Source organism: Ovis canadensis, chromosome 21 (genome assembly GCF_042477335.2).
Source record: "Ovis canadensis isolate MfBH-ARS-UI-01 breed Bighorn chromosome 21, ARS-UI_OviCan_v2, whole genome shotgun sequence".
Classification (NCBI taxonomy): Eukaryota; Metazoa; Chordata; class Mammalia; order Artiodactyla; family Bovidae; genus Ovis; species Ovis canadensis.
The window spans coordinates 59,813,837-59,955,074 of record NC_091265.1 but is presented as its reverse complement, the minus strand read 5'-3'; the positions used below and the strand labels follow the sequence as shown (position 1 = coordinate 59,955,074).

The following is a 141,238-nucleotide window of genomic DNA, read 5'->3' as shown; positions in this document are numbered from 1 at the left end:
AGTGTGCAACAACACCAGGGGCTGTGCCCAGGGCTCTCATGTACATGCGTGTACATGCACATCTGTTCAGCTTGGTGTGGTCCTCCTGTTTCAGTGGAGTGAGCCAGAGCATGGTCCTGGGTTGGTGCCCAGGCAGGGCTTGGATGGAAACCAGGACACAGGCTCCAGGAGGTTGGGGATCACACGGGATGGGGGCTCCAGGCAAGATAGCCCATATGAGGGGTGAGGGAGGGGGCTGAGCCTCGAAGGAGTGGGATTCACCCTGGAGATTGGTGGGGACAGAGAGTATTCTAGAAAGGGGGAAAGTCATGAGGGAAGGCCAGAGATGGGACAGGAGAAGATGTGTGTGGATGTGAGTGGTTCCTGTAGGGGAAGGAAAGCTGCTGGTCAAGTGGGGTGTGGGTACAGAGGTTGGGTGGAGGCCAGTGAGGTGCGCACAGCTGGAATTGGCAAGGGAACCCTAACAGGGAATCTGTGAAAGCAGAGGGGCAAGGAGCGGAGATGGGCCTGGAACACACCCTGTCAGCCCAGCCCTGGGGAAGTGACGAGGCGGGCTCTACTTCAAGGCTTGAGCTGCTCAAGACAGCCCACTGTTTCTCTTCGCATCCCCAGCATCTGGTCAGTGTTTAGCACACAGTAAGTGATCAAGAAATGCTAGCTCACATGTGTGCACTTTATTTTACAGTTTATCAATGTACAATAAAGTGCAAGTAACTGAAGTACATAATTGGATAACTTCTGACGTAAATGAACATCCTTGAAAAGCACAATCTAGGCCCTGAACATCTTCATTACTCCCAAGGTTTCCCTGTGCTCCTCTGTAACTCCTAGTCAGCTATTCTATTTTTTCAGTCATTTCTCTTATTTTTTCGGTTGCACTGGGTCTTTGCTGCTATGTGAGGGCTTTGTCTAGCTGCGTAAGCGGAGGCTCCTCTTCATTGTGGTGCACAAGCTTCTCACTATGGGGGCGTCTCTCGTTACGGAGCACGGGCTCTAGGCTCACGGGCTTTAGTAGCCGCAGCACCTGGATTTAGTAGCTGTAGCACATGGGCTTAGCTGCTCAGCGACATGTGGGATCTTCCTGAGCCAGAGATCGAAACTGTATCCCCGGCATTGGCAGGCAGAGTCTTACCCACTGTACCACCAGGGAATTCCTTGGCTGTTATTTTAGATTAGTTTTTATTTTTGAAAAATGTTGCATACATGGAAATGGACTGTATGTACTTTTTTTTTGACAGTGTCACTCACTTTGCAGGATCTTAATTTCCCAACCAGGGATTGAAACTGCACCCTTGGCAGTGAAAAGTCCTAACCAGTGGACTGCCAGGGAATTTCCTGTATGTATTTTTTAAAAACTGGCTTCTTCCTCACAATGTAATTATTTTGAAATTTCTCCATGTTACTGTACACATTAGTGATTTGTTGAAGATTTAAAACTTCTACTCTGAAAACACAGGCTTCCCTCGTAGCTCAGTTGGTAAAGAATCTGCCCGCAATGCAGGAGACCTGGGTTCGATTCCTGGGTCAGGATGATCCCCTGGAGAAGGAAATGGCAACCCACTTCAGTATTCTTGCCTGGAAAATTCCATGGACAGAGAAGCACAGCCGGCTCCAGGGCACAGAGTTCCAAGAGTCGGACACAACTTAGAGACTAAACCACCACCACTCTGAAAAGACAGTTACAAAAAAAAATGTAAAGTCAAGGCACATACTGAAAGAAAATATATTCAAAACATACACTGTCAAAGAACTTGAACCTGATAAATGTAAAAGCTCTTACAATTCAGCAATAGAAAGATAAACATCCCAATAACGACACTGGCAAAAAAACCGGAATAGACACTACACCTAAGAAAATACATAAATGGCAGGTAAACACATGAAAAGATTCTAAACATCACTGGTCGTGTTGTCGTCAAGTGCCAACTCATGCCCAGCTCTTTGGGACCCCATGGACTGCAGCACACCAGGCTCCTGTGTCCTCCACTACCTCCCAGAATTTGTTCAAATTCATGTGCATTGAGTCGGTGATGCTATTCAACCATCTCATCCTGTGTTGTCCTCTTCTCTTCCTGCTTCAATCTTTCCCAACATCAGAGTCTTTTCCAATGAGCCAGTTCTTTGCATCAGGTGGCCAAAGTATTGGAGTTTCAGCTTCAGCATCAGTCCTTCCAATGAATATTCAGGAGTGATTTCGTTTAGGATTGACTGATTTGATCTTTCAGTCCAAGGGACTTTCAAGAATCTTCAGCACCACAATTCAAAACCATAAATTCTTTGATGCTCAGCCTTCTTTATGGTCCAACTCTCACACCTGTACACAACTACTGGAAAAACCCTAGCTTTGACTATATGTTCTCTGTTGGCAAAATAATGTCTCTGCATTCTAATATACTGTCTAGGTTTGTCATAGCATTCCTTCCAATGAGCAAGAGTCAGAATGCAAATTAAAATCACAATGAGATATCACTACATATTCATGAGAATAGCTAAAATTTAAAGATATGATCATACCACATGATGGTGAATATGGAGCAATTGGAACTTTCATACACTATTGGTGAGAATGCAAAACGGTACAACCGCCTTGGAAAATAGTTTGGAAATTTCCTAAAAACTGCTTATATACCTACCGTACAACATACCAAGAAAAAGGAAAATTTATATCCACAGAGACTTGTATGCAACGTTCATAACATCTTTAGTCATAATTAGAAAGAATGGGAAAAGACTCAAATTATGATATCCATGCAATGGAATACTGTTGCTGTTGTTCAGTCGCTCCATCATATCCAACTCTTTGTGACCCCATGGACTGCTGCACCCCAGGCTTCGCTGTCCTTCACCATCTCCCGGAGCTTGCTCAAACTCATGTCCATTGAGTCGGTGATGCCACCCAACCATCTCATCCTCTGTCGTCCCCTTCTCCTCCTGCCTTCAGTCTTTCCCAGCATCAGGGTCTTTTCCAATGAGTTGGCTCTTTGCATCAGGTGACCAAAGTATTGGAGCTTCAGCTTCAGCATCAGTCCTTCCAATGAATATTCAGGAGTGATTTCATTTAGGATTGACTGGTTGGATCTCCTTGCAGTCCAAGTGACTCTCAAGCATCTTCTCCAGCACCACAGTTTAAAAGCATCAGTTCTTCGGTGCTCAGCCTTCTTTATGGGCCAACTCTCACATCCATACATGACTACTGGGAAAACTATAGCTTTGACTATACAGATCTTTGTTGGCAAAGTAATGTCTCTGCTTTTAAATACACTGTCTAGGTTCGTCGTAGCTTTTCTTCCAAGGACCAAGCGTCTTTTAATTTCATGGCTGCAGTCACCATCTGCAGTGATCTTGGAGCCCAACAAAAGAAAATCTGTCACTGTTTCCATTGTTTCCCCATCTATTTGCCATGAAGCGATGGGACTAGATGCCATGATCTTCATTTTTTGAATGTAGAGTTTTAAGCCAGCTTTTTCACTCTCCTCTTTCACTTTCATCAAGAGGTAGGAGAGATAAGAAAGTGAAAGTGAAGTTGCTCAGTCGTGTCCGACACTTTGTGTGACCCCATGGATTGTAGCCCACGGAATTTTCCAGGCAAGAGGACTGGAGTGGGTTGCCCATTTCCTTCTCCAGGGGATCTTCCTGACCCAGGGATCAAACCCGGTCTCCCACATTGCAGGCAGAGGCTTTACCTCTGACCCACCAGGGAAGCAAGAACACACAGAGAACTATACAAAAAAGATCTTCATGACCCAGATAACCACGATGGTGTGATCATTTCTGCCGTAAGGGTGGTGTCATCTGCACATCTGAGGTTATTGACGATATCTCTCCCGGCAGTCTTGATTCCGGCCTGTGCTTCATCCAGCCCAGCATTTCACGTGATGTACTCTGCACTTACGTTAAATAAGCAGGGTCACAATATACAGCATTGATGTACTACTTTTCCAATTCTGAACCAGTCTGTTATTCCATGTCTGGCTCTAACCATTGCTTCTTGCCCTGCATACAGGTTTCTCAGGAGGCAGGTAAGGTGGTCTGGTATTCCCATCTCTTGAAGAATCTTCCACAGTTTGTTGTGAGCCACACAGTCAAAGGCTTTAGTGTAGTCAATGAAGCAGAAGTAAATATTTGTCTGGAATTATCTTGCTTTTTCTGTGATCCAATGGATGTTGGCAATTTGATCTCTGGTTCCTCTGCATTTTCTAAATCCAGCTTGTACATCTGGAAGTTCTCGGTTCACATACTGTTGAAGCCTAGCTTGAAGGATTTTTGAGCATTACCTTGCTAGCATGTGAAATTAGTACAATTGTGCACTTGTTTGAACATTCTTTGGCATTGCCCTTCTTAGGGATTAGAATGAAAACTGACTTTTTCAGTCCTGTGGCCCCTGTTTTGTTTTCCAAATTTGCTGGCATATTGAGTATAGCACTTAAACAGCATCATCTTTTAGGATTTGAAATAGCTCAGCTAGAATTCCATCACCTCCACTAGTTTTGTTCGTAGTGATTCTTCCTTAAGGCCCACTTGACTTCACACTTCAGGATGTCTGACTCTAGTGAGTGATCACACCATCGTGGTTATCTGGGTCATGAAGATCTTTTTTGTATAGTTCTCTGTGTGTTCTTGCTTCCCTGGTGGGTCAGAGGTAAAGCCTCTGCCTGCAATGTGGGAGACCGGGTTTGATCCCTGGGTCAGGAAGATCCCCTGGAGAAGGAAATGGCAACCCACTCCAGTCCTCTTGCCTGGAAAATTCCGTGGGCTACAATCCATGGGGTCGCACAAAGTGTCGGACACGACTGAGCAACTTCACTTTCACTTTCTTATCTCTCCTTGCTATTCTTTGGAACTCTGCATTCAGATGGGTATATCTTTCCTTTTCATTTCTCTTCTTTTCTCAGCTATTTGTAAGGCCTCCTCAGACAATCATTTTGCCTTTCTGCATTTCTTTTTCTTGCAGACGGTTTTGATCACCACGTCCTGTTACAATGTCCTGAATTTTTGGTCATAGTCCTTCAGACACTCTATCAGATATAATCCCTTGAATCTATTTGTCACTTCCACTGTATAATCGTAAGGGAGTTGGTTCAGGTCATACCTGAATGGTCAGCAATAAAGGTAAACATTTGTTGAACAAACAAGGGTAGCATTAAGAAACACTCCACGGACAGGGTGTGCAATACTGTTATAGTCCCCTAGATGGTGGCAAAGCACACTCATTCCAGTTCCATAAATTTGCATCTCCTGTGGCTAGCCATCCTTACCATAGCAGGTAGACAGGACATTATCTCCATTTAACCAGCAGGAAAGCAAGGACCTGGAAAGCGCACATGACATCCCAGTTTGCCAACTTGTCAGAGCCAGACAAGACACCAGGATCTGACTCACGTCTCCTAGATTTTCAGAGCATCTGAATCAGCAACTCAGCTAGATACTCCCATTTTTCACTTTCCCTGTACCCTGCCCTCTCTCCAGTCTCATTCTCCTAGTTGCACCCTTTGCTGAGGTCAGGAATCTATTTCCCAAGTCCAGACCAACTAGCCCTGGGCCTGGGAGACTTCAGGGCAAGTTTGGAGAGGTTACAAAATGGAGCTATCTCACTTGAGCTCATGTTTGTTAGGCACCCACAGTACTACTAGAATTATCAGGATAATGGAATCCCAAAAAGCCCAGTGTGAAAGCCCTTGGTACAGCTGAAGGGGTATATAAAGGACTTGCCTGGGGTTCATTTATATTATTGAGACCTAGCCCCTTGACTTGGATATAGCCTTCAGAAAAGTTTGATGTTGGCCTCCTTCTGCATTCTTTTTGTGCCAAGGAGGAAATGACTTCCAGGCTGCTTCTCTGGCCCTTCTCATTGCTGACCCTGGTACTGACATTTCCTGATCCTGGCCAGTTTTGAGCCTAAGCAGTGCCAGGAACCATGTAGCCCCTGGTGAATCCCTAGCCACTCTTCTTTCTCCTTTGCTCTCCAGGTAAGTCCTTCCAGGGAGTCCTGCAGCTCTGGAAGAACAAAGACTTAACCAAGCCCAGGGACCATCGTGTTGGAGATTAGATTGCTGCTGACCCACTAGACAGTTATTTTTTTAATTCAACTATATTTGGTTTACAATGTTGTACTTCAGGTGAACAGCAAGTGAAGATTATATGTATGTGTATATAAATTGCATAATACATTATATACTTTTTCAGATTCTTTTCCATTATAGGCTATTACAAGATATTGACTAGTTCCGTGTGCTATATACGCTAGGTCCTTGTTACATATAATTGGACAGTTGATTCTTCAAAACAAATTATTTTTGATTGTGCTGAGTCTTCATAGCTACCTGCAGGCTTTCTCTAGTTGCAGCCAGCAGGGGCTACTGTTCTTTGAGGTGCATGAGCTTCTGCTTACAGTGGGCTCTAGGTGCACAGGCTTCTGCAGTTGTGACTCTTGGGCTTGAGTGCAGGCTGTTGCTGTCCACAGCATGTGCAGTCTTCCTGCAGCAGGGATTGAACCCGTGTCCCCTGCGCTGGCCAACCAATTTATATCCACTGCACCACCAGGGAAGTCCCTGGATAGTTATGTGAGGACATTCGTGCACTTACATAGACCATAGAGTTGAAGTGTTGGAGGCTAGGGTTCAAATTCCAGCCCTCCCACCTTGCCAGTGTCCCAGTCAGAGCTTGCTTCTCCATTTGCAACACATAACTTGAGTTCAGAAATATAGGACAGAGATTCATTTGCTAAAGCCTCTGCCCACTTCAGTATCCTTGCCTGGAGAATTCCATGGACAGAGAAGCCTGGTGGGCTAGCGCAGTCAGAAAAACCTGAGGGGCCGAGGGTATAGCCAAGGCTGGGAGACCTGTGCTAGGTACAGCATCTCCTTTAGACCTAGGTCTGAAGACCTATAGCTGGCCAGGTTTACTGGAAGGAGCCTTTTACCTACCCGCGCAGGGAATACAATCTGAGGAGCTAGGACATCTTAGGGTTTGAGAGAATGGGTGGGACCAAGAGGATATTTCAGTTGCAAATAAGGGATTATCTGCTGGTATACAGGCCATTTTTGGCCACCTGATATGAAGAGCCAACTCACTGGAAAAGACCCTGATACTGGGAATAAATGAAGGCAGAGGGGAGAGAGAATGAGATTGTTGGATGGCATCACTGACTCAAATGGATGCTAGTTTTTGAGCACACTCTGGGAAATGGTGAGGAACAGAGAAGCCTGGCATGCTGCAGTCCAAGGGGTTACAAAGAGTTGGACACGACTTGGCGATTGAACATACAAGGTCATTCCACAGGACACGTGACCACATAACCAACCAACTTGCAGCTTGGGAACTGACAACTGAAAGATTGTGTCCGAGTCACCTGTCAGAGCTTGGCCTTACTTTGTCAGTGGTTAACACCTCTCCTCCCCATGTTCCCCAGTTGTTTCTCTTCATCCCAGCCCAGCTCACAAGCAACTAAGCAGCAGAAAGGAGGCTTCTTTAAACAAGTGTCTTTCAGGTCACTCACCCATTTCACCCCTTTCCTCCCTAGATTCTTGCTCTTCCTGGAGATGGGGCTGCATGACAGAACCATACACTTATATAGGAACCAGGAGGAACACCCACAAACACTCATTTTCTATTCATGAACAGAAGTTTGGTATATACATAAATGAATCACACCAATGAAGTTTTTTCAATTTTTATTAGGGGACTTCCCTGGTGGCTCAGATGGTAAAGCGTCTATCTACAATGTGAGAGCTGGGTCCGATCCCTGGGTTGGGAAGATTCCTTGGAGAAGGAAATGGCAACCCACTCTAGTACTCTTGCCTTGAAAATCCCATGGACGGAGGAGCTTGGTGCAGGCTGCTATCCATGGGGTTGCAAAGAGTCAGGCATGTGTAATCAAGTTTTCAAAATAGGCTTCTCCAAACACTAACTGCATGAGGAATATCTGCAAATTAGAGGCATGGTAGTTACATTACGTTCTCATGTAAACACAAAGGCAGTTTGATGCTATTTTCTTCCACCTCCCCTAATTTTAGGGCCTAGCATCTGAAAAATGAGGAAAATGTAGAGTCTGGAGAGTATAAGTCAAGCAAAGACGCCACAGGGATTCGAACCCCGTCCTGGAAACCAGGAGTGCCAACCACCAGCATCTTTTGCTTTTTTTTTTTTAAGATAAGAAAAGGCAAAAAAGCAAAACCTGAGAAAACAAAAAAGATTTTGTTTTCTCAGGAAAAGAAAAACCTTTTTAAGTAACCCTACTGAAGAGCACTGGAGAATCTGCTTCAGCTAAGATGCTAGCTTGGTCAAGTCTGTTACGTTCACCTGAAAAAGTCTTAGCAGAGAATTTTTGCAATCCCACCCAACAGCCCTCTCAACTGCCAAAACACCTGTCAGCTCACAAGTGTACTCTCCCACCCAGTATGACAGTTCTTAGATGCTGTTTCTCCACTTACTGGTTGAAATGGTTTTTTTTAGTCATTGGATAATGCCACACATCTATAACACTTTAAGAGCTTTTTAGTTGTGGTCTAAATATCATTACCTGTCCGCAGGTAAATTAATGGTCTTTTCTAGTAGTGCAGCCCACCGGAAGACCTTGGCAATTACCTTAAAAGCGATTATGGATCATGCCCACAAGGATCCAAGCTACCAGCAGCATCGAGGTGAGGGGTGAAGGGTCTGCGCTAGGCCAAAGGCACAGGGTGGCGATGTGGCAGAGAAGTCACTTGTGGGGAGACCTTGGTTTTTAACAGGCTTCTGGAAAAGCTAGGGAAAAGTGGTTGCCCGCTTTCCCCCTTTCCCTCCCCTTCAAGGATCACTTGATGTTCAGGCTTCATTAACAGCTGCTATGAAAACAGCCAAATATTAGGACAAGCACAGGGATATATATACAAGGTACTCAAGCATTCCTTTGAATGCTCACTCCCCCAAAGAAAGAGCCTCAATGCACATTGTCTGCCAAGGGGGTTGAGTCAAGTCCTCGTTTCTAACAAGATGGGGCTGTAAGGCCGACACAATTTTGATTGACCTTAGTTAATAGCGCTTTGTTGTCTCTTGCCACAGGAAGACTCCATGGTTGTCCTACTTTAAGCCTTTGGTGCCTTTAGTGAGGGGTACCTGAAAAATCTTAAAAAAAAGGCTTAGCGCCCACCTCACCCCTCCACCCCCAGGCCAACAAACAACTTGCTCATGCTGTTGACTCCAGCGTAAAGCTGAAAGGTCATTTAACACTGAATTGTTTAGTCATAACAGATCTGACTTGGTATGTAGATATACAAAAAGCTTGTTCACCTGTTGTCCTCATTTTGTCCACTGGTGAATTCAACTGGAAGCTCCTTCTATAGTCTGAAGAATACCATCTGAAAGAACTAGTGGTTCCCAATCCCCACATTTAAAATGCAATGTTTGGTTTATTATTTTAAAAGAAAGTAAACTATTTTTCCTTACTGGGTCTGGCTTCTCTGGCCTTTCGCATACGTCTGTTGTTTTGAATGTTCCTGTATATAAAATTAAGACCAGGGGAGAAGAGAGAGACACCCGAACAGAGACAAATGCACTAAGACCACTGAACTGTTGGTAAACATTTCCACTTGCCAGTTAAATTTCTTGAAGACTGCTGTTCGTTTGAAATTATTTCTTGTCACTGATTTTAAAGTTGCATCTGGAAAAGACTAAAGGCTTCAGTGCCCTCCCCACCCCCTTACCAGAAGTGAACAAAAAGCATTTTACCTAAGAAAAAAGCACAGCAAAAGGGACTCTGCTCCAATCACAAACATGACTGCTTAAAAAGCTGCAGAAATTTCCTCAACACTCAGCCTTTTATCACTCAGCTGGATTTTCTTTTAACAATCACTACTCCACTCCAAGCATTGGGGGAAACACAACTTTGACTCATACTCCAGTCGTTTCAAAATGCATTCTAATAGCAGCGGCTCAGAACAGTACTGTATTACTTGCCAACAGAACAGACAGACCTGAGGTCAAGACAACTGCATTCTGTGTAGTCTGTAAAAAAAAAAAGCTAAAACAAGTAAGCCCCACCCTCTCCTCCCTTCCCTCCAAATTCAAGGGGAAAAATGTATATACTTAAATATGCCGATAAACTCACTGCAAAGTCTGACACACTCCCTAGGAGAACAGAAGGCAGAGCCAAGCATTTATACGAAAGCCAAAATCCTGAAAAGCTTCACGAAGGATGAAATGAAGCCTCTGCAAAGGAAAATTCTTTAAAAAAAAAAAGAAAAAAAAACCCAAACCTCCCCCACCAGGAATCTAAAAAGTAGGCCAACATGTGAACATTGCCTAACACCAGATGACTCTAAGCAAAGTTAACATGCAAACTGGAAATGTTGACAATACATTCCATTACTCTAACCACTAGACAGACTCCTGACTTTCTGTAAACATTGTAGGTGTTAAGTTACCTGTTCTTCTGATCATAATCTCCCACCTGTCTAAGAGGTATTTATTCCTTATTTACAGGGCCTCTATTGCCATGTGCCTGGAATTATTAAATGCTCATCACTTTTATGAAGGATAAAATTTTTTCCTGCCTTAAATTCGTTCTTCTGCTCAATTTCCTGATCTTGTCCATTAAAGAGTGTTCGCAGACAAAGTTTCTGAAAGATGAGAAGAAACCCCCCCAGATTGCCCCAACACTAACTACAGACAGTGTTTTATTTAAATAAGGAGACAGCTTCCTAAAAGCATACATTCTCTAAAAATAAAAGTATTTTATTTTGAATGATTTAATGGTTTTCTGCACAATACACATAACATTTAAATTTTAGCAAGATTAACAAAATCTGAATTCTTAACAGTACAATACTATGCCTTAAATAGGGCTTGTCAGATTCAAAGCTAAACAAATGTTAAGTTTATAAAAATTTTCGCTAATCTCAAGAGGCTTCAAGGAATTACTTGCCTCTTGAGTGAAATGTGCTGTCCTCCCATCATCGAAGCCCACAGGAACGGTGTCCTGTCTAATTTTAAAAGGCTGGATGGGACGAAGCCTCAGAATCCTGGAATCCCTTAGGTAAGGGACCTAGGACTTCCATAGCTCTTCACAAAGGTAAACACTTATTCCTAACATGCAATACTGCAGATGCAAGTTAAACTTATCTGTTAACAGCTGCCTGCTGTTTTCTGCTCCCAGATGAAATGAAGCAACTCTTCTGATAATGAAGAAAAACCTGTCTGAGGCAAACGAAAGATTGGCAAACGGCACAGCCTCTTCCTCCTCTCAATTCACTTGATCCCACTCATTCAATTATTTCAGCTTCTTTTTTTTCCAGGATTAATATGTAGCACTATTTTCATTTCATTTTTTTTTTCATTTCACTTTTTAAATTCTGCTTTTGTAAAAGCAGTATTGAGATGGACATTTGATCTTCAATGTATCGTTATTTTTCATCATTATTTTTCATCAATTCATTATTTTTGTGGATACAGCTTGATAAGCCATTAACTTTATAGTAGTAGATTCCATTAACTTTAAATTGGTAGTTTTCATTTGCTTTTTTTTGCATGTGCAGACAATGTGTTCATCAGAAGAAAGAATCTCAGGGTTATGCTTTTTCCCCAATGTAGGTATGAAATACAATCTTTTCTGCCTTTACTTATCATTCACCAAGGAGCTGTTCCCCTCTCCATCTAGGCCATCAGATTGCCAGGCTGGTTATGACTCAGAAGATGTTATCTGAAAAAAGTCTACAGAAAAAAAAGGTTTCCCCTCCCTCATCAACAAAAGCCCACCCCCTCTTATCAGTTATGATTTACAAGGCTCAGATGTAAATTCAAAATACAATTAACAATAATTTTGAAGCATACCTTAACAGCAAACTTTTCCTACGCTAAAAAAGAAAAAAATAAACCAAACAATCTTGCTTATATACAGCCGAAAAAAGAATCTTACTTGATAATACAAAAGCTACCACCAGAAGAAATCCCTTCAGGATCATTAAGCCACCTCCTTTGCTCTGAAGCTCCTATAGTAGTATTAAGTTTTATTAAATCACCTGAAAAAAATTCCAAGAGAGAACCACACACTACTATATCCAAACAACTTTACCATTTAAAAAAAATTCCCCAAGTTTTTATCTAAGCGCAGAGGGCCGGACCAACCCCCAGTCATTTTCCTTTCCCAAGCCCTACTCTTAAATCCAGTGAATCTTCATGAACTTCCCCATCTGTTAAATTCAAAAATTGGGGCAAAACAGAACCAGAGGATTTCGAGTTACTTGCCAACTTGGAAGCTGAGATTTCTTTAGTTTTTCCATCTTAAGTATTTAAGTTCTCTGGCATGAGTTTATCTGTAATCAAAAACTAAACAATTACCTAAACCCACACCCCCCCATCCCAATCATCACAAGCCACTGCAAACTACAAATTGCCAAAATTTGCCCCTCCCCTTTAATAAAGGTATCTTAAAAGGTATCTTGAAAACTTAACTTCAACATTTGGCCTAGTCAAGCTCTTCTGAAGTTCTCCTGAGATGACTGAATATGAACCAAAGCTGCACTGTGCTGTACATTTCAGCTTCACTGGGAATACTCTTCCAAGGAAAAAAGCTGCTCCAATCCCTGAAGGTGTTGGTGCCAAACAGCGCAGCAGTACAATCCTTCTCTAACTCAGTTTGTCAATAGTACTATAGAATCTGTGGAAAATCTTAGAAAAAAACAGTTTCTCCCCCACCCTCTTCCCTGTTCACACCACCCCAAAATACTTGAGTAAAAATAACCAGTTATGTACTTTATAAAAATATAATTAAGGGGTGGGAATAAAAGAATAAACTACCAGCCATTTCTCCAATGGACAGCTGCGCCACAGACCTCAAAGTGAAAGCTGCTTGTGCTAGTTTCTATAAACTGTAAACCTGCAGTGTTCTGATTATCCTGATACTGGATTTTCTTTTCGCCTGTTACCTCGAGTCATCTGCCTTTGGAATTCTAGACAGACCTAAAGGGAAAAGAACTCAAAACATATTTTGCTCCCCCCACAAAAAACTCCCCCCGCCCATAATTATACACCGAAACTGCGTATTTAGAAACTTTTAAAATACAGGGTGAGGAAAGAAAAGTAGGCCCTCTACTCACAAAACTGAAACGCTTCATTACCCAAAAACTGAATATAAAACCTGTTTACAAAGCTTGCTGAAGTTGTCTCAGTTGTTCTATCAAATTCAGGATATCCCTCATATTGGTTAAAAAAAAAGAACACTTGCCATCTACCATTTCTCCGGGCCTTGCAGTCTGCCCTCAAAAGCTCCAGACAAGATGCATGAGAAAATAGGCCTGAAAAAGAGAAACCTACGACACCCGAAAACCGGCCTACATCCCCGTAATAAAATCCCCTTTATGCTTAAGTACACAACTCCCCCATTACTATTAGGAAAATTTAAGAGGTATTACCATAGTGAGTTACAGGAGGAAAAAAAAACCCACGACAGTGCCGACCTCACGGATTTTTACCACACCACTGGCTCTCCCTGCGGGGCTCGTACACTGGGCTGCTGCTCTAGGATCCTCTATCTATCCTCCACTCCGCCTGCTCGCCGCCTCCGCGTGGTTGCCAAGCCAAGCCGCACGCTAGCTTCACCACACCGCACTGGCTTCCTCCTTCCTGGAATCCTCTCCTAGCTTCACCTCCAAATAGTTAGGGCTCGCTCCTTCTTCCTAGCTTCCTTCACCAAGTCGCACTGGCTCCCGGGCTTCTCTTTCCTATCTTCACGAACCGCTGCTGGCTCCTCAGTCCTAGTTTTCACCGAACACTGGCTCCTGGAATCCTGTCTGCCGCTCCTGTCTTCCTAGCTTCACTGAATCCACTTCTGTGTAGCACCTGCGTCAGCTGTTAATTAGCGCCTACTCGTCAGGATTTAAACATTCATCTTAGCTCAAAGTCCAATAACTCGATGGTTAATTCTTGCTCTTCCATTTAATTCACTTATAAAGTCCTTTACATTTTCCAAAGGACACTACGCTACCGCATTTAAGGCCTTTCAAATTTTTAACTCTTCCAAATACATTCTTAGCTTTTAAGTTACTTCAGTCCCTTTAAGTAACTTTTTGCTGAGATTTTAAACTGACTTTCTTCTAGTTTCCGGATTTTCTTCTTAAAGTTGTTCCTGGTCTACAGTAGTTTTAAAAAACCCTCATCTTCTGAGATCTAACTTCCGCACCACCACAAATAAGCTGATGGGCTTTTACAATAAATTCTTATCGGCTATAAAAATTTCCTCAGTTTTTGTTCCTGTAACTTATCCAACATTGATTTTTAACTATCTTCTAAATTTCTGGACGTCTATCTTGTATGTTTGCGTCCAATAGCTTTCTTTTCATTCTATCTTAAGCACTCGCCCGTATTTTCAATTTTCTCCTAGATTTGTCTTTTTCTTCTGCCTACTTACTAGGCTCAGGTTTTCTGTCTTCTAATACGTGTATCTCTATCTTCCCTAGTTTTTTCTTCTGCTTCCTGTACTTGTCTTCCGAATTTTCCACTTCAAACTTCCAATTTTCTTTCCTACCATTCCTAATACTTCCGTCAACTTTAGCCAAACAAAGCCTCAGTATCAACTAGGCTTCAAATGACGCCATTTTTATTGCGCCGTGAATTTGCAGGCATTATTTCTGAAACCACCTTCAGTTAAATCTTAAGATGGCCTTTATAGTATATAGTATTTTAATCATCTACAACTCAACCTTTTAAAACGTTTAGGTTCGATTTATGTAACCCAACGTTTTATGTTAAGGTAAAAGGTTGCCCTTCAACTTAAGGCTTAAGAAAAAAAATCCAGACTTAGCAGTCCTAGGTCAGAAATTCTCTTAAAATTTTCCACTCCATGAAAAAATTTCAGCTCTTAACCTCCATCAGGTTCTAAAATTATTTTTCTTCCCTCTTCCTTTCTCCAACTACTCTTTAAGTCTTCATGTTTTCCCTAAAATTTATCTAAGAACTTAATGCAAAGCAGTATCTCCGTATTCTCACTACTTACAATCCCTAAAGAAACACACTAACGCCTATCTTTTTTAATAGAAAAACTTATCTGCAGGCTCCTTAAGCAGCACCTCCAGCCTTAAAGCAGATCTGCGCTCGCTGCCTCAATGCCTGTCGCTCAGGCCGCAGCAGTGTATTTATAGAGGAAGGACAACTCACACCTCCGGTATTCAATACTCCTCCGCCGCCTTTGTGAGGAAAGCAAAAATAGCTCCTCTGACGATGTAAAAATAGAATCTCATTTACAAGAGTTTTCTGGACTTTTCCTAACAGTTTATCCAACTTGCTTGCAAGCCCTATACCTTGTACTTATTAGCAAGTAGATTTGAGCTGAAAATTTGGGCAAAAACAATGAAAATCACATCTAAATAAACATTGAATAGCTCATAAAAACTAAGCGCCGTTATATGGGAATGTTTCTAGTAGCTTTTAAAATACTTTTCGTGTTTCCTTGGAGTATATTGGATACAAGTCAGTGGTTTTGGAAAGAAGGTTAAACTAAGTTTCCTGACGGCCTTCCTTTCCATTATGTAACCGAACTTCAGCCTCACAACTACAGATCGCAGCCATTTTAGAAACCGTCAAGTTTTGGGAGGCAGCGCCCCCCCCCCCCAAAAAAAACGGTCTCAGGTCCTGCGAGGCGGTTTTGATGTTTATACCTCACCCGGCTCATTTGGCCTTTTATTCGTAAAATAGTTACTCCGGGTTATCCACTTAAGAATTCTAATTGTAGAAACCCACTTCCGGAAAATATTTCAACAAATATCTCTCGTTTACTGTTGTCCCTGCAACAGAGCTGGACCCATCTTGAAGGCTTAGATTCAAATCATTAGGGTGGGGTTGTGTTACTTGGCTTTTGTTGTTGATTTTGTATTTACTAAATACCAGCTAGACTCCTACACTTTTGGTAGCCTGTTTAGACAGCCTGGACTTTTTGTTCTTTCCAAACGTGTGCTGTTTCAAGTATCCGGAAAAGCCAACGGTTTCACCGTCAAATACAGAGCGACCTTCAGCTACCACTCGCGGAAGGAACGTGTTCTAAAATGTTTGTGAACCTTAAGTGTTTACTACGTTTCGGTTTTTTTTTTTTTCCCTACAAATTTTGTATTATCTCCGGTTTGGTTCCCTTAAGACTTTTAAAAGTAGAGCACAAAGGGAAATAACTTTTTCCCAAACCCAAAGCCTTTTCTGCAGGTTAATCAGTCCATTTTTAAAAGACGTTCTCTGTCCTACCAAAAGGGAAAACCGAGGGAAGCACCGGGAAAGGAGAACTGCTGCGTCTCCGATGTTTGAAAAGATGCCTCAGTTCGCCCGACTGCGAGGGGCACTTGTCGCGAGGGCTGAGGATTTAGAAAAGACAATGGCGCCGGGGTTTTCTAGACACGCCTTCTACGGAGCTAAAGCGACTGCGGCGACAAGAAACCAGGGAGAGGCCAAGCGGGATAGGTATAACCTCGGCCAGTGAGCCCGGTGATGGGGGTGGGGGGGTGAGGCTCGTTCCCCACACCCCACGCCGGCACGGCGCAGGGATATGCTGGCCGTGAGCCGCCGCCCTTTGTGAGGCGTCGACTCGCGGGCGGTGTTGCCGGTTCTAACCGGCTCCAACCGGTCCCGGCCGCCTCCGGGGGCGGTGGCCGTTGGCGCAGCGCGCCACTGCGCACGCGCGCCCCACCCCCAAGGCCGATTCCTAACCTGGAGAAATGTGTGGGGGAGGGTGGCAGCTGTCCCTGGTCGGGGGTTTATTGGCCGCTGCTCCAACTTTTCGCAACTCTTGGGCTCCTCTCCTCTTCCGGGCGATGCTGCCTGCCTTTTCCGCCCGGATGGCCTTTCTTTCACGTCCTCCGTCTTTTGTCATTCCATTACCGCAAAGTCATCCAGTAACTAAAAATTTTCGCACATCATCTTTGCTCTTGTCACAGCCCTTGAGTGTTCGTAAATCACCAGATTTTGTTAATCTAGATTGCCTGAAACAGAAGGGGCCTCAGAGATTGACCTAACACAGCTGCCTGTTATTGTTTGTGTTTTTGGAAGGGGATGTTGGTTTTGTTTTTGAGGAAAGCGGTGGTAAGATAAAGTGGAGCGCTCCAGGGCACGTGGTGATTTTAAACCTAGACCCCAGGACAGGGTGACACCCATTCTCTGGCCCTCTCTTAACTCCAGAGTTTTCAATCCTAGAACGTGTGAAGATGTTTACGCAGTACATTCCAAAAGGGGTAAATAGAGTCCATTGGCACGATATAGGTTAGGATGGCCTCTTAAAATCTCTAATCTGTATTTTTAAAACTCCTTTGGTTCCTAAAAACGGCACTGGTTGTGAAAGGGTGAGGGAGCAGGCTTGGGGGCCTTTAGCAAGTGAGGGTTCTGTACCCTGTGCTAACCTCATAACTTTATCCACCCCCCTCCCCAGCCACCCCCACCCCCACCCCCACCCCCGATAAAGCAGGGCTGATTTAATCAACTGATAAAAGTGATGTTGGTGAAGCTGCACTTGTTTAATCCATCTTTCTTCCTCTAAGAGTGGAATATTACTGACATGCCGATGGTTCCCCTCAGACGCAGTTTTGATATTTGCTCAGGGACTGGAAATTTTTTAGATTTTTAGGACTGGAAGGAGGAAAAACTGAGTTGGATCACCTCATTTTACAAACGGAGATTTAGGGGCCTGGGGAGTTTGGGATTTGCTTAAAATCAGACACAGCTAATTAGTATCAGAAGTTTTCCTTGAATCCAGGAATTCCAACCTCATGGCACCTGCCTTTCTCTTCCACTCCCTCTTACCACTTAACGCCCCTTCTCCCAGGGCTTCTGTCAATCTCCTCGGGGAGACCTAGGCCCCCTGTCTTGTCTGCGATCTCTCTCTCGCCTGCTCTCTCTCTTCAGGAGCCACTGAAATAAGATCCCTGAAGTGCTTTAAGTAACTGTCAACATAGCTAACATCACAGACTCGATGGACATGAGTTTGGGTGAACTCCGAGAGTTGGTGATGGACAGGGAGGCCTGGCATGCTGCAATTCATGGGGTCGCAGAGTCGGACACGACTGAGCGACTGAACTGAACATAGCTAACTAGTCATTTCCATTCTCCTTACACACAGGTGTACCATTTTGCTTATACTCTGAGAATGGCTGTGTTGTATTTGGCTAATTCCCCCTGAATTTGGGGAAAGAGATTTGAATGAAGCTCAGCAGTCAGGAAACTTCGGTGAGAGGTATGGCTTGCTAAAGAGACAATTCTTACCTTTTTTTCCCCAGTTGGTAAGTAAAAAATGTTTTAGAAGTTATGAACACTGACCCTCTTTTTACTATTTAGGCCCTCATCTCTCCTAGCTTTTGCTTCACAAAATTAGCGGTCTCCAAAATACTCCTAATTCCTCCTTCTTCTTTATATGGTGAGTCTCTTTTTTTCTGTAAGATAATTTAAACAAGATGGCCTAAATTTGCCATTTTCTTTGGTGAGGAGATAGATAATACATTTGATTATGAGCCTTTCTCTCAATTCTTTTGAACCAAGGCTCTCTTTAACACAAAACTAAATTTTCTTCAAGGCATCTTTTCTGTGGCCCTCGTTCATATTCCTTTTACTTCATAACATTCTAAGGCAGCTGGTCTCAAAACCCTGTTTATCCCCCTCTACCTCAGTCTGAAACCTGGTCTTTATTTGGGCCTAAGGGCACAGGTATGAGAGGGCTAATCCATTTCAGCTGATGGGTCACCTTGTGCTCCCACCGCACCCTCAAAATGCCCAGGGTAAAAATAGGAGGCTCTTGGTTCTGGTTTCTGGCAATTACTCTCCTGACAGCGTGTGACCTTGGGTACTAACCCAAATAGCTTCTCAGTGGTAATTTTCTTACGTGTAAAATGAGATTAGAGAAAAGGAATGATGATGCGGATTCTATAAAATGCAGTAAACAAAGAGATGAGAAGGGAACATGGAAGATTTTAGGCCTCCTGGCTGTAGCTCCAAGGAGGTGGGGCACTAAAAAGGACTAAAGTAGCAAAAATTTAGAATCAGGCCTCTACAGCTTCTGTCACCTAATCGTCCAGAATCACATCACATCACGTCAGGCCAGAAACCTCCAAAGAATGCTAGAATCTGCTCCACCTCCTCTTGTTACTAAGGCCAGTGGGGCTTAGTCAAGAGACGTTTCTGAGGCCTTTCCTTTCTGGGTTTAAGGTTCAGAGGCCAGTCTGAGTGAGTCTTCAGGGATACCTGGGAATCCCCCACACCTCTTTTCTTGTATTTCCTCTGAGCTTGTGCTATTAAGCTAATCCTTTGTTGCCAGAGACAGTTTTGGAAATGCTGGTCAGCAATAAAGTGAAGTGAAGTCACTCAGTCGTGTCCGACTCTTTGTGACCCCATGGACTGTAACCTACCAGGCTCCTCCGTCCACAGAATTTTCCAGGGAGGAGTACTGGAGTGGGTTGTCATTTCCTTCTCCAGAGGATCTTCCCCACTGAGGGACTGAACCTGGGTCTCCTGCACTGTAGGCAGACGCTTTACCATCTGAGCCACCAGGGAAGTCCAGTCAGCAATAAAAGGCAAGGGGAATACCCACGGGAATACCCAACCAACCCCTACCCCGGAGAACAACTTTCTTGTTTTCTAAAGACTCAAGAAATTTGCAGTTCCCAGCGCCGTTCTGCTGCCCACCTTCCCCAAGCTGATCTCTGGAATGATGACTGCACAAAAGTTCAGCTCCCTCCTCTCTGCACAGCAGCCAACTCACACTGTAGGAAAAACCCACAGAGAGGATGCAGCTCAGCTCCATTATGCAAAAAAGAGGTCATTGTTTTTTAGGGGATTTTGGACAGCTAAAAATGTACCCAGAGAAAATCTAAAATCAACCACTGAAATCCACCAGACACATAGTTTACCTCACAGAGAACTGTGGGCAATTCTAGCAAAAACAAGTTAGAGAAACTAAAAATGGCTGTGTCATCGGCCTTCTCCAAACTATTGTTGGGAAGAGGCAGCCTGAGCTGCTCTCGCTCGCTCAGGCACTGAACGTCACTAGGCTGAAGAGTAAGGGAAACATTCTCCTCTTCTCTTCCCCAGAAAAGCAGCCATCTTAAAGGAACAAAATTGTGACATTTGCAGAGATGTGACTGGACATACAGACTGTCATACAGGGTGAAGTAAGAAAGAGAAATACAGTGGAACCTAGAAAAATGGTATACGATCTTATTTGCAAAGCAGAAATAGAGACACAAATGTAGAGAACAAACATATGGATACCAAGGGAAAAAGAGGGGCGAGAACGTGGGATGAACTGGGAGTTTGGATTGACATATATACACTATTACACTATGTGCAAAATGGATAACTAATAAACTATTGTATGACATAGAAAACTCTTCTCAATGCTCAGTGGTGAACTAACTACATGGGAAGGAAATCCAAAAAAGAAGGCATATGTATGTAAACATGTAGCTGATTCACTTTGCTGTACAGCAGAAACTAACACACTAAAAAGAATCCAGGGACTCCCGTGGTGGTCCAGTGGCTAAGACTCTGTGCTCCCAACGCAGGGGGCTTAAGTTTGATCTCTGGTCAGGGAATTAGATCCCACATGCTGCAACTAAAGCCCAGCACAGCCAAATGAAAGAAAGAAAAGAATCCATCTTTAAGTGTAGGACGTAGTGGAAGAGTTCTGTATAGGTAGAATCCTCTTTCTGGGGGAGAATATAGGCAAAAGTATCTTGAAAAAGAGGTTTCTCATCTCCAGTCCGAGAACATGCTGCTAGTTCCTTCTTTAGTTTATTTGCCACATAATGTTCTTGGCCCTGGGCCCTGCAGCCTATTTGTGGATCTTTCCGGAAGGCCAATCTGTAGCATCATAGGATGTAGGAGGACAGAATGACAACAAGAGGCAGAAGGCAGCTCTGTTTCACCCTGTTTCTCCCCAGCTTAAGGGCCCTTCACCGGCTTCGCCCAGCACTTCCAGACCTTCCTTTCCTAGGCTGTGCGCCCTCCCTGTGGCCTCTTCTCTTGTGATGGCTAGCCTTGAGTGGAGACGGTCTACTGACCCCCTCCCTAGGCAGGGAACAGGGTCTCCCAGCTTTCTTCAATCCCTTCATTGTGCCTGGCGCACCTGCAGGACAGGAAATCCACTGGCAGCTTTATTTTCTATAATATCTATTGAGCACTGTGCCACACGCATCCCGTGGACAGTCTCTTCAGTTCTCACGATCACCCTGTGAGGGAGATGCTGTTGTTAACCCCTTGGATGGATGAGAAAACTGAGGCCAAGGCTGTCTCTCTTGGCATCACTAGTGCCTGGCACACACTAGAAGCTCAAAATGTGTCTATTAAATGAATACAATGAAATAGTATCTCTTTTGAAAGTGAAAGTGAAGTCGCTCAGTCGTGTCAGACTCTTTGCAACCCTATGGACTGTAGCCCGTCAGGCCCTTCTGTCCATGGGCTTTTCCAGGCAAGAATACTGGAGTGGGTTGCCATTTCCTTCTCCAGGGGATCTTCCTGACCCAGGGATCGAATTCAGGTCTCCCACATTGCAGGCAGAGTCTTTACCCCCTGAGCCACCAGCGAATCCTTAAATTTAAAAAACAGAATAGTTTTTTTTAACACAGTAGATGCCCAGTAAGTGCAGAGTGATTGGTAACCCAGCCAGGGAGGGGCTGGGAAAGGATAACTTGGCCCCCATCCAGGAATGTCCAGTCCAGGGACACTTTTATAAAGTGAACTCAGTGGTTGCACTTTGTTGCACTGTGTAAGTGTTGGAGGGTGGTGGTGAGGAAGAAGGCAGTGATTAGACAAAAGCTGATGTGCTTTGATGGGAACAAAATGCTTTCAGGTGTGACACAAACATGGCCGCCCAGCAGGCTGGAGTAAAATGGCACTGACTGAGCTGTACTGGGCAAGAAACTGCAGAACTTCTAGACAGACTGACCCACAGCGGTGGGGGGAGGGCGGTGCCGAAGGCTGTCTTCAGTGTCCATGGAGCTCTGGCCTCCAGAGTGGAGGGCAGGTCTCACTATCACTTCACTGGAGGACTCACTGTAGGAGTCGCTGTGTCTAGCCCTGACCTGTGCGGGGGTGCTCTCTGGTTATTTACTCTCTCAGGCCTGAGAGCAAACCTTCCAAAGTAGCCTGGAGGGACTATGAAGCTTCCCAGTGGGCAGCATGCATGTGTTCAGTCACCCACTGAGGTCCAGACGGATGCTGTGTTAGCATCACACACCCAGCACAAGGCTAGAAAACACTCCTCCCCTCCTACACACACACTCACACACACAGGTGTCCATTCTTTCTCCACATAGCTGTGGCCCACGTCCAGCAGAGACCAGTCTCATGGAATAGGGGTAGAGGTCACGAAGCTCTAGGAACCTTGCCTGTGTGCCTGTGTGCATGCTCACTCATCACGTATTCCTCAGCACATGCCAGATAAAAACTGAAGCCCACGGCATCATGGGTCTTTCTCCAGGGCTGATGTAATAGTAGAGGCTTGCAGCAATTGAGGCAGAATGGACCTTAAAGCCCTTTAGGTGATGGTAACTCACTAGAAAGCAAGAGGAGCAGGCGGGAAGACAGAAGCGAGGTCTGGGAGGACTTGAGTTACCTGGAGAGGGAGTTGGGACTCAGCTCTTTGGACAGAAGAATGGCTTTTGAGCTGGGAGAGGCTCTGGCTTTGGGTGGTATTGTGTAGCTGCTCTTTGCAAGGTGGCTGAGCTGGGAGAGGCGACCGAGTGGAGGGCACCAGAGTCCATCGTCCCAGCCTGGGCCAGACATCATGGAGGCTTGGATTGGGGTGGATGGTGGCATGGGACAAGAGAAACAAGACAGGTATAGGTCTGCAGAGGCTCTCTGGGCTCCCCACACTGGCCTCCTCCTCAGCACCCCAGCCCTTTCCAGGCTCATGTTCTTTCCTCCTTTTTTGGGCCACACTGTGTGGCATGTGGGATCTTAGTTTTCCATCCAGGAATGGAATCTGTGCTCCCTACGGTGGAAATGCAGTAACCATTGGACCACTGGGAAGTCTCCCCACGTTTTTAAGCATTCATGTTCATCTTTATTTATTTATTTTTGTGGGAGATCGAACCCAGGTCTCCCGCATTGCAGGCAGATTCTTTACCAGCTGAGCCACCAAGAATACTGGAGTGGGTAGCCTATCCCTTCTCCAGGGGATCTTCTTGACCCAGGAATTGAACCAGGGTCTTCTGCATTGCAGGCGGATTCTTTACCAGCTGAGCTATCAGGGAATCCCAGGCACTCAATAGATGTTTATTAAAAGAAAGATTCTTTAAATTCTATAGTGCTTTACAATTTTCAAAAGTTTCAGACAGGGTTTTTCCTGGTGGTCCACTGGCTAAGACTCCGAGTTCCTAAGGCAGGGGGCCTGGGTTTGATCTCTGGTTAGAGAACTAGATCCCACATGCTGTAACTAACAGCTCTCACAAGCCACAGCTAAGACCTGACACAGCTAAATAAATAATTTTTTAACAATTTCATGCATGTGACTTCATATAATCCCATAATAACCCTTTCCCTCCACGTTTGTATTGCCCCTCCCCCTTCCCTCGTCCCACCAGTAACCACTAGTTTGTTCCTATATCTGTGAGTCCAGACGCCTGTTCCTTACTCTCAATGACACATCTGCCTGGAATGCCCCTCCCCCTCTCTTCAGATGACACTCATTCTCATTACCCTGCCTAGACGTCACTCCTGGGAAAGCGCCTCTCTGACGAGCACATCCTGTATCATCACCCCACAGTAACTCTGTCACAACACAGCCTATATTTTCCTACTTGAGTATGTGTTTGGTAACATGTCCCCCTCTATCCTCAGAGGGTCAAAGGGCCTCCAGGTTTGCAGCCTGGTTGGCAGGGAGGATGGGATGTCACTGCTGGAGGCTGAAAGGGGGACAGAGGAGCCTCGGGCTCATTCTTCATAGATACAGGAGAGATGGGTCTGTGCCATCCTTCCTATAAGTCCCAGCTGTGGACAAAGGGCGGGAACTCCACAGAGATGTCCCTTGGCTTCTTTTGAAAACTTGTTTCTCTAAGGCCAGAGCTCATTCTGGCCCCTGCATTCCCAGCTGCTGCTGCTGGGGAGCAGCTAACCTGAGATGGGGCGCAGCTTAGAATCCAGAGGAGGGAAGTGGGGGAGGGGAGAAGGAAGAGAGAACTTCCTGCGTCTTCCCTGCTCCCCATAGACGTCACTTCTGCTTGTGAGTTCCAGAAATGGACAAACGAAATACTCCCCCCAAGAAATCAGAGCATCCAGATAATTTCTGGGGAGCAGAAGTGGTACACCCCCAATACTTAGGTGCCCCTGGGCTTGTTTCAGCCTGTTGCCCTATACTCCAGGAGCGTGGCGGGGGGAATGGGGGCGGGGTGGGGGGAGCATGCCCAACAGAGTGACTTGGCTCAAGAACCATAAAATGGTGATAGAAGCTGTCATTCCTATCCTTTTGCCTTCCCCCAAAGCAGGAATCCTGGGGCTCCTGGGAACATCGGTTGGGGGCCAGCCCTGGCATCCCATGGCAGCACAGTGCCCAGCATGACTGCAGTTCTGACACGTCCACGCCAGACGGGCCTTTGGTGTCACCAAGTCTCAGGCTGCCTCAGGCCTCTTCAGCCTGCAGCCTGCAAAAAACCCAAGAACTTTAGACACAGAAGAGCTTGGGAAGAAGGTGGAGCCAAGAACAGCACTAGGAAAAGTATATGGGTGGAAATTTCCGTGACTCTTCTGCCAAAGCAGAGGCTTCAGCTGAGGCCCAAGACAGAGACAGACCTGGGAGCTAGAAACCATCAAGGTCACAAAGAGTCACCCTTCCTCATTCTCCCAGATCTTTGTCATCAGCTGCCCCACCCTGAACCTGGGCCATAAAACTCAATCAGTTGTGTCCCCTCTATTCCAGCCCCACTTGATATCAGTCTCCTAGTTTCATGAGACATCCCACTACCTCTCCCTCAAGGACACAGCCAACCTCCCGGCCAGTGGAAGCCCCTGCTTTAGGAGCCACATCAAGTCCCCTTGTCTCCTGCAGGAAGCCTTCCCTGCTGAGTGGCCCATCTGTCCTTTGGTCACCCTTGGCCATCATTGTCCAGTGACCTCCCCAGCACTCTTGTGATCATGCCCTTTGCTTAGTGACTCATCTGTTACCTTCAGCCATGGTCTGTGACTTTTATTGCTGTTTATCACTTATCCTTGAAAACACAGTCCAAGTCTTCCTATAGCCCTGCCTCAGCTCAAAATAGTGGGCTACATAGCTTGTGTAGCATCCACACAGAACATCCTGTGTGTCTTCCAGCTGGTGAGACTCTTGAGAGGCTCACCCCAGATTCCAACTGCTGGTCCCCAGGACTCACCCTCAACCCAAGCCTGCACTTCCCCAGCAGGAGTCCAGCACGAATATTTACAGGCTTGACCTCTTTCCCCACTCCACCCCAACCCCTGTCCGAATCCCAGAGAGGATGAATGATGGGGACTCAGCCCGGGGTCCTGGCCACAGCCTTCCCTGGGGCCTGTGCGGCCATGCCCACCAGCCCTCAGCCCCAACCCAACAACATGGATGTCCTGGAGCCAAGCAGGTGTCCCCTCCCTGTTCTTCCACTCAGTCAAAACTCACCTTCCCTCAGTCCCCTAGAAGATCATGGATCTCTCCCCCTCTGCACCCCATCTGGTTCTATAACTCTTTGGCCTTTATAGAGGGGTCATGGAGAGAGTGGCTTTGAGAGTCCCACACACTTGGTCTCAGCCTGGCTCCCCCCTTGCTGGCTATGCCCCGTTATGTGGCAAGTAAGTTAACCTCTCTGAATCAAGTTTATTCTTCAGTGAAATAGGGGTGATCTGTGTAGTATTCCCTTCTCAGAGTTGTGATGATGTCCAGAGCTTAGTAGAGCACCTGGCTCAAATGATGCACCCTGTAAACGGTGGCCTTCACCACCTTCCTTCCCCCCACTCCCGTACTAAGTAGGTAGCCCCCTCCCAGATTCCCAGATCTGACTGGAGCCAGGCACATCTCAGGAAGGGGTTAAACACACACGGCAATGACTTCATCCTTGCCTTGGAGGAGGAAGGAGGCAGAGAAAATAACAAAATCAGGCCAGAGACTGGGTGGAATTTTCCAGTGCTCATAAACAGGGCCATCTGGGTTGCTAACTGTGGTCACCATGGAAACGGTCACGTGTGCCTGCCTTCTGGTTATTCCAAACTGGCTCAAGGCCGATGACACAAGCCCCAGGCCTCTTCATTGGCTGCCACATTCTCTTGCCACCAAAATCTAGCAGGAGATTGGCCAAGTGCAGTTACTGGGCGGGAGTTAGACCTTCCCCAAGCCACTGCTGGAACCTGCTGGAAGCTGTTGTTTTGAACCAGAGGAAGATGGAAAATAGGCTGCCAGAGATGTTGCCATAGCAACTGCTTTCCTTTCTGCTCTCTTAGGAGTTAATAGTTGACGTCTTTGTAGTTGAAGTACTTTTCCAAAGGCAGAAGGAGTGGCAGCCATTTTACACTGACTTAAGCATCTTCTTTGAAGGTGAATACTCTCATCATCCACACTAGTCAAGGAATTTCTGAGCCTCTACTTATGGCTTTGGTTATCAGTCCACCCCTGCTTTCTTTTTGTGAAATGGAGTATTCATTCAGGACACCCTATCTTCTAGGGCTGGAGTTAGTTTGCAAATGGGCTTCCCTGGTGGCTCAGTGCTAAAGAATCCACCTGCTAATGCAGGAGATGCGGGTTTGATTCTTGGTCCAGGAAGATCCCTTGGAGACTGAAATGGCAACCCACTCCTGTGTTCTTGCCTGGGAAATCCCATGGTCAGGGGAGCCTGGTAGGCTACAGTCCATGGGGTCACAAAGAGTCAGGCACGACTTAGTGATTATTTTTTTAAGTTTGCAAATGGTCATTGTAAACCGTAAAGCTCTGTGCATTCACCATGTGTCTTTAATTAACCAGCTTTGACATTAGTGTAGGGTGGAACAACCCTATGAAGTGGAGTTGGGGGCCTTACTGACTTGTTTAGCAAAGCCCAGAGCCTTAGGACCCAGGGACCCCTTGGAAGTCCACTTACTGTTCTGTCACTGGGACCATCAGCAGTTCACTTAGCTTCCCAGGGACTCCCTTTCTCTTTCTGTAAAAGAATTCCTCTATAGAGGACCTTGGAAAGTCCATTCTAGCTCTGACATTTCATGAATCTAAGTTAAAGGCCTGCCTGCTTGTTGCAATGAAAAGGGAAAAAGGAATGCGTTTCTCTCTTTCTCTTTCCTAAGAGCAAAGTAGACAAAGAGAAATGTGAGCAGGCCTGAACATTCCTTTTTTTTTTTAATTTTACTTTAACTGCTCCTAACTCTACATGTCTATAACTGAGTTTGCTTTTCTGCTCCCTAACTCTACAGGAGTTATAATTCAGTTTTTCCTTTGACTCCATGCTAAATACATCCTGTATCTGGTGTTTACTCTTACAACACCCTTCCCCTTTTAGTTACATATCAGAAAGGAGGCTGTAGAGCCACTGAACTACCAGACTCAATTACTAGGTTACTGATGCCAGACTGTGACTGTCTTAGAAAGAATGCAAGGGGAAGAAATCAAGATCTTATCACCTTTGTTCCTCATCACCGAATCCTGACTTCGAGCCCTTGCCTTATATAAGCCCCTAGACTCCTTATGGGGGTGGGGGGGCACAGTTCTTGAGGCATGAACCCTACTGTGTTCCCTTCTCTGCCAGCTGAGAATTAAAGCCACCTTCTATTTCCTCCAAATTCTATTTTTTATTTGGCTTCAATGGGTAAAGAAGGCCAAGATTTTGGCCAGCAACATGTTCTCCAAAATAAATCTGTGGACCTCATCATCCCCACAGGAGGTAAAAACATAGGCAACTGCCGTACACCGAGCACTGTTCTCTGTGGCAGGCACTGCTCACACCCAGTTCAATCTTCACTGCAGCCTTAGAGGGGAGGATCATTATTACAGTTCCCACTCATTTTACAGATGAGGAAACTGAGGCCCTGAGAAGATAGGTAGACCCAAGGTCACACAGTAGCAGGTGGCAAGATTTAAAGCCTGGTGGTTTGGCAGCAAGTCCATGCAGCTATCTTTCCAGGCACCAGCTGAAATGAAGACAAAGACAACATGAGTCAATCAAAGAAGGTAAGACATGGGGTGGAGGGGACCCTGGCATAGGAATCAAAAGTCCTGGGTTCAACTGTGGGCTCTGCCATCAGGTCATTCTGTGTTGTGTAACCTCTAGCAAGTCACTTTTGTTCTCTTGGCCTCAGTTTTCCCATCTGTAAAAATAAGAAGTTAAACCAGATCTCTGAGGGCCTTTCTAGGTTAAATACACAGATTCTTTGAGAAATTGACCAAGAAGAGACAGGTGACACCCTTCCCGAGACACAGAGGAGACAAGTCCAGCACCAATGGACTGTCTACTAGCTTAGACCTCAACTTTTGAAAAACACAGGTTTGGGAGGGATTGGTTGAAGCTGGAGCCCACTGACCAGTACTGGTCCATGGTAGTGTCTGCTGTGACTTTTGCAGAAAGCAAAATACATTCCGTTTTGATTGGCCTTTATCAGAGACCCAGCCTTTCCTGCATCTTTGATTTGATAAAGTCCTTTTTCTTATGAAACGATGATGATACCAGATGGTAGCTATTTTGTTGTCATGTTCTTATTTGGTGAAAGTTGGCTAACTGACGAAAGGCTAGCCTTTTGTCAAGGTATCCAAATTTTTTGGCTACACTGGGTCTTTGTTGCTGTGTTCAGGCTTTCTCTAATTGTGGCAAGCAGGGGCTGCTCTCTAGTTGTGGTGCTTGGGTTTCTCTTATTGCTGAGCACGAGCTCTAGGGCTCTCGGGCTTCAATTGTTGCAGCAAGGCGGCTCAGTAGTTGTGGCGCACAGAATTAGTTGCCCCACAGCATGTGAGATCTTCCTGGGCCAGGGACTGAACTGGTGTCCCCTGCAATGCAAGGCAGAATCTTAACCACTGGACCACCAGGGAAGCCCAACATATCCAATTTTTAAAAGTGTTTTTCAGCTTTTTGTTTTTTTGGTGCACCACACAGCTTACAGGAGCTCAGTTCCCTGACCAGAGATAGAACATGGGTGGGCCATGGCAGTGAAAGCCCGGAATTTAAACCACTAGACCACCAGGGAACTCCCTAAACATGTTTTATTGTGGAAAATTTCAAACATGCAAAAAACTAATATGAATAGTTTAAAGAATCCCTGGGTTAGGCAGCTTCAAAATTCCTAACTACCTGCCACTTTTGTCTCCCAATAACATGTACCCTGGGTTATTCTAAAACAAATCACAGACATCAAATAAATTCATATGTAAAAAATAAAAAGGATCTTTTAATATAACCAGATGAGCATTTTCATACTTTAAAAAATAATGTACTTTTAAAATATTAGTCTTCAGATATATAATTTATCTCTCTGTTTTGCAGTTTGATAGTTCAATTAGACATTGTACAGGAGGCAGTGATTCAAGACCATCCCCAAGAAGAAGAAATGCAAAAAGGCAAAATGGTTGTCTGAGGAGGCCTTACAAATAGCTGTGAAAAGAAGAGAAGCGAGAGGCAAAGGAGAAAAGGAAAGATATAAGCATCTGAATGCAGAGTTCCAAACATAGCAAGGAGAGATAAGAAAGCCTTCCTCAGCGATCAATGCAAAGAAATAGAGGAAAACAACAGAAGGGGAAAGACTAGAGAGCTCTTCAAGAAAATTAGAGATACCAAGGGAACATTTCACCCAAATATGGGCACAATAAAGGACAGAAATGGCATGGATCTAACAGAAGCAGAAGATATTAAGAAGAGGTGGTAAGAATACACAGAAGAACTATACAAAAAAGATCATCACCAGATAATCACGATGGTGTGATTACCAACCTAGAGCCAGACATCTTGGAATGAGAAGTCAAGTGGGCCTTAGGAAGCATCACTATGAACAAAGCTAGTGGAGGTGGTGGAATTCCAGTTGAGCTATTTCAAATCCTAAAAGATGATGCTCTGAAAGTGTTGCATTCAATATGGCAGCAAATTTGGAAAACTCAGCAAGGGCCACAGGACTGGAAAAGGCCAGTTTTCATTCCAATCCCTAAGAAAGACAATGCCAAGGAATGTTCAAGCTACCAAATAATTGCACTCATCTCACATGCTAGCAAAGTAATGCACAAAATTCTCCAAGGCAGGCTTCAACAGTATGTGAACCGTGAATTTCCAGATGTTCAAGCTGGATTTAGAAAAGGCAGAAGGACCAGTGATCAAATTGCCAACATCTGTTGGACCATAGAAAAAGCAAGAGTTCCAGAAAAACATCTATTTCTGCTTTATTGACTATGCCAAACCCTTTGACTGTGTGGATCACACACAGAAACTGTGGAAAATTCTTAAAGAGGTGGGAATACTAGACCACCTGACCTGCCTCCTGAGAAATCTGTGTGCAGGTCAAGAAGCAACAGTTAGAACTGGACATGAAACAACAGACTGGTTCCAAATCGGGAAAGGAGTACAAGGCTGTATATTGTCACGCTGCTTATTTAACTTATATGCAGAGTACATCGTGAGAAACACTGGGCTGGAAAAAGCACAAGCTGAAATCAAGATTGCCGGGAGAAATATCAATAACCTCAGACATGCAGATGACACCACACTTATGGCCAAAAGCGAAGAACTAAAGAGCCTCTTCAGGAAAGTGAAAAAGTTGGCTTAAAACTCAACATTCAGAAAACTAAGATCATGGCATCTGGTCCCATCACTTCATGGCAAATAGATGGGGAAACAATGAAAACTGACAGACTTTATTTTGGGGGGCTCCAAAATCACTGCAAATGGTGACTGCAGCCATGAAATTAAGAGACACTTGCTCCTTGGAAGAAAAGTTATGACCGGCCTAGACAGCATATTAAAAAGCAAAGACATTACTTTACCAACAAAGGTCCATCTAGTCAAAGTTATGGTTTTTCCAGTAGTCATGTATGGATGTGAGAGTTGGGCTTTAAAGAAAGCTGAGCACCGAAGAACTGCTGCTTTTGAACTGTGGCATTCAAGACTCTTGAGATTCCCTTGGACTGCAAAGAGACCCAACCAGTCCATCCTAAAAGAACTCAGTTCTGAATATTCGTTGGAAGGACTGATGCTGAAGCTGAAACTCCAATACCTGGCTACCTGATGCAAAGAACTAACTCACTGGCAAAGACCCTGATGCTGGGAAAGATTGAAGGCAGAAGAAGGGGACAACAGAGGATGAGCTGGTTGGATGGCATCACCGACTCAATGGACATGAGTTTGAGTAGGCTCTGGGAGTTGGTGATGGACAGGGAGGCCTGGCGTCCATGGGTTCTCAAAGAGTCAGACATGACTGAGCGACTGAACTGAATTGAACTGAGTTCAATTAAGATCTTAAGAGTCCAAACATTTCCTTTGATTATGTCTCTTAAGACTTTCTTTTATTCTATAGGTTTCCCTTCCCCACTTTTTTTTTTTTTCCCTTGTAGTTTATTTACTGAGGAATCTAGGTTGTTGGCCCTTGGAATTTTCCACATTGTAGATTTTGCTGATTATACCCCTGTGGTATGGTGAGACATATTCTTCTGTCTCTGCTCAGTTTTTGTAAAGAGGGGATTAGATCTTGATCCAATTTGGGTTCCTTTTTTTTTAAAAACAGGAATATTTTATTGATATCGGTAGCAATATTGGTGTTGAAAACATCCAATTAGAAAATAAAATTATTGACCGTGTAAGCCCAAAAGCTGAGAGCCACAGTGTTTGGAAAGGAATTGTGTCCCTCCATCCCTCTTTGATTTGAGGCCTCACACACACCCCCACCCCCGCCCCGGATCTAGCCACAGCCCCAGAAAACCCCTTTGTCCACTCTGCAGCACTGCATGTGCTGAGTCGTTCTTGGCACCCAGCTCACTGCTGATGCTGCAATGCTCTGTGAATAAGGCCTTTAGCTCGAAACGCTGCTGTCGAGAGCATCCCCATCTGAAGGCCTATGTGAGAAACTTCTTAGCTATTAACTACCCGCAAAAAGTTTGCTTTCCCTGAGGAACTGGGAAACTCTTCATAGACAAGATAAATCATGTAATAAATATTGTTCCGTTTTCCTTTAGCTCTCAGGAAGCTCAAAGCCATAAGTGAGGCACAAATTTGGCAATGATAAAGGACTATATGGCCTTTACCCTGGTCTTTTAAACTTGCCTGAACTTTCTCTGCCTGATTTTTCAATCTAGCTGCCTACCTATCTCAGGCTTACTGTATATTTAAAAGCTGACTCCAGTCCTTTGTGTAAAAAGTAGGTATAAAGAGAAAAATTTAATATTTATTTGTTTGGCTATGCTGGGTCTTAGTTGTGACACTCAGGATCTACAATCCTTATTGTGGTATGAGGGGTCTTTAGTTGCGGCATGTGGGATCTAGTTCCCTGACCAGGGATCGAACCCAGGCCTGCTGCATTGTGCAGTGTGCAGAATGGGAGTGCAGAATCTTAGCCACTGGATCACCAGGGAAGGCCCAAAGATAAACTTAAAAATTAGTATCAGAACAGGATTTGGTTTTCCCGACTTCTAGCTTCATTCTTTTTATGATTCTAGAACAGAACTTCATTCGTTTAACAAATACCCTCTACGCAAGGCACAACTAATGGAAATAAGGCAGATGAAAGGCAAGGTTTCTACCTTCATGCAGCTTATTTTCTAGCGGAGGAGTGAGGCAACAATCCCAGTGAGTAGCAGCAGTGTAAGTGTTCTGAAAAAGGTAAAGTGATGGGATAAAGGGAACCAGAGGAGGGAACCAATTTTAGATAGGGTAGACCAGGAAGGTGACATCTGAGCAGCAAGTCAAAGGATGAAAATGAACTGGCCTTGAGGAGAGATAGAGGAATTTCAGCTGTAAGGTAAAACAAGGGTAGACAGAGGAATTTAGGATCGCAAAGATGTACTCTGGGAGATGGGCTGTTCCCCAATGGGGAGAGGGGGTTCATTCCCCTCACCCCTGGGGAAGTCTCCCAGCATGGCCATCTGAAGCTCCAGTATTTTGGCCACCTGATGCAAAGAGCGGACTCATTGGACAAGACCCTGACCCTGATGCTGGGAAAGACTGAAGGCAGGAGGAGAAGGGGACGATAGAGGATGAGATGGTTGAATGATACCACGGACTCAATGCATATGAATTTGAGCAAACTTCAGGAAATGGTGAAGGACAGGGAAGCCTGGCATACTGGGGTCCACGGGGGTCACAAAGAGTCAGACATGACTGAGTGACTGAACAGCGACAAGGCCATCTGCCCTTGGCCAATGAAAGTGAAATATGCAGCTGCCCTCCCTGCTCCTAGATTCCAACCACCACCTGTGTGAAAACACATGCTCACCTCCTTGTTTGTGGGTGGGGGCCCCAGGCCTTTCTACCTGTGGGCTTCACCTCAGGCAACCCCTGCAATCCTGGCTTCCTGTACCACACGTTTGTCTGGATACCTGCTCTAGGGTCTGGGCTTCAAGGCAAGACCCAGTTTCCCCTGGACAGCCTACTCCAGATTGCAAAGCTGGAAGCTGTGGGGATTTCTCAAAGCTCAGGATTCAGCTTTCACCGGGTGTTGGTGCATCAGTCATCACTAAACACCTTGGTCAAGTCCAAACCAGAAGAGGCTCTGCCTTCTCCGGATTAAGGAAGTGGAGGTCTGGTGGGTGCTGATGAAGGGAGAGGCTGAGGGCTACTAGAGCAAAGAAAGTGAAAAGTGAAGTCACTCAGTCATGTCCGACTCTTTGCGACCCTTTGGACAGTAGCCAGCACCAGGCTCCTCCATCCATGGGATTTTCTAGGCAAGAGTACTGGAGTGGGTTGCCATTTCCTTCTCCAGGAATCTTCCTGACCCAGGGGTCGAACCCAAGTCTCTCGCATTGTAGACAGACGCTTTACCATCTGAGCCACCAGGGAAGTCCTGTACAAAGAAGAGGGGCTTAAATCAGAGGGCAGAGCTAGGAGGGCTTCCAGGGGAAAGTGATCCACACACTCAGAAGAATCCTGGAACATCAACCCCAAGGCTCGATTTTATCAGGGCTAAATTAATCCTCATTATCTAAACCAGTGCCCAGCCTCTGGCACATAGTAGGTGCTTGGTAAATATCTGTGGTGTGAATGAATGGGCAGGGGCTGTTAAGATCTTTCTTAGCAGTAATAGCTAGTGAGTGCCTTATTACTGGGAGGAACCCTCTGGCCCTCTTGGATGGCCACTGGTCTGGGGTCCCGTCTTGGGGAGTGGTGAGGACCTAGGAGAGCCTTCTATCCAGGGCGGTGTGAGGTTAACTTGGAATAACCTGGAGTGGGGAAGTCAAGTCCAACAAAGCAATATACACAGAGACTGCTGGCTCAGTCCCCTAGACCCCTCTGCGTCCCCGCAGCCGCCGGCCTCTTTCACGCAGTCATGCCTCCCGGGCCCCCAGACTTGAGAAGCGCCCACCCCTGCGCGGAGCTCATGCTAAAGACCCGCGTCAGGAGGGCGGAGGAGCTGACGCAGCTGCGGGCGTGCTCGCTGGCTCCGAGGCGGGCCCGCGGGGGCCGCAGTTGGAGCACGCGCGCGTCACTGCAGCCGAGGGAGCTCAGCGCACGGCCGCCTCCGGAGCCCCGAGGGGAGAAGGGTGGAGGGGAAGGAGGGGAGGAGGAGAGGGGAAGAGCGGGAGAGGAGGAGAGGGGAAGAGGGGGAGAGAAGGAGGGGAGGAGGAGAGGGGAAGAGCGGGAGAGGAGGAGGGGAGAAGGAGGGGAGAGAGGAGGAGGGGGGAAAAGGAGGGGGAGGAGGGGGGGAGAGGGGAGGAGAAGAGAGAAGGGGGAAAGAGGAGGGGGAGGAGGATCGGAGAGGGGAGGAAGAGGGAGGAGGAGGGGAGGAGGGAGTGCGGGCACCAGCCTGGTACACAGTTCCGCATACCTCCCCCCCACAACCTGGGGCAGGCAGAGCCCCAAGCACCACACCCCTCCTTCCTTCCAACACTGTGCCCCCTCCACCCCGTCCAGAGTCCCTTGACACCCGATTCTCAGAGGCCGAGTGCCCTGCCCATTCACCCAGAGCCCTGTGCGGTTCCCGAAGCCTTTTCTCAGCAAGTGACAGGCGCCGCGCACACGCTTGGGTCCCCCGTCTGAGGGAGGTCTGAAAGTGAGGCTGAGAGTGGAGCTGGTGGTAGAGGCTCGCAGAGAAGGCATTCGGGAGAGTGTGCTGCTCTGTAGCTGGGTGTAGGGCTGGCTCCAGCGTTCACCAAGGGGAGAAGAGGGGCTTGAGGGAGGGCAGTGCAGGTGCAAAGACACCAGGTTTCCCAATCTCTAAGGCCCAGGCAGAGACCCTGGGCAGAGAAGGGGCCTGGGCTCCTCCCACCCCACCCAGCCTCAGGATCTCTGGGCGGGGAGAGACACACAGTCTGCAGGTAGGCCAGGCCCGGACCCCACCAGATCCTCCCGTGACTGTCCCAGTAAACATCCACTGGACGGCTTCTGGGAGTCCCTGGTGGTGGTGGTGGTGGTGGTGGTTTAGTCGCTAAATCGTGTCTGACTCTTTGCGACCCCTTGGACTGTAGCCTTCCAAGCTCCTGTCCCTGGGATTTCCCAGGCAAGAATATTGGAGTGGGTTGCCAGGGGATCTTCTCCAGGAGATCTTTCCCAGGGATGGAACCCACAGACCCACATCTCCTGCACTGCAGGCGGATTGTTTACCTCTGAGCCTCCAGAAAATCTATTCTCATCGTGTCTAACCTGCCTGCGTGCAAGCTGGGGCTGAGACAGGCACCAGTGGGGCAGGCCCCCTCTGAACTGCATGGTCCCCTCGCATCTGCTCCCTGGTCTGCCACTTGCTGGTGGCCCCATGTCTGAAGCCTGGCCAGTGTCTGAGTTGGCTGGGAAGGAGGGACTTATGGGGAGGGAACTCCTGGGTCCCGATGGGCCTGGACCTTTGAGAACCGCTTTTCCTATCGGCTTGGCCCATCTTGGTGTCTGCACAGTGTCGGGCAGGTACTGTGGTCCTTGATCCAAAGGCGCAGTAACGTGATTGGGGCAGGAGCACAGGAGCCAAAGGGTTCTCGAAGAACCCTAGACCTGGGCCTGGTTCTGGGCGGTGCAGGAAGGCCCCAGGGTGAGGCAGGGCTGTCCTCTGTCAGCCTGGGGCCGCCTGCTTCCTCACTTGAGCCTGACCTGCTGAGTCGGCCTCCTCCACAGTCCCCCTTCCCCATCCCAGGCCAGGGCCTCTCCCTTGTGCTGCACACCTCCTCCCCAGAGCCCCAGGCCATCTGCCTTCGGGAAACTTGATGAACCGGTCTTTGGTCCTGTCCCACCCCAGCCTTTGAGTAAACCTGGCTTCTCTGCGTTTATTCTCCTAGTGTTCCTGACTCACCCAGTTGCCCCCCTGCCCCAGTCCTGGTGAATTCTAGTTTGTCCTTGAGTCTCAGCTCCGCCCTGCAGCCTCCTTGAAGACAGGAGTGTGAGTCCTGCTGCAGGGCTCCCTGACCTTAGGCAGAGGGCTGCCTGGTTCCTGCTCTCTCAAGACGGGAGCACCAGTGGCCCCAGAACTAGAGTAGCCTAGAGTGCTGCCACCAGGTGTGGACACTTCACTCTCCACCCAGCGCAGACCAGTAGCTCTGCGAAAACTTGGGATCCACAGAGGTTTGCAGCAACACTCTGCAGTTAAGAAAAATGCAGAATTTGAAAAGGCAAAAGGATGACTGTCAGCTCCAACTCGGTGTGAAGCAGACTGCGAAGCTGTAAATCACTCTAGCAGGCAGAGAAGATGACCCCCAAGGTGACAGTGACCCCTGTGGGTCATTAGCCAGTTTGTGCGTAACCCAGCAGTCTTACTCCAGCACTTTCGCTTTTGGTGCCTCTCAATACTTCCGTCTCGCCAATTCTCTTTGAACTAGCTCTTCCACCATATGGGTACCTCCCTTAAGGCATTTAGTAATCTTTGACACATACTCTATATTGAGAGTCATGCTTTTAACTTTGAAAATTATATACTGTGACTCTTCCAGAAACTGTCTAACCAAGACGTCCAACCAGACTCAGCTGCCAGGGCCAATTAAACTTTGTTGAAGTGTCTCATGGGCTCAGCTGAGACGATGCCTCTCCCACCTCAGGCTTCCTGATTGCATCCTGTGATGTATTTATATTATTATTTATTTAGAAATATCCACCACTTTACTGTTACAAAATTTAAACAGTGTGGTCAAAGCCCCTTGGACCATTGTGTCCCGCTCAACCTGTCATAAAGTTGACAACTGTTTATATATATGATATGTAGATATCATATATATAACACAAATATGTCAGTGTGAAGAATATATATATACTCTAGTTTGGGTATATATACAGACATACATATATTAATGTAGTATATATATATATATACACCCACACACATATATATATGTATATATAGCTATAGAAATATATATATACCCTATTTGATACGTGTGTATATCACATATGCATATATACAAATGTAATATCATTTTAGTGGCTGGAGATTTTCTTCTATAAAAGGTATTATTCTGAAGAAATTATTTTGCAGCCTGCTTTTTCTCAGAAATAGAATTGAAAATCTCTCTTGGCACATAAGACCTACCTTATTCTTTTTAAGTGCTAACATGGCAACACAAACCATAAAATACCTAGGAATACATTTAAGAAGTATGTGACATTTCATGTAGAATGTTATTAAAGATGTTTTCTAACAAATTAAAACAGAGTTGTAATATTTACAACCTTGTAATATTGATAATTTTATAAATGATGAAATGTATGAAGCAAAAAGTAGAAGTACACACACCCCCTACCCAAGGCAACAACATTGTTTTTTCCCAGGTTTCTTCTCTACCTTCCTAAGCATATTTCTAGAACTTGCTTTTGGGGGTTGAGTCGGTTTCCTTCCAGGGAGCTGAAGACATCTATAAATAGTTGTGATTCGCGTGGGCCTGCCAACGCTGTAACTGAGGCACCCAGCGCACTGGGAACCTGCGTCAGGGAGACAGTCATGGTCACGAGCTTGGCAGAGGCTTCCGAGAGTGGGTGGCGCTTTAATTAGGCCAGGAAGGATGAGCTGGTGGCTAAGTTGGGCAGGGCACTGCAGGCAGGGGACTTGGTTTGAAGGTGGGAAAATCATTTCTAAGTAGCAGATCCAAGGCCCATGGAGGCTGGGGGGAGAGGGGGGGTGTGCGTGTGGGGAGCCATGGTCAGGACCACCGGGCTGTGGCTCAAGGTCTAGCCCCAAGGAACCAGCAAGGTCCAGTTTGTGAATCTCCCTTGCTCCTCAGAGTGGGGGGCCACGGAGGAGCCCCTCTTTGCTGCACAGAGGGAAAGTCTGAACCCTGAAGGGGCTTCCCAGTGTGCCGGTGCTGGGGACAGGCCGTCACAGAGATGAGTGGGAGCCAGTAGGCAAGGCGGCCTGGCCTCCCCTGCCTCTCCCATCTCGTCAGTTGGCAATGGATGTATCTGTTCTGAGTCACGAGTCCGAGTTCTGACCCCAAGAGTCCTCTGGGCGAGTGCACACTGCCCTCTGAGGAGCGGGTGGCTGTGGTGCAGCTGGCAGCCTGGGCAGGGGGCATCGAGGCCGAGCCTTCACTCCCGCAGCCTCTCCACAGCATTGGGAAACACAGGCCCAGAGACAGCTCAGTGAGGAAGTAGCAGAAGCCAGTCTAGAGTTCACGTTTCCTGCCCCACAGCAGGCCAGGTCTGGGACTGGTCTTTTCTCTCCCCTCAGGACACATGCCCTTTCCCGTTGTTACTTGCCTGACGTCGCACGCCTGAGGCATGTCAGCACTAGTGTACTAGCTCCACGCCAAGGTCTCCCAGACCTCCTTGAGTTTCACCTGAAACTTCTACACCAGCTTAAGAGGCTAAGCAGAAAAGGGTATTTATTGAATTATGTTGTTGAAAAGTGCACAGGTGGTCTCCGCCTGGGGCAGAGCTGGCCCCAGGGCTCTCCAAGGCTCCCCACTGTGAGGCCCTGCTGTCCTCCAGGAGACTTCCTTCTCAGACCAGCCTTCTCACATCACTTAGCAATGGTTTGTATTGTACAGAAGGACAGGAAACGCTTGTTTAACTGGCTGAAAAGGATGTGATTTCCTGCTGTGGAATGCTACACCTGGAAGCACGCTAAAGGAGGTATTTCAAAGTTATCCAAATACTGGATTCATCAGACCCCAGGAGAGTGGAAGGGAGAAGCTGACGTCAGACTTTTTGGTGGTCGAGGGGTTAAGAATCTGCCTGCCAATGCAGAGAACATGGGTTTAATCCCTGGTCCAGGAAGATTCTCCATGCTTCAGGGCAACTAAGGCCGCTCCCCACAACTACTGAGCCTGAGCTCGCTCAGAGTGCCCGTGCTTGGCAACGAGAGAAACCACCACCACGAGAAGCTCGCACACTGCAACTAGAGAGTAGGCTCTGCTCACCACAACTAGAGAAAGCCCGCGAGTAGCAGCAAAGACCCAGAGCAGTCAGTAAATCGATAAATGAAAAGCTGGTGTCAGGGTCAAAGCAAAACAGAGTCAGGCTGGAAGAAATGCAGAGGGGGATCAGAGGACAAGGGGAGAGGCCCCAGGAATCTGGGTGCTGAAGTTCAGTGTGCGTTTAGGAGATGAAGGCTGAAGTGGGAGGAAACAGCAAGCAACCTCTTGGCCCGGCCCAGCCCCCAGCCCTCACTAGAGATGGGGACAGAGTGACCTTGACTCATTTTCCAAGCTCTGTAACTGGAGGGCTGGCAGCACAGACCCAGTGTGTGGGTAACAGGGGTCTTTTCAGCAGCTTGCTCTGTTCATTTGCCTCGTGTTTGTATAGTGCGTCTGGTTCTCATGTGTTCATTTTCCTGCTGAGCCCTGCTGAAATATAAATGTAGGGAGTTCCCTGGTGGTCCCGTGACTAACACTCCATGCTCCCAATGCAGGGGGCCTGGATTTGATGCTTGGTCAGGGAACTAGATCTCACATGCCGTGATTAAGAGTTCCCATGCCACAACAAAAAGACGAAGATCAAAGATCTCGAGTGACAAAACTAAGAGCTGGTACAGCCAAATAAATAAATTAAATAAATATTTTAAAAAGAGAAATTTCTATTGTACCCTGGGGTTCCCTGTGTCCCCTTGCTGTGAATCTACCCACTACCACCCAGCCAGGCAACCACAGGTATGATTTCTAGAATTTCTATAAATAAGATAATAAAAAGTAGGCAAGTCTTCTGTGTCTGGCTTGTTTTTCAATATTTTTGAGATTCATCTATGTTGTTACAAGTGTGAATAGTTCTCTCCTTTTTATCGCTGAGCAATATTCCATTGTATGGACATATGGAAATTTGTTTCTATATTCATCTGTGATGGATATTTTGGATGTCCATTTGGGGGGTTTTATGAATAAGACCACTCTGAACGTTCTTTGTGTGTAAGTCTTTGTGTGGATATGTGTTTTCATTGCTCAGTCATATGGTAATTATATGTTTAACTATAAGAAACTGCAAAATCATTCTCAATCATTGTGTTATTTTATAGTCTCACCAGCAGAGCATGAGAATTTTTGTTGCTTCACATGTTTGCCTGTGCTTGGTATCATTTCAACTTTTTTTTTTGGCTGCAAAATGCAGCTTGTGGGGTCTCATTTCCCCATCAGGGATTCTACCTGGGCCAAGGTAGTAAAAGCCTGGAATCTTAACCACTAGGCCCCCAGGGAACTCCTAACTTCTACTGATTCTGTCATTTGTTGCTAGATCCAGCTGAGCCTGAAGATGGAGGTTGCCTTTCGTCTTTTATGAAGGCCTAGTTGCTGCCCTTTTCTGGCAGTGTGCTTTTGAAAAGCTAGTTATTTCCTCTGTATTCTTTTTTTTTAATTAATAAAACTATACCAACAATGAGATGGCTCTTTGCATCAGGTAGCCAAAGTATTGGAGCTTCAGCTCCAGTATCAGTCCTTCCAGTGAATATTCAGGGTTGATTTCCTTTAGGATTGACTGATTTGATCCCCTTGCTGTCCAGAGGACTCTCAAGAGCCAACTCATTGGAAAAGACCCTGGTGCTGCAAAGATTGGGGGCAGGAGGAGAAGGGGATGACAGAGGATGAGATGGTTGGATGGCATCATCGACTCAATGGACATGAGTTTGAGCAAGCTCTGGGTGATAGTGAAGGACAGGGAAGCCTGGTGTGCTGCAGTTCATAGGTTTGCAGAGTCAGACACGACTTAGTAACTGAACAACAACAATACCAATAGTAGCTACACTAATGGGTTATTTTTTTTGGTGGGGTGAAAGCACAGAAACAGAGCATCAGTACTTGGTACATAGTAGGTGATCAATAAACATTAGGCTCTGTTTTCTCATGTACCTTGTCCAGTGTCTTATTTATACTGCATAATAGCCCTGTATTTATGCTGCATTTTAACTGTATATATACAGTGAATTTTTTTCTAATTAATAGGCAGGACAAAGGTTAATATTTCTAATCAAAAACTAAAAGACTGAGGACAAGTTCAGTGACTCACTGAACGTCACACAGCGAGATTGTGATAGTAGACAGGCCAGGCCCTCCTGTGGTGGTTTGTGGATTCCCCAGACGTGACCTCATCAGCCTCTGGTGAAGTGTGCCAGGCTGCTTGTCCTACACTAAGTGGCCTCTGCAGTTGTACCTTTGGAATTCTGCTTTTTAATTTCTCCCTGTTTTGAGTCTGGCAGCCCATTGCCCACCTGCAGCAACCCTGCTACTCGTGGTAATTCGTTGTTTCTTAGTGGCTCTGGCAGGCTTCCCTGGTAGCTCTGCTGTTAAAGAATCTGCCTGTAAAATGCAGGAGACTCTGGTTCAGTTCCTGGGTTGGGAAGAACCCCTGGAGAAAGCATGGCAAGCCACTCCAGTATTCTTGCCTGAAGAATTCCCATGGACAGAGGTGCCTGGCAGGCTGCAGTCCATGGGGTTGCAAAAAGTCAGACATGACTGAATGACTAAGCGCGTGCACACACACACACACACACACGCGCACAGTGGCTCTGGCTTTGGAGGAAATCAGACCCCACTTGATACAAATATATGTAAAACAGAAATCAGGAAGCTGTGAGGTGGGGATTCCAAGAGCTATGTTCTTGCTTATTTTATTTTTACTTTATTTGGCCACACCATGCAACTTGCAGGATCTTAGTTCCCCGACCAGAGACTGAAGCCAGGCTACAGCAATGAAAGCAGTGAGTCCTAACTTCTGGTTGGTGTTATTCTTTAGTCACTCAGTCATATCCAACTCTTTGCGACCCTATGGACCGCAGCATGCCAGGCTTCCCTGTCCTTCACTATCTGCTGGAGTTTGCTCAAACTCATGTCCATTAAGTCAGTAATGTCATCCAGCAATCTCATCCTTGTCATCCCCTGCTCCTCCTCCCCTCAATCTTTCCCAGCATCAGGGTCTTTTCCAATAAGTGGGCTCTTTGCATCAGGTGGCCAAAGGATTGGAATTTCAGCGTCAGCATCAGTCCTTCCAATGAATATTCAGGGTTGATTTCCTTTAGGATCAACTGGTTTGACCTCCTTGCTCTCCAAGGGACTCTCAAGAGTCTTCTTCAGCACTACAATTCAAAAGCATCAATTCTTTGACGTTCAGCCTTCTTTATGGTCCAACTCTCATATCCTTACGTGACTACTGGAAAAACCATAACTTTGACTATATGGTCCTTTGTTGGCAAAGTCATGTCTGCTTTTTAATATGCTAACTTCTGGACCACCAGGGAATTTCCCTATTAATTTTAACTCCTCAGAGGCCTTCAAGACTCCCTTTTGGGATGCAGGAAGCCCCTTGCTGGGTATGTAGTACCCTGCCCACCTGCCTGATCCAAGCACAATCTTACCAACAGTAGTGGACCAGTCAATGCCTACTGAATAAATTTAACTCCTCAGAGGCCTTCAAGACTCCCTTTTGGGATGCAGGAAGCCCCTTGCTGGGTATGTAGTACCCTGCCCACCTGCCTGATCCAAGCACAATCTTACCAACAGTAGTGGACCAGTCAATGCCTACTGAATAAATAGTCTAAAAGTTCTGAGACAGTGTCAGCTTTGATGTTGCCCCTAATAACACCACCGAAGGGCTCTCTCCAAGGTCACTAGGGATTCTAGTCTCTAAACCCAGTGGACAAGTTTCAATGGCTGTGGGCTATGGAGAAGAAAGGAACCAAGGAGAAGGCCAGGGTCTTTAGTCTGAGCGGTAGGAATACCAGAACCACCTTCAACTGCAGCAGGAGATTTTGAAGAGAAAAATCAGCAGCTCTGTTTTGGAGTTAGGAAAGAGAGGTCTAGCGGGAGGTACAACTTTGGGAGTTAGGAGCACATTAACACCCATTTAAAACCAGGAGACCAAGAGAAATGTGCATCAGGGGAGGGAGTGTAAATGAAAAAGAACAGAGCCTGAGGAGCTATATAACATTTAGAATTTGGGAAGTGACAAAGAATCAGAAAGGAGGCTGAAGAGTTGCCAATGTGGTGAAAGGGAAGCAAAGGACATGTTTTTGGAGGAGAGAGACATCAGCTGTGTCAGATTCCATTATTAACCTCCCCAAGACTGCCGTGCTGGAGAGCTCATGTATAGCCAACTGGAGCTCCCAGCTTAAACCAGGACCACAGCTGGTTTGCCATCATGAACATCCAGCCCAGCTAAGCCTTCAGACTGACTACAGCCCCAGCAGACAGCTGACTGCAACCACGAGAGACTCCGAGAGGAGTGTTGGCGAAAGCCTTCACTGCTGTTTCTGCAGGAAGGAATGGGCCAGGCAGAACGGCTGGGTTTAGGATTGGTTACTCTGAATAATTTCATCAGGCTCTGAGTCACAGGGCCTGTCTGACGCCTGGCCTTGAGGTGATTGGATATATGGACAGTGGCCTAGAGTGTGAGAGCCTGATAAAGGAAGTGGTTGTGGGTATAGGCTCTGATTGGTTAGTTTATATCCCTTGGGATTGGCTAATCTTGGGAGGAGAATTCCTTTAGGGTGAGCACAGCCCCAGATGTTAGAGCATCAGAACACAGAAAATAAAATACATGATAAATACAGTGACCAACAGAATAAGACAGAAGCGATGGTGTGTTGCTTTCAAGATCAGGTTATAAAGATACTGGGTCTTTCTTCAGTGTGTTCTCTTTTTCTCTTTCACACCATTTGCTTCAGGAAAGTCAACTACCATGTTGTGAGCAGCCCTACAGATAGGCCCAGGTAGCCAAGGACTGAGGCCTCTTGCCAACAGCCATGTGTGTGTGCCATCTTGGATGCAGATCCTCTCATCCTGCTAAAGCCTTCAGAGAACTGCAGGCCCAGCTGACAATTTGATTGCAAACTCTTAAGACACCCTCAGCTGAAACCACCCTGCTAAACCACTCCCAGATTCCTGACCTAGAAATACCAGTATAATATTTGTTGTTTTAAGCCATTTCACATTGATATAACTTGAATGCAGTAACAGAAGATTAATATGTACAGTAATAGCCTCATTTTATGGATAAAGGTAAAGCTCAGAGGGACAAGGTAACCAGATCAAGGTCAAGGAATGAGCAAAAGACAGAACTGACTTGAACTCACAGTAGGGCCTTGCATATAGTATATCGCCAACAAATATTTGTTGAATTGGCTCAATCATTTTTTTTTCCTGTTATCAAGTTAGCTTAGGGAATTCTCTGGCAGCCCAATGGTTAGGACTTCATGCTTTCACTGGCATGGCTTGGGTTCATTCCCTAACTGGAGAACTAGGATTCTAAAAGATATGTGGCATAGCCAAAAAAAAAAAAGCTTAAAGTTGAGGTACAATAGTTATCAGTTAAAACCAACTATTATAAACGTAATTAAGAGTCTGCCTAATTAAGTGTTAGGGGTCCCAGGGACATCTGCTTTTCTTTAGGTGACTTGCTGACTCAAGTAAAGGCAAAGACACAGGCAAAGGTCTTTTTGTTGCCCAGAACCCAGTCTTATTTTGGGGGAATCCCAAGACAGATGAGAAAAAATAGGATCTGAATTTGTCAGGGTACAATGAGGAGAAAGAAAACACACAGTAACTTGAACAGGGACAATTTCATATAAAGAATTAACTACAGTGGGCATAAGAAAAACTCTAAAGAAAGAGCAGGTACAGGAAGCAGCCACTGCCCCCAGGGCTGAAATAGGTGCCCAAGGAAGAAGTTTCCCACTGCCGGGCTAAAATTCACACCTGGTTGGATAGGGTATGGTTCAGGCTTATGGAATAACAGAGAAATAGCTTCTGTCACAGTGAAAGAATTTTCTGGAAATCTGCCCTCTAGGGTACTAGGGAAAGTTGTTCATGAGGAAGTGTCTCAGCAGAAGGATTCAATTATGTAACTGCTGGAAGCAGGGGAAGCTGCTGGTTCTTGGGGGCTGCTGACTGCTGGGCACTGCAGGAGCCTGGTACCTGCCATCCGTCACCCATACTGTATGAAACTGCCAAGTGAGCAGACCAGAAAGGAAAACTCCTTTCTTTGGCCATGTGTGTCCAGTGCCCTCTACCGACAAAGCTTAACATCAGACCAGGTGTCAAAGGAAAGATATTTAAAGGCCCAGATCGGTTTTTGGAGAGCAGACAACGAAGGATAAATTTGGGGCTGAGAGGCAAGAAATTGATAACAGCCACAATTTCATTCAAACAGCCACAGAAATTCTACAGCTCAGGTACATTTTGCTCAGGGTGTGAGACCAGTAGAAAAACACAAAAAATAACTGTGGTAACAATTTTTAAATTAAACACAGTATAAGCACATAACATACAAAATTTATAATACCAGATATTCCAAAGATAAAATTTAGAAATACACATTTAAAAATAAAGATCTTTAATTATTAAACATTTCTTTTATTATCTGTTACTCCTTTGATTGGAACCAGAAACCTGACTTTTTTTCTGCACCAAGATATCAATGTCTGGTCTCATATTTTGAAGTTCAGTGTGTAGGACTGAATTCAATCTTGTATCCTTTAACTGGGAGCAAAATTTAGTTTTACTCAATTCCATGACAGAAAATAGCTGTTCACAGACATAGATGCTTCCAAACATGGACAGAATCTTGGCACAATGGTTTCTATATCTAGGGAAACTCTTGCTAAGGTATCTGTAGAATTCTGGTATCCCAATCTCATCATATTTAGTCTTCAGTACTGTATCACACTGCAGTTCAATAACTTCCATTTGTAATTCTTTGTTAAAGCTCTCAATGTTAATTAAGAAAGGTGAGCTAAACAATGTGAGCTCATTTTTGTAATGTTTGAAATCAAAAGATCTTTTTGGGGATGCAATGTTCAACTCTACAATTTTGGGGATGTAGATTAAAACATAACTTTTATTTCTGTAAACGAATCTCAATGTGAGCCAGATTGTTTACTGCCAAATGAGTATCCCAAGTTTCAGTTTTACTAGGAAAGACCAAACTATCATACATTTGTGTAACTACTTGGTGAACGTCTTTGCAGAAAAGTATTCAAAATGCTTAGATGGTCTGTAATGTCACCCAAAAAGCCCAGACCTCTGATCCAATCTTCACTGGTAAGGAAGATTCAGCTGGGAAAGGGATTTGCCCTTGGATGACACAACAAATCTATCTCCTTTATCAATTCAAAAAATCTCTTCAATACCATGCCAGACTAAGCCACCTTACCTTTGCATAGTAAAGGAGATTATCATATTGTATATCCAATTCCTCAAGCAAAACACTGAATTATCTATGACTGGAGCCATGAGAGTGTATCTGGTTCACTGTGTTAATGAACTACATCCATGACGTGTTCTAGTTTTAACTTCTTAGTATAAAACAATTCCTGGGGAATAATGCAGTGAATGGATTTAAGTTCTGCATCCTTGCAAAAACATTTTGACCTTGCATTAAAGTTTTACAGCAAGTCCAGTGTTATCACAGACCATCACAGGGGCACCATTGTGATCACACTTACTAATCTTGACTAGTCAACATCAAATTTTTTGAGACTTTTCTAAACATGCAAAAATAAGTCATCTTCAGATGCTGAGTAAGTCATAAAGTACCATGTCCAAAAGTTCTTCAGTGATGTCAAAATTCTCAGCACTGCAGATAAATATAATTAACTGGCTCATATTATTTATGTATGTGCTGTCATTAACTGCAATAGAAAATGTCACAAATGATTTATTTCACTTTTTCTCACAACTTATCCTGTAAGTTCTCAGCCATATCTTTTACTCCCTGAGCAACAGTGTCTCCATGTAGAACTTACCTTTGCAAACGCTTGTTTCTGTTCAGGTCACATGATTTCAGCTGCACTGGATAGACAATCTTTTATAAACTCACCATCTGTGAAAGGTTTTGATGCCTGGGCAATTTTTTCACTTATAAGTGTACTTCATAGCAGCATCACTTATTTTATTTGTATTTGATGATAAATGCTGTAGAAAGTTTAGCCTTTTTTTGAGTTCATGAAGTTTTTCATCATGCATCTTTTCTGTATACCAGTCAAAATTCTTACCATGGTTTGTTTCATAATGGGTGTCTTAAGTTGTATTCTTTTGACACAAGGTTTGGTTGCATATTAAACACACAGGGCTATTCTTAACTTCCAGAAAAAAAAAAAAAAAAAAGGCTCCTTCCCATTTTTCTTGAAAGATGCAATGCCCTGGATCTGTCTTTCATTTTCCCACTTTTGATAGAGATACAAAAAGAGAGTTCATTTTTCTTTTCTCTGAGAGAAGCAGCAGCACAAACCTGCTGGTAAATGGTAACTGACGCCGTTTTAAGGAGTAACAGGGAGGAGGAGGGACTATAGTAAACTGGAGAGCCTTCCAAAGGGAGCAGCCCTTAGTCAGGCAGGGCAGACTGTTGGTATTTGATAACACAGGTTATTGTCACCAGAGCTTCCCAATTTTTGAAGCCAGATATTGCATTTTATCTGGAGAAGGCAATGGCACCCCACTCCAGTACTCTTGCCTGGAAAATCCCATGGACGGAGGAGCCTGGTAGGCTGCAGTCCATGGGGTCGCTAAGAGTCGGACACGACAGAGCGACTTCACTTTCACTTTTCACTTTCATGCATTGGAGAAGGAAATGGCGACCCACTTCAGTGTTCTTGCCTGGAGAATCCCAGGGACAGGGGAGCCTGGTGGGCTGCTGTCTATGGGGTCGCACAGGGTCAGACACAACTGAAGGGACTGAGCAGCAGCAGCAGTGCATTTTATCACAAAATGAGCTGGCTCATTTAGCTATTGTAAATTAAAACAAAAAAATGTTAGACGCTGTGCAGGGCAAACAAAATAACCCTAAGGGTCACAAACACCCTCTGGGCACCAGTCTGGGGCCTCTGTAGCTCCACTCACCTCCTAGCATGCGGCCCACCACTTCCAGGGTAGTCAGGGCTTCCACCCCACACTGGCCCAGGGCAGCTTCATCCTGAGGGGAAATCTGCCAGAAGCACATCCTTAGCCTCAGGAGTGAGGCCCTTCAGGGAGCTAGCTACATGGGATAAGGAAGGAAAGGCAGAGCCAAGAGTATTCTCTTGGGAAGCCACAGGATTGGCAAAGGGCGGATGGCTCAGTGATACTCTGTTATCTTTGCCTAGATCTGGACAACGGTTTCCAGGCCCGGTCACTTCAAGAGTGTGCAGCTCCCGGCCACAGACAAGCAGCTGCATCTTGGCGACTGGAGAACAGAGAATAATGAGGTCAGGAGCTGGGCGAGGTAGGGGGAGGAGGATGGGAATCCAGGACAGTTCGTGGCTCTTAAGGGTGTTCGTGGACCAGACAGCATCCTAGAGAGTCACAGAAGGGGCACGTGCCCAGCAAGCCAGGCCTCCTGGGACCCAGGGTAAGGCACTGCTTTCCCGTTCCTCGGAGCCCTGAAGACTTCAGTCTCTCAGGTTTCATGTTTCAGTTCTACCTAGATCTTACCCGGGACACTGTTTCGCAAGGCCGCCGTAACCGTGGAAACGGAATCCAATGGCTGCAAAGCCGGAGCACGAACACACCCGCCACTAGGGGCGCATTGCATCACTGCCTCATGCCTTCCACTGAGGCCACACCCCCATCCTCTTCACCACGCCCCCTGCGATCCACGCAGGCGCAGGCATCGTCCTGGGCGCCCCACAGCTTTTGGAGGGCGTGCCCAAGATGGCGTCCTCAGTTCTCGGTCCGGCCTTGACGAGCTGGAAAAGTGGCACCCTGCCGGGCTGTGGAACTGTCGCAGATGATGGGATCTTAACCACTGGACCACCAGGGAAGTCCCCAAGTTAATGTATTTATAAAATATTCAGAACAGTGTTTGGCACAGAATAGATAAATAGCCTCTTGAATTAGACCTGTAATTCAAATGTTTCTCAGAATTCTTCAAATGCATCTCCTTACTCGAGTCCCACAGGTCAGAGGAGCAGACACATCAGAGCCCAACCCTTTTTCCAACCTAGTTTGTAGCCCACTAGTCTCCCAGACTAGCATTGAACCCAGTGCTTTTCTACCTCCAGGCCCCTGCCGCCTTACTTCCTACTTGGAATGCTCTTCTTTCACCTGTTGAGTTTCTTCCCATCCTTGGAGGCCAGTGGCTGAGAGAAAGGTGGTTGTTTCTTTGCTTCAGACAGACCCAAGGCCTGCCTAATCATGCTGTCGTGGTGTGATCTGTGGTTGAGGGCCAGTTTGTGGCGCTCCCGCTGCCCCCAGCAGCCTCCCACAGCAGCTCTAGATGAGAGGGAGAGACATTCGGCCAGTGGGTGGGTCAGACTTCTTGGTCTCTGCCTTTTCAGGGATAGGGGATTAGGAACCTAGAAGGCTAGACTGCTTTCTGGAGGAGACCGCTGGAGAGGCCTGCCTGACCTTACCCCTGGCCCACAGCAGGACGTGGGGGGCTTCCCCTCAGCCCCGCTGGGTTTGATGCCCATCACCCACATCAGTGAGGTAATGGGGACCATGTTGGCCAAGGGTGGCTCCCTCCTGGCCCCTAGGGAAGGGCTTCTGAAGTTTGGCCAGGCAGCCAGCATGTCCCCTGTATTACAGACAAGCTCAAGGGGCCTCTGAGCTGGGGAGAGATGCTGGAATTGTGACTGAGGGAGCACAGTCACTGGATCCTCGGAACCAGGCTCTGCCCTGAAAGGGGTGGGGGTGGGAACCCATGGAGGGATCAGCAGGGGAAGACAGGCTCTGAGTACCTTCAGGGAGGGGTATTTATAGAGACCCACCAGGAGTAGCCAGGCAGTGTGTGGGAAAGGTGCTGGTGTCCACTTCCTCCCCACTTCACTAGTGGGGCCACTGGCTCTTCTGCTTGGTGGGAGCATGTATCCTAACCCAGCTCCCCCAGGAGGCAACTTAAACTCTGTAAGTGGGTGTGGTACTTAAGACGGGGTGGGCTTTCCTCCTAGGCCAACTACCCCTACAGTCTCCTGAAGGAATGGCTGAGCCCCTGCCCTGTGCCCCGCCAGGTGGTGCTGGGCCCTGCAGAGCTGGCCCAGAGATGGGCCTGAAGGACAGTGCCCTTGTAGGGCTCTAGGGTGGTAGACCAGCTGTGGTGCCCCCACCAGTCTCTTCCACTTCAGAGCCCTCTCTTCACCCAGACGTGGCAGCTTTGGGTTCTCACAGACCTGAGTTCAAATCCCACCATAGTTTCCCTGGTGCCTCAGTGGTAAATGTGCCATTGCGGGAGATGCTGGAGACATGGGTTCGGGAAGATCCCCTGGGTCAGGAAGATCCCCTGGAGAAGAGCATGGCAACCCACTCCAGTATTCTTGCCTGGAGAATTCCCTGGACAAAGGAGCTTGGAGGCCTACAGTCCATAGGGTCACAGAGGGTCGGACATGACTGACCGTGCACGCACACATGCAGATTAAGCAATGTTAGCCCTGATTTTCTCAACAACTCTGCAAAGCAGGTATCACTGACTGCATTTTGGAAATGGGGAAACTGACTTTCACAGGCTAGGTTGGACTCGGAGACCTAGTAGGTTCTTTTTGCCATGTGCTGGCTGCCCTCTGGCGTTAACTCTGGTGCCTCTGTGCCTTTGCTCATGCGTGTGCAGAAGCCTGTCAGCCCCCACCAGGCTGATAGTGTCCAAGCACAGCAGGTCCCACAGCTGCTTTTTGCCCTTGCGCCTGCCAAGCTTCAGATAGATGGGCACCTTGGTGGACATGGCGATCTTACCACCCAGGCCTGGACAGTCTGCTCATTGAGACCATGGCCTCCTCTGTCTCCTCTCACCACCCTCAAGAAACACCATCTCCAAAGAGGGATTCTGTCACCAGAACTTGCCAGGGGGCTGAGGCACTGCAGGTGATGGCAAAGCAGCCACTGCTCTCATTCAGGAGGCCCAAGCCAAGGCCCCTTATTAAGGAACTCTTTTAACCAAGGCTGGCTGGCCCGCACCCTTCTCTTTCCTAGTTCTGCCCTGCCCATCCCTCCCCCCACCCCACCCCAGGCTTGCAGGCTGTGTCTCCCTCAGGCTTGTCCAGGTATGGGAGCCCGGCTTCCTGGGAGAAACTGTCTCATCATGTGACTGGAGTTTGGGCTGAGAAGACCTACAGGGGCCTGGTGTTCAAACTGGGCTTCGAGAGCCCTGTGTCCCAGGCCAACTTGGCATACCTCCCCTCCTGCTTCCAGCTGTTCTCTATGGGATGCGTGTTGTTAAAGGGAGAGGTTATTGCAGTGATGGGCAGGGGCTCCCTCGGGAATCGCAGGGTTTGACTGGAGCCCAGGCAGCCCTGTTCCAAGGTACAGACTGTCAGCATCAGGTCTAGCAAAATGGGTTGTGATCCTCTTGACCTCTTGGAAGGTGGGAATGAGGGAAGCTGGCCAGTGTTAGGGGAGGGGCAGAGGGAAACTCTGAGGCTGAGAGATGAGGCACCCAATGTCAGCTTGTGTGGGGGCTTGCCTAGGATCACAGCTGCCCCTGTTGGGTCCTGAGCTGGGGTCTCCTGGGATCCTGCCTCCAGTCTCAGGTGCTGGGAGAGTGCAGGCTCAGGGCCACTTAGGCTCCTCTTGCGTTTTCTGCACTGAGGCCTACTTGTTGGCCTCTCTTCCTGCTGCCTAGGGCCACTCCACGACCTGCCCACTTCGGCCAGGCCTACCTTGTCCACCCAGCCCTTCCTGGCCCTCAGAGGCAGAGAGGAGGGCAGTGGTGAGTTGATCCCGGGAGCCCTGGGTGGATAAGGCCAGGTGGGGAGCACACCCTGGCTGTCTTCTCCTTCCCGTGTCCGCCCACCACACGTGGCCCCGGGGAGGGGGCTGCAACCCGTAGAGCTCTTGAGCTCCAGCCACTTTCCGTGTTTGCTCATCTCAGCCAGGCCCCTTCAGAGGGTGAGGGGCCGAGTGGGGCTGGAGGGCTCCTGGGAGAGGCCCTGGGTGCCCCACCCCAACACCTCTCTCCTTGGGGACCACGATGCCTGATGAGGCGGGAAGGGCCTGGAGTGGGGAGCCGGAAGGAAGCAGGGACGCTGCAGGGACTCGAACCCCAGCCCAGCAGTGCCAGGCGTGCCACCACCAGCGCCTTTTGCTTTTTCCTGCTCATTTTCTCACAGACTTAAAGGTGAAAAGCAAAACCTGGATGCGGCCATGAGCCGCATCCAGGAAAAGAAACACCTGCGGCGGCTCCGTGACCCTGACCCCCCAGGCTCACTCCTCCCCGGACACCCGTTTCATAGGCAGAGCCAGGGGACACGTGTCCCCTTGGCTTCACAGAGATGTGTCTCCTGTCATGCTGCGCTGCACAGCATCCGGGAGCACGTGACATCCGACGGGCAGACCCACCCACGAGTCACATTCCTGATGTTTCTAGGACAGGGCCAGCGGTGACAGGATGTGTATGGGTACAGAAACCTCCGAGACCCTGAGACACTTGAGAAGTCACCTCTGCGTAGTAAGGCTGGGATGGGTGAGGAGAAAGAATTTTACTTTTGTTTTCTAGCTTTTCCATGGGTTGATTTTTTAACTCTATGCAGATTACTTTTATAATAAAAGACAAAAATCTTAAATCTTTCATCACAACAGGAAATCTAAGAGCCAGGGGAAACTTTGAGCACTCTGGCCTAGCACCAATGCCAACGGTCCTGCAGGTCTGCTGTGCCCCAGCTGCCTGGGGTCAGAGACATGCCCACCTGCCTTGCCTGCTGTCCTCCATCTCAGCCATCGTCAGCTGTGGAATCCCTCCTGGGAACTGCCTTGACTGGAAGACGAAGTCGGAAGCACAGGGTCCCCACCAGTCTCTCCTCTCACCGACTCAGCATGGCCTGCGTTCCGGGACCCAGAGGTACAAGGGGCTCACTGTGGACCCTGGGCAGTACCTCCCCCAGCTCTCCCTCTCAGCCCCTTGCCCGCAGCACCCACTGCTCCCAGGCCAGGCTCTGCCTCCCCTGGGCTCACGACCGGTCCAGTGGGTGCACCCCTCCCAGCTCCGTAATCTTCAGCCAGACGTTCTGCCCCGGCCTCTCACAGGGAGAGGGCTCCTGGCCCCCTGCTGTCAGCCCTGAGGAGCTCAGAAGCCCCTTCCTTTGCAAAGTCCAGATGAAAGGCTGAGAGGCTCAGAGAGGACCTAGACCTGCTCAGGGCCACAAACATCAAGCTGAGAGGTGTGAGCAGAGCTGACCCCGTTCACACACACACACCCCACACCCCAAGGCCTGGGGCCCACCAGGTGAGCTCAGAGCCAAGCCTGTGGCCCAAGCCTCCATCCCCTCACCCACATTCCTTGTGTCCCTGTGCCTCTCTCTAGCCCATCTCCCCTCACAGCCTTCCTTCAACTCACCCCCCCAAACATGCAACAAAAGGCAGGACTTACTTATTGAAGCAGGAGAGAGAGACGTGCATGGCCATCTAAGTCCCAACCTGATGATGAAGCAACAAAGCTCTGACCTTAAAAGGCCCCAGAAATGGGGGTAGTAACACACTCTGCAAGATGAGCAAAGAGTTAGTTTGACACGTTAGTGACGAGGCCCTCACTGTTTGAACTTCGGGAAACCCAGAGGGTGATCTACACAGGGAAACATGCCACCGGCTAAAGGCGTGAACATTAAAGTGGCGTCAAGAAACCACCACACGCTCATAGTGTGAGCAGATGTAAGCCCGTCACTGGCCACTGAGCCATCTGGGGGGCACAGGGCAGTGAGCAAGGAGGACTAGGCGACTGCTGCTTCCCTTTGGGGTCCCAGGGGGGAATGCAAGGCCATGAGGGATTTGCCCAAAGGCATCTGTGACAGTCATCTGTCATCACAAAATGCTGGACCCCAGCTGCTGTAGCCCACAAGGCAGCAGTGATAGTCTCCCACCTGGAATGCCCAGGGGCCTCAATCAGAACAGGTGCATGGTTTCAGAGGGTAACTGTGCCCACAACATAACCTGAAGTAGAAAGAGCAAAATAGCTACCAATTTAACAGTGTAAAATGAACACACATACATAGGCACAAAGACGTAAAAATAGTTTCAAATTTCAGTTGAAAATAACTTTCCACGGGTACTTCAGTCAAACGCAAATGAGACATGGCTAGGCCGGGGGTGCGGTGGGGTGAAGGTCTGCCCTGTCTACATCAGACAAAGTGAATTCCAAGCAGGCAGCAGTCAAACAGGCGGATCTTGGTCCAGTGCTGCTGCAGCAGAACACAGAGAACAGAGCTGCTGAGCCATCTTGGGGGAAGTGGGGAGAACCAGAAGAGGTGCTGAGAATGCAGCCACACTCCTCACATGCAAAACGACACAGTGGATTTGAACCAGATCAAAAAACACACAAAGGGACTAATCCAGAACGTGGAACGTATCAGAGAATACCTTGAGTGCCGTGGAACATTTATAAAAATAATACTCTAAGCAATGAACAAGGGGAACCATAGATTCAAAAAAGCAGTAGTGTTTAGAACTACTTCTCATCAGTTCTTCAAGTAACCATTCAGTAAACCACAGCCTGATTACCATAGGTTAAAAAAAAATGTGTACCATGAAGGCAGGGCCAGTCGTCATGTTTACCTGTGTTCCTGGGGACCAGCTCAGGGTCTAGCCATGCAGATGAGCGTTAGAAGTCAAAAGTTGAAGGAGGCGACAGCGGTTCACTGCTTCTCTTTGCTGAATTCCCTCTCCATGGGTCTGCCAGGCCCCAGCCACCAACTGGCATTGGTACATCCTCCTGGGTGGCATCAGTAGCCTCTCTCAGACAGGTCCCACACCTCAGTAGTGGAGGGCCCTGTCCGTGGTCACAGGGATGACAGAACCGCGGGGCTGGAGCAGGACCTCAAGCCACAGCCACCCCATGCCATTCTCCACCTCCTTCCGTTGTTAAAAGTGTGTGAGTCTGAACATGAGTGAATGAGGTATGGAAGACTCTAGAAAGAGAGTAACAGAACAAAGTCCAAGGAAAGCCGGAGAGAAGAATGAAATAAAAGCAGAAACTTATGAATTACAAAATGAAAGCAGTAGAACTACCTATTTTATCTAAAGCTGCTTCTTTGAAAAGGTCAGTAAAATAGAGTTCTTAAAAGACTATTCAAGGAAAAAAAAACGAGCAATAAGAACATAGTGAAGGACTTCCCTGGTGGTCCAGTGGTTCGGAGTCCACCTGCAGGGGACACAGGTGTGACCCCTGGTCCAGGAAGATTCCACATGCCACAGGACAACTAAGCCCGTGCTCCACAACTACTGAGCTCACCTGCCCTAGAGCTGGTGCTCCACAGCAGGAGAAACCACTGGCAGTGAGAATTCTGCGCGGGGCAATTAGAGACAGCCGTGCTCAACAACAGAGACTCAGCACAGTCAACAATAAATTGATTTAAAACAACAAAGTGAAGAAAACTACTAAGGATACTAAAATGTAAATAAAATGAAATGTAAAAGGATACTGCACACTAATACAGATGAACAACATAATTTTCTTAGAAAATAAATCTGAAAAGTGTATGATCAGATAGAAATATTGACTAGTCCAGGACTCAGTTTTCAAAGAACCACTCAACCTCCAAAGAGCAGCAGCAGAACACCCCACACTGTGTGATCTGGGAACTTTCCATCGTTACATGTTTCTGTCGTAACGGATGGGAAGGGTGGCGCTGCCACTCACCTCCCAGTGCACCCCTCACTTCAGCTTCGCACTGTTGGGAGAGTGATGCATGTTTTTACCCCCATTCTCAGGAAACTGGCTTTAAGAATTTAAGGAATTTGGCCAAAAGCATGTGCCCATAAGTAGCAAAGCAGGGAACAGGGACCAGCTGTCAGAGCTGAGCTCAAACCAATAGCCTGCAGTTATGTCTGCCCTTCCTGAGATCCCCACACCTGCCTGCCTGGCAAGGCCCCAAGTCAAGTCGACCCTATGGTTCATTTCTGTCGACAAAATAGAGCTCCAGGCCTGGAAAAGTTTGTTTCAGAAGTCATAGGAGGGCTTACTATCCCATTAATTCTTTTTTTTTTTTAGTTCTACCAGTTTATTGCTACCAGCCTGTCACCCTCTACCCTCATGCACACATGCTCAGTCATGTGACCCCATGGACTGCAGCCTGCCAGGCTCCTCTGTCCATGGACTTTTCCAGGCAAGAATACTGGAGTCGGTTGCCATTTCCTTCTCCACCATTAATTCTTAATCATTAGAAAATGAAAGGAGAAAAACCTGATGCTCCATCTCAAAAGATGCAGAAAAGACATTAATAAATCCCTATCTATCACCGATTTAAAAAATAAAATAGAAGCTTCCTCATTATCTACTGCTACTGCCAAGTCACTTCAGTCGTGTCCGACTCTGTGTGATCCCATAGACGGCAGCCCACCAAGCTCCCCCGTCCCTGGGATTCTCCAGGCAAGAACACTGGAGTGGGTTGCCATTTCCTTCTCCAATGCATGAAAATGAGAAGTGAAAGTGAAGTCACTCAGTCGTGTCTGACTCTCAGCGACCCCATGGACTGCAGCCTACTAGGCTCCTCCATCCATGGGATTTTCCAGGGAAGAGTACTGAAGTGGGGTGCCATCGCCTTCTCATTATCTACTAACAAATGATCCCAGTGCATCTAGCAGTGAGCCCGCTGACATCACTATGGAGGGATAGCGCTACTCACTCACTTACTTCTCACTTAAGGTTCACACTTTTTTCCCCAAACACTTGTGGTTTCACAGAAGACACTTTCCCAAACGTTAATTCACACATCTTTTTGCCACATCTGAATACAGTAGTCCTATTTCCCCCCCCCTTAAATCAACTAACTTTTAAAATATAAATTAACTTATTTCAAAAGACAGTATCAAGAAAGTAGAGTTGCAACCCATAGAATGGGAGAAAACATGAGGAAATCATATCAGATAAGGGTATAGTGTCCAGAATATATAAAGAACTCACAGCTCAATGATGAGAAGACAAATACCCAATTAAAAAGATGGCAAAGGATCAGTATAGACACTTCCTTAAGGAAGATACACATGACTAACACGTTAAAAATGTGCTTGACATTATCAGTCATCACAGAAAGGCAAATCAAAATTATGAGATGCCACCATCATTTTCACTCAGATGGCTACAACCAAAAAGGTAAGAACAAGTGTTGGCAAGAATGTGAGAAAACTGGAACCCTCATAAATTACTGATGGGAACATAAAACAGCATAGCTCCACGGAGAAACACTTTGGTTAAAGTTAAACATAGAGTTGTTGTATGAACCAGCAGTTCCATGCCTAGGTATATACCAGAGAACTTAAAACTTGTGTTTTCACAAGAACTTGTACACAAATGTTCACAGAAGCATTACTTCTAATTGCAAAAATAGTGGGACAATTTAAATGTCCAACTGATGAATGGATAAACAAATATGGTATATCCATACCATGAAATATTACTCAGTCACAAAGAAATACTGCTTGCCACAACATGGATGAACCTTGAAAACGCCATGCTAAATAAGACAGACACAAAAGGACAAACATCATATGATTCCACTTATACAAGGTATCAAGAAAAGGCAAATTCACAGAGCCAGAGAGTATAAAGGAACCAGGGATGGGGAGGGGCAGGGTTGGAAGATGGGAAACGGCAGGGGTAGAGAGCTTCTGTTTGAGATAATGAAAAGTTTTGGAAATGGATAATGGAAATGGAACATTAGTGTATGTGAACTAATGTGAACACATAAAACATTCACAACATACTGAACATACTAAAACCCACTTAATCATACACTTTGAAAGCATGAATTTTATGGTACTGTGAATATTTCAGTTAAAAAAAAGGAAAAATAAATCTAGCTAAAAGGAAACTTTGTATTACCACAAGTGGAAAACGAGGAATTTCAAAGTACATGTTAAAAAAAAACACATAAATATTGAAATTTGAAATGTATATCAGCAGATCACCCCAACTCATCCTGAGGACCACCAGCAGAACAATCACTCCCTTGGGCAACCTGGTGCGGGCTGCCTGTGTGGCCGCCTCCATTTGCTAATGGGTGGCTCAGAAGGGAACAGGATCACAATGTAATTACAGCCAATGCAAACAAGACAGGAGAGAAGCATGAGAAGGAATAAATCATACGGATGATATGATTAAAGATGACATTAGTTACTTAGAAACCACTTTGAACAGTGCTCACTCCATGGCAGGCCAGCACCAAGCACAAAGCTTACATTGCTCCATTAGTCCTCATCCCACTTCAGATAATACGATTACGCTCCTCTCCCTGTACAGATGGGAAAACCGAGGCAGAGATGGTCACACAGAAATGAGGCAGGCCTAGCATGAAAGTAGGGTCACCTGACTCGAAAGTCCACACTTTCAGCCAAGATGCTATACTGCGTCTCAACTGGCTCTAGTAATGAAATTCAATGTGTTTATAAAATACATAAAACCAGTCTTACCATATGCTAGCATAGTCAGAAATTTTAATAGAAAAATGTATCCAACCACAATACAGAATGCTTCTAGGAACATACTTCATAAACGTGCTTAATTTGAATGAAGTCTAAAATTCCCAAGAGATGTGAAAATCATCCTATCCTGAATTAACAGGGAGGCTAGTTCCTAAACGGGAAGTTTCAGTAACATGTATATAAATGCAATTCAACTCCAACAAAATCCAAATACTTGAAAAAAGAATGGCGGGGGCCTGTATTACTTATATTAAAGCAGATATTATAAAGCCAAATACTTAAAACATTGAGTTGGCACAAGAAAAGACATCAGTGGAGCAGACTGAAGAGTTCATGAACAGATTCAGAGTATTTAGCCCATAATTAACAAATCAGTAGAGAGACCAATTATTTAGTGAAGGTGTGGGAAAATTTGTTAGCCATTTCAAAAGATCTAAATTAGATTCTTACTTCATACTGTACACCAAAACTTCTAGATGGAGTAAAATGTTAAATGTCAAAAATGAAACCACACAAGAACCAGAAAAAGGACTTCCCTGGCAGGTCAGTGGTTACAACCCTGCATTTCCAAGGTCTAGATTCGAACTAAGATCCCACAAGCTGCGCAGCGACACTGAAGTACATAACCCTAATGATAAAATCAGATTTGGTTACAAAATTTAAAACCAACAGCAAGATCCAAGATGTAAACTTAAAAAGCAAATTACAAACTTGAAAAACATTTTGTAGTTCTCTACAGTATGTGTCCTCAACATAAAAAAGGATTCTCAGGAAGCGACGAAAATAAAAGTGAAGCACAAAGCAGATGCAGAGATCAACTAACACACACGGATTAGTGTATATTCAGCCCTAGAGTCAAAATGTGCAAATTAACACACCAAGACACTGCTTAAACTGCCGATCAGTTTGGCTTAAACTGCCAAGGGCAGGGCTGGGCTGAAGTGTGCTGGCCTTTCAAGAAGGCACTCAGAAAGGTGAGACCAAAGCCTTCACACTGGCCGTGCCCACTGAGCCAGTCATGTCACCAGTAAGAAATTCCCCGAAGGAAACAATCAGATTTCTGCACAATGACGTCTTCCAAGACAAAGAAAAGCATCCTGGTGTATTTCAACAGTAAATGAGAGAAAATCATAATCAGAAAACAGAATTGTGTTTGGTTGAAAAACAAACCCATACACATTACCTCTGAAGAGACGCAGGCCACTGCTGATGCACAGGTGAAACAATAAAATAACTGAAGGGAAGGCCTGGCTGTCTCACCTCCAGTCACCTTCAGTTCATCCCTAGTATAGACACCACGAGTCTGGTACAGGAGGGGTGGGCCAATCCTGAGGAAGGGCTGGGCTGGGAGGATGGTCAGTGAGGGGACAAACAGGCCACTGAAGCAGACCCCAAATCAACTGCCATGTGCCAGACAGGACAATGTGGATGTGGATGGTGGCCTTGAGACACTAAAGCAATGGTAAATTCTAGTTTGCACCACTCTGATAAGGCAGGAAAGCATGCAAGACATTTTGTAAACAGTCTGTCAGGCATGGACAGGAGAAAAAGGCAGTTCAGGGTCAGGCGCTGCTTTCCAGGACAGGATTCTCCTTAGACATTCTGGGTACACAGATCATCCTAGCTGACAGGAGTCAGCCACACAGGGACAGAGGTTCAGAATGCAAACCCTCCAGCTGAACTCCCTTCCTAGGAGGTGACCCTAGAATATGCCCAATTCATTCACGCTGGGTCTGCAGAAAGCTATTGGCATTGTTGGCAGTATGTTTTGGAGCATTTCACCTGTAAAGTCCACTGAACAGGACATTGCAAGTTCAACAGTGACAAGTAACCATTAGGCTCAGTAGGAAAACATGAAGTGCTGTGATGGGGGCGATCCTGAGGGTGGGTGCTGGGGGCTCTCTGGAAGCAGGTTAGGACGCCCAGACACACAGTAAGAAAATGGCTAAAATAGTCATACAAATGTGAGAGAGTAACCATTAGAGTCATGAAAATATTAGTTACTGACAGATTAAGATGAGTCTAATGGGCCACAGCTTTCCACATCCTTTGGACCCAAATCAAAATAACGGGAGTCAACGGGAGGACATGCCTTATCCTTGCACAAGGAGGCAACAGCATGAAGACATCATACGGAAGGAAAAGTAGACATGCACGAACCCCAGGAAAATCTGGGAGTGAAAGGAGGCAGGCCTATCCTCACCACATAGTGGGGCACAGAGCCACAGTGTGGGGAACTGGAGCTGCAACATGCGCAGACAAATGGGGAACAGGCACATAAACCAGTGAGGTGCAGGGACGATAGGCGGGTTGCCAGTTACTCATTATGGCAAAAGTCCAGATGGAGCTAAGATTCAAATAGAAATAAAACCTTAAAAGAACTGGGTAATACACAAGGTTTAACAAAAAATAATCTTGAGCTGGATTAGTCTTTCTGAAAGACAAGAAAGAAAGTGAAGTCACTCAGTTGTGTCCAACTCTTTGCGACCCCATGGACTGTAGCCCACCAGGATCCTCCATCCATGGGATTTTTCAGGCAAGAGTACTGGAGTGGGTTGCCATTTCCTCTCATAAAATTCAGTAGTCATAAAAGAAAACACTCATAAAAAAGCTTAAATATATTTAAAACTCTTGAACACCAAAAAATCTAGAAGCATAAAATTTAAAGGTAAATGACAAACAGTATTTGCAGCACAAATGACAAAAGAGTTATTAACTAATATGTTAAGAGCTCTTCTTTACCAGCTGAGCCACAAGGGGAGCCCTAAGAGCTCTTAAAAATCCCCAAGTGCACAGCCCAACAGAAATGCAAATCAAAACTGCAATGACATAACTGTTTTTACTTTTCACATAGACAAATAAGTTCAAGAACAGTGTCGGTAAAGGTGTAGGGAATGGTCAACCAGAACAGCCTTCCTGGAGTGTAAGCTGACGGCTCCCTCATTTTGGAAAGGAACGAACTACGGGCCAGAATTTCCCTCAAAAGAAACGTACGGCGCAGATGCAGCTGCCGTGTACACCGAAACACACAGAAACGGATACTTAGTATAGATTTACATACAGTAAAAGTTGCTGCAAACAACCTTATTTGTTCCTCAAAAGGGGAATGGATAATTCAAACATGGACCTGTACAGATACTACACCAAGGCAGACAAGAATACAGGTACACGGCGAGCTCAATGCACTGTTATCTGAACCACCCAGTGTAACATAGGGCCTCACAGCAAAATACATACACGAGCTCTCCAGAAAGCTCCAGCAACTAACTGGCCACAATAGCAGTCTCTACGGGAAGGGAGGGCCAGGGGTTAGAGGGGAAAACATCATGGTAACTCTTATGGGTTTGGATTTTAACATGTGCAGGTTTTACCCTGAACATTTTTTACACCTTTACATTGAATTAGAGAAGTCTTTGCCCTTAGGGTCAGCTCAGGGCAGAGGCAGGGCCTGGATCTGACACCAAGACGACGGGTCACACAGCTGTCACATTGACAGAAGAGTAAGGGGGACACTGCAGCCATCACCCCAGAAGCTGCGGGGAGAGAACAAGGCTGGGGGGACTGACCCTAAGAGGAGAGAGAGAGACAGAGGGATTCACACCCGTGTTCCTGCCACTGGGTGGCCTCTCAGAGGAGAGCGAGCACATACTAAACCAGAAAGCAGCCGAGGCAGTGCTGAGAAGACAGGGGGCAGACTGTGCCTCACCTGCACACACCTCTTTCCCCTGAGGACAGAAATGCTGCAGACAGCTGCCAGTCAGGTTTCAACAGACCAAACACAGAAGGTAATTTTGCAAACGTCACAACTGCTTTTCTAGAAGAGTTTGTTTTTCAACCTGCTTAGGGGAAGAACACTGGAAAAGATTGAGGTTTGTTAGGCTTGTCCTTGTTTTGTGCTAAAAAGTCGGACACCATCTTCAGTTAAAATCTGGTTATGAACAAGCAGTTTCAACTGAATTTCACAGCACATTAGGAGACGACCAGCATTATTCTACTTGGGCAGCAGAAACTCTCAAGCCACCTCACAAGACTGTGAGTCCCAGACCTGGACAGCACCGGGGTAGGAGAGCTGGCTACAGGGCGTGTGGAGCAGGTGTGCCTGGAGCTCACGCTTCCTGCAGGCATCATGAGCTGAGGGCTGGCATAGCACATGTGCAAAGAGGTATCTACAAGATGCTCACTGCAGCACTATCTGTATGGCCAGAAAACCCTGGAAATCACCTTAGAAACTCAACAACAGGAAAACGGTTAAAATGACTATGCCAACATGCGCAAGATTAAATAAACATTATAGAATCATGAAAATAATAAAGATGTTTGCATGTTTGCAGCTGAGCAGATAATAACAGGATAAAACTGTTGTATGTCCACGGAGGGGAAATGTCTGAAGGACAATAAATGAAGTTTCTATTAATAACTATTCTTGGGAGAAGAACTGCAGAGAAACATCTATGTTCTATGTTTTTCTACATACTGTTTAAAATTTAAATGCAAAACTAGTGATTTATAGAGGGATTAATATAAATTCTGCCACAAACGTACATTCCACAGTCCCATCCATTACCACAGTACACAGTATAGTAACATTAGCCATGAACTTACCTAAATCTTCCAAGTTTTGGTCCCTTCGAGAGTTGCTGCAATGCAGAGACAAGTGCAGAACAAAGCCACAGGGGGACGTGGATGGAGAGTGTTTGGCTGGGTATTCTCAGTAGCCTTATGACATGAATAATTGAAAAAATTGTACCTTAAGAAGATTACAAATGATTATATGCCTTGCATTCTGGCACCTCCATCAGCTTCAAGTCCACAAATGTAAACCCACAGATGGCAAGAGTCCATTGTATCCATTAAAGTCTCAGTGGGTCACTGTGAATCCATGACAGATCAGAGACAGCAACTGGCAGGAATCTTAGAGCTTGCTTTTCAGACTGTCAGAGAGGATATGCACATATACACTCATACCCTGGCAAGCAAATCTGTACACCCACTCCGGAGAACCGGGCAGAACTGAGCATACAATGTCTGACATTTTGGTACCTACTCCGAGAAATATTCATGTGTATGCACACAGGGTGTGTATGACAACGATCACACAGCATCCAAAGGGACTGGAAATAGTGTAAATATCCACCAGCAGCAGCATGTCTAAATAACTCATGGAACATCTAAGTAAAGGACTAGTACCCAGCCGCTTAATACAAGGCTGGCAGTTCAACACGTACTCATGGGAATCTCCCTACTGCCAAATGAAAAAGGCAAGTCAGGAATGATATATGGTATAAAACAGTATTTTCCCACTTACATAGATTTTTTAATATTAAATGTGGATTAAAATGTATAGAAAAAGGTCTAGCAGGAAACAGCACTCAAGGTGGGGTTGGTTGGGGTCGGGGGGTGGTGTGACAACCTAGTCAGTCAAGCTTTAATTCTGTATAAGAGAGCATCCACCTACCACTTATCCAATTACACTGACCAGAATAAAAAACAATGGGAAAAATGGAATCATTAACTATGTCCATATAGTCACATTAGAGACTCCAAAATTACACACAAGGTAAAGGATGAATCTTAATACCATTAAATGAGAAAAATTCCAGAAGCTTATACTTTTTCTATAAAGTTAAAAACTACTAAAATGAAAATTATAGTTCATTTAGGTAAGTTTTTTTCTTTTTCCAAAGTTATATGAGAAAAGAAGAAGTAAAAGAGAAACTTAGTATTCAGGATCATAACTACTTTGGCTTAGAGGGAGGCAGGAAGGGAAACGAGTAGAACCCCATAGGTGGCCAAAGTCACTACATGTCCTAGTTATATACTAGAAGATTCAAAACTGTCTGCCACAGCATCAAAACATCACGGAACCAAATATAAGACAGCCATGTTTTACGTCTCGAACCAAAGATTAACCCAGTTCTGTGTGCTCAAGTTCCAACAAAGAGAAGGAATATTCTTGCCTTAAGGAGTAGCATATCTTCCACTTACTAGATTTTATAATGAACACTTAGTCATTAAAATCCAAAACATTTGATTAGAAACAGCAAAAACTAAAGACTAAAAATGTGAGAAGTAGATTCAGGCAGATAATTACAAGCAGCTAATACAGACAGACCCGCAACAAAAGCACGATGACAGTATTTGCTTAAAGTCTGATAATTCAACTTTGTCAGTGTAATCAGTTTAAATACACCAAGCAGGCTGGATACATAACTCCTTAAATGGAGAAGAGCATTTACTGTAAGGTGGGAGTACACACGTTTAGCTACTAAAGAAAAAGTAATCAGAAGTAAACGTATTAGTTGTTACTATTAGTCTTGTTACATCAATCTTTAAAATGTCTTTGTATAATACTTTCTAAGCACAACAGTAAAAGGAAAAAATGAGAGTAAGTTTGATAATCACTGGCAAAAGCTTCCCTTCCCAACTATACAAGGAATTCATGATCTTTATAAAATATAGAAATTTTATATATTTGGTCAATTTTATACATTTGGTAAATGGTCAAAGAAAAAATACAAATGGTAAATCAAGTGGTAAAACAGACTAAACAGTAATTACAGAAATACAGGCTGACCACGTAAGTACTTTTTAAATAAAGCAACAATAAATACTTTATAACATTCAACGTGGCAACAGTTTCTTGGACATGACACCAAAAGCAGAGGAAACAAAAGTAAAAACAGATAAATTGAATTACATCAAAATTAGAAACTTCTGTGCATCAAAAGACACAATCAACAGTGAAAAGGCAACCTATGGAATGGAAAAACATATTTGTAAACCATGTATCTGATAAGGGGTTCATATCCAGAATATGTAAATAACTCCCATAAATCAACAACAAAAAACAAATAAACCATTTTTTTAACTGGGCAAAGGTGAAAAGACATTTCTCTGAAGATACAGAATTGGGCAGACAGCATATGAAAAGATACAACACCACTATTAGGGAAGTGTAAATCAAAATCACAATGAAATATCACTTCACACCCATTAAGATGGCTACACTAAAAAAACAAGTGTTGGTGAGGCTATGAAACCTTGTAAATTGTCCATAGGAGTATAAAATGGTGCAGCTGCTACAGAAGATAGTATGAAAGTTCTCCCCAAATTTAACATAACGATATCCTATGAGGCAACCATACCCCTTCTGGGTATATATCCAAAAGAATTGAAAGCAGTGTCTCAAAAAGGCATTTGTACACCCATGTTCGTAACAGAATTATTCACAACTTAAAAGTAGAAGCAACCCAATGTTCAAGGATGAGATGTTCAATAGATATGTCCAACGGATAAACAAGTTGTGATGTATACATACAATGCAATATTCTTCTAAAAAGGAAAAAAATCTTGACACATGGTACAATATGGATGAACCTAGGGGACATTATGCTACATAAAATAAGCCAGTCACAAAACACAAATATTATATGATTCCACTTAATACGAGGTACCCAGAGTTCTCAAACTCATAGAAACAGAGAAGCAGAATGGTGGTTGCCCAGGGTTAGGGAGAAGAGGATGAGTTTAATGGGTACAGAGTTCCAATTTTGCCAAATGAGAAAATTCTGGAGACTATCTGAACGCTACTGAACTGTACAGTAGAATGGTTAAGATGGTGATGCATGTTATGCATATTTTACCACTCATTTCTTTAGAAAGTAGCAATAAATAAAACAAAAAAACCTGATGCTAGCAGTTATGAAAGGAAATAGATATTCTCACAAAAGTAAGTGTAAGGTATCTGGAAAGTATCTGAGAGTCTGCTCAGTGACCAGGCTGTGCCACCCAAGAGAACAGATATGGATATATATATATATATATATATTTCTACCAATACATATTTACATATTTTCACAAAACTTGAGATGCTCATACTGGCACAAATGAAAAGTTAAAACACTGTTTACAACTTAAGAAACCGGCTCAACGTGTTATAGCATATGCACAATAGGGTAAAGTAATGCAACTGTTCATTCATGGTATTTTCTTGAGGTCATGAACCCCCTTCAGCAAGCTTATGGTTTCCGCGGAAAAACAGTTTCAGAGCACTCACAGGCTTCTACAAGAGTCCTCCATGGGATTTCTGTGGGATAATTAATATCCCTGAGAAAAAGCACTTCCAACGCATTTGTGGACTCTGCTAATACAAAAAATCTGCATGGAAACAAACTTAAGGTGGAAAACCAGAACAGCCCAGAACATGTACACAGATTACACTACATGAAAGGCCCAGAGAAGGTGAGTGAGTAGTGGGAACCAGAAGGAAGAGGCTGGACCTAGGCTGGCCACGAAGGAGGCAAAGGAATCACCATCACCACTCAATGAGGAGCGGCCACGTGCCAAATACAGACATCCATTCATTCTCCCACCTCACACAGGAGGAAAACCAGCCCCGAGAGGCTCAGAAACTGCTCCCAGTCAGGAGTAGATCTGCACGTCTGTCTGCACCAGAACCGCCCCCAGTTGGGCTCAGTTAACACAACGGCCACCTGCCCGCAAGTCTTCAGTGAACCGTCCAGTTGTGACAAGTCTCCCAGCTGAAAGCACTCTCTGCCACTCCATCATCCAGCCACAGGGAAGGAGCAAGTCCAGGGGCTCTGAGGGGGTACCAGGCCTCCCCTTGTACACACACACACAACCCCCAGTCCCATCTGCTAATAAACTCCAGTTGGAGTGAATGTTTAAATGTAAAAAAATGAAATCATACAATTGTCACAAAATAACAGAGATTAATACTTACATGCTTTGGGATTGGGAGAGATCTAAACTAACACAAGTACAGAAACCACAGGAAAAATGATGGACTCAGAAAAACTGTGACTTTTGTATGACTGAAAAACAAATGAAAAGGCAATCTACAAACTGGAAAAATATTTGCATCAAAGAGAATGAAGCATTAGTGATACATAAGTGCTTTTACAAAATAGAAAAACGAAGTACAAAGTCACACATGGATGCACACACAACACTGCAGATGTCAAAACACACAGATGTTCAGTACACTAGCAGGGCTCACACACACAAAAAGCTGCCTGGACCCAAAAGGGGAGCAAAGGTTTTTAGTGTGAAACTACCTCATTTGAGAAAAAGTAGGGACAAGGTTTACCTTAAGATTGAGGACACTATTTACAAACCCCTCCCAGGAGGGCAATTTAGCAATATGAACTTAGACGTAATAAGTCTGACAAAGGCAATTCATGTGTTGAAATATATTCATGTATCCCCAAGAAATACTATCAGATATGATAAAGTCTGAGCTAGAAGGAGGGTTATCACAGCATTACTTACTAAGAAAAAGTGGAAAATAACTTACATGTTGTCTAAATGAAGATATTTTAAATTAAGTCACACAATGAACATTATGTCACCACAAAGATGCCTAGGTGAAAAGAGCTGCACAACAGCATCTACAGTATAATTCCAATTTTGTGTAAAAAGGTATATATCCTATGCATAGGAAAAACAACAAACCTCTAGAAGCAGAGAGGCCAATAACAATTATCAATAAGATTACTGAGGAGTTTGTTTTTATCAATTTTCTTATTTGTAAACTTTACAATAAACCCATTTTACAACATGAGAACTAACAGTTATTTAAAATAAAAGAAAGGGATGTTGGTGCAATGCTGAGGGGCCCTGGAAGGTAGAGCCTTCAGCAGAAGGCGTCCTACTTGGGAGACCAGAGGGTGGGAGTGGCTGCCTTCACCCAGAGGAAGGTCAAGGCCACCCTCCCTAAACACAGCTTTCTTATTTTTGGTTATTTTGCTATCTTTCTCTTGTCATTTCCAGACTGCATCTGTGTATTTTTGCATGTTAAACATTTATATTTTTTTAATTTTTATTTTTACTTTATTTTCTTTACAATACTGTATTGGTTTTGCCATACATTGACATGAATCCGCCACGGGTGTACATGAGTTCCCAATCCTGAACCCCCCCTCCCACCTCCCATAAACATTTAAAACTTACCACAAATATCCAAAGCATGTCTTGCCATTTCATGTAACATCAGCACTGCACAATAGCAAGTACTGCCCAAGGCCAGAGGTTAACATTTCCTCCAGAAACTTAAGTACACAAAGAGGTTAGCCCTGGCCACGGCCACAACCAGTAAGACAAACCAAGGGCAGCCAACAGAGTGAAGTGGGGGTGAGGAACCCCTTCTGTTAACACAGGCCATTTACAAAGTTCTCAGGGTGTCCAGTCTGGGCCCACAAAGGAGCCTCAACCAACACTTCCTCTTCGGCTATTTCTTTTTGAAAGAACTTCCAAATTCACCTCTTGCTATTTTTATACCCCATTACATTTAGCTGCACCAGATCTCCACTTTCCACCTAAATGCTACAAGCCCACTCCCTGAATTTCATTGTACCATGCACTGCCTCTCAGAGTTCAGACGGAAGGCTGAATTCAGATCTATGTATGAGGATGCAAACCGATCAGCAGTGATCACCAACACCATCAACGATACCTTTGACATACCCCACCTGACCTGTGAACAGAGGATAAAGAACAGGCAGGGCCCTGGGACAAGGCAGAAGCCAGGAGGGCGTGGGTACAGCCTCCAGCTGCCTGCTCTGCTCCTGTACCATCAGGCCCACTTCACAGTCCCTTTTCAACGACATTTACACCCCCATGGAGAAACTCTTCATCAGCCCACCAATCGCTAGGTAACAGTACCCAGAGACACTCATAGCAGCTACCCTGAGTTTGGTAATCACTGTATAAAAACAAAAGGAAAAATAAGTTCCAAAAAAAGGCAAGGCAGGCAGAAAAGAACTGAGCAAAAACAAGAAGGGCAAGGTAGGAAAGGAAGCCTAGATTGTTCTGGGGAAATCAAGAACAGGGTGCTGAGCAGGGGAAAAATCCTTGAACCTGCACAGCTGTGAGCCTCAGGACAGGCGGGCACCTAATTCCAGTCTCTGCAGGGGCCACACCCAGCTGCTCTCCCAGCCCCTCACTGTGGTCACAGAACAGCCTGTCCCTGTCCCCTTCCCACTCCCTTGGACATAAAAGCCTTCTCAGCAGAGGCGGGTGGTGGTTTCTATTCCAAGTTCATCTCCTGTAAAGCAAAACCTTAGGGCCCCAATGAACACAGAACAGCAGCACAAAAACGAGCTCCCAGCATCACTGCTGGGCTCTCCCCGCCCAGGACACAGGGGCAGCTTAGACACAACACAAACCCTGGATTCCAAATTGCTTAGCACAGCACTTATGCAATTAGTAAAATGAGAAGTATGTGCTTAAACCCAAATCCTAGACACATTCCAGCCTCCCAAAGACCACAAGTATGTCAAACGTATATTACATGTTCTTTCCATTTGTTAGGCTGCTCACAGTCATCAAGAGAGATCCCCTTTTTAACAAACCATTTGGAAATATAATTCGGTAAAATTCCAAGAAGTTAGGAAATAGTCTCCCCACCCTGACAATGACCTTCGTTGGCTTGTGGTTTGTCACCACATTTTGCACAACCATCACACACTCCCAGTCAGCAGAGTCCATCCCCAACTGCCACTGGGGACGCAGGCCATTCAGGACCTACCAGTTCTGTTGAGGTTACCATACTGAGCTCAACGACCTCAGTCTGGAGTTACATTAGTCAATCTAAGCCTAAATCTACAGCATGCAGGTACATTTCGCTTCATGATATACAGACAAAATCAGAGTTGAAAAAATATAGCAATACAAGCAATTCTAATGAGTTTAGAACGCAAACCTTTATTCGTGCTGTAAAGGGGAAGAAAAGTGTCAGTAGTTACACACATGACGCGACAAGGACTGGTTCTTACCATACAGAGCAACATGAAAGATTCCTTTCCACCTGTTTTTACAGTTTCAATTTCACAACAGCTTACCGGAACATATTTCCCCATACACGCATGACTAATGCTCTTTAAATTCCAATGACAGTAACTGTATCACATGCCCAAGTTACAGGTTAAGAACGCAACTATCAACATACTTGTAAACATTTTAAAGAACCCAGAAAAATTCCATGTCGTAAGTACTGAGGGTTTAAAATTCTCAAAACGAAATTCAATGGGAAAAATGGACAGGATAGAGTCACTGGTATTACTTTATCACAAAGGATTGATACTTCCCTAAATTTTTACAAACACCATAATCCAGGAAATAACTCCCCACCCCCAGTTTCACTCTTTATTTCCCTACCTGATTTTGGTTAAGTTTCCCCTCTAGTACTCCTTCACTTAACACAAACATTCAAACTGAAGATGGTGTGAACTATTAACTGGAACCTTAGCAAGCGTACATAGATTGTTTGCTACCAAATATTACAGTAATTAGAGAGTGATCACGATTTAAGTTCTCCTTGTTACAATGAGGATGAAAAGAAAAAGCTTTGGCTATTACTAATTACTCATCACAAAGAAAAGATAAGATGTTTATAGAGCAAGAAGTAACATACAAAATTCCTTTAGAAATCATTGTTTTCACTTTGCTCAAACTTTCAACTGCAAAATACCAAGTGAACAAAAATGTTACAAACCCAGAAGAGGGCATCTAAATGCGTACCAAAATCTCAAAATACTTTAAAAGCCCACAATTTGGGTAAGTATTTTCTGAAACTAGTCCCTGAACATTGCACACCTTCAGATAAACCACTTAAGAAATTTGCAAAGGAGTGAAAGATGTTAATCTGCTGATGCAAGTCCCTGACACCCATCTTTCAAGAGACTGATACCCAGGTTTCAGTTACCTTTTCAGCCTTCCCCTTCTTATAGCAAAGCAAAACAATTTTGCTTTTTTGCCTTCCCCACCCTTAGCAGTTTGAAGCACTGTAGAAACTTCAAGTAACAATTTAACTATCATTAACAATGTACTATTAACTAGCATTCTCTTTGCCTTTGAGCTCTATCCCCTAGAGTTCTGCCTACTGATCTTTTCTCCAGAGAATTCCCTTCCACCCACTTTCCCTACCCCTCCCACCCTCCGCCAGCCACACCTAATCACAGCCTTCTCTTCAGCTCACCCTCCCCAGGGCCAGGCTGTTTCCCACCCCTCAACCCCTCACCTCAGGGCCCTCCCCTTTGAACAGGAAGATTCCTCTGAAATCTAATCAACTAAGATAAGTTAAGAAGCATATAGAGCAAGATGAACAGATTACTCGGTACCCTGACTATTCCCTTCTGGTAACAAAAGTGACCAAACTAAATCTGCCATTTTTATCACAATCTGGATATGACCATCTCGCGCCCTCCCACCTAGCACAGCACAATGACACCCCACCCCCACCCCCACTTCGCCAGTTGGCTTCATTTAAGTCAGTTGGCTTCATTTAAGTATTTGCCTAATGCATTTCAATCTGGAACGCTTTCCCACACACATTATATATCACACTAAGAACTCCTCCGACAAAAGCACAGGCAGGCAGGTGGGTAGATGAGGGTCACTGGGATCCATGTGCAAGCTCCATCTACAAGGCATCATCTGAGTTGTGGCATCAGCGTTAAAATGTTCTACAGCTTAAGAGTCTTCTGGAAACAAGGTTCGTGGCACACTAGTATGACAGGAGACTCAATTTAGAAGATGGCAGCATCTGAAACCTCCAACCCAGGAAACGGCCTGCTGACATTCACGTGCCCAGAGATCGTTGCTCCCGGATCAAACACTCAAAGCAACACATCTGCTGACGGCCCCGGATCCATCTGCTTTGGCCTTTTAAAGACTGCCCCTCATAAGCTCATGAAAACCTTAAAGGATGGCCTCCTGAATACAGGGGTTCCTGAGCAAGGCCTGGAAACATGCCACTGGAGAACTTCCTCCTCCTAAGCCTCTGGAAATTCACTCTGCAGACAGCAATTTAGACGGGTTCTTTCCTCCAGGGTCTCCCCTCCTGCACCGCTACGACTCACACTGGCCAGGGGCTCCATTTCTCCTGGTGCCATCAGATCGCCATGATGAACACTACAGTAACAAACCACCGTCCATGAGGCATTTTCGTAGCTTTTAGATGGTACCGTCGCTGCGGGCCCACCCAAGGGTGCACATTCAATCCCCACCCTCTCCACTGGCAAGCAACACCACCCCGCCCACCCAGAGTCTCAGCAGGGGCTGCCTCTCCTCTTCACGGTTACCAAGATACCGACTCCAATGGGAACAACTTTCCCGGCTTACCAGATTACCAGAAGCAATGTTTTAAGTGAATGGGTAACCTCGAGAGAGTGAAGGGGAGGAGAGGGGGCAGAGTGAGCTCACAGAACAGGTTAGCGAGGAACCTAGAGGAAAAGTCCAAAGGGGAGCACTGCCACCTGGAAAATAAAGTGAGGGTCAATTTTGTTCGCCTACAGCCCTCGCCTGCCAAACATACCAGTAACCGCTTGGACCGGCACCTTACCTCCTCACTCACTCCCTAGGACCACCCTCACACCCAGACCTGGGTTTCACCAGGCTGGGCCTGGCTGGACCCTGTCCCGGGCCGAGCCAGACTTACATACCGCCCTGGGCCAAAGCTGTCAGCCCCGCGAAGCTAAGTGCAGCTTCCACCACACGAGGCCTCATCCCCAGGCGGGCTCACAACCCTTTGTCTGGAAAAAAAGGGACTGCTGGTATTTACAAGTTCAAGTCCTCCCCTCCCTGCCCACCTGCCACCCTGCACCCCACTGCCTGCCTTCCAGCTCCTTTTCAAAGCATCGACTGACCAACTCCGCCTCCAGCAAGGGGGGCAAGACCCTCCACCTCCACCTCCACCTCTCCGTCTCTGCTTTCCTCTTCCTACACAAACCCGGGCACCGGGGGCCCGCTCAGCCTACGCAGGAGCGGCGCCCACCCAAAGTTCAAGTTTCCCTTCTCCAGCAGACAGCTGCGACAGCCAGGCCTGGGGTGTCGTCTTCCCCTTGGGTTACTGCGGGCCCTTTCAACACAGCTCTCCCCAGCACAATTTCCCCAAGATCTAGTCCCCCCGTTAACCTTCCTTCTCTTGGCACCCCAAGTTCCCCAGCCTCATCTAACGCTGCCATATCTCTCATCTATCTCCTAAGACCCTAAACTGGCCAACTCCGCCCTCCACAACTAAGCCCAAGCCCCTAGTCCTCCCTGTGGCTAACTCCTACTGGACAGGCCACAACTTTTGCTTTTATAGCCCTGGGCCGCGTCACTGGGGCACTGCTCAACGGGACGATTCCTCCACTGCCACTGGAAAAAAAGTCCCTCCCCAACCCGGGCCAAGGAGATGACTCCGGGCGGCTCCCAGTCTCCCGGGTGTCTAGGTCTCGAATTCCCCAGTTATCCCCACTCCTCTAAGCAAGGGCTTCCTGAGATCGACGGCAGATCTCAAGGTCACCTTGGGGGGAGGCGGATTCCAACGGGGACGAGGGTGGGGAGAGAAATCCCCTTCTCAGCCTGTGATGGAGCCGAGGGTTTAGAGGCTTCCCGTTCCTTGAGGGGAGGTGTGGGTGGGGAGTGGATGAGGCGGGTTGGGGCTGTTCTCTGGAAGCGAAGGGAACTGCTGGGGGTCGCCTCAGGTCACCCCCGCCCAGCAGAAGCCCAAAAGAAGCGCCGGCAGAGCGTCTGGAAAATTCCGGGCGGCGGCCGCGGAGGGATCTCTGCAGAGGGCGCATCACTCCCTGGCGGCGGGGGTGGAGCGGCAGCGCGTGACTCCTCGGGCGTCGGCTGGGCCTCGTGAGCGCCTGTGATGTCAGCGCTGAGGCCTGCGGGTGGGAGCGGGGCGGGGGAGGGGCAGCCCGCGGCCCGCCGGGCTGGAGCCAGGGTTCCGCGTGTGGGTGTCGTGGATCGTAAGCACGTCTGCACCGGGCCCGCTCTTAAAGAACCGCACCCACAGCTGTGCTCAGTGTCTTTGACTAAGAAACATGGCTGTGATTTTTAAAAAGTTGGTTAAAAAGTTAAGCCCCCATGTTGCTGCTTGGTAGCTTGAGGGGCGTGTGTCATCGCTTTGTTATTCTGTTACCAGGGGCCTGGAGGCTTCAAGTATTTCATCAGAAAAGTTGGGCCTGTTGGGTTAGAGTACTTTATGATTATTCATTCTCTATTAACTGGGAAAAGGTAGTTGTGAGGTAAGGAAAAGCAAGATCTTGTTTGTGCAGAAAACAAAACGTGTAACTGGATGGCAACAAGACTAAAAGTATATAGATACTTAACCCTTTTTCCTTTGGGGTTGGGAGGTGAGGAAAAACATTTGGGGTGCGAAGGGACCTAGTTTGTCCAAGCTACTTTACAACCTGTGATGGGCCTCGGGGTCTGCCTGATGCTTGGGGCGTGGGGGGGGGGGGGGGCACGTCCCGGTGACTGCCTACGGGGAGCAGGCTCTCAATGTGGCTCTCCCAAAGTGGAAGCAAAAGCAACCCCGTGAGCGCCTGTCCCCTCCACCGAGGCCTGGCAGCGCCTGCGGGACTGGTGAGAATTTGGAAAGGGTCGCTGGCATCTCCCTTGCCTGTGTAGGGGTCAGAGTAAGGAGAAGTCGCAGCTCCAGACCCCCACGGGGCGTCCTGTCAGCCCTGCCGCATGGGATGGAAGGACAGTGGTCAGGAGTAAGGAAAGCTGAGAAGGGCCTCTTGGACCAACTCCAGCCAGGAAGTCTTCTTCCAGGATAACCACCCACACCCTAAACAAACCCACCTGTGACAACAGGCTCCCTTGGCAACAAGGGGGAAACTGGGGAAGGAGGGTTTTTTCCCTCAGCCTCTGCAAGATGGCATCAGCAGCTGCTAGGCGGGGGCTGGGGCCAGCTGCTGCACCCTTCCTGGTTCTCGGAAAACTGCTGTTGCTCATGTGACCGTCGTCCCAGAAGGTTGAGTATGTGGCAAGCCCAGGCTTGTTCACAGGGCAGCTCAGCTGCTCTCTCCAGCCAGGGAAAGATTATGGAAGCTCACTTTTCCCCAAGGTCTGGCTCATCTGTCTTGTCCTGACATTTTCATAGGTGGGTTGGGGAGACTCGACCTGAAAGAACAGTGTGGAAAAAGGGAATTGCATGTCAGAATGTTCTAGAAAGGCTGAGAGATGTGTGTAATACCAAGCAAGTAACTTCTCTGCTGAGTCACAGTACCAGGCTGTGGGCTCAGCTCTATATTTATCTACAAGGTGCCTGAGAGGATGTAGTCACTGGTGTGTGTCTGCTTGATGTCTCAGCTTGCTGCTTTCTTTGTGTTAGTCTCTCGGTTGTGTCCGACTCTTTGTGACCCATGGACTGTAGCCCGCCAGGCTTCTCTGTCCGTGGAATTCTCCAGGCGAGAATATTGGAGTGGGTTGCCACACCCTTCTCCGGGTGCTGCTCTCTACGTGGTCTAATAACCTTTCTCATTCACACATATTCCCAAATTCCAGAACCACACTGTCTTAGCTTTTTTCAGGAGAGCAGGAGTATGTGGAAGTAGCCACACAGAAAGCATTAGGATCCTACAGATCTGAGGACTCCCAGCACAAAAGGAACGGCTGACCTCCTCTGTGCCCTTATGTCTGGAGGAGCCCAGCTCCATTCGAGGACAAAATGACACAGTTGCAGTGGGTCCTGGTTTGTTTCTCCTGGCCATGGACTTTTCCACAGCTAGTTTTCTTTGGAAATGGGATGTGTGACGTGTTTGAGCTCAGATGAGGGTAGAAAAACCACACAGGGACCGCTCTGTGCTGCCTTAAGGGGTCAAGGCAGTGCTCATGGTACGGTGGACAAATGTGGGACTTGGGATCTGCCTCTTTCTCTGCAAATAAGGCTAAAAATACTTCCATCCTGACAGAGGAGGAGGGGCAAGGCAGCCAGTGTGTCAGCAGATTTCTGTAGATCAAAACAAGCTGTTCCAGGAAACAGCTGGTAAACAAGATGACCTTGGATCTCTGGGTGGGGCTGGGTAGTGATGGGTCCGCCACACCCGGGTGGGTGGCTGAAGCCTGCTGCTTCTGGCCACCAGCCAACTTAGGAGCTCAAGTTGGAGGGGAAAGGAGGTTAGGAAGGTGTCGCCCAGGATTTCAGGGTCAAAGTCCAGGCTTCAAGTCTTTTTTTCAAAGCCAGGGTTGCCTTCCTGACTTGTTCCGCAGCCAGCTCAGCTGGATTGTTAACAAACATACACACCAGCCGGAGGAAGGACCCAGCAGACAGAAAATGAGGAGTGAGGGACATCCCTGGTGGTCCAGTGGTTAGAACTCCTCACTTCCACTGCAGGGGGAACGAGTGCCATCTCTGGTTAGGGAACCAAGATCCCGTAAGGGGTGAAGTGTGGCCCAAAAACGGAGAAGAGAGGTGAGAAAGGGGTGGTACTTCAGGTTCAAGATGGGACAGGATGATAGTATTGCTGCAGCCACTAGAGAATGTGCCAGAACCCTGCCCCCCACTCCCTCCCCCCCAGGTCCAGTTCCAGAGCCATGGCCTTCTGGGTCACCTTGGGCTCACCACTCACAGGAGACCCGCGGCCAGGAGCCCTGAGGCCCCGGTCCCAGGGCCTGAGTGAGGAACTGCACAGTCACCGCGTGCTGGCCCAGAGCCCTTTCTGCCTTGGCCAGCCTCACTGCAGCCCAGGAGGGACCACGACCGGGAACTCTTACCCAGCCCGCCCTGGCCTCGCCTGCCCTGGCAGAAAACAGGCCTCAGCCTGGGCTCCAGCCTGCTCCCCACACCCCCTTGCAGCATGACCCTGGCAGGCCCTCACACGCTCACAGCACGCCTTCCTGTTCTCGCTTCATAATTCTGATGAATACTGTCCTGCCTAAAAGCACTTCACCCAGTGGTCACCTGATCCAGTCCACACTCAGCTCCTCCTGGCTTCTGCCGGGGTCACCTTCTCATTGAGTGCCCCCCACCCTACCCCTTCCCTTGTGGCTCAGATAGTAAAGAATCTGCCTGCAATGCAAAAGACCTGAATTCTGTCCCTGGGTGGGGAAGATCCCCTGGAGAAGACAATGGTAACCCGCTCTAGTATTCTTGCCTGGAGAATCCCATGGACAGAGGTACAGTCTATGGGGTAGCAAAGAGCTGGACAGGACTGAGCCACTAACAGCTTCATCCTACCCTACTCCACCCCCACTGGGACTCAGCTCCTCAAGAGAGGGGTTTCTATCTGTTTTGTCCTCCACTGGGCCCGGCAGTCTCTGAAAATGGCCCTGGCATGGAACAGACCTCCAGGCATGTGTTGACCAAATAATTTACGTTGGTTTTGTTTTGTTATTTGGTCACTCAGCATGCAGGATCTTACTTCCCCGACCAGGGATTGAACCTGTGTCCCCTGCAGTGAAAGCACAGAGTCTTAACCACTGGACTGACAGGGAAGTCCCTAACAATTATGTTTTGTAAAGGTCACTTTGCAAAAGGATGTTATGGTTGGATGGCATCACCGACTCAACGAACATGAATTTGAGCAAACTCCAGGAGATCGTGAAGGACAGCGAAGCCTGGCAGGCCGCAGACCATGAGGTTGCAAGGAGTCAAACACAACTTAGCAACTGAACAACAAAAAGTGCTGTCCACTGTGAGGCTCTCAGTAAATATTTGTGATGTTTCTGGACAGATGGAAGGGAGGAAATGAGTTCCCAGGTCAGCAGCAGGCCCACAAGCTCGATTACAGGTCCAGCTCTGGCGGCCTGTCCAGCCTTGGACTCCCAGGTCTTGAGAGGAGGAGAAGGGAGAGGGGTTGCTCCCTGTGGCCCCGGCCCAGCAGTTCACATGAAGGGTGACCCTGGTCACTGCTGAGCAGCTCCAGCCGGGCCTTCCAGGTGGTGCTAGTGGTAAAGAACACGCCTGCTAATGCAGGAGACATAAAAGAGGCAGGTTCGATCCCTGGATCTGGAAGATCCCGTGGAGGCAATGGACAGGACTGAGGTGACTTAACAGCCAAGCTCTTTTCTATGGCTCGCCTGGTGGCTCAGCTGGTAAAGAATCTGCCTGCAATGTGGGAGACCTGGTTCAGTCCCTGGGTTGGGAAGATCCCCTGCAGAAGGGAACGGCTACCCACTCCAGTATTCTGGCCTGGAGAATTCCATGGACAGAGGAGCCTGGCAGACTATAGTCCATGGGGTCACTAAGAGTTGGACACGACTGAGCAACTTTCACTTTCACTTTTTGGGCTGCTAAGGGAACCAGGCGGAGAAGGCAATAGCACCCCACTCCAGTACTCTTGCCTAGAAAATCCCATGGACGGAGGAGCCTGGTGGGCTGCAGTCCATGGGGTCTCTAAGAGTCAGACATGACTGAGCGACTTCCCTTTCACTTTTCACTTTCATGCATTGGAGAAGGAAATGGCAACCCACTCCAGTGTTCTTGCCTGGAGAATCCCAGGGACGGGGGAGCCTGGTGGGCTGCCATCTATGGGGCTGCACAGAGTTGGACACGACTGAAGTGACTTAGCAGCAGCAAGGGAACCAGGGGGGCCTCTCTGGTAGGAGGCATTCCAGGGAGAGTGTGCCAGGGGTGGATACTCCCAGACCCTTGTGTATAAGACAGAGGAGGAGATGGGCCAGCCCACCTGCAGTTCACACTCCTTTACAGGTTCATAGTCCTTGTGCCCTGAAGCCCTGCCTCCAAGTGCTGACCAGATTCAGTTGTCCCCTCCACCCCACCCTGAGCGGTTGTGTCCTCAACCCCAGCCCCCAGCAGAGGGAAGGCCTGTGGAATGAGCGACTTGGTCCCACAAGCCTTGCCCTCCTTGACCATTGTTGCCCCACTAGTGGCTTCCAGATCTCCTTGCCAGCCCCGCTCTTGCGGACTCTCAACTACAAGTTGGTACTTGCCAAAAGCCTTGCCAAGGACTGAACAACAAAGGCACTTGCCATCTGCCTCTGTGGAGGCTGAACCCTGTGCTGCTGCAGCTGGTGACCTTCAACCCCTGGAGGGAGTTCCGGGTGGAGTGAGGCACTCTGTACCCTGGTAGGGCAGGTCTTTAGATAATTGGATATTTTCAGGAACTGATTTCAAGGTCCCAGTCCTGCATCTCCTCATATCTAGAAAAGCACTAAATCCTTTCATGATGACATAAATCCTTTCATGATGACATCAGATGCTTGTGACTAGCAGAAAACCTCTTATAAAGTAAGTGCTTGATTGCATGGAACTACCCCTTCATGGAATCTTACATATTGACCTTCCGCCACTGCCTCTCTTTTGGAGAAGGAAATGGCAACCCACTCCAGTATTCTTGCCTGGAGAATCCCATGGACAGAGGAGCCTGGAGGGTTATAGTCCATGGGGTTGCAAAGAGTCGGACATTACTGAGCTACTAGCACGCACGCACGCACGCACCACGCACACACACGTTGCCTCTTTGGAGCAGTCTCTCACAGCTGTCTGAGGTGCTGCCTCCCGGGCTGCAGTCCTCATTTTGCCCCAAATAAAACTGAACTCGCAGCTCCCAAGTTGTGCATCATTTTTAGTTGACGAGACTAAGTCAGTCCCAGCTTTTGTAGCCTCCTTCCACCCTTTGGCCTGTGTCCACCGTGCCAGACTCACGCCAAGCCCCACCCACCAGGCGTCCACCTGTGGGTGAGGGGCTGGCACGGTGCCGACACCCACCACCTCCCATGTCTGGGTCTGCACAGCCCCCTCCGCCTCTCCCAGGCCCACCTGCAGCCCCCACTGCCAGAGCTCGCTTAGGCTGCGTCCCTGCAGATGGGACCATCTTCAGACCTGAGCCTGTCTCACCCCCTTAGTGACCCCGCTGGAGCACTGGTTGTTCAGACTCTCCTTGACCCTCTGAAGGAGGACGTTTCTGTTCCAACTGCCTTTGGCGCCTGAGTGGCATCGGAGAGAGAGGGTGAGACAGAGAAAGGCGTGTGTGGTGCGGGAGCTGCCTCTGGGCAGAGCTGCTGCTGCTGCTGCTAAGTGGCTTCAGTCGTGTCCGACTGTGCGACGCCATAGCAGCCCATCAGGCTCCCCGTCCCTGGGATTCTCCAGGCAAGAATACTGGAGTGGGTTGCCATTTCCTTCTCCAATGCATGAAAGTGAAAAGAGAAAGTGAAGTTACTCAGTCGTGCCCGACTCTTAGAGACCCGGTGGACTGCAGCCTACCAGGCTCCTCCCGACTCTTAGCGACCCCATGGACTGCAGCCTACCAGGCTCCTCTGTCCATGGGATTTTCCAGGCAAGAGTACTGGAGTGGGTTGCCAGAGGAACCTCTCCAAATGGTCCATCTGCCCCTGGAGGCTGCTGACCTTGATGCTGGGAGCGAAGCCTCTGCTTACTGACCCAGAGAGTCAGCTATTACCACTTCCTCCTCCTCCCCAAATGCCAAGGTCAAAGGGGCAGGGGACACAGAGGTCCTGGGAAGAGCAGGAGCTATTATTATTCTCCCGCTTGCAAATTATACCTAAGAAAAGTAGCTCAAAATAGCTGAGGGCAGAGTACGGGTGGGGGAAGGGAGGTGCTGAGAGATGGGCGGGACTGCCGGGAAGCGGCATGGGGGGAGGGCTGGGGCCTGGGACAGTCCCCAGGCATGGGAGCAGGGCTGACGAGAGCAGGGCAGACGTGAGCAGACCCCGAGTGTGCCCACCCCACTTCCTGGATTCCATGGTTTTAAATATTTTGACTCTGTTTTCATTCCACACACACACACAATCCTAAAGCAGAATCTGTTTTCATCACACACACACACACACTCCCAAAGCAGAATCTGTTCTTGGGATGTAGATCCTGATCTTTGAAAAATGTGGTCCCTCACCAACCTAGACAGCATATTAAGAAGCAAGCAGAGACATTACTTTACCAACAAAGGTCCGTCTAGTCAAGGCTATGGTTTTTCCAGTGGTCACGTATGGATGTGAGAGTGGGACCATACAGAAGGCTGAGTGCCGAAGAGTGATGCTTTTGAACTGTGGTGTTGGGGAAGACTCTTGAGAGTCCCTCGGACTGTAAGGAGTCCAACCAGTCCATCCTTAAGAAGATCAGTCCTGAGTGTTCATTGGAAGGACTGATGTTGAAGCTGAAACTCCAATACTTTGGCCACCTGATCCGAAGAGCTGACTCATCTGAAAAGACCCTGATGCTGGGAAAGATTGAAGGCGGGAGAAGGGGACGACAGAGGATGAGATGGTTGGATGGCATCACTGACTCGATGGACGTGAGTCTGAGTGAACTCCAGGAGTTGGTGATGGACAGGCAGGCCTGGTGTGCTGCAGTCCATGGAGTCACAGAGTGGGACACGACTGAGCGACTGAACTGAACACCAACTGGGGACCGGAGGGAGAAACCCTGTATCTGGTGCTCTTGAAGGCCCAGAACCCCTGATCGTGGACCAGAAGAAGGTGGCGGCGGTCAGAAGCCAGGCGGTCCCCCTGAGAAGCAGCAGGCCGAGTTCCGGGCTGCGGGCTGCGTAGGATCCGGGCAGGAAGTGTGGGCTCCGCCTCTGCCGCTGAGCTGGAGAGGAAAGGGCGGGCTCAACTGCCCCCTGCTGGCCACAGCCGGACCTGCAACCTACAGGCAGCCGCTCCAGCTCCCCTGGCGACCGCCTAAGGAGGTCTGGTCGGAGCCCGCTGAGAGGAGGCAAATCCATTGCCGCGTGCAGCACAAAGCAGTGAGTGAGGTTCTGTGGCAGGAAGGATGGCGTGGTAGACAGAATAAGGACCCCCAGGATGTCTGCATCCTAACCCCGGAGCCTGTGAATGTTAGGTTACATGGCGAAGGGAAATTCAAATTGCTAATCAGTAGACTTTAATAGATGGACTTCCCTGGTGGCTCAGATGGTAAAGCGTCTGCCTACAATGCGGGAGACTGCGGTTCGATCCCTGGGTCGGGAAGATTCCCTGGAGAAGGAAATGGCAACCCACTTCAGTACTCTTGCCTAGAAATCGCATGGATGGAGGAGCCTGGTGCAGGTTACTGTCCATGGGGTCGCAAAGAGTCGGACACGACTGAGCGACTTCACTTTCACTTTCAGACTTTAATAGGGAAATTATCCTAGATTATCCGCCTTAAGTTCAGTCGCTCAGTCGTGTCCGGCTCTTTTGCGACCCTATGGACCACAGCACGCCAGGCTTCCCTGTCCATCACCAACTCCTGGCGCTTGCTCAGACTCATGTCCATCCAGTTGGTGATGCCATCCAACCATCTCATCCTCTGTCGTCCTCTTCTCCCGCCTTCAATCTTTCCCAGCATCAGGGTCTTTTCCAATGAGTCAGTTCTTCCCATCAGGTGGTCAAAGTGTTCTAGTTTCAGCTTCAGCATCAGTCCTTCCAATGAATATTCAGGACTGATTATCAGCCTTGGCCCAGTGTAATCGTGAGGAAGAGGAAGGCAGAAGAGCCCGAGAGAAACATGGAGAGAAAAGGAAGAGAGCAGTGCTGTGAGGACCCCACTGGCCTTCACTGGCTTTAGGGATGGAGGAGGGGGCCACTGAGCCCAGGAAATAGATTTATTCTCCTTAAAGGAGTACATCAAGGCTGTATATTGTCACCCTGCTTATTTAACTTATATGCAGAGTACATCATGAGAAATGTTGGACTGGAAGAAACACAAGCTGGAATCAAGACTGCCGGGAGAAATATCAATAACCTCAGATATGCAGATGACACCATCCTTATGGCAGAAAGTGAAGAGGAACTAAAAAGCCTCTTGATGAAAGTGAAAGTGGAGAGTGAAAAAGTTGGTTTAAAGCTCAACATTCAGAAAACGAAGATCATGGTGTCTGGTCCCATCAGTTCATGGGAAATAGAGGGGAAACAGTGGAAACAGTGTCAGCCTTTAGTTTTGGGGGCTCCAAAATCACTGCAGATGGTGACTGCAGCCATAAAACTAAAAGACGCTTACTCCTTGGAAGAAAAGTTATGACCAACCTAGATAGCATATTCAAAAGCAGAGACATTACTTTGCCGACTAAGGTCCATCTAGTCAAGGCTATGGTTTTTCCTGTAGTCATGTATGGATGTGAGAGTTGGACTGTGAAGAGGGCTGAGCGCTGAAGAATTGATGCTTTTGAACTGTGGTGTTGGAGAAGACTCTTGAGAGTCCCTTGGACTGCAAGGAGATCCAACCAGTCCATTCTGAAGGAGATCAACCCTGGGATTTCTTTGGAAGGAATGATGCTAAAGCTGAAACTCCAATACTTCAGCCACCTCATGCGAAGAGTTGACTCATTGGAAAAGACTCTGATGCTAGGAGGGATTGCGGGCAGGAGAAGGGGACGACAGAGGATGAGATGGCTGGATGGCATCACTGACTTGATGGACGTGAATCTGAGTGAACTCCGGGAGTCAGTGATGGACAGGGAGGCCTGGCGTGCTGTGATTCACGGGGTGGCAAAGAGTCAGACATGACTGAGCGACTGAACTGAACTGAACTGGAGCTTCCAGGAAAGCAATGTGGCCCTGCTGACATGGATCTCAGCTGGGTGAGAGTTCAGTTCAGACTGACCTCGAGAACTGTGAGATCATGAATGTGTGTTGTTTTATTTGTATTTATTTGGCCATGCCACATGGCTTGTGGTTTCTTCATTCCTCCACCAGGGATTGAACCCGGGGCCTCAGCAGTGATAGCAGTGAGTCCTAACCACTGGACCACCAGGCAATTCCTTGTGGGTTGTTTTATTTACTTTTCATCAAGTATTTTAATTGATTTTTTACTTTAAAAAATATTGATATGGCTGTGCCAGGAGTCAGTTGCAGCACATGGGATCTTTGATCTTCCTTGCCGCACTTGAGGTCTTAGTTCCCCAACTAGGGATTGAACCTGTGCCCCCTGAATTGGGAGCATGGAGTCTTAACCACTGGATTGCCAGGTAAGTCCTTCTTCATGCATATTTAATAGAAAGCAAATATGCAGCCTATAATCAACTCCCAGACTGTAATTAACACACTCTCATTATTTCATAACATAAACCACCCCACAATTTGCTGGAAATGGATTTTATTAATAATATGTCACATGATGAGATGCTTGGATGGCATCACTGGCTCAATGGACATGAGTTTGAGCAAACTCCGGGAGATAGTGAAGGACCGGGAAGCCTGGAGTGCTGCAGTACACGACTTCGCAACAGAACAATAATAAAGTTTGCTGGAAATTGATTTTAATAAGTCACATGATACAAAAGGATAGGAATATTCAAAGGGCACTTAGTGAAACACTGCTTTTTCCCACAAGGGCAGACGGAAAAAGTTAAGGCACAATGGATGCTCAGAAAACAGGAAGAAGCTGAAGAGTCAAAACAAATAATCTGTGTACACACACACCCATCATGTCCCTCAGGCCCTTCAATCTATCAGGTAAGAATTCACCTGGCATCAAAACAGTGCGTGGGAGCAGATAACCGGAGGGCTAGGAGCCGGAGGGGCTGGGAGCCAGTGAGGTCTCCAGGAGAGATGAGATGTCCTCTAGCTGGGACATTCGGAAAGGCTGGAGACACCTATTCATTATGACAGATAACAAAGGCCCTACTGCTGGAGGGCAAGCCCCCCTGGAAACATCTGGAGTGTTCAAGAGCCAAGAAAGGGAGGAGGAGGTGAGTGGGCTCTGACATCCGGAGACAAGAGGTTCACATTCCCTTCCCCACATTCCCACTGGGAAGGGAAGACAAAGCAAACCCTGTGTCGGGCTGGACCTGCCTCCTTCCTGTGGAAAGTCCCTGGAAGCGCCCCAGTGGTGGTGGTGGGGGGGTGACCCCTGAGAAAGAGCCTAAGGCTGAGAGGCCAGCTCTTCTGGGAGGAGGCAGGAGGCTGTGGGAAGAGACCCACTCAGGCCATATCCACCTCCCTACAAGGTCCCCGAGAAAGAAGAGACCCCTCTCGCCCAGGGACTTCCCGTGCATGGGCCTAGGGCTGGATGAAACCTCAGCACCATCCTGGAAGGAGCGCCCGCAGCTCTGAGATGGTGGGGGCACCCTCGTGAGTAGCCTGAGTTTGCAGGCTTCGTGGAACCAAAGCAGATCAAAAAAAGATCAAAACTGAAACTGGAAGCCCCAAGGGGCTTTGGGAGCGCCTCCAGGTGTGGAGTGTGGGCCCACGGGCTGGTGGGTCCACAAGGCAGCCACCTCCCAGCAGTGACATCACCGAAGATCAGCAAGCACGCTTTCCTGCTGGTCAGGGTCTCCTGCTCACGAGGGAGACCACAGGGAGGGGCACAGGGTCCCTCCAGTTCCACTGAGCTGGAGAGGGCTCTGTGGGGGCCTCACTGTCTGTGGAGGCCCCCGACCCTCTCCTCGCAGGGCCACGTCCCAGCCTGGCCACATGAGCTGGAATGTGGGGATGTGGTCACCAACGTCCAGGGAAAAAACCAAAGACACACACGCTCCTCTGGAGTGTCCTGAGCCGCGCTTCAGGCAGCACGATGCCCCCATGCTCTCCCACCTGCACAGCGGCCCTCAGCCTTGCTCCAGGCTGTCGGCGGCCTGGACCACGGTGTAGCTCCCCTGGCCCAGGGACAGCTGCCTGCTGAAGAAGGATGTGGTGCGTTTCGGTTTCACCCGCTTGATCGTCTCGCCTGTTTGGGGAACAAGAGGGATGCACTGAGGAGGGGGCCCCCCCCAGGGGAAGGCCCGGCTCCAGGGGAGCCCTTTCTGGAGCCTTCAGGCTGAGCTCCCCTCTTCACTCCCACCAGCTTCACGAGCCTCAGCTCCTCCCCCAACCCTCCCATAGTGAGAGCATGGGGCGGGGCGGGGGGCGGCCAGTCTCCTAAATCAGGTCACCAGTGTTTCCATTTGATGGTGGGCCTGCTGTGGTGTCTAAACCTGTTCAAAAAGAGACTGGAAAGGGGTACAAATGTCCAGCTAAAAAAGAACTCACAGGGATGTCCTAGATAGCACAAGGAATATGGTCAGTAACACTATAATGACTCTGTATGGTGACAGATGATAACCAGACTTAGGAGGATCACTTCATAACATATAAAAATACTGAATCACTATGTCAAAATCACTATATATATGAATATATAATATGTCAACTGTAATTCAATTCTGGAGTAGGAAAGGGCAGCCCACTCCAGTATTCTTGCCTGGAAAATTCCATGGTCAGAGGAGCCCAGCAGGGTATAGTCCATGGGGTCGCAAAGAGTCAGACATGACTGAGCACACACATAATTCAATTACAAAAAAGAAGTAAGAACAGACCAAAGTCACAAAATACCTATAGTACATACTATTGCCTGAAAATGATCCTCAATGAGACAGACAGACTTTTTCCGGGGGAGGAGGGAGAGGGTGGCGCTTGTGGAATTTTAGTTCCCCAACTCGGGATCGAACTGGGCAGTTGAAGCCTGGAATCCTAACCAGTGGACTGCCAGGAAAGTCCCTAAAAAGACTTCTTAAAAGTTAAAAATTTCAAGCCAGGTGATCAAGGTCAACATCTAAAGTCACGAATCATGCTGATAATGAATATGATGTGGTAAAAACGGCTCATCACCTCTGTGATCTTCCTCCCCCAAACCCTCACTCTTGTCTAATAATGAGAAAACCAGAGAGATTCCAGTAAAGGGGCATCCTACACTATGCCTGACCAGTCCGCCTCAAGACTTCAAGGTCCTCAAAACCAGGAAGGTCTGAGAAACTTGTCACAGCCAAGAGGAGCCTAAGGAGACACAGCAGCCACCTGAAGTGTGGTGTTCTGGACGGGACCTTGCATCTGAAAGAGGATGTTAGGGAAGGTGAAAACTAAGGACTTGAGTTAATTTACTGCATCGTGTCAGTTCATTAATTCTAACAAACACACTGTATTAACATAATACATTAATTTTAAAAAGCAAGCGACAGAAGAAAAACAGGCAACAGAAATAAATGGTAACACATGAAGAAACTGCATGGAAAAATGGCCCTGCTTCACCAGCATCCGAACACCAACTCTGACGAGCTCACTGCCCTCAGGGTGATAACACCTGCTGTGGGTGAGGATGGAGAGGCAGGTGCCTCCTTCTCTCCTGGAGTGGGTACAGTAGGTGCACACTTTGACCTGGAAACCCCATTTCCAGTAATTTCCCCTGAGGAAACAGTTATGGATTCCAGGTAAGGATTTGGCTAACAGGTAAGGTTTGCTGTTTATAGTAGCTGATGAACTACAAATACAGTTGGCCCTTAGATAACAGGTGGGTTGATAGGCCAACCCTCTGTGCAGTCAAGAATCAGAGTATGACTTCCAGCTGGCCCTTCATAGACCCATGGTTCCGTCTCTCCCACCAGTTCAATCAACTGCAGATCATGTGTGTGTGTCTGTTAGCCGCTCAGTCATGTCTGGACTCTTTGTGACCCTATGAATGGTAGCCCGCCAGGTTCCTCTGTCCACGGGATTCTCCAGGCAAGAATACTGAAGTGGGTTGTCATTCTCTTCTATAGGGGATCTTCCCGACCCAGGGATCAAAACTGTGTCTCCTGCATTGCAGGCGGATTCCTTGCCACTGAGCCACCAGGCAAAGTGTGCGTTCGGGCACCCATGTCATCTTTACCAGCTGCACTGATCCCACAGGGTGTGCATCCATCCTTCCTACACCCACAGCTTTAGTAACAGACACTAGTTGTTTCTAGCTTTTCATGTCTGGATATGCTTGTGGACACAGCAGTGAGGGGCTCTTACTGCTGGGGGCCCAGAGGGAAGCCTCCGATTCTCCATCAAACGACCGGATGCTCGCACCCAGCCCTCGGCCCCCGCCAGGTCCTGCCGGCTAGAAGCTAACTCATTGCATCTGGAACTGCTCCCACTTCCAGAACTCCCCGTGGTGTGCGTGTGCACACGTGTAGGTGTGTGTGCACAGCACGAGGCGGTCACTCACCCTCCTCCACGTAGTCAATGGTGGAGAGATGCTGGATGCGGCTGCACACCACGCTGCCCTGCCTCCGCAGCTGGGGGCGCTGGTGAGGGGGTGGTGAGGAGCCAGAGGCTGAGGCAGGGCCGGCCTCCTGGGAGGTGGCGGGCTCGGCAGCCTGGCTCAGCTCGATGCAGTACTCGATGAGGCTGCTCATCAGCTCGGCCTGGGGAGGAGAGGGGGCCGGCGTGAGGCCTGGGGGGCTCTCTATTACCTGCTGCAGAGCGAGAGGATCCAGACCCACATGCCCTACCTGCTGGTGGGGGAGGCCAATGAGGAAACAAATACCTTTTATACAAAAGAAGGGGAGTCTGCTCTGTGGGCCAGGGGAGCCACCCCATTTGGGCTGACTTCAGCGGTCAGATTGTTGTTGTTTAATTGTGTAGTTGTGTCTGACTCTTGCGACCCCATGGACTGTAGCCCTCTAGGCTCCTCTGTCCATGGGATTTCTCAGGTAAGAATACTGGAGTGGGTTGCCATTTCCTCCTCCAGGGGATCTTCCCAAAAGAAAGAAAGGAGAGTGAAAAAGCTGGTTTGAAACTCATCATTAAAAAAATAAATTCATGGCATCCGGTCCCATCACTTCATGGCAAACAGATGGGGAAAAAGTGGAAGCAGTGACAGATTTTATTTTCTTGGGCTCCAAAATCACTACGGATGGTGATAGCAGCCACGAAATTAAGATGTTTGCTCCTTGGAAGGAAAGCTATGACAAACCCAGACAGTGTATTAAAAACCAGAGACATCACTTTGCTGACGAAAGTCTGTACAGTCAAAGCAATGGCTTTTCCAGTAGTCATGTATGGATGTGAGAGTCGGGTCATAAAGAAGGACCATAAAGAATTGATGCTTTCGAACTGTGGTGTTGGAAAAGACTCTTGAGAGTCCCTTGGACTGAAAGGAGATCAAACCAGTCCATCCTAAAGGAAATCAGTCCTGAATATTCATTGGAAGGACTGATGCTGAAGCTGAAGCTCCAATACTTTGGCCACCTGATGTGAAGAACCGACTCATTGGAAAAGACCCTGATGCTGGGGAAGATTGAAGTCCAATGAGAAGGGGGTGGTAGAGGATTGGGGTGGTAGGATAGCATCACCGACTCAGTGGACATGAATCTCAGCAAACTCCAGGAGATAGTGAAGGACAGGGGAGCCTGGCTTGCTAAATAGTGAGGTCAGCTGGGTGGGGTAGGCAGTTCCCCTGAACACATTCCTCAAGCCTTCTCAACAGACTTGAAACATTACACACGTTGACATAAAAGGTAATGTGACCAGATGCTAGCGGGCAGGGTCTGGGCACCTTAGGGTGGGGACAGCCAGGGCTGGCAGAGCCACAGACAGAAAGTTGCCAGCAGGTGGCGTTGCCTAGGCAGGGCGTGTTCAGGGAGCCGGACACAGCAAGGACTGGGGTAGACACAGGCTGGCCTTGGACCCCGAAATGAGAACCCACTGGAGAGCAGGGTCAAAGGCCAAGGGGGCAGTCGGTGACTGCCCACCCGATGGGGTGACCCGAGGCTGCTCCAGGGCAACAAACGCTGCCCTGAGGAGGGTAAGCAGGGCAGGAAACTGCACGGGAGGTCCAGGCCCCACACATCCTCTGCACCTCCCTGAGGGAGCTGCATGGAGCTGAGCACACCAGGCCGCCCTCTGAGATCCTGCAACACCGCCTGACGCTCCTGAGGTTGGGGGAGGCTGCCATTACAGCTCAGCCGCCTCCAACAAAATGAAATATTCATCCAGGATAAGACTCAGCAAGCTAGAAATGGAAGAGGACTTCCTTAACCTGATGAAAGGCCTCTATGAAGAACGCATAGCCAACACCACACTGACTTAGAGCAAGGCTGAAGGCTTTCCCCTCAGGCCCAGGATGCCTGCTCACTCGGACTCACCAGGTGAGACCAGTGCTGCAGGCAAGACCAGGGAGAGGCAGGCAGCCTGCCAAGTTAGAGGACAACTGCCCCCTTCACAGACAACGCTGAACGGTCCAGAGACAATCCCAAAGGAGCCTCAGAAAACCTGCTTTCAACGAGTGAGTTTCACAGGGTGATAGGATATGAGGAAAACAAAATCAACTGTGTTTCTGTACGCCACAGCCAACAACTGGAAAGTGACATTAAAAAACGGTGTACCATCTCTGGGAGCACCAAACAAATAGGGAGGGGGATAAATCTAATAAAAGATAGATACGATATGTATGCTGAAAACCACAGAATGTTAGTGAAAGGAATCAAAGACAAATAAATGGAGATGTGCCGGGAGCTTCCCTGGTGGGTGAGTGGTAAAGAAGACACCTGCCAATGCAGGAGACGTGGGTTCGATCCCTGACCCTGGAAGATCTCACATGCCAAGGAGCAACTAAGCTGGTGTGCCACAACTACTGAAGCCCGCGCGCCTGAGAGCCTGTGCTCCACAGTGAGAGAAGCTGCCGCAATGAGAAGCTCTATACCAAAACTCTGAAGCAGCCACCGCTCGCCACGACTAGAGAAAGCCCCTGCAGCAACGAAGACCCAGCACAAAGTGAAAGTCGTGTGTCCGACTCTTTGCGACCCTGTGGACTGTAGCCTGCCAGCCTCCTCTGTCCATGGGATTCTCCAGGCAAGAATACTGCAGTGGGTTGCCATTGCCTTCGCCAGGGATCTTCCTGACCCAGGGATCAAACCTGGGTCTCCTGCATTGCAGGCAAATTCTTTACTGTCTGAGCCACCAGAAAAGCCAAAAGTAAATAAATAAAATTATTTTTTTAATGTCATTTAAAATAAATGGACTGGAAGATTTAAAAATATCTCTTCAAAAGACATTGTTAAGAAAATAAAAAGTTGTAGACAAAGTTATGGGCTTCCCTGGTGTCTCAGAGGTTAAAGCGTCTGCCTGGAATGCGGGAGACCCTGGTTCGATTCCTGGGTCGGGAAGATCCCCTGGAGAAGGAAATGGCAACCCACTCCAGTACTCTTGCCAGGAGAATCCCATGGAGGGAGGAGCCTGGTAGGCCACAGTCCATGGGGTCGCAAAGAGTCGGACACGACTGAGCGACTTCACTCACTCAGACAAAGTTATAGACTTTGTCAAGTTATTAGACAAAACACTTGTAAAATATTTATCTGATAAGGGACTGGTATGCAGAACATATAATGAACTCCTATAGCTCACTAAGAAAACAAATAAGCCAGTTTAGGAACTTCCCTGGTGACACAAGGGGTCAGAATCCCCCTGCCAATGCAAGGGACACAGGTTTGATCCCTGGTCCAGAAAGATTCCACATGCTGCAGAGCAACTAAGCCCGTGCGCTGCAACGACGGAGCCTGCGTGCCACAACCAACGCAGCCCTTAGCGTCTGGAGCCCTTGTCGCTCTGCAACGAGAGGCCATCGCGATAAGAAGCCAGGGCACCGCAATGAAGAGCAGCCCCCGCCTGCTGCCACTAGAGAAAGCCTGCACAAAACGCAATAAATACCCAGCACGGTCAAAACTAAAACACACAAATCAAACTGTTTTACAAATTTCCCGATTTTAACCAAGTGGAGAAATGATCTGTACAGACATTCCATCAAAGACCTACAGATAATAAATAAACACAGAGAAGGATATCAACATCGTAAGTCATAATGAAAATGCAAATGACAGCCACACTGACCTGTCACTACCACACAGTCATTATAATGGCAAACAAACAGACACTGACACCACCAAGTGCTGAGCGAGGAAGCGGAGCACCTGGGACTCTCGGACGCGGCTGGAGGGACTGCGGGATGGCACAGTCCCTTTGGAAGACAGTTAGGTAGCTTCCAGTAAGGCTGTTATGATACAATCCTGTAACCCCCAGTCCTAGGTATTTACACAAGAGAACTGAAGGCATACGCCCACCCAACAGCCTGTACACAAATGTCTAGAGCAGCTTTATTCACAAAAGTCCCAAACTGGAAATATCCTTCAGTGGGTAAAGAGCTAACCTGTAGTTATATCCACCCAATGGAATGTTACAGCAGTCAAAAGCAAAAAACCAGGACTTCGTGAAATGTGGACCATCTCAGGGGCGTGAATCTTAGTGAAAGTGGCCAGGCTCAAAAGGCTGCAGAGTGTGTACACTGCACGGTTGGATCGCTATTTGTTTCTCATCTACCAATTGACAGGCGTTCGTGTGGTGTTCAGTTCTTTGGTTATGACACACAAAGCTGTATGAACATCTTAGTGTAAATCTGTGTGCGGACATATGTCTCTTTCCCCTGGGTAAATACAGTAAGTGAGTTTATATGACATTCTGAAGAAAGCAAAACTCTAGGTACAGCTAAGAGGAGGTATCAGATAGCAAGTGAAGAGATGAGTCTGAAATCATAAGAGATATATATGAAACAATTAAAAAAAAAGAGAAAACTCAAAAAAAAATTGGCAGACTTCAACAAACAGGACATTCAGATGGTGGATATATATGTAAAAGGTGCTCAACCTCATTTGTGTGTGTGTGTGGAGGGGGGGAATGCCAACTAAAATCACATGGAGATTTGGGGGTGATGGAAATAACGCCAATAAAAAATGGGCAAAAGATGTGAAGAGACGTTTCACTTCTAGGAGGATACGTGGACAGCAAATAAGCAGCTCTGTAGCTTGCCTGTGGTGGCGGTGGTCATGTGAACATGTTAAAACTCACCTCTCAAAACGGGTGCATTTTATTGTAAATTATATCTCGATAAAGTTGACTAGCAAGTAAAGAAGCATGAGGAGATATCCCTCCTCAACCACCAGAGTGGCTGAAGGGACCAGTCGGCTCCTGAGCCTGAAGCTGGGCGTGCGCACAGAGGATGCAGGCAGCACCTTCTGCCACAGTCAGAACTGGATACCCAAGGCCTGTCAGCAATGGGACAGAAAAGTCAAGGGGGGCAAATTCATACGCGGGACCGCCCAGTGCAAGCGGGAGACCACGGCACTGGCACCTACAGTGGGGACGAGGATGGAGCTCCCAGATACAGGGCTGAGTGCGAGACTGGGCAGAACAGAACGCTCCGTGGGGACCCTCTGCCGTAAAGTTCGAAGCCAGGCATAAAGACTCTGGGGTGGCACAAGTCAGGATGCGGGGGTCCCTTGGCGGGGGGCACGGCTGGGAGGCGGATCGAGGCGGGGTCTTTCTCAATCTGAAAGGTGTTACATGGGTTTCTTTTTTAAATATATAATTTATTTGTTTTTGGCTGCACTGGGTCTTCGCTGCTGCTTGGACTTTTCCCTAGCTGCGGTGAATGGGAGCTACTCTCCAGGCGCGGGCTTCTCATCGCGGCGGCTTCTCTTGTTGCGGAGTATGGGCGCAGCAGCTGTGGCACACGGCCTTTTAGTTGCTCCTCGGCCTGTGGAATCTTCCTGGACCAGGGACTGAACCTGTCCCCTGCACTGGCAGGCAGATTCCTACCCATTGTACCACCCGGGAAGTCTGTTATATGCGTTTCTTTTAGGACATGTGTTGAGCTATATATATACACTTAGGAGTTGGGCACTTTTCTGCATGTATGTTGTAATTCAATAAAATGGAGACTTCCCTGGTGGTCCAGTGGTTAAGAATCTGTCTTGCAATGCAGGGGACACAGGTTCGATCCCTGGTCAGGAACTAAGATTTCACGTGCTGCGGAGCAACTAAGCCCGTGCACTGTAACTACTGAGGCCGTGTGCTCCAGAGTCCACATGCCACAACTAGAGAATTCATGTGCTGCGACAAAAGATCCTGCATGACGCAACAAAGATCATGCATGCCGCAACTAAGACCCAGTGTGGCCGAATAAGTGTATTTTTTTAAAAGAAAAGGACATCTGAGATTTAAAAAACAAAAAACTGTGCTAAAGAAATAAAATAGGACATTTAGATTAAAAAAAAGAGACCTGGGTAATTCTCTGGTGTTCCAGTGGTTGGGATTTTGTGCTTTCACCACTCAGGGCCCAAGTCTGATCCCTGGTCAGGGAACTAGAATTCCACAGGCTCCAGTGTGACCAAAAAAAAAAAGTCTAGGCCAGTGATAAGGGAGGGGCAGAGGGAGCAGAATGGCTGGGAGGATTTAGAGGCTCAAGGCGGCGGCAGGAAGGGCCGTGTGCTTTCACCGATGGGGAGTCCCTGGAGCACATCTCTGCGCTTGGGGAGAGGAGCACCGAGGCACAGTCCTGGAAGGGCCCTCGGCCCTGACCAAGGTGGGAGAAGGGGCAGGGGTGGAGATTGGGGCGGGAAGACAGGGTGCTGAGCGCACAAGAGGGAAACAAAGGCACACTGGGCACACAGCGCTGGGCAGCCCCCCGCCAACCACTGCCCCAGCTGCCCCACCACCGGGCCAGGCCTTCCCAACCCTCAAGGGTGGCTCCCCGTCGGCAGGAGTCAGCTCCGGGGTGTCCAGGCCCTCAGCAGCCCTCTCACCTCTTTGCTAGCCAGGCTGAGACCTCCGATAGCCTAGGGGCCCCTAAGTCCACCCTCTCCATGCCCACCCCCACCGGGATGCGGGCAGCACCCACCCCTACCTGCTTCGAGTAGATCTTGAGGAGTTTGTTGACCGGTGTGCCCTCATTGTCCCCGTCGAACTCCAGCCACAGCACAGACTCCTCCTCCTCGGGGGAGGTATGGTCCCAGGATAGTTCCTGGAAGCGCAGGCCCAGCAGGACGTGCTGGCCAGCGGGAGACAGAGCTTGGACTCCTCTGGGCTGAGGCCTGCTGCCCTGCCCCATCCCCGAGGGCGTCACCAGGAGGGGACACCTGGCCAGGCTATATTTACCTCCAAGGCTGAGCTGAAACTCATGTATGAGTTTCTCTTGGGAGAGGAATCCCTGCTTCCATCAGACCCTCAAGGAGGGCTGTGGTCCAGGAACTGAGACCCCCTAAGCCACAGCCCTTCTCACTAGTGGGACAAGCCCCTAAGAGCTGGGATGGGGGACAGGGGAGACCCTCCTTCCCCAGAGATCAGCTGGGTGGCATCTCGGCAGGAGGAGCAGCTGGGCCCGGCATGTCGGGGAGCAGGTGCCCAAGGAGGGCTGGGGTCCCTCTCTGGGGACCACCAGAAGTCTCCCCCAAACTTGTCTGCTGGCATGGGAGGGACTTCCGCCCAGGTGCATAGAAGCCCCTGGGGCGGGCTACCGACACCACTTCTACACAGGCTGAGACAACCAGCGGAGACATCCGGTGCCAAATGCAGGAGGCAGAGCCAGACTCCAACAGCCAGGAGGGCTCCCAGTCGTGAGGTTTTTCCAGAAAACCACCAGTGTCCAGCCAGGCCCTGCCAGATGCTCTCCACCAGCTGCAGGCTGGGCAGGAAAGCTGACCCACAGCAGGCTCAACAAAGCCCCCAGAATGCCAGTGGAAGCCCCAGAGACATCTGAGAGAGGGAGGCCAGAAAGGCTGCCCACCCTGCCCGAGGCCAACCACAGGCCCAAGGGAACCAGGAAGGCCTGGGTAAGGATCCCACTGCCCTCCTCTCCACTGAGGCGCCTGCTCCAGGTCCCCCCTGGAGGAGCAGGACATACCTTCTCCCTGCAGTCGATGACATGCACGCCATCCAGGCTGATGGCCACAGATACTGGCTTGCGCCCGCCCCGGTGCAAAAAGCCCTGGGCTGGCTTGTCAATCTCGCCGTGGAAGAAGGCACACCTGGGGAGGGAAACTGGGGTTATTCTGTCCCCTCCAGCACCAAGAACAAGGCCAGGGTCGGGGTTCAGCCACCAGTGGGTACACTGGCCAGGCCGTGTCCCAGGCACCTGAGATGCTTACGCTGTTTGGGTGACTAAAGGTTAAGTGGAAACCCATCCCAGGGAGGGAGAAACAGAGGAGGTGGGTGAGAGGGAGGCTTTGTGGAGGTGGTGGCCTCTGAGCTGATCAGGCAGGATAGGAAGGCTGGAATAGACAGAGGACAGGAGGGGAACTGGGTGGCACAGAGTGAGCTGGGCACCATGGACAGAAGGCAGAGCATGAACACAGGCGTGAGACAGAGTGAGTGACGTTCCCGGAATGGCCAGGAGCCTGAGAGCTCAGAAATGGGAGCTGAGGCTCTGGAGGCTGGGAGAGCCTGGAGGCTGAGGCTGCCCACCGTCCCCACATGGGCTGCTCAGGCAGGGAGGCCACTTCAGGATTTGATGCTGACAAACGGAAGGGGGCCAGGGGCCTTGGGACACCCAGGCACTGAGCTGCCACCCTCTCCCTCCTGCCCCATCGTGGCCTGTCACACTCCGGCTGCCCTGGGCCCTCACCCCTGGCTAAGCCAGTGAAAGCAGAAGTGGAGTCACTCAGTCGTGTTCAACTCTTTGAGACCTTATGGACTGTAGCCTGCCTAACTCCTCTGTCCATGGGATTCTCCAGGCAAGAACACTGGAGTGGGTTGCCATGCCCTTCTCCGGGGGATCTTCCCAACCCAGGGATCAAAGCCGGGTTTCTGGCAAAGCCAGAGCCATAGTTAAACCCTGCAGCCCCAGGAGGGGACTGGAGACAAGCCCGCTCCGCCTTCAGTTCTGAGCTCAGCGGAGGGCTCCCCCTCCGGGCAGACTCTTGACTCCACGGAGGAAACTGAAGCAACAGGAAGAGCAGCCACTGGCCCGCCCTCACCTCAACTCCTCACTCGATTGGGTCCTCTCTGTCCACACACACGCCTCTTGCCCACCATGGCAGCGGAAGACCTCCTCCCGCACCCAGAGCGGTTCCATCCCTGGGCTCCATCTCACAGGGAGGCTCCTGAGAGAGCTGGTTCCACGGACTGTCACCGATTCTTTTTCTCTTGCTCCTCCACCCGCTGCCGCCTTCACGATGCGGGAGCCAAGGTCAACGATCAGCCACACGGGCCATGTTGAACTCGACCTTGCCGCAGCAGCACCTGAAACTTGGTCATTCTTCCTCCTCAACCCTTCCCTTCACCGTGCTGGCTGGCGTCCCCTGCCTGGTCCACACTCACCTCTGTGGCCATTCCTTGGGGCTCCTGGCTGATGACTCATCCACTACCTGACTCTCTTCCCAGAAATCCAAGGGCTTGCCCGGAAGCGCCACTTGAGGGTCTGGCAAGCATCTCAAAATCAACACATCCAAAGACAAGCCCCTGATCTGCCTTGACCTGCACCCCTCCCCACCCTGCCCGTCCTGTCTCAGCTGGTGACTCCACCTCCCAGCTGCTCGGGCAGAAATCTGGAGTCCCCTCGGCCTGCTCCCCTTCGCCTCCTTTCCTGCACACCTGGCGAGTTCCTTCAGCTCCGCCCGCAACACCTCTGGAACCCGACCACCTCTGGAATCCCGCTGCCTGCGGCACCACCACCAGCCTGAGCCTCAGCACTCTCTGGAGTGTGGCCACTGTCCTCACAGCACAGCTCATCCTGCCCACCCACAGTCTGTTCTCTGCTTCTATTGTTTGCTGTCTCTCTTGCCCCTAGAACAGCCTCTTCACGGGCAGGAACAGTGGTCACCAAGGGGTCTCTAGCACCTCAAGGATGCTGGTGCCCAGTAGGTACCCAAGAGCTAAGGGCTAGAACTGCCTGTGTGAAAGAGAGCTGGCAGGTCTACGGGCCACGTGACTGTAGCAGGAGGGAGGAGAGGACCTGCCCGGTGTCCGAGCTCATGACAGGGGAGTGGGAGGAAGAGTGTCCAGCCCGGGACCCATGGAGCCTGAGGAGCTGGCATCTAGACGCACCTTGAGTGAGGACAGAGCTCAGTGGGATTGGAGATGGGTTCACGGGCCAGGGAGGGACACAGCACCCGGGGCTGTGGCCGCACTTGGAAGCTGCTCACCCGTAGAAGGGCAGCTCGTGGCACTTGAGGAGGTAGGCGCGGTAGTGGGGGCTCAAGGAAGCCTCGCGCTCGCCGTCGTTGCTGGCCACCTCCTGCACCCGGCGGTAGGCGTTCAGCAGACCCTGCTCGCCCGTCCCGGCCTTGGCACCATGGCCCCGGAAAGCAGCAAAGAGCCCGTGGCTCCGCTTGCAGAGATGGGCAGGGAGGAAGGAGTCCAGCTTCTCCCTGTGGAGGAAGGGAGATGGGGCTGGGCTGAGGATGGCTCTGTGTCTGCAGGCTGGGAAGACACCGCGGTCCTGGGGTGCGGGAAGCACGAGGTGCGCCTGGACACGAGCCCCCAGAGAGCCCACTGCCCCCATCCCTGCAGCGCGCCTGGTTGGCGAGAGGCCAGAAGGCAAAGCCAGGAGACAAGATGAGAGCTGAAACCAGACCGACCCCAGAAGCAGACCGTGACCAGAGGGTCTCGGGGCCAAGTCTGTGTCACCGAGTCAGGAAGCTTTGGATTCCTAAGCCAGCAATTTTACAATCAAAAGATAGTGCAAATGACCTAGCGCCATCAATGTTTTGTTCTGCTAAACAGAGATGTTAAAAAAATCACCACCAGCACAGGCTCATGAAGGAAAGGGCATTTTCAATCACACAGACTCAAGAATCCTGGTGTGACAGCACCGTGTCTCCCCCTCAGGCAGCCCTCTGACTGTGGCTGGGCGCTGCCCCTTCCAGTGGACTGCAGCTGGGGCTCGGGGCATGAGAGCTGGTTCAAGCCCGTTTCAATGACAGGGATCCCTGCTCATACAGATGGGTGCTGACACGTGCTTGGCACATGGCGGGGGCCGAACAAACAGCTGCAGTTGTCATTTTCATTGAAGAGGGGAGGAGGCTTCTAGAGGAGCAAGACTCCAGGCCACGGGGAAGGGTGGCCAGCCCTGCGGCCCTGACACAGGAAGGAACGTGATGCGGGGAGAGGCCTGGCTGTAGAGCAGCAGGAGGAGGGGCGTCCAGGGGGCTGCCCCCCGACTTCTCTGCTTCCAGCCACAGCTCTCCCTTGTCGTTTGGAAATCTGGCCTCCTACCCTCAGTCCATGGGGTCTGTGCAGGCTCATGGAGGGTCCAAGGGAGGATCTGGACCTCAGCCAATCAGTATCCCGGCCACTCTGTCTCCTTTGGGTGGACCTGGGCCCAGCCGTCATCATCAAATGAGTCTCAGGGCTCTGGTCACGTGAGGGATGAGGTCTCTTCTTGCCAGCGTGCAACTACTGTGGCCACCTGGCCATTGTGTGGCAGGAGCTTGCCTGAGTGCAAGCTGGTCCGGAGGACAAAGGGCTGGGCAAGGAGAGCGAGGACCAGTCTGGTGGGTGGGAGGGCCCCAATCAGAGCCCCTGAACCTCAGTCACCCTCCATTGTCTCAGTTGCTCAGTGGTGTTCAACCGTTTGTGGACCCTGTGGATTGTAACCCGCCAGGCTCCTCTGTCCATGGATTCTCCAGGCAAGAATACTGGAGTGGGTTGCCATTTCCTTCTCCAGGGCATCTTCCTGACTCAGGGATCGAACACGGTCTCCTTCATCTCCTGCATTGCAGATGGATTCTTTACCCATTGAGCTACCTGAGAAACCCTCAGTCACCCTGGACTCATCTATTTCCTGAAAAAGTCCTTCAAGTCCACAGTCTGAGCTGGGTCTGCTGTCACCTGCAATAGAACCAGACATGCCATCACAAGAGCCGGGGTTTCTATGGCTGCCAGCCTCAAGCCAGCTCAGCTGGGAGCGTTCAGGCTCCGCTGAGCTTGGGTGGCCCTGCTAGGCCCCAGCTGTTAGTCACCGGGCACAGGGCCTGGTCTCTGCACATCCTTCCCCCCACAACACAGCTATACACCGAAGGGCTGGTGTTGGGGGGAACCCTGAGTCTAGAACAGGCTGTATTTCAAGTACATACTCATTGCAATTATCACTAAACCTCAGGATTCATCCACGGAGGTCAGAGGCAGGCTTGGTCTACTTCCCGGGTAGACTCAATTGTCACAACCCCAGGCCCTGCGAATCAAAGAGCACAGTTTCTTGAGACAGCTAGGAAGCATGGAGCCAGCACGCTGGAGTGTCAGGAAATGGGGCCTCTTCCCTGGAGTTCAGGACTAAATCAGACAATCAGTGGCAACTGGGACTCAATGTGGTCAGTCCCCGGCGATGACTTCCAAGAGAACAAGCCCAACTCCCTCTGACCTCAGATGGGGGCTGGGCTCCACCCTTGTGCACAAGAAGGGGTCCTCTCACGGGTGTCACTTCACCTGTCTCCCACTGCCCAGGCCCCTCAGCCCAGAGCAGATGAGGAAGAGGAGGTCGAGAGAGGTGGGGTGACTCACTCAAGGTCACATAGCATCAGGGCCTCCTGACTCAGGACCTGGCAAGAGCACCTGCAACCAGGATTCCGAGACCAGGGGCTCCCCTCCATGGGCCCTCACCTCAGGGTGCAGGCGGTGGGCTGGCCAGGCTGGTAGGGCCCGAGCTGCACACGGCACACCAGGGCGCCCAGGGCCTCGCAGTCCTCCACGTCGCAAGGGTACCGGGCGGCCAGCACGTTGCCCTTGGCCTCCTCGTAGAGCAGCCGCAGGACCTCCTTGTCATGGATCTGCGAGCCGGTGCGGCAGAGAGGAATGGCTCAGTCCAGAGGGACACCCGTGTTCAGGGGCCAAGGGACCGTTGGACACCCTGGGGAGGTGGTACTGCCTGGGGCTCCCTGCCTCACCTGGAGCTCCCGCCGTTTGGGGAAAAACACGTTTCTCCGGAACTGTAGGGAAGGCTCATCTGGGGAGAGAGGAGGGGGTTGCTGGCCGCCCTGCACAGCCACCCTGCCTTCCCCGCTGAGTGACCCAGTCTCCTTAGTTCCCGAGTCTTCTCCACCACCACTCAGGAAACCCCAGCGCCGTCCAGAGATGGGGGTGTGTGGCTTATCTCAAGGTGCTCACTGTTCCCCCCAGCCCACCCTATCCTGGGCTCCCCTCCCCTGAGGGAGATGCCGGCTCTGCTGTCAGCGAGCGCAGCTCCATCTGCCAGGGGTGGCCTGGCTGGGCCGGGAGGTCACACCCCAGGCCCAGGTGGGCCCCGAGCCAGGGACGCACAGGCAGCAGCACTGACCCATGGCCACGTCGTCGTCTGGGGCGTCGGTGAATCGCAGCAGCAGCTCCTGCCACTGGCGGCCCAGCTTGTACGGCTGGTGCTTGGGCTTCAGCTGCACCTCTGTGGGAGGAGAGGGAAAGCGGCCGTGAAGCCGTGAGCAGCGCAACTGCCCACACTCACAGCAGCGACGACGCACTCAGGGCCAACGTTCACCGAACCATTTCAAGTGCTTTACAGCAACTGCCCTGAAATATCCCTACTCTCACTTCATCCACAGGGAAAATGAGGCTCAGAGAGGTTAAGGTGTTTGTCCAAACAGCAAGTGAGAGGGGGTCAGGTTCCAGGCAGCCAGTCCGACTATTCTCTACAGTACCCAGCATGGGCTGTAGCCGAGAGGCTGAGGCAGCTGGAAGGTGCTGGGGGTGGCCGTCCTGCTGCCCCTGGCACTACCTGGAAAGCAAAGCCCAAAGCTGGTGATAGGGTCAAAGGCCCAGGGAGCTGTTCTCCCTGTTCCCAGCCCTGCCTGGGCCTCTCCCTTGCCAGCCCCCACCCAAGCATGTCCCCTGGGGGCTCTGGGCTCCAGATGGCCTTAACCCAAGCCCCGGCAGCTCAGAGGACTCCCATTATCAGTATGGAACTGTGGTCCCACACTTCCAGATGGGGCCTTCCTGCCTAGAGGCTGTCCCCTCAGCAAGACGGACTGTCCCTGGAGAACTGTTCCATGCGAAGTGACAATGGCACTCAGAAGGTCAAACCCTCCCAAACATCCAGCTTGAAGGGTGGCTCCAGCAGGCGGCACCCCTCCCTGCCTCACGGCCCTGGGGCGTGGGTCACTGCCACACCCACTCTGGGGGCGGACTGGGGCCAAGAGTCCTGAGGGCCCACGTCAAAGCTGAAATGGCCTTTCAGCCTTCCTGAACCCAGCCTGGGAACAGAGTGGGCGCTGACCCCATGCTGGGGCCTCTTGGCTGGGGTGGTGCCCAGCATAACCCACTGGCCACACAGGCAGCCCATTCATGTTCTTGTGAGGGGGCAGACGGAATGCGACGAGGAGGGAGTGGGGGAGGAAGTCAGCTGGCTGACTGCAGAGACAGGAGCTGAAGGCCGGGCAGGGGCCACATGAAACCACCCCCCCCCACCAGTTTTCCAGAGACACAAGCAGAGGGGCCTGCAGTCCTGTCCAGTAGCCAGAGGGTGAAGGTGGGATGGCTGAGCTGGGTGGGGAGCGGCCGAGACAGACTGGTCAGCAGGAAGAGGGTGGGCGAGAGCAACAGCTGGGCAGGAAGCTCCCACCGGTGGGTGGGGGTGGGGAGACAGGCATTCCCCTTCCCACCAAGCCAGCATATCTTCCCTCCAGGGCAGAGGCACAAACTCCTAGGGGCCCAGGGACCAGGCACACCCTTCTGACCCTGCTTCTCTACAAGGGAGAGTATCTAATCCCAAAACAAGCCTGGCCCCGGCACCAGCTGGAGCATCCTCTCCCTGGCCCCTTTCCCAACCAAGTCAGCAGGCTAGTGGCCCTGTTCGGAGGCCCCAGGGGGCTCTCTGCAAGCCCGCCACACATCCCCCAGGCCTAAGGGCTGGAGAGCCCCCACTGCCCTCACTCTTGCTACACCCCCGCCTCGGGATCTCAGCCTGAAAAAGCAGGACAAAGTGATCAGAAACCGGGCAGGGCTGGAGCGTCCCTGCAGAGAAGCTGGGTTCCCACTCATCATCCCCGCCCTCAGGAAAAGTCTCACCCTTGGGGTGGCTGCGTCCTGGGCCAGGTCCCACCTTCCTCCCAGCCTCCAAAGAGCAGGGTACAGTTCAAAGAGGCTGGCTGGGGGCCCACCCAGGCCTCTGTTCCGATCTCTGTCCCACCACTCAATGTCCCCCCTGCTCCAAACCTCAATTTCCTCATCAGTATGACCAGGCTGGGCCATGAGGATAAGGTGAAATTCTACTTGCAAAATGCCAGCTCAGGTTGTGGCACGGACCACGTGCTCTGTGAACGTGCATGGCTCCCTCCCTGTCCCCCATCCCGCTCCTCCTGATGCTCAGGCTCCAGCAGCCCTGAGGTAAGGGGCAGGCACGACCTCTCCTTTGCCACCAGCACCAAGAAAGGAGATGGGGGCAGAGGAGCCAGGCATCATTCCAGGGCTCTGGGTCCTGGAAGCCATGGGTGGCTCCAGGACATATGAGTCCCACCTTTCCCTGATGTATAGTGGCCAGAGGTTCTAGAAGCTGCCCCCTCCTCCCCTGCCAGTGCCCTTCCAGCCCCCCGACCTGGGCTTCTCAGTGTCAAGCCTTACCCAGCAGAGGGGAGATGAGCCAGAGTGCGAAGGCGTCCAGGGCGATGTCTGGAAGCTGTAGGACCTCGCGGATGGCCCGATGCAGCTCGTGGGCACTGAGTGAGGGCAGGTTCTCCACGGCCAGGGGCACCATCGAATCATCCGCCAGGTATACCAGCACATCGGCTGCTGCAATGTGGGCCGGGCAAGGTCAGCTGGGCCAGCTGGCACAGGCATGCCATCTAAGCATCTTCCATTCCCCTGCTGGGGTTGGACCCTGTAACCCTTGGGGTGACCAAGGCTACACTCCGGAGGCAAAGCCTCAGCATCCCCGAAGGACCCTGTGAAGAGCGCTTGTTAGCTCCATGCTGTCAACGCAGAGGCCCTGGGTTCGATCCCTGGTCAGGGAGCTAGATCCCATGTACCTCAACTAAGAGTTCACATGCCACAACTAAAGATCCTGCACATGGCAACTAAGCCACGGTGCAGCCGAAATAAATGCATAATTATTTTTTAAGTCTGTTAGGACTTACTGGAGACCCTCAAACCACCCAGAAAGCCAGCAACTCTGGCTCAGGAATCAGCCTTGTCCCACCCTAAGCCCCCAAAGTTTCAAACTGGGACTGGCCGCTTCACCCCCAACACACTCCCCCTGCAGCCTCAAAGACTCTGCTGTGCTTCTCCCCTGAAAGAGAACATTCCACAGGTGGGACTGAGGCAGAGAGAGACTGAACCCATCCTGAAGTTACAATAGTTAGTAAATCGAGCAAGGAGGGAGAGAGCTGGTGACACGCTATTACCTTAAACAAGCCACTATCTCTCTCTGGCCCAAGCTAACGTGGGGCCACCCCGCAGTATAGCAAGTTTCAGGGTTCAGTCTGCTTAGGATTCTTCAAGCCTCAGGACTCAACACGATGGCCTTTCAAAAGGACTTAAGTCTTAAACAGGCCAGCTGAAGTACAACCCTGAAAGTTGAGTGCTCCCTGATGACAGCATTTGGACGCGTGTTTGGAGCCTGGAGCCCAAAGGAGACCCTTGGAAGGGCAGCCAGATTCAAATCTCTACCACTGGAACCACAGGCACCGTGAAGAAGCCCTGAGGGCTCCAATCCTGGCTGGCCTCTGGCTGGCTGGCTTCAGCCAGTCAGTGTGCCACATGCCTCGCGTGCCGAGTAGGGCTAATTCCTATCCCCCACTACCCCACCCAGAGCTTCTGTGAACCAAATGAGGTGAAGCCTGTGAAACACAAAGGTATAGTTTATTACTAACACAAATGAAGGTGCTTTTTGGATCCCCAGTCTGTTCGGTTCTAACAGTCACTTTCTTGAGAGATCATAAAATAATGTCCAGTTCAGCTCAGTCGCTTAGTCGTATCCAACTCTTTGCGACACCATGGACTGCAGCACGCCAGGAGGCTGAAACTCAGAGGGACATCTGGGGCAGTGAAGGCTCCAGTGTCCTGTACTTAACTTCTCTAGGGCCCAATTTCCTTCCTATAAAATGTAAATAATGATTCCTGTTTTCAAAGGACTATTTACCAAACAGAGAAAGTGAATATGTCACTTTTCATTTGTGAGATTTCAAGTGAATTTCACAGGTTTTACAAGTGGGGAAGATTTACAAGTGAGTACCCAACTTTGCAAGTAGCCTAGTGACAGAGCCCAGGTCCTCGGACTGACTTGTCACTTTTCCACATCCCAACTGACCTTATTTGTTAATTAATAAATAAAATTCTCTTCAATGACAGAGATGATGAGCCAGGGCCACTTCCTCGGGGCTGGAACCCTAGGAAGTTACGGTGGGGTGGGGACTAGGGTCACGGACCCACCTCGGGCTCCCACGGAGGACACACTGCTTCGATGGGACCGATCAGCTGGGCCGGGCTGCCCGGTACTGCCTTCTGGCCCGTCCATCTGCAGAAGAAAAGAGAAAAAGTTGTCCCTGGAGGGTCCAAGGATGGGGGTGCTGGGAAGCCCTTCAAGCTGTCACTGAGGAAGGAAGGAAGGGGTTCAGAGCTGATCTACGAAGGTGAACACCAGGGCTGAAGGCACAGGTGTTCAGACTAGCGGGGTGAGGGGTTGGGGCGGGGGGGGGGGTTCCTCAGTCAACTTTAGATGGGGGCTGGTGGAAGGAATCGGGGCCGTAGTGGTCAGGAGAAGGGTCAAGCTCGGCTCGCCGAGATGCCCAGGCAGGACACAGCACACCCCTGTCCGGGGCGGAGGCCCGTGCAGGGCGTCGCAGCTCTCTCACCTCACAGGAACGCAGCGCCCGCTGCCTCAGTCCAGGTTCCTGCCCTGACTCGGGCCCCCAGGTGCCGCTGCGTCCTCGCTGCCCGCCGAGACACAGGATCCCGCCCGCGCTCCGGTTCCCGAGGTTGCGACGCGGAAGCTCGGGCGCAGGAAGCGCGGCCCGCACGGCCCCGCCTCTTCGGCCCGCGCGAGCCAATCGGAGCCCGGGCCCGCCGCGCACGCGCCCTGCCTCCCGCGCGCGCGCGCACGCCCCTCGCAGGCTCGCGCTTATCCCGGCCGCCGGCCTAAAGCTCCTGGTGGCCGACTGAAGAAACTGACTCGCCACCTACCAGAGTGACGGGGGAGCCCGTGATCCCCACACACAGGCCCCACCTGTTGGCCTGTAACAGAACGTGGCGAAGGTTCAAGGAAATAGGGAATGGGGGTGCGAGCTCTGGCGCTCACACGCGAGTGACTTTGGGCTAGTCCCCTCACTTGTGAAAGGGGAGATGCTTCGTGGGGACGTGTCCCGGAGCGGTACTGTGCTGGCCGCGGGGTAAAGGTGATGCAGGCAGCCTGCTGTACCGCAGTGCCTCGAGGCCGGGAGAGGGGATGAGCTCGCCACGGTGGTCAGGAACTGGGGTGCCTGTCTTGACTATTCCAGATAAGTCCTTTCCCCTCGGGTCCTCAGTTACGCTCTCTGTCAGAGGAAGACATTGGATTGGATGACCTCCAAAGATCCTCAGATTACATATCAGGAATCCAGGCTGGGCACTCTTGTTATCCCAGGGAGCAGTCACATGAGCCTTCACTATCTTAGACACACATCCTGGGACACCTTGCAGCATTCCCAGGCTGGGTAAAGGGGTTGGGGCCCAGAGGTGGCAGGTGTGAAAGCACCTATCCCCAGGGTCATGTCACCAACGTGTCCTGGCAAGGCCAGCATGTGTGTACCTGGGGTGTAGATCTCAGAAAAAACAGGTCCATGGATTGCCTTCCCGAGATGGAGAAGCCAGAGATTGTTCCAAATGACAGCAACGGGCTGGGTGATCAGGAGGTGGGGTGAGGGGTGGAGGGTAGAGGGCTCACCTGCCCTGATTTCAGCGTGTTGGAAGGCGGCTCCAGCCTAACAGTCCAAGTCTCAATATTTGAAACAGCTCTCTGCCTACCCTCCAAGACCCAGGTTGCCCCACGATTGGCCCATTACATCTTGTCTTCCTTCCCAACATGACCTAAGGATTCAGGGAAGCTCAGCTGTGAGCAGTGGGAAGCGGCACCCGGCTCCAGGTTCCCGACTCTGGGATGGGACACGATGGCTCAGTGTCTTCCCTAAACTGTCTGGGGTAGAGTGCAAACACAGTTGAGTGTGTTGAGTGCTTACTGGAGTGTGGAGCTTGGGCTGGGGCAGGGCGTGGAGACCTGGATGAGACATGGCTCCTGCCCTCAGGAAGGTTATGTTATGGTTTCACTGGGGTGGAGGGAGAGAGGAGAGAGAACACCAGGAAAGATGCATGTTTTTTTGTTTTTGCATTAAATTTTTTAAAAAATTGAAGTATAGTTGATTTACAATGTTGTGTTTATTTATTTATTTAAAAAATGTTGGCTGCACCCTGTGGCATGCTGGATATAGTTCCCTAACTAGGGATCGAATCCATACCCTCTGCATTGGAAGGCAGAATCTTTACCACTGAACTGCCAGCGAAGTCCCAAGTTGCGCCACCTGGGAAGCCCTTAAAGGCCCATAAGGCCCTAAAATGTCAAAAGCAGGAAGAACAGAGTCTTCAATTCCTGAGCACCTACTGTGTGCTAGGCCCTTTCATGTGTGTTTCCTCATGTCAACATCTGGGACCCTGTGAGTGATGATAAGAATAATGGTAGCTGCTATTTGTGGAGCATAGAAAACGTGCCAGATCCTTTTCTAAGTGCTGTAATCTTTCTAAGACATTAAGAGGTGAGCATCAGATTTCCATTTCGTGAGAAAACAGGATCAGAAGTTTCAATAACAAAGCTGATGTCTGGCAGTATGTGTGGTGATGGTGAAGAGACAACCCAGGTCCAGTGAGGAGGGGAGCTGGAAGAGATTCCTAAAAGCATTCCAGGTAGTAAGAGCTGCAGGAGCATGGTTAGGACACCAGGGAAGGCCTGAGCAAACAGCACAGCAGGTGGGAAGGTGGGGTGGCACCCAGTGGGGGTCAGGGATGGCATGAACACCAGGAGTAGAAGTATGGGGGGGGCACGGAGAGGGGTGTTGGCAGGCAGTGAAGCCATTTTGGAAGTTGTGAGCTAGAGAATGTCAAGACCTGAGCTCTGCTTTGCCAGGCTGAGGGTTAACCTGGTGGACCTTGCTGGAGAATTGGAGAAGAGCTAGCCAGGCTTGGGGCTGCCCTTCTGTAAGGCTCTGGGGAGTGGCTGTGGGTCTCCCTTTAGCTGGGGACATGTGGTAGGCTTAGAGGACAGAGTGGGGCCCATTCAGAAGAGACAGGCAGCCTGATGGCCTTTACAGCCAAGAGGCCTTGGATTCAGCTATCTGCTGGGCTGGTCCCTGACTTTTGCAAGCAGTAAAAGCCCACAGAGGGATTGCCCGGCATCACTCAGAAGATAACAAGTTGCAAAACTAGGATTACAACTTAGCCGTCCATGAGGGACCAGGGCTCCGGAAGGTCTTTGGGGGCAGCCCAAGGAGCCTAGGATCGTTCCAGGGGGAGGAGGTCGCAGGTTCTGCTCCATAGAACCTGTCCACCCACGAGAAAGTGGTGGTGGGGGATGCGTTCTGCTTTGGCAGTTGCGGGAGAGAAGCACCATGAGGACTGATCCTCAGGCAGATGGGAAACTAAGAGCTGGAGGAGATCAGGAGGGGCAGGTAGGGGGTGTTTGGGAACTGTACATTCTTTGGGGCCCTTTGGAAATAGGGAGAGAGAACTGGAGACCCAGGCCCTTCTAATGCTCTTCCCTGACTTATCCGCTCATTCATATCTCATTCATTGCATACTCTGTACCACGCATAGTTCTAAGGCTTTAAGATAACATGAAGGAACAAAACAGCCAGAGATACCTGTCCAGACAGACAAGTTAATTGCTTAGTGTGTCAGAAGGCGATGAGTGAAAGAGAAGGTTGGGCTAGGGAAGGGGCACCGGGAACGCTGGGCAGGTGGGGCAGACGACAACATTCACCGAGCCAGTCAGAGCGGGCTCACTGTGTAGGCGATGTCTGAGCCCAGCGAGAGGAGGCCAACTGGAGGAGGGAGGCTGTTGGGAGGAGATGGAAGCCAGCGTGGCTGGAGGTGCTCTAGAGCCTAGGGAGGCTTTGGCTTTTTCCTTTTTTGCTGCAATGCAAGGCATATGGGGGGAATCTTAGTGGCTCCTGCAGTGGAAACACAGAGCCTTAACCACTGGACCATCAGGGAAGTCCCTGGAAGGCTTCGTTTTGTTTTTAAAGATTTATTTATTTGGCTGTACGGGTCTTAGTTGTGGCGTGGTATCTGGTTTCCTGACCAGGGATCGAACCCAGGCCCCCTGCACTGGTAGGTGGATTCCTAGCCGCTGGGCCACCAGGGAAGTCCCCAAGGCTTCGGTTTTGACTCTGAGCAGGATGGGCCCATTGCAGGGTGTGGAGCAGGGGAGAGAATGGTCTACTTCGATTTCAGTTGCGTCATCAGGGTGCTGGTGGAGGACAGGCTGGAAGGGGAAGTGGAAGGGGTGGTGCGGGGGCAGGGAGGCCAGCTGCAGGCGGGTATCCAAGTGGTGGTGGTGGTGGTTTGGGGCCAGAGCAGAAGCAGCGGGGGAGCCGGCAAGGGATTGGATTCACGGTCTGTTTTGGAGGTACTGTGAATGCGTTTCCTCATGAAACAGTGGTGAGGTAGAGAGAAAGGGAGGTGTCCAGGCAATTCCAGGGGTTGGGGCTGCCTTTGGGGCCATCACAGCTTTCTCTGGGCAGTGACACCTGAGCCCGGGGTCTCCGTGCCCTTGAGAGAAGACCCCTTTCTCCTCAACCTCCACCCCAAGGCCCCAACTGCCCAACATTCCTGAGAATACAAATCTGACAGAATATTTCATGTTTGTCCATGTGAAGCACGTGTTCCATCGGAGTGCCCCCACGCTCTCCTAATGCCGTCTTCCTCCGGGTTTGCAGTCAAACTTGCGGTCAGCACCTTGCCTGCATCCATGGGTCTGCCCCATCCATGCCTCCACATCCCCACCGCTGCTGTCTTCCGGGCTTACCTCATAGGAATACATGTGAGATTAACAGACAATCAGAAACATGATCCTGGATGATGTGGTCCTGAACAGGGACACTGACAAAAGGAATGTTCACTTACTGAGGTGTGGGGGAGTCACTCCGGCTTATACATGAGTTAACTTGAATTTGATGCTAACTAGAGCAGCCTGTTTGTGGCCTATCAAACATACACTGCAGATCTGCTTCAATTATTGACCAGAAGTAAAGAACGTCCGTGTTAAGGGACGTCCCTGGCAGTCTAGCAGTTAAGACTCGGGACTTCTACTGCAGGGGGAGCGGTTTCAATCCCTGGTCAGGGAACTAAAATCCCACATGCTGGCCAGCCGGAAAAAAAAAAAAAAAAAGAACGTCCATCTTAAAAATAAAGATGAAATGCCCGTCTTCTTGGGACACCAACACAGGTGCTCCTTCAATGATAAGACACCCTTCCCAGGCACCAAGGCCATATTGGCTTACTGTGTTCATGCTGATTTGTTTTTCTGAAACTTTGAAGGAATATATCACTGATTCGTTTGATGTTCTTTGTCCTTGTCGTTGTTCAGTCGCTAAGTCTTGTCTGACTCTTTGCGACCTCATAAAGTGCAGCAGAGCAGTCCAGCAGAGCAGAAGCCAGGCTTCTCTGTCACTCACTGTCTCCCGGAGTTCGCTCAAATTCATGTCCATTCAGTCAGTGATGCCAGCCAACCATCTCATCCTCTGTCACCCCCTTTTCCTCTTGCCCTTAATCTTTCCCAGCATCAGGGTCTTTTCCAATGAGTCAGTTCTTTGCATCAGGTGACCAAAGTATTGGAGTTTCAGCTTCAGCATCAGTCCTTCCAATGAATATTGAGGGTTGATTTCCTCTAGGATTGACTGGTTTGATCTCCCTGCTGTCCAAAGGACTCTCAAGAGCCTTCTCCAACAGCACAGTTCAAAAGCATCAATTCTTCAGCACCCAGACTTCTTTATGGTCCAACTCTCACATCCGTACATGACTACTGGAAAACCAAACCAAAGACTAGACGAATCTTTTTCTGATCAGACATGAAAACTGTGCTGAAAACCATGCTTCTCCGGAATTGTTCCTCAGAGTTACCTGAGGCTGTCTTCTGGGGTATAGTCCTCAGTTTTGCTCAAATAAAACTTCTCAATTCTTATTATAGATTGTCGCTGATTATTTTTGTCTACAACACCAACACCTGGAAAGCCCCTTTGATGACCTCCCAAGCCTCCCAAATGACATGGGACAAGAGATCCTCAAAAAGCACGTGCCTGGCCGGATCGCCCTGTTGACTGGGGCAGCTGAGACTGGAACTCAGTTAGAAGATGCCAGACCCTGTGCTTCTTTCACTCCAGATACATGTCTCCCCTTGTCGGGGAGAGAGAGATAACAGAGTAGGAAAAACCAAAGTACCAGACACTTATAGAAAACATAACCTATGAGCAATCATCTGATTTATAAAAAGAGGCAACACAATTTTTTAAGTCAAAGTATAGTTTATTTATTGGAAAAGACCTTGATGCTCAGTAAGATTGAGGGCAGGAGGAGAAAGGGGTGGCACAGAATGAGATGGCTGGATGGCTTCACGGACTCAATGAACATGAGTTTGAGCAAACTCCAGGAGGTAGTGAAGGGCAGGGAAGCCTGGTGTGCTGCAGTCCATGGGGTCGCAAAGAATGGGACAGGTCTTAGGGACAGAGCAACAATAACATAGTTGATTTATAATGCTGTGTTAGTTGCCAGGTGTAAGGCCAAGTGGCAACACATTTTTAAACGATACAAAATAGCATTTTCAAAACAAAGCATGTGTGTTTTGGGGCTTCCCAGGTGGCCCTAGTGGTAAAGAACCTGCCTGCCAAGGCAGGAGAACTAAGAGATACTGGTTCAGTCTCCGGGTCGGGAAGATCCCCTGGAGGAGGAAACTGCAACCCACTCCAATATTCGTGTCTGGAAAACCCTATGAACTGAGAAGCCTGGCGGGTTACAGTCTATGGGGTCACAAAGAGTTGGACACGACTAAAGTGAGTTAGCATGGCACAGCTCATAACAGAGCAAGAGGGTGACTGGAGTAACCATTCGTTTAGCGAGCTGGCAGCAGGGGAAGAAGGTTTAAGGAAGCAGAGAGGAAGACCGGGATTCCGGTCCCTGGCCCGTTGGCTTGGGTTGTTGTCCACAGAGAAGTGGGCATCATAGCCTGGTCACCCCAGGCAGAGAGACACACCATCCTTTGAACACCAAGTCCCCAGCTCTCCCCTGGGAAAGAGGCTCCAGGAAGAGAGGGCTAGGGAGGCTGCTTCTGACACATGCTGGGGAGTCAGTGGTAAACAACCCTCGGAGAAGGCGGCTTCCGGCCCTGGTGAGTCACTCCTCTCGGCTGGGCCTGGCTCCTGGTGGCCAGGCCCCACCTACCCCAGCTGGGGTGAGCAGCTTGCTATGCAGGGCCGGGGGATGAGCAGGAGTTGGGCCAAGGGGGGTTGGCTCCTTAGATCCTTGTCCACTGAGGTGGCCCCGGAAGGACCGCCCCAGGGCCCAAGCCCAGCTGCCGGGCCTGGTCACACTATGAGGCCCTCGCTGGCTGTCAGGGGGCTCGGGCCACGGTGGGCCATCCTCCCTGCCCCGTGAGATCTCACACCCTGCACATCTCTAGAGCTGGTTGGCTCACCATCCTGGTCCCCTGAGGTCTTGGCACCTGGCCCTCACCCAGGGTTAAACATTAGTAGCAGATTATCAGTCCAGGGTCCGGGGAGGGTGGAATTACACTTTCACCAGCGTCTCCTCTGCTGGAGCCACCTGTACCGCCCCTGCCAGACATGCCCGCGGAGGAGTTTGTGGCCGGCTGGATCTCCGGTGAGACACTTTTCTCCCCTCTGTCATATCAATGCCAATTGCAGGTCACTCTTCCTGGGGAAGGTGGGTGACCTGAGAGGAGCTGCAGCCAAAGTCCTGGTGGCCTGTGAGAGCCCAGAACCAGCTGTCCCTGGGCCTCCTGGGAGTTGCCCAAGGGGGCGAGGAGAGGACGGTGCAGTGGGTGGAGGCTACTGCCAAGCCCCAGGCTGCACCCCCCCAACCTGGACACCTGTCAGAGGTGAGGCCATGGTGAGCGCTCTCCCAGACTCACCTGTGCCACCAGCTTCATCTCCAGGGCTCAGAGGACAGTTCACCTTTGACATCACCCACTGTCCTGCATTCCGCTCTGGACCTCTGTCCTACCTGGCAATGGGCTGTGAGCCCTGAGGCCAGCTGAGCTGTAGCCCCGGCCCAGCATCTGAGTGACATTCCCCTTTGGGAGAAAGAAACGTCAGAACTCGCCTTCCGGTGTTGTGACCTCCCTGAAGCTGCATGACCAGCTTTTGCTAAGTAGGGCAGGACCAGGAGGTGGCGAGATGCTGAGGGGGCTGGATCCCCCTGGTGCCAGCAGGCGTCCTCTCAGAGCCCCCGACTCTGCACTGCCAGGGCAGAGCGCTGGGAGGACGGGGCCTGGACCAAGGCCCTGCACTCGACTGCAGTTGTGAGCTGAAGGGAGGCTGGAGCCCTGGAATCCCCCAGTTAGACAAGTCAGCAGGATGCTCGGGGGTCAAGTTCGGATGGGCGATGACTCTGTGTGTCTGGGGTTGGCTCCTCCCCGCCACATGTGCATCCTCCAGGCAGGGCCAGGCTCGCTCGCTCTCTCTGCTCCCCACACCTTCCCTGCCCAGTGCCTGGCACGGAGGAAGGTGCCAGGGGGCAACTTCCACTCCCCCCTGGCACACCCTGGCTTCCTCAGCCCAGCTTGAGGGGCCTTACTCCTAGCACCTTATCATCCCCACAGGAGCTCTGGGCTTGGTCCTGGGACACCCCTTTGACACTGTGAAGGTGAGTCTAGGGGAGGCGCCCAAGAAAGGAAAGATGTTGCCTGAAGCAGACATCAGGGAGAGAGCAGGGCCTGGCTCGCAGAGGCTCTCTCCGCCTCTCCCGCCCTACTGGGGTCCCGCCCAAAGGGCCCGAGGGGTGAGCCGGCTGGACGCCTGGCCTTCCCGCCTGCTCTGTCCTCCCTGTCCAGGTGCGGCTGCAGACCCAGACCACGTACCGGGGCATCGTCGACTGTATGGTCAAGACTTACCGCCATGAGTCGGTGGGTGACCTGGGTTGGGGGGTTTGGGGGCGAGAGGCCTCCGGGCGGTCAGGGCCAGCTTCCTTCTCCCCCAGCAGGGCTCTGCCCCCTCAGGAAGAGAGAAAGAAGATCCAAGTCTGGGGCCACTGGGGGTGGGCTGAGCAGTAGCTCTATGCCCCCCAAAGTGGAGCTGAGGCCATCCCCGGCCTTAGCTGGCCTCCACTTGCCTGTGGCCGGACTCGGGAGTGGTTTCCAGCCAGAGGAGGCCATGCCAGGCCTGGAGAGGGTCAGGGGAGGCTCCCACAGCCCCAAGCCAGCTCGCACCGTGTCTCTGCAGCTCCTGGGCTTCTTCAAGGGGATGAGTTTCCCCATCGCCAGCATAGCCGTGGTCAACTCCGTCCTGTTCGGGGTCTACAGCAACGCCCTGCTGGTGCTGACGGCCACCTCCCACCAGGAGCGGCGGGCCCAGCCGCCCAGCTACACACACGTCTTCATAGCCGGCTGCACCGGGGGGTTCCTGCAGGTGAGGGGGTGCACAGGCACACACACACACACACCCACACTTGCATAGTGATGATCAGTTCACTCCTTTCCCTCCAACCCGCCTCTAGTGACCCACAGCCGCAGACCCCTGGCCTTCTCAAAGGGAACGTGAGGAGTGGTGGGGAAAGGCCTGCTCCTGGGACCTGGCCTGGCAGAGCAGTGGCCTTCTAGGCTGCAGGTCTGGAGGGGAGAGTCATGGAGAACAGAAGGGGCAAAGGGGCGAGAGAGCTGGGGTGAGGGGGGGACAGTGCCAAGAGGACAGCCGTTGGTGCCCACCTCGGGGGGTGTCTGTTGCCATCTCTGACCCTCACCCTTGGCCCATCCACAGATCTCACTGGGAGAGGTCCAGAGTGTTAATTATTAAGTGACTAACCATTTGATTCTGGTCTTTGTTCTCGGTGCTCGAGTACTGGGTTTTGAGGGGTGGGGTAGAGGGGAGAGGGCAGCAGGGGGAACCTCAGCTAAGGGGGGGCCTGAGCGCAGAGCCCAAGGTTCATACCTGGCTTCACCCCCCGCCCCCAGCTAGTACCCCAGGTCACCCTCTACTTGACACCTGCCCTGATGCTCTGTCCACTTCAGGGGAGAGAGCAAGGACAAAGAACAGAGTCAGGGGCTCACTGAGTGAATTAATAATTCATGAGACCCAAAAAGCCCTGGCTTTGCTTCTGCCCCTAGTGCGGGGTTCATGCCTGAATATTTCCCAAACCCCGAGACTTGCATCCACGAAAACAAGGAAGAGAGTGAGCCCCCAGGCCAGATGGCCTGATTTAGGCTCAACCAGGCCCAGCTTCTCCATTCCCCTCCTCTCTGGTTCCTCAGAAAGCAGAACAGATGGTGGAACTGGGGACTGTCCAGTCGCTGATGGGGACAGGGTCCAGGGACCAGGTGGAGCCCTGTTTACCAGCAAGCCCAAGGCTCTGATTTCCACCCTGGAGCAGAAAATGTATATTTTGCATGGAGATGGGAAGGAACACTCTAGTTAGCATAAAGCAGGGAATGACAACCTCTTGTGTACAAAGGTTGTGTTTGACTCGGCTAAGGCTGGTAAAGTGTATGACGTCCCCACGGCCCCTGTGGACACAGGGTGGAGAGGGCAGGGACCCGAGCCCACCCCTCCCCGCCACCCTGCCTTTGGCCCAGCTGTGTCTTCACCCCCAGGGACCCACCTCCCAGAGCAGCCCTCAGCTCAGTACTGCCCTTGGGCTCTGCTGAGAGGGCGACATCACAGCACCACCTCACAGGGAGGGACCCCAGCCCACAGCCGTTCCTGCGGGGGAGGAAGTAAGCCAACTGCCACCCTCGAAAGATCACCACCAGAGCCAGCCTGCAGGCTCCGCCGCCGTCAGCCATCTCCAGGGCTGTGAGCTTGGCTGCCTTCCACAAAGGAAAACAAAAAACACCCAAGTCCAGAAATGCTGTGCTAATCTCGGCTGGGACCTCAGTCCTCACCTGAACTTGCCCTAGTTGCACCCCTGACTCACATCTTGGGCCCTCCCTTCCCTCCGAGCCCCCAGCACCAATGTTACCCCAGATCTGTCTCGTCCGCCTCAGCCATCATATTCGAGGACCCTCAGATCCCACCCTGTCACCCACCTTCTTGGGACTCTAGAGTCTAGGGCTTTGTGAGGTGAATTTCCCCACCCAGGGGCCTCTGAGAGGCGTCTGGCAGGGGGTGAGGCCGGAGGAGTCTATGAGGTCGAGTCCCCAATGCTATCGAGATGACCTCTTTATCCGTGGGGAGGTGTCCATCCCCTGCTGTTTCGTGGGCACAGACGGAATTCTCTTTTGTTTTTCTGGGCCCCAGCCATGGCAATGAAATCACCAAGTCCTAAGCACTGGCCCGCTGGGGAACTCTTTCTTTAGCACCGTGGGTGTGTCAGCAAGTCTGGCCGAGGGGAGGGGCAGGGCTCCTTGCTGTCAGGGGTCTGATGGTAAGGGAGGGGGCTCTGGCCCCTTCCCCACTGCGCGTGAGAGAGGCTGAGAGCAGCCACGGAGCCTGCGAGGTCCTGCAGAAAAGATGCTGCCCTGTCTGCTCGCTGCCTTCCTCCCATCAAGACAACTCGGAGGGATTGTTCCTGTCCCAAGGTCCGCCCAGGCCCTTCGTGCTTCCTTCCCTACAGGCCTACTGCTTGGCTCCTTTTGATCTCATCAAAGTCCGGCTACAAAACCAGACGGAGCCCAGGGCGAAGCCAGGGAGCCCCCCACCCCAGTACCGGGGGCCCGTGCACTGTGCCGCCTCCATCTTCCAGGCCGAGGGGCCCCGGGGGCTGTTCCGGGGAGCCTGGGCCCTGACCCTGAGGGACACCCCTACTCTGGGAATCTATTTCGTCACCTATGAATGGCTGTGTCGCCAATTCACGCTGGATGGCCAGACCCCCAGTAAGTGAAGTGGCGTCAGAGGGTGAGGGACAGAGAGGAGGAAGGAAAGGGGAGGACGGGGAGGGGGACTGTGGATGGGGGGCTGTTTCGTTCCTCGGCTGAATGCCTCCCCACTCCTGTCCCCCAGGCTCGGGCACAGTGCTGGTGGCAGGGGGCTTTGCCGGCATCACCTCCTGGGTTGCCGCCACCCCCTTGGATGTGATCAAGTCCCGGATGCAGATGGCGGGGCTGAAGCAGAGGGCCTACGGGGGGCTGCTGGACTGCATGGTGAGCAGCGCCCGGCAGGAAGGACTGGGGGTCTTCTTCCGAGGGCTCACCATCAACAGTGCCCGTGCCTTTCCCGTCAACGCTGTCACCTTCCTCAGCTACGAACACCTCCTCCTCTCCTGGGGGTGAGCCGGCCAGGCGACTCCGGCAGCTCCCCAGTGGGACCACTGCCCACCTGCCCAGACTGGAGGCCAGGCTGACAGCACCGGCTCGTGAGTCTGATGCAGAGGGTGAACCCCCTTTTATCAAGTCCCCTCCAGTGCTCAGACCAGACGGGGCTGGAGAGACAGTGTGGGGTCCCTGGTCAGGAAGCCTGGGGTCCCTGGCGTGCCGCCCCCCTCAAAGTCCAAGGCTGGCCTGGGCCTCTCGGCAGCATGTGCCGATTCTTTGCTTCCTGAATCTGAGAAGTAAACCCAGAGCCAGTGGTGCTGGTGACATTCCAGCCCCCCCCCCCAACCCCGTCCTGTGACTTCGCCCCTTTAAGAGCTGCCTGGTGCTAACCACCCTCCCTGGATTCCAGTGAGGAGATCCTCATTGCTCCCCCACCTCACTTCCCTTCAAACCTCTCCGTGCAGGACTTGAGGGTAGCCTTAATGCCTCCTCTAGTCCAGAATCCTTCAGTGACTCTGTCACCTTCGGGAAAAGGCCCCCTCCTCCCCTCTGCCCCCCAGCTTTCCTCTCCTGTTCTCAGCAGCCCAGTCCTGCTTGAGGTCCCTGAATAAGCAAGCCGTACTCTCTCATCGCTTCCCACCTAGAAGGTTCCTTTCCTCTCAGCCAGCAGTGGGCAGTGCATGAAGGCTGACTCCCCCATCCCGGGGCTGAGCCAGCTCCAACCTGGACCTGTCTCCTGGAGTCCTTCCTTGGCTTGCCTCTCCCTGCCCGGAACTGATTTTGGGGTTTCCAGACCTTTCCGCTCATCGCCATGCCTTGATCACAGACTTGGCCTGTACTTAATCATGGTTGCGGGTTTGCTTCTCGGCTTCCCAATTAGACTGGGTGCTCCTTGAGGTCAAGGGTCATATTTCCGGTCATTTCCCAGCACGGAGCCCCATGCTTGAAGGAGCCTGATAAATGTTTGTGAAATGAAGTGTACTCCCAGCCTCCATCCTCACCCCCGCCGCCACATCCCTGCCCACCCTGTCACCCTCTTACCGGCTTCCACTGAGAGATCCCCTCGCCTGGCCCCTCCTGGGGTCTCCAGCGGAGCAGTGTCTGCCTTGCCCACTCCCATCAAGGGCATTTGTTTTCTTCACCGTCTCTATTGCTAAAGGGGAATTAAAAACTAGCTGAAAGGGTTCACTTAATTGGCAAATAAAGTGAGCAGACATCCTAATCTAGTCTGAGATCAACCAGGGCCGCCTTCCACCCGCGCATGGTGCCCTGAACGCCTGGGATTCCTGCCATTTACTGGGGCCCCTGTATAAAGACAATCTCAGTGTTATCACCACGGTTTATACAGGAGGTGGCCTTGGCTCAGAGACAGCATGTCACCCGTCCCAGGCCACACGGCTGCTGCTTTACACAGCTCACCTGCACGCGTCTGTGCCTCCGCCTCCAGAGCTCAGTTGCTCTGCTACCCTGCTCTGCCTGGGGCTTGTGACAGTCCCTCACGAGACACCTAAGCTCAGATTCACGCGGACTCGACCTCCCCGCGTGCTCTTCGGATCCCTTGTTTATGGGATCGTGTGTTACAGGCGACAGACGGTATCCTAAGCATTCTTCCCTTCTCACAGCATGGCCGCTGTGCACGCGGCCGCTGAGTGAGGCTCTGTTCCCCTCTGTGGGGACTGCTGCTTGGCTTCTTGCTAGCGACATGTAAGCAGAAGAAATGTGTGCAAATTGCCCATTGCTTGCTTCAGAGGAGTTTCCTCACTGATGGCTGGAAATAAGGGCCACTGCTGAGGATAGAGGAGGCTCCTGGAACCCGGGGACTCAGTGAGCACTGCTGACCGGGCCGCCCTGGGCTGCTGCATTCTGACATCTCTTTAGCCTTCACCTGAACTAACACAGTGGGTAAGGTCAGGGGTAATCCCAGCGTGGTCCATGAAGCAGCAGCAAGAGGACTTCCTAGAGGGCGTTAGAAAGGCAGAATCCCAGGCCCCACCCTGAACTGACGGAATCAGAATCTCTGAGGCTGGGGCCTAGGAATCAGTGCTGCACAAAACTCTCACTGTGATCTTTTGTTGTTCAGCTGCTCAGTTGTGTCCGACTCTCAGTCGTGTCCCGTGAACTGCAGCATGCCAGGCTTCCCAGTCCTTCATCATCTCCTGGAGTTTGCTCAAACTCATGTGCATTGAATTGGTGATGCCATTTAATAGTCTCATCCTCTGTCGCCCCTTTCAATCTTTCCCAGCATCAAGGTCTTTTCCAACAAGTTAGCTCTTTGTATCAGGTAGTCAAAGTACTGGAGCTTCAGCTTCAGCATCAGTCCTTCCAATGGATATCCAGGGTTTCTTCCCTTTGGGATTGACTGGTTTGATCTCTCAAGTCTTCTCCAACACCACAGTTCAAAAGGATCAATTCTTTGACACTCAGCCTTTTTCTATTGTCCAGCTCTCACGTCCATACATGATTAGAGGAAAAGCCATAGCTTTGGCTATACAGATCTTTCCAGGCTAAAGTTTAAGAAACGGTGCTCTGGATGTTTCTAAGGGAAGAAACGCCCCACCTTTTCAAGCTGAGGAAGTTGTCATTCTGGTAACCTGAACTCAGTTCCAGTGGCCTCCACTCTCACACAGATTCAGGCAACCCATGTTCCTGGTGTGGAAAAACAGGGTCTGTCTGAGGCAGCTGGTGACCTTTCTGTGCCCCAGTTTCCTCTGAGATCCCTTCTAACTGGTCTATCCTCGAGCACAAGTGACCAGTCCCAGATCTCCAGGATGACTGCAATGTCAGGGATTTCAGGCCAGACACTGCAGTGTTGGGGAGCAGTCATTGGACCTTCTCAGGGGAGTCGGTGGCTGGTTCAGAGGGAGAAAACAGCATGCATGTGAGAAAAGGAGGTGGTTCTTAGAAACGGGGCAAGGAGGTCAGAGTGGTCCTCTGCAGTTTGTCATTTCTCACCACCTCACCAAAATGCTTTTTTTGGGACTTCCTTGGTGATCCAATGGTTTAGTTTCGGCACTTCCAATGCAGGAGGCGCAGGTTTGATCCCTAGTTGGGGGACTAAGACCCCGCATGCTGTGTGGTGCAGCCAAAAAATAAAAAATAAAACAGAATCACACAGCTTCAAAAAAAAATTAAAATAATAATGATAGAATTTCCAAAATTAGTTTTTGACTTTTTCTCAAGATTTTTTGATGTAGACCATTTTTAAAAAGTCTGTTGAATTTGTTACAATATCGCTTCTGTTTATGTTTTGTTTTTTGGCTGCGCTGTATCTTCCTTGCTGCAAGCAGCCTTTCTCTAGTGGTGGAGCGCGGGGGCTACTCTCCAGATGCGGTGCCCAGGCTTCTCATTGCAGTGGCTTCTCTTGTTGCAGAGCACGGGCTCAAGGCACTTCAGTAGTTGTGGCACAGAGCTCATTGGTTGTGGCTCACAGGCCCCAGGGCATGCAGGCTTCAGTCGTTGTGACTCCTGGGCTAAGCCACTGTTGCTTGCAGGCTCTAGAGCACAGGCTCAATAGTTGTTGCACACTCGCTTAGTTGCTCAGTGGCACGTGAAATCTTCCCAGACCAGGGATCAAACTCACGTCCTCTGCACTGTCAAGCAGATGCTTATCCACTGTGCCACCAGGGAAGTCCTGCAACTTTGTTTTAATTAGATCCTTGCTGCTGCTGCTGCTAAGTCACTTCAGTCGTGTCCAACTCTTTGCAACCCCAGAGACGGCAGCCCACCAAGCTCCCCCATCCCTGGGATTCTCCAGGCAAGAATACTGGAGTGAGTTGCCATTTCCTTCTCCAATGCATGAAAGTGAAAAGTGAAAGTGAAGTCGCTCAGTCGTGTCCGACCCTCAGCAACCCCATGGACTGCAGCCTTCCAGGCTTCTCCGTCAATGGGATTTTCCAGGCAAGAGTACTGGAGTGGGGTGCCACGGCCTTCTCCGAATTAGATCCTTTGGGGGCTGTAATTCCACCCGCAAGCTTGCCTTTGCACTGCAGGGCACAGAGTTTCTGTTTCCTCCCTTCCTCTGTGCTCCTCGTTAGAACCAGAGAGAGTGGCAGGCCCCCCTCTGGCTGGCCATGTGGTCCCAAGCCCAAGTTGCTTCCACTGGCCTATGGCAAGGGCTGCCAGCTGGCCTGGAGAACAGTGCTGGGGTGAGGCGAGGGTTAAGCGCGGTGTGATTAGAGAGAAAACAACTCACTCCTCTTGGAAAGGAGGGTGGAAAGACAAACAAAGATCAGGCAGGAAATGACCAAAGATATTTTAAAAAGCCAGATGTTTTTATTTCAGCAGGGGCTCAGAATGCTCCTGTTAAACTCCTTAAGGAATTAACGCATGTTGTTTGGCATCATTGGGCTTACTTTGTGTTTCAGCTGGTCAAGAATCCACCTGCAAGGCCGGACAACTGGGTTCGATCCCTGGGTTGGGAAGATTCCCTGGAGAAGGGAAAGGCTACCCACTCCAGTATTCTGGCCTGGAGAATTCCATGGACTGTATAGGCCATGGGGTCACAAAGAGTCGGACAGGACTGAACGACTTTCACTTTTACGCATCATTATCTGAAACTGATTCAGAGAGGAATCCCTGAAAACTAGGAAATAGTAAAGGAACCTGCTTTGAGGTTGAACATGGGGGTTGTGTCTGAGGGTCACAAGTAAACGGTTTACAACTTGGGTAAACATCTTAAACAGTGTCTCACTGGATTTGGGCCATCAAATGTCCTACTTATTTTTTTAAGGTCTTTATTGAATTTATTACAATTGTGCTTATATTTTTTGTTCTGGTGTTTCGGCCCTGAGGCTTGTGGGATCTTAGTTCCCTGACCAGGGATTGAACCTGTTCCTCCTGCACTGGAAGGTGAGGTCTTAACCACTGGACCATCAGGGAAGTCCCCTGTCGTATTTATTCTTACAGCATCAATCACAGTAGGAGAAATGGAGGAGACTAATTTCTGGGTATAGAGACTCGAGGGCCACACACGCAGGTAAAGGAGGACAAAGCAGCACCCTGGGCTGATTCTGGTTAAACCATGTTTGCCAGACGCACTGAGCCAAGAGGAGTCGCACTGCATTGGCGTCTCTGGCCTGGGTGCTGTCCCGAGCTCCCGGCCCACATGGCCAACTGTCTCTGGTCGCAGATCCTCGAGCATCCTACACGTGCCTGGAGTTTCCGGAGGCCAGAAGAGCAGCTCTCCTTCTCCCCTGCTCCCACTTCAAAAGGGTCCCCAACCTCTGTGAATCCTGCTGCTAAACTTGGGACTGATTCTCCCTTTTCCAATCCTACTAACACACCCCAAGTCCTGTCTGGAATCTGGACAAATAACTTTTCAAATGCAAATCTGATCAGGTCCCTCTACACCTCTTGCCCCTCGATGGCCTCCCATTGCTCTGAGGAATCGAGGCAGTTTCCTTCCACGGCCTGTAAAGCGCTCGGACATCTCTTTGCTCCCTCCCATTGCAGGACATTTGCGTTGCTCACCCTATTCTCACTATCTGTGTGCCTCTGGCTCTCAGTTCAGCATCACTTCCATAGTGAAACTGTCCTCAGCTCCTCTTTCTAGGTCAGTGTCCTTTGGTTTAGGCCAGTGATTCAGAATTACCTGGTGGGCTTGTTAAAATACAGATTGTTGGGTCCCCCTCAGAGTTTCCGATTCAGGAAATTTGGAGAGGATCTGAGAATTTGCTTTGCACAGTATATTCCCGGATGCTGCTGGTTTCAGCCACAGTGTGAGAACCACTGGCTTGTACTTTTCGTGTTCTCTCCCCTTTTCAGTCTGTAATCACATACTTTCATTTGTGTGACCCTGGTGGTTCAGATGGTAAAAAATCTATTGCAGTGCAGGAGACCCAGGTTCAGTTGCTGGTTGGAGAGGATCCCCTGGAGATGAGAATGGCTACCCGCTCTAGTATTCTTGCCTGGAGAATCCCATGGACGGAGGAACCTGGTGGTCTATAGTCCATGGGGTTGCAAAGAGTCGGACATGACTGAGTAACTAACATTTTCTCTTTGGTTATAATTGTCTCTTCTCTAAACTACAAGCTCCATGAGGCAGAGACCTTGACTCTTTTGCTCATTAAAATGCTAGTGGGCTTACAGAAGCTCAATATATAATTGTTGAATGAATGAATGAATGAAAACTGGTCTTTCCCACTTCCTCCCAGCAGGCTGGCACTCTAGATTTTACACAGAGCCCTCCTACTATAAGGCATTAGGTTTCAACCATGATAACAAACGTGATTGTAAAACCATTGCTAACTTTGCAAGAAGTGAGGGAACTTTCCAAAGACCCCTTCAAAAGAAGGAAGTGAGTATGTGTTGGAACTGTGCTGCCCTTGAGGCAAATGGTGACACAGAACTTGAAAGAAACACACAGAACAGATGACTTTGGCCCAAATTAAGTCAAGATCCTGGAAAGGGCTACACCTTTAGTGAGAGGAGAACAGAAAGACTCCACCCACCAGTAAAGGGAACCTACAGAGAAAACTGCCTTTCCCTGTGGTGGGAAAATATTCGCAATAAGATGAGCTCCTGTAACTGGTCAGTATTATGTAATAACCCAAATAGGAAAATAATTTGAAAAATAATAGATACATGTGTATGTATAACTGAATCATTTTGCTGTACACCTGAAACTAACACAACATTGTTAATCAGCTATAATCCAATTCAAATAAAAAGTTTTAAAACAGATGGGCTCCTATGAACCACAGCATCTGCTACCAGAGTGTCCTCCAGCTGTGGGACACCTTCCTCCCAGAAATTAATTTATCATGAATGTAGTGCCCCCTTGTGTCTCATAGGAGTAACTACAGGTTTTTCCAAAGGAGAGTCCCCAAAAGACGATTTTCAGGTTTTCCAGAGATTAAGTGCAACCAATAAAAAAAAAATTCCAGGACCAAAAACCCACCAGACCCACTAAGAAAAAAGCCACCACAAATTAAAGCATCAAGAGAAACAAAAGCAAAAGATTTAGCCCCCCAGGATTTCAGGCATTACACTCAGCAAATACAGAATTTAAAATAACCATGCATGAAAGATCTAAATATGTAAAAGAATTAAAAGAGAGGAAACAAGAGAGTACAAACATGACTATAGGGCTTCTCTGGTGGCTCACTGGTAAAGAATCCACCTGCCAGTGTAGGTGGCATGGGTTTGATCCCTGGTCCAGGAAGACCCCACATATCTCGGGGCAACCAAGTCCATGTGCCACAACTACTGAGCCCACACTCTGAACAAGAGAAGCCGCTGCAATGAGAAGCCTGCGCACCGCAGCTGAAGAGTAGCCCCCACTCCCTGCAGCTAGAGAAAAGCCTGCGCAGCAACAAAGGCCCAGCACAGGCAAAAATAAATAAATAAAATCATTTAAAAAAAAGTTTTAAAAAATGATTTATTGTTGTTGTTCAGTCGTGTCTGATTCTTTGTGGCCCCATGGACTGCAGCACGCCAGGCTTCCCTGTCCATCATCAACTCCCAAAGCTCGCTCAAACTCACGTCCATCAAGTTGGTGATGCCGTCCAACTGTCTCATCCTCTGTTGTCCCCTTCTCTTACTGCCTTCAGTCGGGGTCTTTTCCAATGAGTTGGCTGTTAGCATCAGATAGCCAAAGTACTGGAGCTTCAGCTTCAACAACAGTCCTTCTAATGAATATTCAGGACTGATTTCCTTTAAGATTGACAAGTTTGATCTTGCAGTCCAAGGGACTCTCAAGAGCCTTCTCCAACAACAGTTCAAAAGCATCAATTCTTCAGCACTCAGCCTTCTTCATGGTCCAACTCTCACATCCATATGTGACTATTGGAAAAACCATAGCTTTGACTAGACAGACCTTTGCTGGCGAAGTAATGACTCTGCTTTTTAATACGCTGTCTAGGTTTGTCATAGCTTGTCTTCCAAGGAGCAAGCGTCTTTTAATTTCATGGCTGCAGTCACCATCTGCAGTGATTTTGGAGCCCAAGAAAATAAAGTCTGTCACTGTTTCCATTGTTTTCCCATCTATTTGCCATGAAGTGATGGGACTGGATGCCATGATCTTAGTTTTTTGAATGTTGAGTTTCAAGCCAGCTCTTTCACTCTCCTCTTTCAGCTTCATCAAGAGGCTTTTTAGTTCCTCTTCGCTTTCTGCCATAAAGGTGGTGTCATCTGCATATCTGAGGTTGTTGATATTTCTCCCAGCAATCTTGATTCTGGCTTGTGCTTCATCCAGCCTGGCGTTTTGCATGATGTATTCTGCATATAAGTTAAATAAGCAAGGGGACAATATACAGCCTTGACGTACTCCTTTCCTAATTTGGAACCAGTCTGTTGTTTCATGTCTAGTTCTAACTGTTGCTTCTTGATCTGCATACAGGTTTCTCAGGAGGCAGGTAAGGTGGCCTGGTATTCCCATCTCTTTAAGAATTTTCCACAAGTTTGTTGTGATACATACAGTCAAAGGCTTTAGTGTAGTCAATGAAGCAGAAGTAGATGTTTTTCTGGAATTCACTTGCTTTTTCTATGATCCAGTGGATGTTGGTAATTTCATCTCTGGTTCCTCTGTCTTTTCTAAATCCAGTTTATACATCTGGAAGTTCTTGGTTCACGTACTGTTGAAACCTAGCTTGGAGAATTTTGAGCATTACTTTGCTAGCATGTGAGATGAGTGCAACTGTGCGAGAGTTTGAACATTCTTTGGCATTGCCTTTCTTTGGGATTGGAATGAAAACTGACCTCTTCCAATCCTGTGGAGTTTCCAGTCCTGTGGAGTCCCTGCCAAGTTTTCCAAATTTGCTGGCATATTGAGTGTAGCACTTTCACAGCATCATCTTTCAGGATTTGAACTAGCCCAGCTGGAATTCCATCACCTTCACTAGCTTTGTCCACAGTGATGCTTCCTAAGGCCCACTTGACTTCGCACTCTAGGATTTCTGACTCTAGGTGAGTGATCTCACCATCATGGTTATCTGGGTCATGATCTTTTTAATATAGTTCTTCTGTGTATTCCTGCCACCTCTTCTTAATATCTTCTGCTTCTGTTAGGTCCATACCATTTCTGTCCTTTATTGTGCCATCTTTGCATGAAATATTCCCCTGGTATCTATAATTTTCTTGAAGAGATCTCTAGTCTTTCCCATTCTATCATTTTCCTTTATTTCTTTGCATTGAAAAAAATGATTATATATATTAAAAAAACAATCCAAAAGAATTGTCACAGCTGAAGAGAACTAGAAGGTAGATGGGGAGTGATTTCTCACAGGACAGTGCAGATATAAGAAGACAGGGAACCGATCTTCCTGCTTTGGGGATCTCTGCATCCCACGTTCATCACCTCCATACTGATGCTGATGATGAATGTAACAACAGCAATAATTTCTATTGTGTTCATGCATGCTCAGTCGCTTCCAACTATTTTCCGGCCCCGTGGATGGTAGCCAGCCGGTTCCTGCATCCACGGGATTTCCCAGGCAAGAATACTGGAGTGGGTTGCCATTTCCTTTTTCAGGCAATCTTCCCGACCAGGGATCAAACCCTTGTCTCCTGCATTGGCAGGAGGATTCTTTACTATTGAGCCACCAGGGAAGCCCTCTCTAGAACGCCGTTATTTTATTTTCATCTTGCACTTATTGCTGTCCAAAATGACCATGCATATTTCTTTACTTGTCTCTTCTTTATCCCCTCTACCAGGAAAGAAGGGCTTAGTGAGGAAGATCCTTTCTATTTTTCTCTCTGTCTTGTTCAGCACTAGCTTCAGGTCCTGGAACAGGACCCACTTCACAAACAAAGCATTCAGTAAATGTCAGTGAATGCTGCTTAAATGAGCACATGGAGCCACCCAGGAAGAGGTATGATACCTGGTAACAATACAAGAAAGGAAGACGTAATGGACCCGTTTTAAAAAAAGGAAAAAAGTAAAGGCTCTGAGATGAAGTCAATGAGAAAACCCCGTGCTGTATCCTGCTCCTCCAACAGGAATAGGGATCCCTGGTAACAGAGCTCATCTGTCCCCTCTGTTACTCTGGTCACGTCTTTACAGATCCTTTAAGTTTTGGCTTCAACATTCAAAGAGTTATGTCAGAACTGGAATGACTTCAGAGAAAGGACAACTTAAATATTTGAGTACAGGCAGGGGGACTTCCCTGGTGGTCCAGAGGCTAAGATTCTCACTCTCAGGGCAGGGGCCCCAGGTTCCACCCTTGGTCAGGGAACTAGGTCCCACATGCTGCAACTAAGAGTTTGCACGCCTCAACTCAAGACCCCAATGCCGCAACCAAGACCCAGAGCAGGGAAATAAATAAATGTAAGGAAAAAGGAATGAGTGCAGGTAGGAAAGCAGAATCTGCGGGGAAAGGCGAATGATTTGGGATCTTATGCTGGGAATAGAAAGCTGGCAAGAAGCTTCGGAACAGTTTACGAGTGGACCGTGAACATACCTTTGTTTCACTGTTGAGCAGCCAGGTGTGGAGGTGGTCAGTGAGGACGATGAGCCAGACTGAAAGAACAGTCGGCCTTTATTCACTGAGGTGTCCCTGTGAGGAGCAGAAAAAGGCACCAGCTTCCCAGGGGCCCATTTTCACCAGTCTGGAGGGGAGGGTCAGATGGCAGGCTGCTGAAGGGGCTCCTTCCACTTTATGGGCTCTGGGGGTTGGAGTGGGGGAGGGACAGAGAGAAGGGCTGGGAGTGAAAGACGTTTCATCAAGGTGCAAGAAGTGTCTCAGCCCACAACCCCAGTAAGGATCCCGGTAAGACCCAGTAAGGGTCTTGGCTGAGGCCCCATGGGGAGCAGCCTGGGCTGGAGATGCACAGCTGGCCTGTGTCCTTGCCAGCGATGCCCCCAGAAAACTGCACTGTGCTGGCTTGATTCCTGCAGCCGACCTGAAAGGCCACATGTATGATTTCTGCCAACAGCTGGACTCCTCACCAGCTTGAGTCTGTCTGCGTCCAAAGTCCCGATCCTTTCCAGGTAAACCATCCCCTTCCTGCCCTGCTCCCTCGATCTGGCTTGGGCTGCCCCATCTCTCACGGGGACCAGTGAGAGTTTCTCTTCTTCTAGGTCTCACATCTCGGACCCATCCTCCACATCTGTTTTCTAGAACCTTACAAATAACCTGAAACTCTTTGGGGGTGCCCTACCACTAGGCTCGGTGGGCTCCAGGCCCCTCCTGCTCCCCCTGGGCCTCCCTGTGCACTCTGGGAAAAGCTGCCTCCATGCCCGCTGCCTTTTGGCCAGGACTGTCCTTGTCTTTCCTGTCTGTCTGTCCCTGACTCTCCTGTCTGTCTGTCCTTCATCTGCAACTCAAAGCTCCCCTCCTCCGGAGGCTTCCTAGGCTCACAGCCCTGTGCACACGCCTTTAGGATGACCATTAATCACACTCCACTGCCACTGTCTGCAAGGTCCTGCCTGGCAGTGACATGACCTTTGCAACCTTTCCCTCAAGAAACCTTGCTAAAGAGATGTGAAATAATCAGATAAATGGAAAAAAAAAAAAGGAATGAATGACTTCCATGTTCTGGCTCCTTCTGTTTCCCTAGAATGTTCCTAGCCTGCCCCTTTTTCTTTCTCAGACAGCACCCCAATAGAGATGAATTCACCAAAGAGAGGGATGATCAGAGAAGCAGAATGTCCTGGGAATCTGTCTGTCTGTTAGCCCATGAGGAATCTTCATGCCCAGGGTTCCTTCTTGCTGGAATTCTGGGAGAGGAGGTTCACTCCTGGTCATTCTCAGACAGCTCTAGACAGCTGCATGGCAGCAATCTCTGGCAATCAGTTTAAAAAATCTGAGTCCTGGGACTTCCTTGGTGATCCAGTGGTTAAGACTTCGCCTTCCAATGCAGGGTATGAGGGTTCAGATCCTGGTCGGGGAGCTAAGATCCTGCATACTTTGAAGTCAAAAACCAAACCATAAAACAGAAACAGTATTGTAACAAATTTAATAAAGACTTTAAAAGTGGCCTGCATAAAACACAAACAAAAAAACCTGAGTTGAAAGTTTCTATACTCTCCTCTCATGAAAATAATGGGCTTCCCAGGTGGCGCAGTGGTAAAGAATCTGCCTGCCAATGCAGGAGATGCCAAGACGCCAGTTCAATCCCTGGGTCGGTAAGATCCCCTTGGGGAGAAAATGGCAACCTACTCCAGTATTCTTGCCTCGAAAATTCCATGGACAAAGGAGCCTGGTGAGTTACAGTCCATGGGGTCGCAAAGAGTTGGACATGACTGAGCACGCATACGCACATGAAAACAAAACCTTGGCCTCTTTTCTGATTAAAAGCTTTATTTCCAGAAGCAGAACTGTTTTGAACACGAAGTTCAAGGGGTCGGTCTGTCTGTAAATTCCTATTCCACCTTCCTAAGTCCCAGCCTCCACAGAGGTTCAGAAACTACGCAGCTGAGCTGCACTGCCCTACCGCCCTGTCTTTAGACTCTCTTCTCTAGGGCTTGGACAACTTTCACTCAGAGCCTAGACTTGGTCTCCCAACTTGTCTCCCTTCAACACCTTTCACAAAAGCTCCATTTCCACAGGAAAGAGACCAGCCCCCAACCTGCCTTTTGAGAGATGGCGTTTCCATGGGAAACAGGAGAGGAGGGGACTCCGGCAGGAAGAGCCCTTCACAGGCAACAGAGTCGCTCCACCCCCTCTTCACAGGCATAGAAATTTTCAAATAGCTCCGGGGTGGTGCCACTGCACTCCAACCACCTCCTCAAGGTGCCCAGAGCCCGGAGGGCATCAGCCTTGGTGGGCAGGGGCTCGAAGCTGTCCTCTCCTCCCCCCTCTTCATCTGCAGGGCCCACCTCCTCTTTGCATGCTCCAGACACAGGCTCCTCACTCTCCAGATCCACAAAGCGGGAAAATTCCTCGAGGCTCAGCCCACCAGGGACCTGCAGCACCTCTAGCACCTCCGAGGCTTGGTCCTGGGCCAGTGGCGTTTTGCTGGGAGCCAGCCCTTCCCGAATGAAGCTGCTCACAATGAGCTGGAGAGGCACCTTGGCCCAGGCCGCTGCTGCCATGTGCAGAGCGTCCAGAACTGTGATGCCCGCCCCGACCTCAGCCAGCGACGTGCCAGCCCTCTCGCTCTGGGCGGCAGCCAGCTTGCTCAACAGACGCCGCCGGTAATGGGCCTTAAACGCCCGGACCACGGAGCTGGGCAGGGGCGGTGTGGGGTTCGCAGCAGACAGAGGCAAGAGCCTCACGTGGCAGAGCCCAGGCAGGCCTGCCACCTCCTCCACCACTCGGGCAGCCATCAGCAAGGCCACCTGCCGGCCCTGCCGCCCCATGTCCCGATCGAACTGTGACAACCACTCCGACCAGGGGATGGCCAGGTCAGGGTGGTAGGAGGCAGGCAGGGCCTCGCTGCTGACCCCAAAGAAGCATCGTGGGGCAGCCTGGGGCCCACTGACCAACAGCCGCCGTTTCTCTGTGCCCCTGCTGTTGGCACACAGCAGCACCTGCACCCGATCACACGTACCCACTCTGCCGGGCACTGCCCGATACAGCAAGGGCACTTCAACACAGCCAAAAATGTCCTCTGGGGAGAAATCTTTAAGAGAAAGAGGCAGCTGGGCCTGGGGAGTGGGAGCTGGGGGAGGCGGCTCAGGGGGGAACGGAGGTGCCAATATGTGGCGGGCCCCGAAGCCCACGTTGTTTCGGCGTTTCCAGCGGACCAGCCAGCCGATGCTGGGCACAAAGTCCTGGCCCAGGATGTCGGCCAGCTCCTTGGCTTTGTGGAGCAGCATGGGCCCCGTCACGTCCCAGGCCTTGGCCCGGGCAATGTGGTACCAGCAGAGCAGAGCCTCGTCGATGCCGCTGTACTTGGACTCCCGCTTGCGCTTGCGCTCCCGGTTGGCTGTGCCGCTGCACCAGTCCGCCAGCAGCTTCTCTTTATTCTTGCAGATGCGGGAGATCTGAGGCTGGGAGACCTGGAAGCGCCGGGCCACCTCTGACTGGGACATCTTGGACTCATCCAGGAGTTCCAGCACCTGGATCTTCTCAGCCAGGGACAGGGCATGAAGCTTCTTCTTGCCACACAGCTCCATGGCCTCTCAGCGGCACCTGGGCGGGGAGGAAAGGGTGAGCAGGGGACCGACGGTGGAGGCCACGCGGGTTAGGAGAGGAGCGCAGCAAGGAAAAGAGAGTATATGGGGCAGGGAGACAGGTTGGTGTGGAGGGGCGGCGGGGGCGGGGGGGGGGGCAGTCCAGGGAAGGCTGGACCAGCTGGGAGAGGGTGAGGGTACCCTGGGTAGGAGGTGAGAAGGCTGGGCTGAAAGGAAGGGAAAAGGCCAGGCTGGGTGGGCAGTGGGCCGGGCACTGATGGGAAGAATGACAGAATGGAGCCTGGAGGGGGTGGCCCCCTGGTCAGAGGGAGAAAGGGGTCTGCGGGAGAAGGATGAATAGAGCCGAGGGGACAGCTGCAGACACAACAAAGGAGCGTGGACGGGGGAGGACAGGGGGCTGGGGCCGAGGCGGGCAGGTGTACGGGATAATCAGAGCGGGCGGGAGGAATCCCCAGGAGGGGGAGGGGCTGTGGGCCTAGGCTGAATTTAGATGAAAATGTTGGGGGCAGGGTGGTGGAGTGAATGAACAGAGTTGGGGGGACAGGTGTACAGACGACAAAGAGGGACGGACTAGGGGCTGAAGAAGCAAGTCTAATTTGGGGCTGGGTCCTGAGCAGGAAAGGCTGGGCCGGGGTCCGGGCTGGAGAGGGGGTGGGTGGGAGCACAAGGCCGAAAGGCAGGTGCACAGGCGACAAAGGGCAGGAGGGGTTAGGAGGCCGCGGGCAGCGAGAGGGGCGGGCTGTCCTCAGCGGAGAGGCTTGTGGCCTGGGAGGGCGGGGGAACAAGCGTCCGGGACCCAGGCAGGCCAGGAGTCGGGCTCCGCAACTCGGCCGGCCTCTCCCTCTGGTGACCCGGAGTCCATCGTCAGGGCGGACCCAGTCATCTGCCTGCCCGGCCTCCCCGCCTCCCTGCTTCCAGCCCTTCCGCTCCGCACCCACCTCAGGCGCTCGTCCCGCGGCTGCCGCCCCGGTCCCAGCCCTGGCTAGGGCCGGACTCTCGAGCCCCTCTCCCGGCGGCTACCGGAGAGCAGGAGAGGGACGCGCCGAGCGGACAGAGGGACTGCGCGGGCGGCGGGCGCGCGCACCCTTTGCGCGCAGCCCGCGCGGGGGTCTCTCCAGGCTGGGAAGACCGCGGTCCGCCGCTCAGCTCCCACCCGCCGCAGCCCCGCCCCGAACCAATTAGATTGGCCTTCGGTGGAGTCGGTCCCGCCCCCGGCTAAGTCTCATTGGACATTGAGAAAGTGGCGGGTCGTCAGGTCCCCGGGGGGACGGAGCTTTCTGCAAGAAGGGGTGGCGAGGCGGAGACTGGTCGCGGCGGGAGTCCTGGATGCGCCGCCAGCCTCAGAGGACCCGGCCCTCAGAGCCTGACAGGACTCGGCAGCGTGGACGCAGGACGTCTTCCTGGCCGTGACCCTAGGCAGCTTCCTCATCTACCAAACAGATCTCGTTCCTCTCACCCAGTGATCTTTAAAAAATAGAAGCAAGTTATAAGCCACACAAAAGATGTTACCATGGACAGCACTGACCTCAGGTCGGTCAGCCAAGGTACAACAGACTGTTGTATCCACGCGTTCTGGGAAACAAACTCACTCAGAAGGACAATGCAGATAGTGGAGTGCAGGTTATTACACCAGCTGGCCCAAGGCAGAGTCTCCTCTTACCCAAGGACCCCGACCTGTTTTTGTGAAAACCTTATATATCTGTGAAGGAGGAAACAGAACAGGCTTCATCTTGAAAGCAGGACTCCATCTTGGGCTGGACTGTGGACTTTGAGCTCTATGCCCAGTATCTATGGAAACGACATACCAATTGGAAAACCAGACCCCCTGATGGAAGAGCCCCAGGGCTCATACCTAGACTCTCTGTCGCCTGAAAGAATACCCTAATTATCTGTATAATCTAATGGAATCATAAATTTTATTATGCTTATTGGGGTATGACCACAGGCCTATTGATAATTGTCCACTATTAACTACCTAGGCTTAAGGCATATGAATCACGGGTTAACTTTGATTGTATCTTTCTTTTCCTTTGTTCAGACTAGTTTCAGGGAATTTGGGGAAGTGGGTTTGGGCACGTACACTTAGGGTATTTAAGGTTTTCACAAAAACTGGTCAGGGTCCTTGGCTAAGAGGAGACTCTGCCTTGGGCCCGCCGGTGCAATAATCTGCCCTCTACTATCTGCATTGTCCTTCTGAGTGAGTTTGTTTCCCGGAATGCGTGGCTACAATACCCTAAGTATATCTGCCCAAACCCACCTCACCAAATTCCCTGAAACTAGTCTGAACAAAGGAAAAGAAAGATACAAAGTTAACCCGTGATTCATATGCCTTAAGCCTACATGGTTAACAGTGGAGAATTATCAACAGGCCTGTGGTCATACCCCAATAAGCATAATAAAATTTATGACTCTATTGGGTTACACAGATAATAAGGGTATTCTTTCAGGTGATGGAGAGTCTAGGTATGAGCCCTGGGGCTCTTCTATCAGGGGGTCTGGTTTTCCAATTGGTATGTCGTTTCCATAGATACTGGACATAGAGCTTCAAGTCCACAGTCCAGCCCAAGATGGAGTCCTGCTCTCAAAATGGAGCCTGTTCTGTCTCCTCCTTCAAGACTACTTGCTTGGGGCTAGCTGAGTTAGGGCACGTGGAGATTAATTTTTTAGTTTTGGTACCTTTTGGGCAAGACTCAAGTTCCTAAAGTCAAGATTTAGTAGTATTCCTTTCCTTGGTAGACTTCAGTTCTTTGAAATCCAATAGACTTTTTAACCCCGGGTCTAGAGTGCCGAATCCTCAGCCTCTAGCCTGCTTTCCTCTCCCTTCAGTCATTTGAAAGGCTGGGGCCACAGGTGAGTCCCCCTTCTCACAGGCTTTCCTTCCCATCCCATCCCTGATCCCTCTTCCATCCTTCTATGTCTCATCCTAAATCCTCCTTCAGCAACCTTTCCCAATCTCAGCAATGCAGGGTTCTCATCAGCATTCTCATCTTCTACACTTACTCCACCTGCAAGGATCGTCTCACTGCTTTACTCCCTCTGCTCTAGGCCTACTTCCAGGTACAGACAGGATGGGGGCTGTGCTGTGTCCCTAATACAATTCCAAACTGGAGCACCCAGCTTACTTAACTGAGCACAGGGGCCCAGGCCACTCTGCCTTCCAGGAGGAAACAAGCGGCTTTCAGGCTGGCCCAGAAAACCCTAAGCGTATTTCAGGGGGTTCATAACTGATTCATACCTTTCACATGTTGGCTGCAGGGAAAGGAAACTCACTTTTGTGCTCATAAATCTGTCTGGAGGAAGGCTGTGGCAGTGCATTGTGGGCTCACTCACACTGCATTCAATTAAACGAATGAACGCCAGGCAAGCAAGGTTGGGGTCTCTCATGTTCATGGCTTACACAAAAAGTCCTGTGTCTCACCATGATGTCATGAGTCTTCCTGTCATTCTATTTATATAATCATCAAGCTTCTGGACCTATTTTTAAGTATCTTAAATTGCAAGGTCAACTGTCATAAAGCTGTCATTACTTGCACGTACAAATCCAGCAGAATTTCCCCCAAAGACACAAAAATACGGAAACAAACAGGATTCTAAAGTTAAACTACAATTTTAAAAAATTATTTTTGCCTGCGCTGGGTCTTCGTTGTTCCACAGGTTTCCTCTAGTTGCAATGCTCCGGTTTTTCACTGCAGTGGCTTCTCTTGCTGGGGAGCAGGGGCTCTAGGGTGAGTGCCTCAGTAGCTGTGGCTCCAGGCTCTAGTGCACAGGCTTACATAGTTATGGCCTGCGGGTTAGGGTTAGTTGCTCCGAGGCATATAGAATCTTCCCAGACCAGGGATCGAACCTATTTCTCCTGTAATGGTAGGTGGATTCTTTACCACTGAGCCACCAGGAGTGCCCTCAAATTTTGAATTAATCAAAACAACTTCATTTTTCTTTATAAGAAATTGTCATAACTTAATTTACATAAAAGATTAAAACAAAGTATCCAATTTTGTATCAACTTAATCTACTAAGGTTAAGCAAAAAGTTTAAGTTGGGTGAAAAGCTATGCTTCAAAACATTTAAAAACCACTTTTGGATAAAGTGGCCTTAAACAGGAAAGGAGATCTGGAGATAAAAGAATCCAGCAGAAGGCTCTGTGTAAAAATGTTTATTTGTACTAATGCTTAGAATATAGGAACTAAGGAAAGAAAGAAAAAAAAGACACCTCAACTCCAAAGTGACAGTGAATTAGGGCCTGCCCACAGCCAAGGGGAAGGACATTCCAGGCTGTCCTGGGATGAACAGTCCCCCCTATTACTTGAAGTGTCACCAGGCAGAAAATTAAAGAATCAGGGTGTGAAGACCTTACCAGCTGCTAACAAGTATGCGAAGGAGGAAAGAGATGTCTAGGTGGCTCCCCCACGACCCAGGAGCCAGGATACACAGAGCAGGCGGCAGAGGCTCCCAATTCAGTTAAGGGCAGGAGCTGAATGCCCAGGTCCAGGAAGAACAAAAAGGGGATTTCGGAGGTAGGCTTTTTCATCGAGTTAAAAAACAGGCACATTATCCAATATCTCCCAGTGGCCCCCAAGCTTCTGGCCTGGCCCTGTGATGCTTCCCCTCTCCCCACAAAACCAAAGGGAATAAGGAGGGGGGCGGGGCAGAAGACAGAAAATAACAAGGGTGGGGAATGCTTCAGTCACTAGAGACCAGGGCCTGTGAGAATGAGACAGGCAAGCACAAGGGACAATCAGGGTGAGGCTGCTACTCCCCCTGGGGTAAGTTGGTGGGAACGCGGTAGAGCCAGGAGCAGGACCAAGAGCATCCTGGCTCAGGTAAAGGATCCTGGGCTGCAGGAACAGAGGGCCGCAGTAAACCACTCTGGGGGAAGGAGGCGGTGAGGCTAAGCAGCATGAGGGCATGGCCAGCTGCTTGCCAGCTTGCTCAGTTCTCACTCCCAGCTGCTCTGGCATATGCCCCAGTCTGACTCACCTTCACAGGAAGGGAAAACCCTGGGACCAGAGTGGAGGCTGAGCTGAGAGAAGTGAGCTGCTCTCCCACTCTTTCCCGGAGGACACTGCTTGAACCCTGTGATCACCAGGGCCTCGGCCCAAGGCAGACAGAGTGAATGCTCTTCAGGGAGAGCAGGGAGAAGCTGGGCCCACAGCTATGCCCTGGGGCAGTGTGCTGCTCCGTTCTCGCTGAGGGCCTGGGGCCAGAGGTGGTCAGAGCTACCACCTTAGCTTGCTGCTGCCAAAGGCAGGTTGGCATGACCACCCTGCGATTCTCTGGACTTGAGAAAGAGAGGGGGAAGGGAAAGTGGGTATGAAAAACAGAGAGGAGGAGAGAAACAGCCCTAGATGTATGAGGGGTCGAGGGTGGCCACATCAAGAGGAGTTCTGATTCTGGTAGATGGAAGCTTTTTCCTTCAACAGGTCCAGACACAAGTGGCAGCTCCAACTTCCTGCAGAGAAGCATAGAGGGTTAGGAGGGCTCCACACAATCCTCCCCTGCTGTCCTTCGACCTCCACCCTGCACCTCCAGTGGCAGACCTGGCTACAGGTAAGACTGGAGATGTGCTGCAACAGCAAAGTTTCAGTTATCTTGAGCAGGGACAAGCTCTAGGTTTTCAAACAGCAGGAAAAATAATTCTCAATGGAGATGAAAGATAGAATCACCTGGAGGCCTATTTTAGAATACAGATTCCCAGGCCCTCTGGGCCCTATAATTATAATCACTAAAGAGGACCTGGGGAGACAGAGAACTTTTTTTAAAGCAACTGAGCTTTAAACTTGTGATTACAGAAGAGCAAGACTTTTGTTCTCATGACCCCAAAGGCTAGAATAAAGATCATGAATAGAGGGTCTAGAGAAACCAATACTGATTCCACAGAAGACAGTTTTCTGCAAAGCCCACAGACAGAAGAGAAGGGCTTGCCACCATCACCAGGTGTCTGAGCAGAGGCTGAGGACCCAGTGAGAGGAAAAGCGGGCCAACTATGATGCCACTTATTGTGACCCAAGTCTGGTTTCATTAAAAAAAAAAAAACCAGGAAACAATATTCCTTATAAGCAAAATAACTGGTTTATTTTGCTCATTTATTAATACTTGCTACAGCTAAATTCTTCTATGCCTTCTTTTTTGAGAAACAAAATTAGCCCTTAATGCCTCAAAACTATAAACATAATTGTACATATGTGTATTTCAACATCATTCTGAGGGAAAGAATCCATAGCTTTTAACAGCTCTTCAGAGGTGACTCTCAAAAAAGCTAAGGTCCTTTCTAACCCAAAGGTCAATATATAGCAGTTGATAAATTTTTTCTGTAAACTGCCGGACAGTGTTAACTACTTTAGGCTTTGTGAGCCACACAGTTTCAGTCATTTTTTTTATTTTTTAAAAAAACTGTTTAAAAATGTAAAAATAATTTTTAGCTTGTGAGTTATGTGTGCTAGGTTCGGCCTGGGGTCATAGTGTGGAACTCCTGGCCTAGAGGCTAGACCGCCTGATGGCTCTGGCGGGCACTCCCCAGCTGCCTGCTGTCTACCACCGCAGTATCTGACATCACTTCCTCAGGAACACCTTTCTACAGTTCATGCAGAACTGTGCCTGTGAATTGGTATTTTATGGTTAAAAAATAATAAAACACAAAACATGCTACTTCTCCCTAAATGTGGCCTGACAGATAAAACAAATAAATGAGGTGTGACAGATGAAAGATCGAGGGAGTGCTTCCCTGCAGCTGCTAAAGGACCCTCAGACGTTGTTAGTGGCATCCTCCTCTAGGGGGTGACAGCAGTCTGACCTACACTGCAAGTCAGCTCACATCAGCAGTGAGCTACTTTCTCTCGCCTATAACGCTGGCCCACATCCTCTGACACACTAACAGCTCCTGGGCTTCATGTACTCCTGAGTAAGCTTCTGAATTTCGATAAAGGAGGGACTTCAGCACAGAAATCTGATAAGAGGACTTGCAGAGAGGCAGACACTTTTTGGTGTCCCCAGTGGTTTCATCGAAGACCTTCCATAAATTTGAAGCATCTTACTAAGCACTGTTGGAGGGCCAGAGCAAACTGTTCAGGTCCCAGGTTCAGCTCCCTCTCCCAATTGGTGGAAATGAACACTCAAATCTGTCAGGCATGGAGTGGTGAAACCAAAGTCCCTCACTGGACAAACTATGACTGAGTTTTGTAGGCTGGTTGAACGATAACAGATCTCTCCTTCTGGTAATTATTTTCTGCTCAGCATTTGTTTTCTTTCAGGCTGTCCGTTTTCTGTGGCTGTGCATGTTATCTGGTGATAATGTACAAACGCTAAACCCTAGAAGTTGCAATGCTAGTAAAGCACTCTGAACTGAGTGAAGGCTAAGAGCCTACTCCCTAACCTGGAAGACTGTATCACTGATACAGAAATACACTCATTGTATAAGTGATTTTCAAGTCACTAATAAATACTTGTTCTGAGTAAGAGTACAGGGAAACCTACCTTCAGGAGGCTCAGACATGGACGGGGTTAGACAATACATGTGGTAGCCACGATCGCAGTCATCACAGAAGAGCAGCTGGTCCTAGAGGAGGTGAAATGGAAGAGGAAGGGGGAGGTGAATGACTCCCCTTGGCTGGGCCGCTGGGAATGGGTTAGGAGGGCTCTTCCAAGAGGGGCGGGGCAGATGGCAGGAACAGATGTGGGACCCTCTGGCCAGAAAACCACTGCTGTCCCTCTCCGTCCAGGAAGTCACTGTCATCCCACTGGGACCCCAACAGCCTCAGAAAAGACCTTTCTATCTAAATCAGTTATTCATTTACTCTAACAGTTAACCACACTACTGCATGGAACATTCTCTGCAGGGAACAGTATGAAGATGCCACTCATTTCTTTGCTAACTGTTCACACAAGCGTGTGAAGCCCATGAAAGCAGGGACGTTGTTTAGTGTCCTTCGTGCCTAAAACAGGGTCTGACACAAAGCAGATACTCAGTGAACACCTGCCAAACCAATCTCAGTGCCCGCTGGTGGGAAGGAGAGGGAAGCCGAGCAGGAACGGGCGGGGGCACGCACGTCGTTCTCGGAGGTGCCGCAGATGTTGCAGCACTTGCACTCGATGCACTGCCAGCGGTAGGTCTTCACCGCTGCCATCATCACGGGGGTGAACTGGAGGCAGGACGGGTGCCCTGTGGAGGAGAGCGGGCAGGTCAGGGAGCTGAGGACTGCGGAGCAGCGAGGGGGCCCGGCGAGGGCAGCCACCGGGATGCTGGTGAGCCACGAGCCCTCAGGGTCTGGGTGCCGCCAGGGGCTGCACTGGCTCAGATACCTGAGCGGCCACAGTCAGAGCAGGACACCAGCTCCTCGGGCTGTCCTGTCTTCTTGTTGATCTTGGAGTCCCCCAGGCAGAAGTCGCAGTAGTTGTTGGGCAGGGCCAATCCATCAGGACCCTTCTTGGCTATAACAAGAAAGGGAAGAACTCAGATGATACCCAGGCGGGCCTCTGGGTCTCCTGACATCCCCACAAGAAGGGTTTTTCACAGCCAAGCCGACTCCTGCTTGCCTCGCCCCTGACACCAGCTTACATTTCTGCTCCTCGGACCTCTGGGAAACGGGGGTGGGTGGCTGTGAGTCTTCCTTGTCCTCGCCCTCCTCCTCAGCCAAGTGGGAGTGGGCATAGTGGTAACTCAGGCCTGGTCGGTTCTTGTAACGTTTTCCACAAACTGAGTGGGGAGAAGATTGCAGAGAAAGGTGTTAGGATCTCAGGGTACCTCATCCCTGCCCCTCTAAGCTGTGGGCTCCACGTGAGGCAGAGGTAACCGCCCCCATCAGCTCTGCTCAGGGACAGACCTTTACTGAGAGCCGCCTCCCCGTGGCCAGGAACAGCAGGCCCGGGGGTCTCAAGCTCCCACGGCTCCTCCACTTACTAAAGCCCAGAGCACGGCCACCTCTGCTCCTCCACTCAAGCTGTCTGGGAGACTGAGCCGTTGCCTTCTGCCTGCCTTGGGAATAGTCTGGGGAGCTCCAGGTCAGGAAGGAAAGGGACCTTCCATAGTATTGCAATAATTCTGCAATAATGGCAGGCAGGAGGAAAGCTAAGACTCTAAACTTTTTTATCCTATCAGTAAATGTAGGCTCATGCTACTCCCTACATACAACACAGCCCACCTCTGCCCAAATAAAGAAGTAAGGGTGGATCTCTTGGGAAAAATCTATCAACTGAGTCTGCTGGGGTAGCTGTTCCCCAGAGAAACTCAAAGACATGTGCACAGCAGTGCTCTGTCCAACCAACAACCCCTCAACCACCAAGGAAAGCAGATCCCCACGAGGCACCCTGTACCTTTGAGCAGTGATACCAAGAAGAATAAGGGGTGGCAGGAAAGGAATGGGGAAGGGATGGGAAGGGTGGCGGGATGGTGGGGAACGTTAGCTGACCACCACATGTCTGTTTTGGGGAAGCGGAAGCGGAGGGATCTGGGACAATGGGTCCCTCAGAATGCTTCTAAAGCCACCCCATGCAGTGGGCCCAAGCAGCCCTAGAGCAACGTGGTGGGAGACGAGCAGGGAGAGGCAGCTTCTGGGACTGTGAGGAGTGGACTGCAACAGAAGGGCCAGGGCTCCTCTCTCCATGCCATTCCAGGGACCTTAACACTAGCGTCACAGATGAGAAAGGCAGGAACAAAGGGAGAAGGGAAAAAGGGATAGGAAAACCAAAAGTCTGAGAAGTTGAGAGAGCTACCTCTCTGGGGCGCTTTCGAGGTATGCTTTTGTTTGAAACTATCTGAAAGACAGAAAGAAAAGTCATGAGAAGAGGGCCTTGGTACACTTGAGACAGGTACAGCAGCAGCAGGAAAGCAGAGCAAACGAGAGAGAAACCCCAGCGGAGACGGTGGTCCCAGGGTGCAGGGACAGAAGTGGGGCGAGTC

At 49.6% G+C, this 141,238-nt stretch overlaps 4 protein-coding genes and 3 long non-coding RNA genes across 11 annotated transcripts in view; 1 reads left to right on the top strand and 6 right to left on the bottom strand.

The window, feature by feature from the left end:
* Positions 1–7,653: 7,653 nt before the first annotated feature.
* Positions 7,654–11,521, bottom strand: LOC138427034 (uncharacterized). Its single transcript, XR_011251876.1, has 2 exons — positions 8,584–11,521; positions 7,654–7,921 (listed from the first exon to the last, which is right to left on the bottom strand). It is a non-coding gene; the product is annotated as an uncharacterized lncRNA (long non-coding RNA).
* A 37,631-nt stretch (positions 11,522–49,152) lies between these two features.
* On the bottom strand, positions 49,153–56,714 carry LOC138427033 (uncharacterized). Of its 2 annotated transcripts, none has more exons than XR_011251874.1 (3): positions 53,688–54,769; positions 53,008–53,139; positions 49,153–49,606 (listed from the first exon to the last, which is right to left on the bottom strand). It is a non-coding gene; the product is annotated as an uncharacterized lncRNA (long non-coding RNA). The 2 variants fall into 2 exon arrangements; XR_011251875.1 differs by lacking the exon at positions 49,153–49,606 and adding an exon at positions 54,866–56,714 and having other exon boundaries at positions 52,819–53,139; positions 53,688–53,797.
* A 13,719-nt stretch (positions 56,715–70,433) lies between these two features.
* Positions 70,434–73,804, bottom strand: LOC138427032 (uncharacterized). Its single transcript, XR_011251873.1, has 2 exons — positions 73,188–73,804; positions 70,434–73,005 (listed from the first exon to the last, which is right to left on the bottom strand). It is a non-coding gene; the product is annotated as an uncharacterized lncRNA (long non-coding RNA).
* Positions 73,805–84,504: 10,700 nt separating this feature from the next.
* FRMD8 (FERM domain containing 8) lies at positions 84,505–105,926 on the bottom strand. Its single transcript, XM_069566212.1, has 11 exons — positions 105,745–105,926; positions 105,323–105,407; positions 103,517–103,684; positions 101,244–101,345; positions 100,855–100,913; positions 100,571–100,737; positions 98,116–98,340; positions 95,877–96,000; positions 94,881–95,024; positions 88,371–88,569; positions 84,505–86,093 (listed from the first exon to the last, which is right to left on the bottom strand). Exons 2-11 carry the CDS (start codon positions 105,405–105,407, stop codon positions 85,975–85,977), a joined length of 1,392 nt encoding a protein of 463 aa, XP_069422313.1. The 5' UTR covers positions 105,745–105,926; the 3' UTR covers positions 84,505–85,974.
* A 6,755-nt stretch (positions 105,927–112,681) lies between these two features.
* SLC25A45 (solute carrier family 25 member 45) lies at positions 112,682–118,551 on the top strand. Of its 3 annotated transcripts, XM_069564773.1 has the most exons (7): positions 112,687–112,786; positions 113,748–113,791; positions 113,979–114,050; positions 114,367–114,552; positions 116,693–116,951; positions 117,079–117,218; positions 117,317–118,551. In XM_069564773.1, the coding sequence occupies exons 1-7, from the start codon at positions 112,750–112,752 to the stop codon at positions 117,416–117,418; spliced, it is 840 nt and encodes a 279-aa protein (XP_069420874.1). In that variant the 5' UTR covers positions 112,687–112,749; the 3' UTR covers positions 117,419–118,551. The 3 variants fall into 3 exon arrangements, with proteins under 3 accessions (XP_069420873.1, XP_069420874.1, XP_069420875.1); XM_069564772.1 differs by having other exon boundaries at positions 112,682–112,786; positions 117,079–118,551; XM_069564774.1 differs by having other exon boundaries at positions 116,822–116,951; positions 117,079–118,551.
* Positions 118,552–129,550: 10,999 nt separating this feature from the next.
* TIGD3 (tigger transposable element derived 3) lies at positions 129,551–132,522 on the bottom strand. Its single transcript, XM_069564771.1, has 2 exons — positions 132,285–132,522; positions 129,551–131,344 (listed from the first exon to the last, which is right to left on the bottom strand). The coding sequence occupies exon 2, from the start codon at positions 131,326–131,328 to the stop codon at positions 129,904–129,906; it is 1,425 nt and encodes a 474-aa protein (XP_069420872.1). The 5' UTR covers positions 131,329–131,344; positions 132,285–132,522; the 3' UTR covers positions 129,551–129,903.
* Positions 132,523–135,484: 2,962 nt separating this feature from the next.
* The window catches only part of DPF2 (double PHD fingers 2), a 13,429-nt gene continuing 7,675 nt past the window's right edge, over positions 135,485–141,238 (bottom strand). Inside the window, exons 7-12 of one of the 2 annotated variants that reach the window (XM_069566420.1) lie at positions 141,052–141,093; positions 139,898–140,035; positions 139,642–139,770; positions 139,389–139,501; positions 138,817–138,898; positions 135,485–136,795 (exon numbers count right to left, since the gene is read on the bottom strand). In XM_069566420.1, the coding sequence (XP_069422521.1) occupies positions 136,719–136,795; positions 138,817–138,898; positions 139,389–139,501; positions 139,642–139,770; positions 139,898–140,035; positions 141,052–141,093 (581 nt within the window). In that variant the 3' untranslated portion in view covers positions 135,485–136,718. The remainder of the gene's footprint in view (positions 136,796–138,816; positions 138,899–139,388; positions 139,502–139,641; positions 139,771–139,897; positions 140,036–141,051; positions 141,094–141,238) is intronic. The other variant, XM_069566422.1, reaches the window with a different exon arrangement.

Bases quoted from the DNA above. Each gene is read 5' to 3' on its own strand.
- FRMD8 (XM_069566212.1), bottom strand. From the start codon at position 105,407: ATGGACGGGCCAGAAGGCAGTACCGGGCAGCCCGGCCCAGCTGATCGG. The intron at 98,341-100,570 runs GTGAGGGCCCAT...CTTCCTCCACAG, and splicing joins CCCACCGCCTGCACCCTGAG to GGAGAAGCTGGACTCCTTCC. The intron at 86,094-88,370 runs GTGAGTGACCGC...TTCCCCAAACAG, and splicing joins CATTGACTACGTGGAGGAGG to GCGAGACGATCAAGCGGGTG.
- SLC25A45 (XM_069564772.1), top strand. From the start codon at position 112,750: ATGCCCGCGGAGGAGTTTGTGGCCGGCTGGATCTCCG. The intron at 113,792-113,978 runs GTGAGTCTAGGG...CTCCCTGTCCAG, and splicing joins ACCCCTTTGACACTGTGAAG to GTGCGGCTGCAGACCCAGAC. The intron at 114,553-116,692 runs GTGAGGGGGTGC...CCTTCCCTACAG, and splicing joins GCACCGGGGGGTTCCTGCAG to GCCTACTGCTTGGCTCCTTT.
- TIGD3 (XM_069564771.1), bottom strand. From the start codon at position 131,328: ATGGAGCTGTGTGGCAAGAAGAAGCTTCATGCCCTGTCCCTGGCTGAG.